Consider the following 144,179-nt stretch of genomic DNA (forward strand, 5'->3'; position numbering starts at 1 on the left):
TTAATCTGAACTAAAAGAATCTGCTATCTATCTTTTTCTAAACTCGGGGTGCCCCTGTCTGAGAGGAGACACCAAGAGAGACAAGGTTTTCCAAAACAAAGTCTGCAGACTATTATGTGCACCATCCTTCTTTCACTAATACATTTTAATTTGAAAACACATTAATTTTGCTACATTTACACCTCTCCTCCATACTAGAATGCCGTTTTCCTCCACCAAAAACAGAGCGTTTTGAAAGCCCTCTCTCCATTACTGCATACTTTGGAAAATTATGGCGTTTAGAAACTGAAATCATATTAGTGTGGGCGTGGCCTGTCTTTGGCTCATCCAATGAGAATTTGAGTTCGAACTATTTATTTCCATTTTATAAGATTTTTTAGATTTTTATATTGATGAAAATACATTTTTCAATATTTAAATTCTTTCTCTGATCCTAGCTTGATAAGCAAACTCATTAATTTGTAGGTTAATTCCACCGAAAATTGTGAACACTTAACTGGGTAAACTTGTCTCAACCAATGACGTGATTTCAGAGTGGGACTATCTATTTTTTGACCAATGGTAGATAGGTTGAAAGTTCAAAACCTGTTTGAAATCAGTATTTTTTCCCACATTTGTACATTTTTCGAATCAGTTTAAAAAATTTTTTTTAATTAAAACGTTTTCATAGCGTTGAGGCAGCAGTTCCTGGATGTTCCTGGCTGATACGTGTCTATTTATTTCTCATTTATATGTGTTCATTCCCTGGCTCTCTGTTGCACCTTGCATGTTTGCCATTCCATATGTAAGGGATTTTCACTGGGGCCTCGGATGGCAGCTGGGTCCTCTCTGTTTCCTGCCTGTGAGGCTCCCCTGTCCTCGTCCTGTTCCACCTCCGAAACATGACACCTTTCAACCTGCCCTAGTATAATCTATCATCATACTTGCAATATGGCAGCTGCCTTTTCCTCTATTTAATTTGACCACCAACCCATCTATAGGATTTTAAAAGAACACATTTCAAAGCTGTCCCCCAGACCTCAGAAAGCCTATGAGTTTATCAGAAAGTTTCCACCCAGCCCCAATGAAATGTCCTAAGCAGCTACAGCTAAATAAGACTCAATATTAGCCCCCCAAATGGAACAGGGGTCTCGCCTCATGCGGTTCTCTCCAAAGTCTCAAAAACTGCCATGTTCCCAACAAACTTCAAAATCAGACAGTGTTATGCAATGCACAGTCTGTGCATATAAGCTTTTGCCTAGCTCATCCGGAGGCAAATTACCGTAATGCAATTATTTGCAAAAGATATGGCTGTATAATACAGTTACAGAATGGCAACATCTTCAAAAATCTGTGTACCCTGCCCTCCTGGTTGCTGCCAACCACACATAGGTGGACACTGTAATGCCTAGTGCTGGCTCTATGGCTTTTTCTCAAGGAAGCACAAAGGGTTTGTTTCCTGGAGAGTGGTGACTGCATCCCCTCTTACCTTGCTTAGTCATCTTCCCTTGACAATGATTAATACACAATCAGTCTCACATATACAGTCTCTCAGCAGCAGAGCCAAAGACTTGGCACAGAAATGCTGATACATCTAACTGGATGACATACATTGTGACATGTCTGTTGTGTTTAGTGCTAAAACCAACGCATGGAATGACTTGAAGTTCAGTCATGAATATCTACATTGTGTAAGCTGATAAGTTCTTTGACAAACCTAGCCTCATTTAACACTTGTATTACAGAGCCACCCACATTTACACACTTATTCCAACATGATTAACTTCAGGATATTCATTAAAACATCTCCATTTGTGTTCCACATAAGACAGAAAGTCATACAGGTTTGGAATGACATGATGACAGAACTTGAATTTTTGGGCGAACTATTCCTTTAACACCTTTTCATTTTATTTTCTGAATAGACATGGATCAACAAAAATATAGGTTTTTTTTTACCTCTCAAAATTATTACTATTATTTAGGAGAGAGAAAATGAATCAAAACATACTGTGAAAGTTAGCTTTTCAAGCTTTATTTTAACATTGTTACAGGACAGTATCAAACATGGTTTAATACGAATGAGCCTTCACATTACACTAGGACAAAACATTCAGTCTTTTTTCTATTTGTTTGTGCAATATTTGATGTAGCATCTTTCCTCAGTTTGTACAAGTATGAGGATAACAGTCAGTTACAAGCTAAATGCACATTTTTGTTGCAGTCTTTTAGTCAAACTCTGCCTGTTATAAGGCATCAATGCATTGAAAAGTGGCAATTCTGCTCTTTTTATCAAGAGTATACAATAATATGAACATGCAGTTGCACCAGAGTACTTGTAATCAAGACACTTAATTCCATATTATTTCCATTTCCATATCATATTTTACATGAAATCTACAGATAGGTCAGGAATATCACCCCACAAAAAGTTAGCAAAGAGGTCATAGCAAATGCATCATATAGCTTATGGAAAACTGTCTTTGAGTTGATCAAAAAAGTCTTGTAAATCACAGATACATAAGATAGCTATCACTGAATTTCCTAGTTAAGTAAGTGCTGTATGCTACACCTCAGGTCCTGTATTCACAAAAGGCTAAAGCATGCTGTATATGCTGAGGTATATTCAGACTGGACTTTGGTACTGGGTATAAATCCATTTAAAGCCTTTGGACATCAATCACAGCATAAACAATCCAGCCTTAATCCAACAGTCTTTAGCCTGAATAGCAGCAAAAATGCTACCTTTACAATAGCTCTACAATTTTCTCCCTAAGTTAAGATCTATAAACCTACTGTATAACCCAAATAAATAAAACAAATTTGCTTTAACACTACAAGCATGTTCTTGAAGTACGAGAAAACAGTGTTGAACAAGCCTAAGTTGTGGAATATGTGCACCCCATTCCACACATGGAGGTGGAGGGGTTCTGGTTTATCTTGAAGTGGTTTCCTGAGATTTGGATGGAAATGTTACACCAAGTCGTCTGCGAGATTACCGCGAAACTGCCTCCACGAGTGCCTGAAGTGGAGGGTCTTCGAAAGCTAAGCTCAATTGACAGAAGGTGTGGCATAATGTTGATTGCTAGAAAATATTATTACCACTCGTCAGAACATTGAACAGAACATTCATTTAAGCATCTATAGTTTTGTTTTGTGGAAAAAAAAAACCTGGGGCCTGCTAAACAGCACTGTCACAGATTTAACCTTTAAGAATTTGAGCATTAAGCTAGTCCATAGTCTGAAGTTCTGTCCCAGCTGAAAGGACCAGCATATGTTGATCCCCAGCAGGGTTCTTAACTAGCTTAACCAGCAAGAGTTCCATGATCAACCAGTTTACTCAGAAGGACTATGCTGACTGACCACAATCACTAGTTAAGTTCTGGTATGACTGGTCCACCAGTTAAACCAGCACCAATCCAGCACTAAAGAATGTAAACCAGTCTGGACTAGCATGGAACTTCATAATAGACTAAGCTGGTCTTTTTAAGGTGATCTTAGTTTTTTTGGCAGCAATTTGGTCTAAATCTACATAATATTCAACGTGAACACATGAGCAATCTAGTCTTGATCTTGCACATGCCTTAATAATGAGTTCTGCTGACACAGCTACAGCAATCTCAGCCCCATGCAAAGTACTATAGTAACAACAACTCATTGCATTCCACATACAGAGCACCCTGTGTGAGGGAAGATGGGATGGACCAGGAGAAAATGGGAACAGTACTACGCTGAGGTATTGAGGAGTCCTTTACCTCCCACAGACACCCATCTCTCCAGTTTCCTCTTAGTGCGGTCAACCGTGGTGGCCAAATGTGGTGCCAGGGCCATGCACCAGGTAGCAGAGGCTGAATGAATGGAGAAAGGGGTCTGAAGTCCTGTTAAGTTCTTAAGACCGTGAGCGAGAGGTCCTGTGTGAGAACCATGACTTTGCCAAGCGTTCTTTCTCAAGTGAGATACGTGGCTACTCGGCAACAAATGAGTTCAGCTAATGTGTTTGTGATAATTATGTCAATGCTATCTACTCTCAGTCTGCTGAATCTGTGGTTTTCAGTGTTGTCGTTTATATGGATCTCGAGACTTGCAATTTGAAATGCTACACTACATTTTTGTGTCTTCATGTAAAATATTTGCAATTTGTTGAGTCAATGAAACAGTCAGAGTTGCACTTGAGATGTCCATAAGTTCTGTGGAATGCAAGACAGGGACATTGTTATTTGGATATTTGCCCAACAAAGAATCAAGCCATCACTTTATAGCTAAAGAAATGTAAAATTCAATTAATTCAATTATAATCAGTGCTGTGTGCCTGTCTGCGAGTTTTGAAGCTATCTATATGCTATTGTACTCCTCAAAGTTGACAAAATTAACATTTAGCAGAGGCATTTAATCCAGTCTTTTCTGGAAAAATGGACCAAAACTATTGATGACTCATCTTGCACTCACTCATTTTGATCAAGTAAATGAGAATTTCTGTCTTGTAATATCACCTGCTTCTGACTACCAATAGCTAATTACATGATAGCCAAGCAGTCAATCTTGTTCTGTGATATAAACTAAAGATTATTGGCTATTCAAAAAGGGGCATTGTATATATATATATATATATATATATATTGCATACAATATATTCTCATATGTACAATATTCTCATAAGGCCTATAAATAGACCTGAACAGTCTTACCCAGGCAAAAATGATCTGCATGTGTGAAAGCCAAAATCCTTCCCGTCACACTCTTCTGCATCTTCATAGCGATATCCATCCCCACAATATGCAAGTTTGCACTCTGAGAATGAGAGAAAGATCAAGGGATAAAGAAATGAATACAGGGATGTCCAGTCTGCTGGTTATTATGGCAAAATAAAACATTACAGAGTGATCAGGACTTGTATTTTAAAATGATTACCAACTGACAACATTATTCAGCTTCTTACAAGTCTACATACCAAATAAATAAATAGACATAAAATATTTTTGTTTTATAAAATAACCACAGGGTGATGCAAAAGTTATCAAACTAGCACAGCTATGTAGGAAACTGGTTTCCTGGGACAACAAACAATTACACAGTTTAGCAGTCATTATACAAAAATATTTGTCTGAAGAATGTTGGCAATCACAATTAGTCTTGTGCAGCCAGACCTCGGGTCCATAATATCCACAGTTTTCATGAGTAACCATGGGATGGATTTAATTTCATGAGAATCATGGAACACTTCCGCATTCAGGAAAAAGGTGGATATTGCAGTTTATTCCAGCCAAGAACTGCCCCTCTGTACCCCTATTCTAGGAAGTTGCATAAATCCAACCAATCAGATTTGAGCTTGCTAGATTGAGAAAGTGCTTTCCTGTTTTGAGTGCAAAATACATCAGATAGTCATTGAACAGACTGTGGGCAATCTGATGGTGTTACCTGAGACTAAAGGCCCCTAAACACTTCCTATGGAATCGACAAATTAATCTGTGTGATGTCATAAAACTAAATCTGGCAAAAAAGAAGGTGTTTTTGAGTTCTTTTTATTCGTAACAGTTTGCCATGGTGGACTTTCAGGGAAACTTCTTACTGGCTGCTAAACACCTTCTTACTGCCATTGGCACATATCATTGTTAGGTGTGACCTGAAGCTCCACCTACTTTGAGGCTGACAGCTGATTCCTGTTCTGTCATTTAAGATCAATCAATATGAACACACTAGATATTAGCATTCTGGTGCAAAATTACCTACATTGCACGTAGAGTCATTTTATTAGAACTTGTCATTCGATTTTTTTTTTTTTTTTTTTGTTAAATTAGTCTAGAAAAGGAATCAAATCTACTTAGTAACTCTTAAGTGCTCATCCACACATTTGTTTTATATGCTGCTTCACTCATGTGCCATCTGTAGCATTCACACATCTGCCCAAAGTAAGAAATGCCTAACATCACTCTTTTGTCTGTATTCTACCCATTAACAATCTTTTATACACCCATCTTTGCAGTAGTATCATTGTCATCATAAAGAGAGTGTAATCGGTGCATATTATGGCAGCATTAGATACATAAATTCAGAACATTACAAAAGACACCTTAACTACTGCATATACAGTATATTTCTTTAAATCATCATCACTGCTCTCATGTGAATTCTAGTCATAGAATGACGCATGAAGTCATTAATAGCACATTTTAATGTCATATTAGTTGATGTTTTACATGTAGTCTTGAGCGCCCTCATATGTACTGTAAATGCTGCTCTAAACCCAGCGGTGAAGGTGAAGGTGAAGAATTTCTCCATAAGTGAGCTGGGGCCTTAAATCAGAATCAAGAATTCCTTGAGAGCTGTGTAATAAATTATAAGAACAGATGTTGGGTGACTACAGAATGAAGGTGTTATTCCAGGCTGGTAAATACAGGACATGAATATTCTTGCATTCCAAATTTAGAATGCACTGTCACTTTAAACTACACTACACTATGCTCCTCTTTGCTGGGAATAAGCTGTCAGCTGGATCACTGCCGTTTCAACCTGATACTTACTGACACAGCCATCTGTGACCACCTTATTTCCATCATCACACTCCTCTCCGTTCACAACTTGCACAATGCCGTCTCCGCAGAAACCCTCCTGGTCAGAATCATGCTCCATCGACTGAAAGGGTGTTAACTGGAAGGAAAGAGTCTTTTACACACCTTGGAAACTGAAAATCAGTTGTTTACAATCTATCAGTATTTAAGGGATAACCCACAAATAAAAATGTGGTCATCATTTACTCACCTACATGTTGTTCTAAACCCCTTTGACTTTCTTTATTCCATGGAACACAAAAGGAGATATTAGGCAGAATGACAGCCTCAGTCACCATTCACTTTCATTGAATGGAAAAAAGATGCAATTAAAGTCAATTGTGACTGAGGTTGTCATTCGGTCTAACATCTTTCTTTATGTTCCATGACAGAAAAAAAGTAATATGGGTTTGGATGAGTATATGATGACAGAACTTTCATTTTTGGGTAATAAAACCATATGGTATTATAGTAAATAAGATTAAGTAATAAGATATCCTTTAAAATCAATCAGGTGATTGGTACCTGTATTGGCATCCAGCCGTCAATGTCTTTAAAGTAAAGTGACCTCTGATCTTTACGGAACGCCAGAGCGTTATCAGTCTGGAGACGATTCAGCTCCTGTTCATTATTTACCACAAATATCTGCAGCACAGACATCAAATGTCATCAAATGTTTTAGGTTTGATTGGCCAGAGAAATATGGTTAAAAATGTTATGGCTCTTAAATTTACAGTACCAAGATTTGTTTACAGTAAAATTAACAGATCCAATTTGGTACACACACAGATTAAAAAAATAATTTAAACCTGTAAATAACCTTTAGAAAGCTTAAAGAAAAAATATTATGTAAAATAAATTAGAAATATAACATATTCTGCACTATTTCTAGGTCACTAGTCTAAAAAGCACATTTGTGATATTCACCATGTTATCTTTTTTGTACAAAAGGTCAGATTGTTTTTTTCTTCTCTTTGGAACATTATTAAATCATGTTGAATAACATGTATCACCAGGTTTAACACAAACTTGTGCGATCCATACCAGCTCCAATGCATGCAGTCATTTAAAGGTGCACTCAGTAATGTTTTCCATATTAAAAAATATTTACTCCTAAATAAATTAATTGTAATTTTGAAATTTATAAAATGTTTCATTGTTTTATATTACCCCGGAATACATTTAAAAAATCGTGTTACCACAGCAATGAGGCATCTAACACAGCTGCTGTGAATATTTTGCCTATTTCTCTCTTCTTACTGCAATTATCCAGCGCTCTTTATCTTGTTTTGCAAAGCTGTGAAAGCGCAATCGTTGATATTTTCTTTTGCTGTTGGAGTAAGCAGGTAAGCCAAAATTGTATTTGCTGTGGTCTCTCATTCAAGTTTACCCTGCTATGATTCTACTTCCGCTCTGCAAACACAGACATGTGAAAAGGGTCCATTGTGAATTTATAAAAAAAACTACTAGCCCCAAGAAAACAATGAATCATAAAAATGCAGCACCGATGTCAGCGAGAAATGTCTGGACCTGTCTGCGATTCCAAATCGTGCAATGTGAAATATGTTTTGACTGAATACAGCAGCAGCATTGAACTACAGCCAATGAGAGAGCAAGAAACGGGGCACGGGAAGTTTCAGTGGGAGGAGTCCTGATGTACCTGCAACAGAACATCAACTAGCATGTTTGTGGTATCAAGAAAGTCTCATTGGACCGAAAAAAAATGTGTGGAACATTGGCAGGAGCACCAGTGCCTATTTGATGTACCGGGTGGAGAAAGAGAAGAGTTGGAGAGAAATTGCCAATTCTCTTGGACAGTCAGTTGAGCAAATAGGTAGATTTTTCAGTAGGAGGTATTTTTTCATATTGTAACCAATAAAATATATGATTAAAAACATACACATCATATTCTGAAATGCATAACATATGATCATGCATTTGTTTTCGTATCTCGTATCACTTCTTATGTGTACTCTGTTGTGAAACGTAATTTGGGTCCAGGCAGATTCATCGGGGATTCATCAAAAGTGAAATGTTTTGTAATGTACATGAACGGTACCACTTCGTCTTTGAAAGTCGTGTAGTGTGTTGGAGGCATAAGAAGAATTATAACAATTATATACAAATTATATTAATCTACCTTAATTTAAATCATTTTAAGATATCTTGAGGCCCCCCTGGAAGTGTGCTGAGGCCTCCTAGTGGGTCCACCTTGTTGAGAAACAGTGTTCTAAGATAATATCTTAATTGTTGTTTTAACAAATGCGCAAGCTGACATTATCAAGTATGTCACTCACTTTGCAAAAAACAATCAAAAACATGCCTTGAGAGTCCAGGCATTCACTGTGTGATGTAGCCTATTAGAATGCAGTGAGATAGTATAGGCATACATGGTCACCACCCCACAAGTTAAGCTAGCGTAGCTGTCTAAATATGCATGACTGAAGTTAAAAATGAGTGAACAAACAGCACCGGGAGACAAAATACAGACACCAACAGCCTCGCAATCCACGTTGTTAGATTTTTTTGCTAGACGTAGGTCATCCTCACTCGCATGGAGGTGGTTTGGCTGTGAAAAGATGGATGTTGCTCAAAAGACGGCAATCTGCAAACTATGTCGGAAATCGGTTGCCGCTAAAGACAGCTCGTCAACTAACTTGTTTAACCATCTGCAAACCAACCACCGCACAGAATATGAAGAATATGTATAGCTTGTAAGGCCTATACCAGCCAAGGTACCAGCACAAAAACACACTCAGCAAATTCAAACGTAATCATTCTGCAAAAAAGTTAATATCCTATAACAAGAGCGAGCTAGTACAATATAAGACTTTTACAAACACATTTTTGAAGGATCGACAAAATCCCAGAAAATATAGAGATTTCATTTTTTGTCAATTTCGCACACCCCTAAACACCACTAGGCATCACTGTAAGTCCAAGATGACATGAACAAAATGATACTGAGGGCACCTTTAAAAAAATTAAATTAAATATTCTAACTTTTTTCTCCCCAATTTGGAATGCCCAATTCCCAATGCTTCACGCTATTGTCCGCTTCATCCACGCACAACTCTCCACGTGCCCCACTGAGAGCGAGAACCATGTTATAGCGACCACAAGGTGGTTGCCCCATGTGACTCTACCCTCCCTAACAACCGAGCCAATTGGTTGCTTAGGAGAGATGGCTGGAGTTACTCAGCACGCCCTGGATTCGAACTCGTGACTCCAGGGGTGGTAGAATAGAAAGTAGAAGCATTTTCATTTGTGGTCTCAGATTTTGGACCTCACTGTATCTAGTGATAATCAGGCTTAGCCTCTAAACCACACTGGCATTGCTGGCTTACTGCTGGCACTCTGGGGTAGCTTCCCCAGAGCAAGTGCTGGTCATAGGAGGGGTTGTTTGCACTCGAGAGGGCATTGCAGCTGCAATGGCCTGGGCTGCCAGGTTGTCCCTTCTCCCCTTTCTGTCCTACCATGAACAGTCCTGGAGGAGAGGTAAACAACATTTAGCTGACGGTATAGAGTAGATGTCCCTCCATGTGATGCAACGTGATGATCACTTAGAGAGAGCAATTGAGTTAATATGCACGGAAACCAAAACAAGACAGCAGCTGTCCAGTGAATAATGAGATGACATAATGTTTGTAATTATGTGGCAAGCTTGGCCACACCAGCCGTACGTTAAGGACATGATGTCATGGCTCCAAGACTTTTGAGGGGCTTCTGTTTCAGCAAGGGATCAGGTTGCTTCTGAATAAGCCAGTGGAGGGACTTCCTGCACAGATTTTATATCCATGTGCTTCCACCATCCCTGCACAAGGCAATAGCTAATGCTGCAATATCATCTCATGGAACCCAGAGACCCACTCAAAATGTCTATGCGATACTAAAACTAACAAAGAGCTTTGTGTAAAGACACAATGCCTATCAAAAAGGAAATAAAAATGACATTAAATTAAATAAATAAAGGGGGAAAATAGTTTGTGGACACCCCCTTTGTAAAACAGTTTGGCTGGTCCCCCAAATACAAATCTTTATGTTAAAACATAAAACACGTCTGTGGACGGCTCTTTTCTGTTCCAGTATGACAATGTACACAAAGTTAGGTCCATAAAAGACATGATAGACTGAGTCTGGAGAACTTGACTGGCCTGCACTGCAGCCATGTTCCAAGATATAGTGGAAAGCTGTTTGGGATGAGCAATTCCCTATTAATGTCAATGTAATGTAATGCTCAATAAACCCATATGGGTGTGGTGCTTGGTGTCCACAAACGTTTTGTCACATAGTGTAAAAAATAAATGTATAAATGATTATTATTAATAAATTAAATGAAGCCAAAGTAGATTTGCTTGCTGTATATAAATAGTAGTTGTATGTAAATTAAATACCTGAGGCAGGCAATCCAGGAGGGCCAGGGTGACCAAGGGGCCCTTGAAGCCCCACAGGTCCCATGGGTCCAATTGCACCATTGTCACCTTTTGAACCCTGCATCAGAAACAAAACATAAGGCTCATTTATCGCCAATCCTTTTGCATTTATATCATATTAATATTATGTTTTTGAGGATGGATCACCTGCTTTCCTCTTTTTCCTGGCCGGCCAGTGGGTCCCCTGTTCCCTGAGCTTCCAGGTTCTCCTTTTGGGCCCATCTCACCCTGATAAATTATTTAATGATTTAATGATGTGTATTATAATTTATATTTGGCTAGACAATACAAAAAAATTTGGAAGCCATTTTTCTCAGTTTTGGCTTTGAATTATGTAATGTAATATATACTGTGGATGTATATATATATATATATTATATACATACATACATAGTTACCACTGTAACTTCCTATAGTGCTTTCCTGGAATTTTATGAAAGAGTGAAAAAAATATAATCATATTGTCATTATCACCTTCTGGCCAAGCATTCCAGGAAGACCGATTGATCCCTGGAAGGGAAAACAATCTTTGTTAAACATATACTCTTCACATCTGAATTATGGCTTGTCAAGGTAACTTACCCTGTCGCCTTTTAAGCCAATTCCCCCTCTGAAACCTTGTGAGCCCTATCAAGATAGGAGAGGAAGAACATCTCTCAGAACATCATCTTTAATCACAACAAGAGTGAAAGTGATGCACAAGATGAATGATTTGGCAATTTCACCAGAACATAAATTTGGTGGATAGTGAGAAGCGACTCACTTTTTCACCCTTATATCCAGGTAAGCCCTGAATCAAAGAAATTCAGAAACATTCAGCACACAGAGAATATTATACCACAAGGCAGTTAAAGACAACATGGCAATCAGAAATCAGGTAGTGAAGACTGCCCAGACCTTAGGTCCAACTGATCCTTTTGCCCCTGGCATGCCCATCAGCCCAGGGTCGCCTTTCTCTCCCTGTTAAACACACACAGGGTTACCTTACCGTACACTAGAATTACACTGAAATGATGTCTCAATGGTATCTTGTTCTACTGTAGGTCAATTACTCATTTTTGATCAAAATGTTAACCAATGGCTTTATTTAATCTGATTTTGAATTAACATTTGAAGAAACAGTACATTTCAAACATTTTAAACAGGTTTGGGAAGAAAGACAAATATTGCAGATACAAATAATTCTAGTAAGCCACAATAACCTTTAGATTTATAAACAATATGCTAGTTAACAGGGTATTCATCTTGCTAAATAGACTGTACTTCAGGCTGGTTCCTGTGTAATATAAAGAGAATCAGGGTGCATTCCATTTAGAAGTGATAATCGTTACGCCCTATTCCCTTCTAATTCTTTACCATCGACTGTGAGAACTTTGAAGGGCTAAAAATGTGTGAGACTCAAAAATAAGGGTAATTCGGAACTCACTTTTAATCATTTTTATTGGAAAATCAGATTGAAGCTATCTTACAGCATGAATATCATAACTGTTCTCCCTTCCAAGTGCCCTTAGGAGGGTGATATATACTGTTTGAAACACTGGGTCAGCATCTGTTCTGTGGACAAAGAACTGTGTTCATACTCACTTTGAGCCCTGTTGGTCCATGCCATCCACTTGGTCCCAGTTGCCCTGGGAGACCTGGAGGGCCAGTGCGTCCCTGTAAGATATAAAATCTATCAACATATCAATATATCATGTTACTATGAATATATTAAGCCACATTTCTCATCCAATCAGAAAACACCCCCTGACTGTCAATCATTATGTGTGTTTGAGTTTGCTGGCATTGTGTTGGCTGACTAACTTTGCAGAGCAGGGTGGCTAATTTTGTTTAGCACTTACAGCACTTACATCTCTTAATGCACCTTTAAGGTGTATAATAAATTGAAATATATAATCTTTTAAAGCCTTCGTGTGTCATTTCTGCACCATTATTATCACCAAACAGATTTGCAAAAATAGTTATTGTTTTAAAACAGGTTTTCCGAACACTTCCCCAATCATTCATTGGTAGGCTAAACAGATAGTGCTGCCCCAAACGCATGCCTTTGGTTGAGCCAACATTGCTGTGTTGAGCTGGTTGTAATGTTCAAACATACAGAGCAATGTTTGATAGCATCACAGAGCTCCAGTGTTTTCACTTTTGGAGAAATCAACCTACAAAAGAGGTTAATATGTCTTTCCATATTAAGCTAGTAGTAAAAATTATTTTAACATCAAAAAACTAATTCAGCATAATTGGGATAGTTCACCCAAAAATGAAATTTCTCTAACCACTTACTCCCCTTCATATCATCCCAGATGTGTATGACTTTCTTTCTTCTGCTGAACACAAAGGAAGATTTTTAGAAGAATATCTCAGCTTTGTAGGTCCATACAATCCACGTGAATGGTTACCAGAACTTTGAACTTACAAAAATGTCTTCAGAAGTGATATAATACTGTATGTGTGGGTGAGAAACAGATCAATATTTAAGTCCTTTTTACTATAAATTCTCCTCCCTGACCAGGTAGCAATATGCATGAAGAATGCAAATTGCCAAATACAAAAAGAAGAATGTAAAAGTGGAGAGTGATAGTAAAAAAGGTCTTAAATATTGACCTGTTTCTCACCCACACCTACCATATCACTTCAGAAGACATGGATTAAACCACTGTAGTCGTATGAATTACCTTTATGCTGCCTTTATGTGCTTTTTGGATAAACCTTAAAGTTCTGGCCACCATTCACTTGCATTGTATGGACCTACAGATCTAAGATATTGTTCTAAAAATCTTTGTATTTTGCAGAAGAAAGAAAGTCATACACATCTGGGCTTTCATGATGGTGAGTAAATAATGAGAAAAGTTTCATTTTTGGGTGAACTATCCCTTTAAAGTATGCAATGTATGAATACCACATGCTATAGATCAGAAATGTAATAGAGGCAGGTATCTGGTCAAGTGTAAGAAAAAGGATTTTCTTTAGTAATGGAATCTTGAGGCCTGGGTAACTCAGCAAGTAAAGACGTTGACTACCACACCTGGACTTCGAATCCAGGGTGTGCTGAGTGACTCCAGTCAGGCTTCCTAAGCAACCAATTGGTCCGGCTGCTAGGGTGGGTAGAGTCACGTTGGGTTAACCTCCTCCTGGTCGCTATGATGTGGTTCTCGCTCTCAGTGGGGCACGTGGTGAGTTGTGTGTGGATGCCACGGAGAATAGAGTGAAGACCCCACACGCACTAGGTCTCCGCGGTAACGTGCTCAATAAGCCACGTGATTGATGTGGATTGACGGTCTCAGACCTGGAGGCAACTGAGATTCGTCCTCCACTACCCGGATTGAGGCGAGTCATTACAACACCGTGAGGACTTAGAGCTCATTGGGACTTCCAAATTGGGGAGAAAAGGGGAGAAAATCCAACGAACAAAAAAAATTTATGTAATCTTGATGATTCTACACAGTGAGTATCAGCTGGGAGTTTTGACCTCCTTTCTTTTTTCAATGCAACTAGAATCTAAACTAGGTAGCACCTAAAGATGATTGGCTGCTTAAACCATTGAGCAATAAGGAGAAGGTGAGGACAACATATCTTCTGAGTGTTCTTAGGGACAATATAGCCATCAGAATAGAAAGAGTGAGAGAGAGGGAGGTATAGAGACAACAAACTAACCCAAGCCCCATCAGTATCCTGGCCTTAATTAAATTATGTGCGGGCCAGGAGGCGGGAATTGTGGGAGAGCGAATGATTTATCAGGCCAACCCAGCACTAAGCTAAATTACTTTGCAATGCTGCAAAGCTTCCTATACAGCACCAGTCCACTCTCAGTGCTTTTATCCTCTAGTGAAACAACAGTGCACCCACAATCTGTGTACTGTTAAATGGCTTCTCAATTTACCCTCAGTCCTGCTTTAGGTATTACTGACTCTGGTCCCAAATGATTTCCTGGAAACCACACAAGCCCATCAATGTGATTGTGGGAAAGGAGCCATGGGGATGTTCACTTGTGGATTGACTCTAATAAGGGCAACCACAAGGTTCCCCTGCTGTTTATCACTCTGGTGCTTTGAAGATGCAGAAGATCATGTGGACTAATGTAATCCGTGTATATGTGTCAGTGTTGCAACAGGGTTATTAAAGTCTTGACATTTAAATTTAATATCATTTAAATATATACTACTGGTGAAAAGTTTTGAAACACTTGACTGAAATGTTTCTCATGATCTTTTGATCTGAAAGTGTATGCATAAATGTTTGAAATTCATTTTGTAGACAAAAATATAATTGTGCCAACATATTAATATATTTATATTATAAAAACTAAAATGTAATAAAACAATTTGACTTGGATCAAATAATAAAGAAAAGCAGCCAATAATTGCCCAACATATAGTTGGAACTCCTTCAATACTGTTTTAAAAGCATCCCAGGTTGATACCTCAAGAAGGTGCTTGAGAAAATGTCAAGAGTTCATGTCTGCAAATTCTAGGTAAAGGGTGAATGCTAAAATATAACACAGATTTGATTTATTTGGGATTTTGTTTAGTTACAACATAATTCCCATCGTCCCATTTATGTTATTCCATAGTTTTGATGACTTTATTATTATTCTATAATGTGAAGAAAAAAATTATGTTAAGAACGAGTAAGTGTTTCAATACTTTTGACCTGTAGTGTTTCCAATTAAATTAGTTTGTATTTTAGTTCAAGAAAAAAAATTCATTTCGATTTCATTTATGATAAAAATTTTTTAATAAAAAACACTGGGCTATAGTTGTTTTGAATTTCCTTGAGCTCACACTATGCTGAAGCCATGAAAGACAAAACTAGACACTGCATGCAGGTCCGTGCTCTCACAACGTGTCCTTCCTTCTATTTTCTCTCTTTTTTCTTTTTTTTTAAGGCAAATCCACTTATTGGAAAATAGAGGGCAGTGACTGTCTCACCTTTTGTCCAGGTCTTCCAATTTCACCCTGGCAACACAGAGGAGAGGAGGTGAGATAAAGGGCAGAGTCAGTCTATCAGTGTGTTATACAATAAACAAAGTCTTATTTGATAATGAAACATTCATATCAACCCTTAAATTACACAAACTTATTTGGGTAAGGATTGTTCCAGGTTAAGCTATATTTTGTGGATTACCAGAGAATTTTTGTTGTCGTAAAAACTGGAAGAAATAATGCTTACAGTACTATAATGTATTAAAATAATACAAGGGGAAGGCAAAGGACAAGGCAATGCACAGACAATTAAAAACAAACTTTTTCGTAAGGGATAATGTACAGTCAGCAGGTTGTTATCACACAATAAATCCCAACAGGGTGATCAGGACCCTGACGTGAAGCAAAGGGGTTTTGTATCACCCTGAAGAGGTCTATTTTGCAATAACAATTGAATGACTGTACATTATCCCGCTTATTACACAGCTACTAACCAAATAATTAAAAACATGGACATAAAATATTGATTTGTGTTGAAATTTAGTAATTTGAGAAAAGTTCTGTTTGTGGTTATTTTCTGAAAATTAGCATCCGACTCATTATCCAGCCTATCAGAATAGAGTATTACAGAGAGCTGTGTAATAAAAGGTTTAGTACACGGCTCTCCGGAATACTTGATTCTGATTGGTTTATGGTGCCATCCAGCTGTCAGATAGTGCTCTGTAACAACTGCACATCCAGGTTCTGTGAGCCGTCTCTAATGCTTCAATGTGCAATCCCTACATGTAAGCTAATAAAATAATTTGAACTCAAATCAATGTTTCGCATCGGGGTCTTGATCACCCTGTCTGGGTTTATTGTGTGATGACAACCTGCTGTACTTTATCCCTTACATAGCAACAACTTTTTAGCTCCTGTAACAACCACAAGCTGGTAAACCCTGTAACTTTGGCATGATACGTGCAATGAAAAGGTCCAGAAAGGGACTATTTACATGGCGCAAACACCATTGGTACAGCAAAACCAGAAGTTCATCTCCCTAGAACAGTAGTCCCACGACTAAAAGCAAACACTTAGAAAATGCTGCTGCCCAAATAACTAACATTTTTGCATAGAAGAATTCAAATAAGTTTACTAAATACACTGATCAGCACATGAATGCAGAATATTCCTTTAATAGAGGTTAAAACAGGTCAATTAAAATGTCTGCGTAATAAACTGAATTAAAGTATTTAATTCAATAAGCTTCCTGAACTGAGTGGATTTAGTGTCTCTTTAAACTAATTTGTTTTAGTTCCTAATTGCCTTTGCCTACGGTCTTGCTGTATTGTGTATTTGTATGTAGGTATGTATGTATGTACAGTATGTATGTAAATATGTGTCCTACCTTATCCCCCTTTGGTCCCTTTGGTCCCAGCAGTCCTGGAGGACCCTTAACATAACACAAACACTATTGTATAACACATCTCCAAAACTTGCAATTTCAGTTAATATCACCAGCTAACTTCAAGCCACAACTCCAAAACTTTAAAGGTGCAATATATAATTCATACACCATTAGTGTCACAAAATGGAATTGCAAAAAAAGGTTTTCCAAACATTCCCCTTGTCTTCTGTTGTTTGGACAAGCAGGCAGTCCTGCCACGCACTCATACTACTGGTTGAGCCAGTGACAGCACCGCAGAGGCACATTGCTTACACATCGTTTTCACGAAAATATTGAATATCAAACAAATTACACACCGCCTCTACCCAAGAATCCTGGCCATTGCACAGGGGACACCTGAAGAACTTAACTTGAGTTTTAATAATTTCTTAGTATTTTGTATGGCCCCCTTTTATATTAATGACAACATGCATCAAGGTGCCAAAGACTCCTTATGATCCGTGTTATCCTGGTTCTAAAGAGCATTTTGTGTGCTTTAATGGAAGAAAATCTGACCATTTGTACAAAGGAGTTGACATGTTCACTGTCACAATTTAATTAAGGAATTACTTGTGGATTATAACCCTAATTCCAAAAAAGTTAAGTTTTAAATTATGTTCACCCTTTGCTATATTGAAAGCACCGCACCTGCACATTACATGATGTTTTACCCTGTGAATTTCATTGTTCTTTTTTTTTAATGTACAGTAAATTCAAATCAGATGATTGCAACATGCTCCAAAAATGTTGGGACAGTCGAGTGTTTACCACTGTGAAACATCACAAGTTCCCCTAACTACACATAATAAGCATTTTGCACTGAAGACACAAGTTTGTTAAGTTTAGAAAGTGGAATTTTCCCACATTCATTCATAATGCAGGTCTTCAGCTGCACGATTTTACAGGGTCTTCGTTGCTGGATGGTGTGCTTAATAATGCACCACACATTCTCAATTGGAGATGGTCAGGACTGCAGTCAAGCCAATCTAGCACCCACGCTCTCTGTTTTCACAGCCATGTGTAACCGTCCCTGCTCGCCCCGCTCCGAACAGGACTCGAATCGGCATCTCCGGCATGGGAGATGGGTGCGCTAACAAGGTGGCTAAAGGCTACAGCCTCTTGCGTCAGTCGCTAGTGTACCTCTTGAGGTCAGGAGAGAGATGTTTACACACTGCACAGCTAACTAACAAGAACATGACGGCTGTGCTTTTTCAAAACTATTTGAAATGTGGACTCATCGGACCAAAACACATGGTTTCACTGTTCTAATTTCCATCTAAGATGAGACTGAGCTCAGAGAAGTCGGCAGCACTTCTGGACAGTGTTGATGTAGGGCTTCTGCTTTGCATAGTAAAGTCTTAACTTGCATCTGTGGATGCAGCGGCAAATGGTGTTGACAAACAAAGGTTTAATAAAGTAATCCCAAGCCCATGTTCATGATATCCAGTACAGATGAATGATGATTTTTTTTAGACAGTGACACCTGATGGATCAGAGATCACGCGCATTCAGAAGTGGTTTTCATGTTGCCCTTTATGCACCGAGATTTGACCAGATTCCTTGAATCTTTTGACTATATTGGTCTTCAATGATCCTTGCTCTTGAAGGACTAGGCTGAGTATCCTTATATACTATGACACGATTGGCTCACCTGTTTAACATCTTATTATTTCAACTCTTCAAAGTGTTATTAGTCTCACCTGTCTCAACTGTTTTGGAGCATGTTGAAATCATTAAAACATAGACATTATTAAACATAATTATAATAACATAAATTAGATTTTAAACATCAGATTTTCAGTGTGGTCTCAGACTTTGAAGCTCACTGTACATTTTGAATGGACTGAAGGTGCAGGGCAGGGGTGAACTCTCTCTCGGGGCTCTGAGTGTCTGTGTGTCTCTCTTGGGGTTGTTTCTAAGAATGATATGATGAAGCAGAGGCTGGCAGTGGAAAAAGGTCTATTTCCATCTGGTCTAAATGTGGAGCGTTAATGGCCTGGTGTGTCATGGGGGGCATCCGTGTCACTACAGAAAGATGTCTGGGGAACTCACACGGGTCTCACATGCTGAGAGTGCAATAAAGTCTAATTACAGAGCTGGAACTCACCATTGTGACAATCCAATACTCTTCTTCCCTGCAAGGACCTTCACCAACTACACAATCCTCAACAAATGTGCACGTGACTGTTGTTATCACTTAAGAATGATTTAGACATGTGGCTCTCAACTGGTGGGTCGCGACCCACAAAAGAGAGAAAAAAAAACAATGCTAAATGTAAAAAATAATATGCCAATAATTATACTGTATAATAATGTATAGTTCAATTGTGCTAATAACTTTTAAGAGGTGAAGGAAACACATTCCATATCTTTATTTTAATCTTTTGTCAAACTCTACCATGTTCAGTGCAAATTCATCTGTCACTTGGTAGATGCTAGCCAAATAAGGTAGATGTCATCATGGGCAGATGTCATGCCCTCTTTTAAAACAAAAATAATTCACACACTTCTGCTCTTCTTTATGCATTTACAAAAGCATTTGCCCTATTCTGCCTGTCATGTTAATAATTGTGCATATTGTTGGGTCTATGCAGTTCACGGCAACATTAATACATTTCAACATGTATATAAAATTTAGATTTGGGTACTGTTTTGGGGTACAGCATCTTTTATATTCATACATTAAATGTGACTAAGGCGCTCATTTTCTAACATTCTGCCTTACATCTCCAGAAAGAAGACATACAAAATTGGAACAATAAGAGAGTAAAATGATGACAGAATTGTCATTTTTGAGTGAATTAATCCTTTAACCTCAACACTATCTTGTAGAGAATGAAGCACATACTGGAGGGCCAGGAGGTCCTGCGGTTCCTGGGGGCCCCGGGGAACATCTGTGGCTTGTAGGATTGTGCTTCTCCTCTGAGTTCCCTTCATTTGGTTTAATGCCATTATCAGTCTATAAGACAAGTCATACATACAAATACATTTCAGAACCAAATACACGTTTTATAAATAACATTACATAAAGAGTTACTGTCTTTGCAGTTTCTATGGTGACAATATCACTTTCTTTGACATTTACATCATTTTAAAAAATTTATTATAATTACGCATTTCATTTTCATATAATAATGAATTTAAATCAAATTGAGTAATCTTTAAATCAAATATATATATATATATATATATATATATATATATATATATATATATATATATATATATATATATATATATATATATATTATTATTATTGTATATATATATTATTATTATTATTATTATCAAATTATATTTGATTTTGTTAAATGTAAAAATTTTATGGAATTTTGTTATGATATTGAAATGTATACATTTTATAAAAAAAAAAATTGTGTATATTTTTTATTAGTGATTTAGACACATATCTTATTTGCTTTTAGCCAGCATGATGTTGTGGTCATGGGGAAAAAAATCTGATCAGATATATAAGTCTAGGTCAAGTATCTGGAACTTACACATTAGAACAAAGCACAGGTCCTGGATCAAGGGTCATGTATGAGGACTCACCCGAGGCGTCCATCGCCACAGTGAAGGGGGTGGTGGGAAGAGAGGGGGTGGAGGTGGTCTCAGTAAACAGCAGGGGTTGAATTTCTTTCGGGTTTTCAGCAACTGGAGATCTGTAGATGAGTGGGAAAGAAGATCATAAGGAACATGTCAACAGACACGTGGTCCAGCAGAACAGTGATTCACTCCATTGCTTTGGAAAATCAGGGATTGAAACACATGACAGCAATGATCAGAACGTGGGATGGGATATAATTACAAGTAGTGCTGTTGGGTTTTTTAATGGCAGATGCTGACATGTATATCTACCTTGGAGGATGGTTGATAGCTTATTTATTGACGATATACTATAAATAATTATTTATTTACCATGTATTTATTATACCAGATATTTTAAAAATTTATTTCACATAATATTTACTCAAAATTGAAAGTTTTCACACACACACAAAGAATGCTTCTGAACATTTTTAGTATGTTGATGAGGCTGTTGGCAGAAGCTGCTGTTAGATTTTGAAACTCTACAAGGAGAACTACCACTTCTGTTAAATGACTACCGAGACATGGTTATGGACTGATGCAACACTCAGCCAATCTATCTTGACAATGTTCTCCATTAGTTTTAGAGGTGCAGGTGGCCTACTTTAAAGACTAATATCAAATATCATGGCTTAGTTTAATACCTCATTCTGTTTTAATGTGCTGATTTAAAATAACAATCAAAATAACTGTGATGGCCAACCTCATAACATTGTACAGTTCCCTTAAATGTACAATGATTGGCAAAAGGGCAACATTCTAAATATAAATTAATTAACATAATGCTTCAAGAATTTAAATATAATAATAAATAAAAAAGTTTAAAACCTTGGCAAATATTGGCAAAGTATGTCTCAATTTATGCTCATTTCAATCACGTTGGGCATTTTATATGATCTCAACTACCACAATTTCTAATTTATTCTGCTAGTGGAATATCAACAGTGTACATTTCTAATGTTTTTGGAGAAAATACCATTTAATGGTCTTTTAACGTTTTTTGAACAGCTAATCTGTTATTTACTAAAATATTACTTGTTCAAAATGGTTTTAAAAAATACTATCTCTGTTGACATATCCATGTATGCACAAACCCCGTTTTAGAGAAAAGACTACATACAATATGAGGGAAAAATGCAGTACCCATTGGAACAGGTGGGGGAGCTTGAGAAACGTATGGGGCTAGAGGCTAAATTTGAGAAAATGTGGAATATTTTTAGGTCAAATTTCATTATATATATAAAAAAAAAAAAAAAAAATATATATATATATATATATATATATATATATATATATATATATATATATATATATATATATATATATATATATATATATATATATATATATAAAGCTGCACAACGTTCAGAAAGTCAGAAGATGAAAGGTATTTTTTCCCATACGGGTCAAAATTGACCCGTTAAGACTATGGATGGAACAACTGTTTCTGAAAAGTAATTTCCCTTACACAATTATGTACAAAAATATATTTTATTTTTTATTTAGTTTGTTTTGGTGGTCTTGACAAAGTCACAACATTTGGTTCTGGTACTAAAAACTAAGTAGTATTTACAATGTGTTATTTACCTGTGCTGGGTCTAAAATGACCCAAAGACTATAGGAGGATTAACACATGACTGATTGCGATAACCTTTACTGGACTTCCATATTATTAAAGCAAATCTATTAATACTGAAACACATTTTATTCTGTCTGCATATTACCTGGTGTCTGCACCAAATACTGAATATCACAGCATAAATGGAGCTGTCAACTAATTGAGATCTAGTTGTTAAATATTGATTGAACCAATAAAGGCATGTTGACAAAAGTGATCCTTGATACAAGTCAAGTTTTCAATATTCAGCTGAATTATTTCTCACAAACCAACTACTTTCAGAGAACATACGAGTCAAAAATCTAAAACACTTGTTTACCACTCCATACATTTTATTTGTAACATATTAATAATTACTGGTCGAGTAAATCAAATATGCTTGAGTCTCGAGGACAAACAGTTATTTATTTTTTTGCAAATCATAACCCCTGAATTAAACACCTACTCAGATAAATTTCAGCATCTCCCAAACATATGCAAAGGAAAGAGATGCTGCCGTCCTACCTGTCGGTAAAGGAAAAATGTTATCCACGTAAGAGAATGATGACACATAGCAGAGGAGAGGAAAATATAGTCCAAGTGTGAGTAGAAACATGCTGCTGGCTACAGTCTAGCTCCAACAGCACCGAGGAGTGATATGAGGCAGCCCAGCACTACACTTCTCTCGCTCTCTCTCACTAGCTCCACGCCTTTAGGAGACGTGAATGGAAGCCAATTTCTGTTACACCTCTTCCATGTATTGGTCCTGAGCTAAATATACAGGAGGCAGCCTGTCAGCTGCCCGCTGTAGCCAATATTAGCCTGTTACTACTGGCAGTGTTGCCTTTGTTTCCCCCTGCCTCAAATGGACAGAGAAAACAAAACAGTGCGGACATGAATGACATTGAAGTGATGAGGTGTCATGTTAATGGCCAACATTTAACTACCACCATAAACATATAAGTGAGGTCGAAATGTCCACATTGAAAATCTGGGATTCAAAAGCTAATTTACACCAAGAAATAAACCCAAAACATTAGAGCAAAAAACATTATGATGTAAAATTCATAAGAAATATTAAAGATTCTGCACTTTTTAGGTCAATATAATCAATTAAGTCAAATCGTTACATTGACTCGTTAATTTTATGAACTCATTCTCAAATCATGCTAAAGTGGATCATGGTTTTGCACAAACTTGTGGAGTCCATGCCAGCTTGAGTGCATAGCATGCTGGCATTTAAGGAGAACATACCAAATACTTTCTGAAATGTCAACCTTTCAATTGCTATGCTGTGCTGAAAATATTATCAGTAAGAAAACAATTAAATCGAATTAGAAAAATGCAAAAATAGGCTTTTGGGCCCAACTGTAATATAAAGCATTATGAACAGGGGTGTAGCAGTCATTTTCAAAATGGGGGGAACACAGCTGTCAGTAGGTGGCAGGCACAGACCCAACACCTAAAGCAAAGTATTAATATATCACAGTATATATTGATATACAAGTATGATATAAGTATTATATTAAAATATATATGTGTTATTTACTTTTAATTTTTGTAGTATTTTTAATTCATTCAAGTATTGGAAATTGAGCTGCAAAAATAAAGGACATCTTGTGGAGCATTTGATTCTGTTTCACACATGGCAATAAAAGTGTAATGCTGGGAAGTCAGGAGAAGGCAGACAGGAGGTGCGGATCCAAATGCAGGTTTATTAGCAAACTTGAATAACATAAACAAACACAGGAACAAAAGAACAGTCCACAATGGGAAAATAAAACTAAAGCACGGACGAACATAAAGAAGCTACACGGGTTGGGGAAACATCCACAAAGGGCCGAACGAACACGAATAAACATCCAGAGAATAAGAAGACCAAGAGTGAACATCAGGGAGCGGGAACAGCGAGCATGAAACGACACATCAACATTCAACAATCAACAGTCACTATACAAAGAACCAGGGTTTAAATACACAAACACAATGAAGACTAAACGAGACACAGGTGAGAACAATGAAGAGTGCAGGCCGTGAGAGAGGCCAGGAATTGTGGGAATTGTAGTTTATACACAGACAGTGACACACGGGCGGACAACAAGGAAAACGTGACATGGAATGTGACGTGCTGAGTGAAACAGAAAACACGGACCGGACCACAAGGAACGTGACATGGAATGTGAGAAGTGGCATGTGAAACAGACAACACGGGGCAGACAACACAGGAACGTGACATAAACGTGATGGGTGAAACAGAGAACATAGGGCAGAGAACATAGGGCAGACACACAGGAACGTGACAAAAAGACTGAGCACAAGCTGGTCTTGAATAAATTATTTAAACAATTACAATAAAAAATTATTATTTTGTGCATTGTGGGATTCAGGGCTGGACTGGTAATCTGGCATATCGGGCATTTTCCCGGTGGGCCGGCGCACTTTGGGGGCGATCGGGGTGGACTGTCCATTGGAAAAAACAAGTGGGCCAGTGGGTCGGCTTCGAAACGGACCGAATGGGCCGTGATAAGCTAAAGTGAGTTTCTGCATTATGCAGAACGGACCACAAAACGGCGCTGCGATATGCAGAAAAGGACAGCGAGCTATGTAAAATCCCGAGCCGATTTCTCTTTCCAGTCCAGCCCTGGTGGGATTTAAATGTATCCAAGTGGCTAAAGTGTTTTGACTGTGTTCACCAAAAATCATTCAGATCCATTTAATGATTCAGTGACCATTTTGGGTGATGCCAGAAGGTGGTGACAAATGACTCTTGTGTGAAATGAGTGAATCACTGAATCAATGATCAAAAGAAAATTCTTTAAAATGTTTATGTCTACAGACCTACAAAGAGACTTTAGTAGAGGTTGTAAGCATTATAAAAACAAAGCAATGATATCATTTCCCTACAGTTTGTGAGCTGCTGAGCATGACTTAAAAAAAAAAAACAATACTAGTCTTATATTATCATGAGTTTCAATTAGGTCTGTATGTTTTCAGGTTTAAAAAAAGCATGTCTACATATCTATTGACTTCAGTAAAATGCATACGTGTTCTAAGAACACAGCAGATCTATCTTTTTTCTTACAGTTTGTCGACTGCACACCAAAATATAGTTAAAAAACAGGAGCTGATATTAAAAATAGCTTCACATATTTAACACAGATCTATTAATCTGCTTAAATTGGCAAAAAAGAACCGATCAAACTTTTACCTCACAAACATAATGTAAAAAGCATAACTTGATGAAGACTCGGGCACTGAAAATAAACTCCACTTACAATGTGTGCTTAAAAGAAGGATTGACTTTGATTGTTTTTGTTCTGCAGTGCATTTCACGTAATGCTGCCATTCAAGAATGATGTGCTGATAAATAACACTCGTTTGCGTGTTCTCGCTCTAGATTAGTAATTTAGATCAACAGCAATGCTGATAAAAAACGTTGCCTTATTGATTAGACTCTCTGACTGACGATCTATTACGAAAGAGTTGTTTCGGCTCATGAAACTCACCTGAGATTGGCTAGAAGGTTGCTCAATAAACAAATAACAACAATAACAACAAATAATAACAAAACACAAATAATAGTGTATACAAATCTACCATTTGGACTCGCTTGGGTTTAGCTTGGAAAAGTACGGGGGACAAAAATCACCTTTTTAAAGAGTGTGGGGGACCGGCTGCTACGCCCTTGAATATGATATAAAGTCAAAAGTGCTGTGGACAAAACTCCACATTGGTGTCTTGGACAACAAGTTGATATAAAAACATAAAATAGCCACGATATTTTGGTGTTATCTGTAATCTGAGATGGGGTGTCACAGGGATGTAATGTACACACAAGCATAAAATGACAGAATTAGCCTGCATGCGTTGTAGTGGAATATCACAGATGTTTTCCAGACCCCTAACTCCCCACCCCCACCTCCCTTTCACTATCTTTCTTTCCCACTTGGTGTATTTTCAGGATGTATTGCCCAGCGCTAATCACGATTTATTGCCGCCTTTACTTTCCCTCTGAATTAATGACGGAGCGATTATGAAGTGGACCATTTAAAAGCCTAGTGCTTCACAACAGGGAGATGCAAATAGATGAGTGAGTGTGCAGAACAAAGACAGACAGACAGACAGGCAGGCAGGGAGATGAAAAGAAATAAAGGCAGACATGGGTTCTTATGAATCACTTTTTAATTTTCCATGACTTTTGAAGTCATTCATGGTACCAAGAACATAAAATGTAATTAACATAATTGTAAAGGCAATATATATAATTGTAATATAAAACTGAAACAAAAACACACAAAGGTGTCGGACAGCTGTCTGTAAATCTCTCTCTCTGTCACACTGTAGCTTCCAGTCTGCCTTTATCCCTCTCTGAGGCTTGATTAGCCTGATTAGGGGTCGGGTGTGCGGAATCATGACCCGGCCCCGCCCTCCGCCCTGTCACATTCCTCCCTCGTTCTCTCAGGCCTGGGAGCCCCCAGCATGATGTATCCCCCCCACAAAACATTTTAAAAAGAGAGAGAAAGGCCAACACGGAGCAGCAGTGGAAAGAATCACCAGATGGATCGAAGGCAGACCTCCGGCCCCTGGCGGATGGAACGCCCTACCACATTTTAGGTGGACGGTATGGGTCTGTCCCACCCCTGGCAGTGGTAACCGCTCCAATTATAATTATTATAATCAATTAAACATCAAATTAGTCACATTATCACAGGCTGATTAGCCTGATTAGGGGCCGGGTGTGCGGAATTACGACCTGGCCCGCCCTCTGCACCGTCACAATAATTTAATTAAAGTAGTTATTACAATTTTTTTTTTTAAATCATTAGCAATTTTTATACACTATCAATGCACAAAAATGAAGGTAATCAAGTTTATACAAGGGCATTTTTGTTTGCAATGCACAACAAAGAACAAAATGATAAGGCCTCATTAACGTGGCTGCTTTTGCACAAATAAAAACCTTATCCTCACATTTCCACAAATTTTCACATTCAGCTGTAAAATTGGTTCTATTGAAATGATATGCTCTAAAATGGTTGGGAACACTTCCAAACCCCCAGTTTGCATCTTGAAGATGGCGTACTTGCCAAGGATAAGAAGGCAGAAGCGCTCTCTCGCTCTCTCTCTCTCTCTTTGATAAAGCAGCACAGTAATACTTTACGAAGGAGCACAAGAGGAGACCAAGAACATTTCAATTATCCAGAGACTGAGATGAGCTTAAACAGAACCCCACTAAAGCCAAGCACATAACACTGACCTAAGATCAGGTAAGGTTACAACAACCCTGAATATGCATCAGCCATAACCAATGTACAGTCTTACATTGCTTAACATCCTTTCTATTTGCATATTGCATGGATTCCAATTTTTGATAAGTCATTGTAATTATTATTTTAAACATCAAATTAGTCACATTATCACTGGCTGGATTGCAGCTGTTCAAACTAATTTAATTTAATTGAAAACTAATTTGTTGTAATGGTTAAAAACAGGTCTGTATTAAAATAATCAAATATGCTAAAATCTAAACTGTGTAATTTCCCTTTATTTGTTATTTTATATTGTTAGTGTTTTCTCTTTAGAGTATTTATAGAAAGATCTGAAATCTCTGCAAATGTATTTAAATAAGTACAGAATTAGTCATATCCATGTTTTATTTGTTTCTATTAAATGTGGTCAGGGAACAGAATGGAAATCCTTAACCTTTAACCTGGTTAACTCATTTGGAAACTAATTTTGTATAAGCAAATCTCAACTGCAGCCGTGTGAAAATATAACATTTTTAAACTTTTCAAATTGATAATGTTTTTGTGTTTAATTGTTTCATATTATAGGAAATGCTGCCACCTACAGTAAATTAACCACATGTAGTATATGGTACAGCCCTGGGTCAAACACTGAGACATGATCTTCATCCGATGCTTCTCTCCGGTTTTAAAGATTTGAACATGTCAGCCATGGAAACTCCTAAGAGATAAACACAAATACAAAGGCTCATTTGAAGAGGATATGAATATTAAAGGTATAGTTCACATAAAAATTAATAATCTTTCATCATTTATTCAGCCTCCCAGCGACTTTCTTCAGTGAAAATTTTAGGCAAAACGAAAGCCTCAGTCACCATTCACTTTCATTGCATGGAAGCAAAATCACCAATAAAAGCTGTGATTTAGACTAGCAAGTAACAAGCTAGCTAACATCGTAAAAAATGTAATGAATGATCAAATTTGGGTGAACTATGCCTTCAAAAAGTAAATCCTATTCAGTTTACTTCAAAATTATTTTGTAATCCTTTAACGTTTTCTATTCATCATTGGGGAAACCCTCTGAGTGGCAATCTGGGATAGCGAGTTTCAGAGTTCCACAGTTGCTGTGACACACAGTGCCTCGATATGCCTGTGTGTGGTTGCCAGGATACATGCAGCATAACAAAGAGGATAGACCTTTAATAATGGGGTCTCATAACTTTCAAGAATAGAAAGGTTAGATTTGTTTAAGGTGTATGTGTGTATGTGAGGGAGGGGGAAGGGTTAAAAAAAAATAAGCATGCAGATGTGTTTGTGTTGACATGTTCGGTACCTTGGAGCCTCATGAAGTTATGAATTCTGTCCGGGACATGACAACAATTTCCAAACCAATAAATCATCGTTTAAGCGGGTTGTCATTCAGCAAATACCTTCTTTAAAGTAACTTACAGTACACACTATTAAAGGCTTAATGACAAGACTTTTTTATTATTATTTTAATATGCTCAATGAAGTTCACTTATAATATTATTTTTAAAAAGAATTCCCTGCCAAAAATATATTATATCATATATTTGTAAAACTTCATCATTTTAAACCCTAATTCTGACCTGCTGTTGTAAACGCTCAGTTTTGGTGCCGCTTCTCCTTGAAGACTTGACAGGAAATGCCCACTGTTGTGATTGCTCTTGATGCTCTCTACTTGCCATCTCACTGCTCACCACTGGGTGGGGCTTCAGAAGTGATAAGGTAAAGTAGGTGTTGATGTGTTGTTGTTGAGGTGCAAAGTGCTTTACACTGCATCTCATTCACCCATGTTTTGCCCAAGGACACTTGGTCCTGTGGACCGGGAATCGAACCACCAACCCTGTGATTAGTAGACAACCCGCTCTACCACATGAGCCACAGCCGCCCCACAACCTGATATAATATAAATGATATGCTAAGTGCACAATTTATTTGTTGTTAATTGAACTTGAGCACATTAGGCACTAGGCCTATGTGCTTTATAAATCTTAGTACAGTTAACTCAAAATTGAAAACTTGTTGAATTAACATTAAAAAATATGTCAAACTAACATGATATGTGTTTTTGTGCCAAGTGAACATAACATTTTTATGTTGTTTTGACATTTCTGACCATTTGTGTAGACTCTACACTAAAAATTTGTGTCATAGATAAATTGGGATTTACAGTGTAGAGAACGGGTTGTTTTGGCAGCTTTGTTTCAACAAATGCTATTTTTGCGGTGAGGAGGAAGTTTTGAGTTCTGAAACTTACAATATGTTTTTATAGTTCAATAACATCTTGAATGTCAAAAGATCAAGGAAAATGTTATGTCTCATGTCATAACCCCATGAAAGTTACATTTCCTATGAAGCAACCTGGAGTTGCTTTAAAAAAAAAAAGTGTTTTACATTTCTTTTTTTTTACTCAAGGACACAATGGTGATAGTTCATGAGTTGCCCATTCAGGTTCAAACCTACAAGCTTTAAAGAAATCAGCCCAGAACATTAACCACTACACCATATCACCCTTTTATTAATTTCCAAATTCAGGATGTAGGTAAGTAGTGATTAACATGATTTCCCTGTGCAGTTACTTACTCAAGTCATTTCTGCACCTCTTGCGGCACCAAACAGAATTACGACGATACTGATTGTTTTCAAACAGATTTCAAGAACAGTGTCCTCTTTTCCTCCTCAATGGTCAGTTAAACAGAAAGTCCCACCCCAATCTCATGTTGTTGGTTTAGCCAATGTTGCTATGGTCAGTCGGGATGCTAACAGAGTAATGCCTTTGAGTGCTCCAAAGAGTCACAATGTTTACACTTTTTAGGAAATTCAACATACCATTAGTTTACTTATAGTTGTCTCTGCATATTAAGTTGGGATAGGATTTTTTTTAAAGGAATGTTTACAGTTCAACTCAAGTTAAGCTTGATCAACTACATTTGTTGCATAATGCTCATTACCACTAAATGTATTTAGACTCATCCCTCCTTTTCTTTAAAAAAAAAGAACTCTGACAAATACTATGGAAGTGAATGGAGGCAGTAAACGTTAAAATGCTCACCATCTGACAGTTTTATTTTCAAAAGTATAGCCAAAAGACATAAACAATATGTGTGTTAACATGATTTTAAGTGTGATAAAATCGCTTATTAACTTCTGTGTAAAGTTATATCCAATTTTACAACTTCGTTGCATGATGATGTAACACAGGAAAACAACCCTAAAATGACAGCAAAATGAATATTTAAACAACTTTACAGCAACAAGTTTTAACATAAGAATTAATATAAGTGTTTTTTTTTTTATTATAAGCTTCACATGTCTGCCTTTTAAACCCTCCAGAAATTGGCCCCATTCACTCCCATTATAAATGCCTCTCTAGGGCTGGGAATTGATACAGATTGCACTATTTCAATAGATTTCGATTCCAATTTCGATTTGATATTAATTCATATGGATGTATTTAAATTATAATGACTGTTCTGCTTACATATGAAATAAACTCTCTCCTAGCTAATGTTTTGTTAATTATGCAAGGGGGACCTACTAACTAGGTACATTATGAAAATATAAATTTTAATAATTAAGTTTTATTCGTTTTTCATTATTTTGGTCACATTATAGCTTTTTGAAAATTAACAAATCCATTTTAATAATTAAGTTTTATTCGTTTTTCATTATTTTGGTCACATTATAGCTTTTTGAAAATTAACAAATCCATGTATTCAATCAATAAATATGATATTATATTGCAAATGTTTTTACTTTTTACAGATATTTATATTGATTTATTGAACATGTGCAAAACTGGTACTGTCTCTCTAAGAAAACTTTAAAAACATTAAACCATTTCTGTAAATGAGTGCATGTTAAAAAGAGAGAATTGAACGGCTTTATCTCATCTGACTGTAATGAACAGATACTTTTTTTTCTTCAAATATTCAATGACAAATGTGTTGCATGGATCTCGTCTTGGATTACACTGAACAACTTTTACTATCAACATGCTGTGAAAGCTTGTTGCAGAATAATCCATCACTATACTACACAATTACTGGTGAGTGAAATCTAGACATTTACCAGCCAGTTGGCCAATATATACATATTAGTTGAATAGCGAAAATTTGGTTGCAAATGCAAGTGATTTCCGCTCATTGTAGTAGAGGGTTGCACATAGATTAAAAGATCGATATTGGGATTGAAGAATCGATATTGAGATTTTTTTTTTTTAGGAAAAATAGGGATTAGTCCAAATAATTATTTGTGGTATTCAACATTATGCCACAAATGCTGTCGATTGAGCTAAACTTGAATTGAACCAGAACATTCCTTTAACATTGACAAAAAAAGACAAAATTGTATCTATACAATATTAAATTATAGTGTTTCATCCAAGAAATGGTTAATATTCCAGTAGATAGAATCTACTTTTCACCACGTCTGAACAAGAACGTGTTGTTGTGTATGTGTGCAATACCTGCTGTTTGCGGTCTGAGGCCCTATAAGTACATTGAGGAGGTAGTGCACTGCGGAGTTCCTCTACTGTTCGAACCAGATTCCTACAAACCCCAAACGTGCTCATCATCTGCTCATACCGTGCCTCGGGTAACAGTGTCATCACTGAGACACACACACACACACACACACACACACACACACACACACACACACACACACACACACACACAGACACAGATCACTATTATCTTTGCTGTTTGATTCCTCCAGTTAAAGATTCTGCAGCACTTGTGGCATCAAAAGATCATTTAATTTTTAACACAGTCCTACCAACACTTCCAACTCGAACCCCATCTGCAGTTGTTCACACAAACTAGTGAATTCCCTGTAAAACAGTTTTTTTCAGGAAGTCCTGCCACAAACTCACACCATTGGTTGACCTAGAAATTCATGTTGGGCAACTCAAACAAACAGCCATGTTTTTAATGCATGACACAACCACAGTGGTTACACTTGTTGGGATGTTAGCCTATACCTATGGCTTGCTTGTAGCTGTCTCTGCTCTTTAAAATGGAAATGTATGGAACATTGACAAATTACACTTTTCAACTTTTAAGAGGATCTAGACTCACATGGTGGTCATGTCTCCCATTTTCTCCATCAGTCTCCATATCTCTGGATCCACTCCGCTGTAGATGCCATTGTTGTTGATCACTATGATGATGACTGGCAGTTTATGCCTATTTAAAATCAAGCATATGTCAAACACGGTAGCATAGTGGTTACAGTACTAGATAGCACAGTAATAATATAATGATCTTACGTAATAGTAATGCTCTTGCACTGTTCAAATGTCCTATAGATGGAGCTAACTGTCTTTTGTAAATGGAAGATTATGGAAGGCTAATTCAGAATGATAGACAATGTAAGGGAAAGTGCAACATGTGATATACCTGCACATATTCTCCACCTCCATACCAGAAAAACTGGAGGCACTGTGTCCTTCTGAACACACCACTCTCTGAGCGCTCTTCTGTGCCTGCTCCAAACCTGTTGCAGCAATGGCAAAGCCTGGGCCCACCCCCATAGTGCCAAAAGTACCTGCATCTAACTTGCACAAAAAATACAGATTATGGTACAGCACTGCATTAATTAACTAACTTGTCAATTAACTAATATGTCATTTAATATGCAACAGTTAGTTCCGGTCCTCGAATCTGATTGGACGAGAGATGTTCCATGAGTTCTGATGTCTCAGCACGGTTCTCTGTTTGTACTCCACTTGTGTTCATGGCATTCTAAATAAAAAAATTAAGAGCAGCACAGATGTATAAAAGAGCTGTGTGTCTTTTAATTTTTCCATGTGACATTAAAGACTTTAGCAGGTGGTCACAAATGACCAGTTTTGTATGTATTATGAGCCAGCTGAGGTGAAGTGCCAGTCAGTGTCAGTCAGTTTTTTCATTCATCTGCACTCTGTAATTGCTTGGATTACTATTACAATACTAAAGCTGGGAAATAGCTTTAAACAGCTTTAAACTAACATCTTCAGCATGAAACGTTTCAGCACTTATCTCTTGCTGGAGTTTCCACATTGGAGAGGACATACTGTTCAAAATGATTGCAGTTTCAATAGTGAATGACTCTTGCACACCAGCTGCCATAGGAAGGAATACCCCTGCACAGACATCTTTTTCCCACTGAGAATACAGGATGCATTTGACCAAAATGACATTATGCTGTGCCTAATTACTGGTACAGCAAAACTTTGTGTAGCTTCATCAATAAATGATTTCAATTTCAGTAAAGCAGCTTATAATTTCTCATTTATATTCTTATTGCTACTGAAATAAATTCTAATTGTTATTATTAATAATATACACTCAAAAAAAGTGTTATAATAATATTATCACAATAAAACAGCAAAAATCACACTTGATTATTTGTCTATTAATAAAAGCAATTATAAAACATGTCACATGTTGTTTCTAGTTTAGAAACTCATCTGGAATTCCTTCAGAATGTTTATAAAGTCAGCCAATTGTATAACAAAAATCTGTCCACATTTATGAGCCTTTTATTTTGTTCCTCGATAAATAACTAGAGACTTGCTTTCTGTTCATATCTGGATATGTCTGACTCCCTAAAAGGATTCTGTCAATGGATTCTTCAGTATGTTCCTTGTTGTACCAGAATTCCCCTCTTCTCCTCACATCATTGTGATCTTTAATGAAAACATGTTAAGGTCCATTGCCTGTCCAAAGAATGGGCTATGAGTTTAAAGTGAACCATATCAGCAGAATTGCTCTGTGAATTGAGATTCTGCAAAAACAATTATGCTATCTTTTTTTTTGTTGTTGTCTTTTGTGTTCATGCTGATTTCATCAAGTTCTGTTTATAAGGTAGTTTGTTAGCAGATCAGGACAGAAACTAAGTATAGGGAGGTAAGGCTTTGGAATATGACCCAATCTAATTCACAGATTCACGAAAAACAGATGTGTGAGAATCTGCACCAGAGAAAGTCTTTATTAGAGGAAAAACCTTGATATTTTCCATAGCTGCTATTTTAATTCTATTATGTACAGCATCTTATCTATTGTAATTTTTCTGTAAAAGAAATATTTAGAAATATTTAAACTATAGAAGTATCATAATTTTAAGAGATCTTACAATCCCAAAGGAACCAAAGAATAATGTAAAAAAAAAACACTCTTACATAAGATAAAGACAATATCTTCATAAACACAATATTGATGGTTTTTGTTTATCTTTTGTCAACTAGATTTTATAGCTTTCTTGAAAAAAATCAAGAATCATTTATTATTTTCTCAACTACCCAGGGAGAGACTTCCTCTCGGATGATCCGCACTTCCCCTTAGTTGCTGATATCAGACTAACATTACTGGCGATGGCGAGCAGCTAAGGGTCTGGATAATCATGCGCTGTTATAGAGTGTTATAACAACTACAGGTGGTTTAAAAACTACTGGAAAATGAATGACACAACGTTAACCCCTCCAAAAGCTGCTAATGCTGAAACATTCAGAGTCGAACCAGAGTTAATAATCAGAGGTTGCATTAAACTAATTCTCTGTCACTTTGTAGCGGAGCACTGGACGCACCACAGGATCAGCCCCAAATAAAGAGAAACACCAGCAATGCCTTTTTACTTTAGTGTGTTTACTGCAAATGGGACAGTGTTACAAACATCTGTTCTGGATTGACAATCTCTCTTCAGAGTGCTTCCCGCAAAACTCCATATTACAAGATGTATTTTCTTTACAGTATCTTAAATTGTTCCATTTAATAAAATGCATAACAACAAAGGCATATTTTTTATGTAGAATTAATAAGATTTATGAATTCTGAAAGTTAATGAAACAATAATGACAAAATGAATGCAACAACTCATACCTGCAAGCATAAAATGGGACAGTGTTACAAACATCTGTTCTGGATTGACAATCTGCAAATACATCATTCAGTTAGTACATTGTCCCATATTTCTAATACGCAGGCAACTTACAATATCAAAGAAACAATTCACAGTTTCAGCTTCTTCTTAACACACAACATGCTTTAAGTTATGAACTACATTACCCAAAATGCACCGCTGATTACTGGCGCGCATTTCACTCGGTGCAGACAGATTAACCACTCTTCTCATCAAAATGAAATTAAGTGAAACCCAAATCAACATTAAAAGGCATCCTCATACCCATGAAAACCAACACAGGGCATTAACTGATACTTAAAATGTAAACAGTTCATAGAAATATGACACAATCGCACGTTTAAAGCAATACAGTTTATGTACTATATTAAACATGAAGAACCATCTATTTAACACACAACAGGGTCACCAACAGTATTACCACCATATTTTGTTCTGATTTCATAATAACTTCTATTTAATATGCTCTAAAACCTTGTTTGAATTGTCCATTAACAGAGAAACATAACTCTCTTCAGAGTGCTTCCCGCAAACTGAAGATTTCAACACGTGAGGAATATACCATTGATTGAAGAAAGAGGGTTCATACCAAATCAGTAACACAAAAGAACACAACACATCTTTCTAATCAAACTCATGCAGTACAGGGAAGTAGGCCTAGTGCTATTATCATGTTCGATAAGCACAAAGACTAATTGCTGGGCGCTGTATGTTAAATTAAATGCTGGTGTTGATTTAATATTCCAACCTCCCCCACCTTAATGAAATGTGGATCATCCCTTGCTCAATCTCTCTCTGCATCTGATTGAGAAGCAACCCATCTATTTAACAAAGTTTGATGAATTATACATTTTTCACACCATTACAACTTGCCTTTTAATTAAAAAAAAAATATACATGCAGATTATTCCAAAAACTGCCCGTCATTTTGGAAGATAACAAAGATGAAAAACATTTAAATCAAGCCTTTGTTTTATTAATCATCTTTACAAGGTTCAAATCTCATGTCGCGCTGTGAGTGTATGTGAATGAGGGAGAGAGAGAGAGAGAAAGAGAGAGAGAGAGTTGTTCTCAGAGTGCGTGAGAATGCGCCACTTGTTAATGCAGAAATAATGAAAAGTTAAGTGCCTCAAATCTTAAGATTTTTAAATGGAACCTATTATGACCAAACCTCCTTTTTTCACGGATATTTCCTCTTTTTTTCATTTCCTGCTTAAAAAACAACCATTTGGCTGCTTTCTCATCTATTCAGGGATTGCCATAGAACAGAATGTCCATACGCTGACATTAGTGAGAAAGTGATTTATGTTAAGTAAACACAGACTGTTCATTGATTATTTAACAGTTTTTAGTAATATTTCAGTGCTTGGTAATGGGAATGAGCTGCGAAGTAGGCCTACACTAAGCTCACACTTGGTAATGGGTAAAGCTACGTTCACACTGCAAGCTACTTTGTAACTGCATGTCGCCAGTGGCTGGTTACTAGTGGTGTGTATGGAGAGTCTAAACAGCAATGTTTCTTTACAATTAATATTATTATTAACATATTAGGATCACGTGAGCTCTATCATCTTCTCTTGTATTGTCGGTCGCTCCTGAAAGTTGCTCTACTTTTGCATAAAGTTAAACGTTTCTCAATTTTAATGCGTCGCTGGACACGCCCACATCCGGTCACCAACAGTCGCCGTGAGACATATCCAGCTGCAGACCCATTGTTGCCAACTTAGCGACTTTGTCGCTATTTTTAGCGACTTTTCAGACCCCTTTAGCGACATTTTTTCAAAAAAGCGACTAGCGACAAATCTAGCGACTTTTTGGACAAACCTTAGCAACTTTCCAAATTCCAAATATCGCCAGTACTGCAAGCGTGAGGTCTTACTTCCCCGCTGCGTCTGCTCTGTTCAGTGAGCGGCTGAGAGGAGCAGCACATTCCGTTGACTGCACGCCAGCGGACATAGACATGAATGAGTTGCGCATGTGCACGCTGTGTGTTAGCAGGAACCAATCAGTGATCACATATCAGCTGCCTTCTCCTTTGTTTTAATTCAAAACATTTAATTTGACCGTTTTTCGGCTATATACTTATATAAAAACAGTATGAGCACGGTTTAGGGGAGATAACCGTTATTATAAACTGAAGTAGGCTACAGTACCGACAAATTAGGCAGAATGCAAATACGACGCGATGACGTCATTAATATGCTAATGACGCATGACGTCATCTGGCGACATTTAGCTACTTTTCGAGCAGGCTTTAGCTACTTTCCATTGAAAATAGTTGGCAACACTGTGCAGACCCGCAGCACCACCAGTTTCAGAACCCCAGCGCCAGAACCTGAAGTGAGGGGCGGAGTTATTGACAATGAGACAAGCATGGCGGAGAGCATGGTGAGTTGCGTAACGTTTTTGACATCATGTTGTGAAAAATTATCGCATATATTAAGTTCAGCGTTTATCTGCTAAATATTTAATTTGTGCATAACTTTATCATCTTAATGAAGCTTGAATATGTTGTCATACTTTACTGTATAAAAAAAAAATTCTACGGATGGTTCGATACATTTTTGCGTGTTGTAAATGAGCCTTGCGGTGACGTTTTGAAGACATCTTGTGAAGGTGTTAAAGTGTTTGTTCCACGTTCCTCTGTTATATGCATTGTTTGTGAGTTAATGTTACCTTATAGTTGAGGTTTTTTTTTACGTTGAGATTATTGTGTGGCGCTCTCATCTGTTGTAGAGACATTTCGAATGAATGAAGACCACAAGGAAAAGGCAACAATCTCCTGGAACAGTCAGAAGCTTCCAGAGAGCCCTTTCTATTTCATTTTGTGTTCAGGGATGACATGGAGTTATTTTAGCAAGAATGTAAGGACAAAATGGGCCTGAGAGTGAATTCCTCATTTGATACATTTTAAGTTTAATTTATACAGGATTGTCATGATAAAATGGGCCTAGGGGTGAATTGGTCATTTGTTGTATATATTTTTATTGTTTCTTTTAAAATTATGCTGAATTTTCTCTCTTTTTAGTTTTTTGACATGTTTTATTTTACATAAAGAAAAATGCATGCTGCACATGTTCTTGTGAAATAAAGTATATTTTATATAAAATGCCCATAAGTTTCAAGCATTTTTTTCACCATCATGATCAGGAAGAAACTCTCATAATACAATGAAACGGATAACTATATACAATTATATTACACAAGATCAATGTTTTAAAGTGCTTATTGTACTGTACCTTAAAGAATCATTATAACATACGTATAAAGTATGATGTTTCGTTTGTAATAAAAGCAAAGTACTCTCCAAAACGTTAGGTGGCGCTACTCGGTTTCGAACGTAAGCTCCGCCCCTCACTTCAGGTTCTGGCGCTGGGGTTCTGAAACTGGGGTTCTGAAACTCCCAATAGGGGCTGGCTGCAGACTACGGGGCGAGTGGAGCTCCATTCAAAAGCGGAAATACGTCACCTCCACTGCGCCGGAGCGCATATATATGTCACCTCTACTGCGGCCTTATACTGTCTATGACTGCGACCGAGCGCATATATACGTGACCTCACATAATCTTCACACACAATATCAAAGCAGTATACTAAACTTTTACGAAGTGGAGGTGACGTATTTCCTGTTTGAGAGTGGCGCTCCAATCGCCCACAGTCTGCAGCCAGACCCTTCTCTCGAAGCTCCACTCTCAAACAGGAAATATGTCACCTCCACTTCGTAAAAGTTTAGTATACTGCTTTGATATTGTGTGTGAAGATTAGGTGAGGTCACGTATATATGCGCTCGGTCGCAGTCATAGACAGTATAAGGCCGCAGTAGCGGTGACGTATATATGCGCTCCGGCGCAGTGGAGGTGACGTATTTCCGCTTTTGAATGGAGCTCCACTCGCCCCGTAGTCTGCAGCCAGCCCCTATTGGACCCTTCTCGAAACTGGTGGTGCTGCGGTTCTGCAGCTGGATACTATTGGTCGCCGTTGCTCGTGTTGCTGGAAGTTGGCAGCTCTCATTGAAAAAGAATGAGATGAGATCGTTGTGTCGCTGGCAGTATGAACGCAGCTTAATTTTGCTGCCTGTGAAAAAGGTGGATTGAAAAAAGAAAAAGAAAACATGAGAGAAATGAGAAACAGAAATGTGTTAACCAAGAGGTTTTACTTTGTAAAAGGTAATTACAGACACAATAACTTTAACATTTTTCATGATACCCGATTTAAAAGCTAGACATGTGTAAAAAATAAAAAAATACTTCAGCTAAACATAATAAATGCCATTGTGAAGATAAATGTTGTATTTGTCAACCATTATTTGCCATATTGTTGTTTTTCTCCTTCACGTTTGTTTTCCTGCCCATTGCTTGAGCTTCACTCTCTCTGTCTTCAAGATATGACTGCAGAATCTGGAAAAACTGAAGATCAGAGAGATGAATTTGCAACATATGTTATAAAAAGACTTGCAAAAAAAAAATACTAAATAATGTCCATTCCATTATAGATTATCATACACTGTAGCAAAGTTATAAAACATAAAAGAAAGACAAGAAAACATCCCTGACAAAAATGTAATAAATACTAATTCTAATTATTTTTACATGAATTATCAATTCATATACAAATTAGCTAAAGTTCTGAGGAGCACGCATGCATAAATCTCAAAGCCTGCAGCTGAACCTCAGATTCAGATTTAATTTTGATCTGAAATTCTCCCTTTGTTCCAAGTTTTCATTTCACTACATGGGTTTTGAAAACACAAGCAACACCCATAACTTCTGTGAATGAAAATCTTTCCAAAAATGCACTAATTGCTTAGTTTCAAAATCAGCAGAATTTGACAGATTTAACTACTTCAAGAATCTTTGCAAGAAGAGACGAATTAAGTAAAAGAGAAAACATGAAACATGGAATGGAACAGCATGGTGGTGTGTGACTCACCAGGGTCCTGCTCTGGGGGTTGGTCAGAGATTTCCATTCATCCATGTTTGAGTGGTCCGACTCAACAGAGACGACCAGCAATGTCATCAAAGCCAATACTGTCAACCTAGATGCAAAACACACCACAGAGAGAGAGAAATTACAACCACAGCAGCATGAAGTTCCTGGATCACCTTTCTCAGATAGCAAAAGCGTCTTTTCCTGACCACAAAAAGAGTCGGCAACTCACATGTTTGCAGTACCAGTGATTGCTGGGTCAGTTTGCAGTTGGGTTGCCTCTGTTTCCAAAAAGCTTCCTCCCCGTGCTTTTATATACAGCATATAATGTATTCCAATATATGAACAATTTGCAACTTCTAGGCAAATTACCATTTCCTTTTATTCAAAGAAAATCTGGATGAACACTGAGTGCCATAATTGATATAATTAACTTACCTTATAGCGTCATCATGGCTCCCTTAGAGACATACAGCTCAGAATAGCCTCTTATAATGATGGCGGTATTCATGGATGTAACCTTTAAAGAGGCATGACGAATGTAAAAACTGGTGAAAGTTTGAGCGCAATATAAGAATTGAAATTATAGGAAATATTTGAATGAATATGGTTGAGGGTCATTCAGTGTTGACAACCAATTATTATTTACTGTAATGCTAACAACCAAAAGTGTGAAGGCTCATGGAGAGAGTTCTGTTCTTGGAGCATTTTTTGAATTTCATATCCCACTGAGAATGATAAAGAAAAAGCTTGGGCAATATTGGGTCTGAACTTTTAATTCTTCACAATTTCATGCAATATTTGAATTCTGCTGCCATTTTGCTGAGAGCTAATTAGCACATTTTTGCAACTTTATTTTTCTTCCTTGACTGAATAAAAAACATCTTATTCTGGCTATATTTTTTAGATGATAGTAGGCTGATACACTTATTGCTTTGATGTGAATGCTGAAACTAAAGTCTGACTCAAAATGACACCAACATTCCTGGCTTGATTTTTTGTCTTTAGACCCCTGGAGTCAAGTTATGTGTTCACCTTTGGAATTCTGACGTCTGTCTTGTCTTTGTTTTACTGAAGGAAGTTTTGGCACATCCAACTGTTAATTTCACCAATGCACAGACACAGAGAATCTATGGGGCTGTAGTCATTTGGCAATAGGGCTAAATTAGAGCCCGAAGCCATTTGTTTTGAGAATAATGGCTGGCTGATGAAGTTATTGGCTGGCTAGCCGGCTCAGCCAAAACCTAAATGGCTGCTGCAGCCGCCAAACTTTTCATAGCTGCAAATGGCTGAAGCTGCCACTTCATGTCTACAGATGTCTATGTTATACTGATTTACTAGATCTCAATATTTCCAAGCAATGCATGGCTTACACTATATTTCTACAAAATGCAATACAATGTAATAAAGAAAACACCAGATTTTACTTTCACAACGTATGTACATATTTATTTTGTAGTCTGTATGCTACTAAACATTTTCAAATAGCCTACAATGTGTTGTGTTTAGGCTAAATGTATGTAGGCTAAGTTGTATACAATAACTTGGCATTATCATGGATGAAGCTTATCATATTACACCTTGAAGGAGCAAGTGATGATCGTTTGCCATTGAGCAGTATTATTATTGAATTTATGAGAAATCTACAGACGCAAACAGACGAAGTGTAGTAAAATAAAGACCTAAATGTGTATTTCGGACTTTTTTTCACCACAAGTCTGAATGAAGACATGTTATTGAAGACAAATATCCAAAAATCTCAAAATTGACCAGTAAAAAAAAAACGATGTTTTTGCCTGCCGTGTCTCGCCTTAATATAAACACACACTGTTATCAGTATTATTTTGGACAAAGTTTTGCACATTTCACTTCAATGTACACTGAAGCATGCGTCGTGAATTAGCAATGTGGAAACGGTGGTTTGTTACTGCAGTAATATCACGTTCAGTGCTATAAATCTCTCCGTTCCAGAATATTTGGTTCATAACATCAATCTTTGATTCAGGTGTTTGTGCAACCGTGCCCTGAAGATTTAACAAAAGTCTGGGTAGGCCTAAGTTAAAAAAAAAAGTAAGTAGGAATTAGGAAAGTATGTGAGAAGTGAGATCAAAATTACCTTGCTTGCTTCTTTCCGCCATTTCACCTCAGTGCGAGAAAAAAATGCATCGCTTCTTCTGTATGGAAAACGAGCAATTCACTGTGAGTCTGTGTATCGTAGCAACGAGCACAAGACTGTGCTGTTATGAATCCAGTGGGAAAATAGATATCGTGTATTGTTTATATATTTCGTGTGTGTATGTCTCTATGTGATAGAATTATTATTTGATGCAAATAATTCTAGCCGGCTCAGCCAAACTTTATCAGATGGCGGCTCAATTTGGCTTAAGAAATTATTGGCTGGCGGCGGCTGAAATTCTAAATGGCGCAAATGGCGGCGGCTTTGGTCTAAGCTAAATTGATCTGGGTGTCATCTGCATGGCAGTATGCAATTTGGTTCATTTTCATAATTTGAGCTAGTGGGAGCATGCATAGATTAAACAGAAGCGGTGCAAGAATTGAGCCTTGTGGGATTCCATGTCATGGGTGTCCACTCAGATTCTATATTCACATCAGGGAATAAAAACAAAATGTTTTTCATTTAGGTTTATTCAGAGCAAAAACTATACATTTTTAGTTACGGTTACGCAGCCAATCTTTCCAAAAGTTTACCGATTAAAACAAAATAAAAGAATGACAGTAATCTGTGCTAAGGTGTGGGTGAAATATCAGTTGTAGTGTTGGCTGATATTGCAAGAGAAACAAACAACATGGCCTGGAAAAACAAGCCCAAAATAAGCCACTTTTCTCACGAAAATGAGCGAAAATAAGGAATTATAAAATAATGTTCCTGTGTGGTGGATTTATCGGCATAGAAATTATAACAAGCAGTTATTAAATTAACATTTTAGTATCATTTTAATTACAGATCTAACTTATATCTAATTAATAATTCAGTGAAGATTTGGAAACAACTGAGAAATGTAATTTTGACCTCTAATAATGTTTTCCTTGCAGGGCTGGATGCACTTTGGGGCCGAACAGGGGCGGACTGGCCATCGGGAGAACTAAGCGGGCCGGTGGGTCGGCCGCGAAACGTGCCGAATGGGCCGCGCTAAGCAAAAACGAGTCGCCGCTTAATGCAGAACGGACCACAAAATGCCACTGCGATATGCAGAAAAGGCTCAACAACTTCTTCCCGCTCAACAACGTCTTCCCGCTCAACAACGTCTTCCCTCTCAGTAAGAAAACTCTCGAAGTCAGGAGTTCCAGGTGTCAAAGGTTAGTTTATTGAGCAAACCAACAAACCTGAGGGGTCAGCTGAGATCTGACTCTCTTGGTCTAAACCCACATTTTTTATAGTTTGTTATCTAGCATTACCTCATGTCTACGCCCTCTTAATATTTTTTGTAGCCAGTGGATTCTGTCCGCCACCATTATTTCACAGAGCTTCTGACTTCTTTTTAATGGTGGAAACATGACTTTTAGTCCATTTTTTGAATGGCAGTTATAAAAGCAGTTATTATGAAAATATACATTTTGAGTAAGTCAAATATCACAATCTGAGCATAATATGGTCATTTTAATTATTGGTTGTATTAATCTTTAACTTTACTGTGCTTCTCAGTGCTTTCTCATATCATAGTACCATTGTCTGTGCTACAGCGGAGTACACAGTGTGTTTCTTGCAACATCAGCTAGGCTTCCAGGCTATTCTATCTTAGTTATTTTCTATGTTTTGATATAATAATATTCTATACCAGTTACCAGCATTTAAACTTTGTTCTGGTTTTTGGTTATGTTCTGCTAATAGTTTTGTTCGTTTACAGTTTTTGTTTTTTGTTCCTTGAACCGTTTTTAGTCTCTGGTTCACATAGTAAACCCTCCCTTCTAGATATGACCTGAACCAGCTGAGGACCGTCCCAGAGAGTCCTACCCAGTCTCCCTAGGATTATTTTGGGGTTAACAGTATCAAAAGCAGCACTAAGATCCAGTAATACCAGCACTGATATTTTGCCTGAATCAGTATTTATCTGAATATCATTAAGTATATTTATGAGCGCTGTCAGAAACCAGACTGGAAAATGTCCAAGTAGCCGTTTGAGTTTAAGAATGTATTCAGCTGAATGAAAACAACCTGGGTCTGTAGTTGTTTAAAATAGAGTTATTCATATTATGCTTTTTTAGAAGGGGCTTAGCAACTGCAGTTTCCAGGGACTTCAGAAAAGTGCCTGAAAGAAGTGAGGCATTGATTATTTCCATCAGATCTTTTTCTAGACAATTAAACACATTTTTTAAAAATGATGTGGGGAGAGATTCAAGACAGCAGGTCGATCTTTCAGATGTTGTACTGTTTTGCCATCAGTTGCCTCAAAATCAGACATAGTGACACATTTTTTGTGGTGGGTGCTGCTGTCTAACCTCAGCACAACATGTGGAGGAGTTGATCGTCATTCTAATATCACTGATCTTCTACATGAAAAAAGATGCAAACTCACTGCATTTGCTGTGAGAGAGCAGTTCACAAGGAACCTGTGTTGGTGTGTTAGTCAGTCTCTCTACAGTAGCAAAAAGAGTGTGATGTTGTTTATGTTGATGATGTTTGAGAAGAAAGTCTGTCTAGCTGTACCAGTTCCAAATTGAAAGCATGAAGTCTGTCTTTGTAATGTCATAATGGACTTAAACGTCTTATTTTCTGCAACATTGGTCCTGCATTTTCTTTTTATGCTTTGCACTGCTGTTTTGTTTCTCCAAGGTGCTTTATGGCTGCCAGTGATCGTCCTGACCTTTACAGGAGCAATGCAGAGGAGAACATCAACACAGATGATATACATAGTGTCATAGATATAACCTTCATAAATTGCACACTAGAATTCTTGACAGATCTAACTTCAGTGGTAGGAGAAATCAATATAATACAGAAATGGTTGAATTGCGCTACATCCGTAATAAGAGTGGATGAAATGTTCAGACCCTTACTAATGAGTAGATCAAGAGTGTGTCCATCTGTAGGTCCATAAAATGCAAGCGAATGGTAATCTGCACTTAGCACATCTATGTCGTCATAAGTTATATGATAGGTGTGGGTGAGAAATATATAATTATTTAAGTCCTTTTTTTATTTTTTTTACTATATACCACCACTTTCACATTCTTCTTCTTATGGTTTTGATGATTTGCATTTCTCATGCATATCGCCACCTACTGGAAAGGAAGGATCATTTATAGTAAAAAGGGCTTAAACATTGAACTGTTTCTCACCTACACATATATCACTTTAGAAGACATGTATTAAACCACTGGAGACATATTGATACCCTTTATGCTGCCTTTTTGGAGCATCAAAGTTCTAGCCACCCTTTAATTGCATTGTGAGGACCTTCAGAGCTGAGAAATTCTTCTTAAAATCTTCCTTTGTGTTCAGCAGAAGGTCATACACAGCTGGGATGGCATGAGCAGGGCCGTATTTGAGCATATGGGGCCCCTAAGCAAAATCCTACTTGGAGGTCATGATCCAGGGCCTCCAAAGAATGACAGCATAACATGGTCTTCAACAAAATTGAATATATTAACTACAAAATAAAATGCATAAATAAAATAAAATACATTAACACTAAATGACTAAATAAATACCTACTGTATATACAATGGGACACAACTGCAAAACGTTAGCCAACTAATTGTTTTAATTTAATGCATGACAATGAACAAAAAACATCTAGCCAGGAAGCTGCTACCTTGGTACCTACCAGTGGTCTGGCTGCATTTCTCCTGCTATTTTAATGTTGATGACTTTTATGTCCTAAAATGTGGATAATGCAACAAATAGGTGTGTCCAAAGTGTTGACCGGTAGTGTGTGGCGGAGTTCAAAATGGCATACTTGAATTTACTTTGCCTTCTCCATCAGGTGGCATTTTAATATTTTCACTAATACCATTTCAGTGCTGACAGGCAAGATCTGTGACCTATAATTGAAAGCTTGCTTAAAGTCTACAAATTGAAATGCATTGTCTGAACTCTGCTGAAACCTTTCAGTCAGGAAAAACAAAGCAGCATGTGTTAAACTGTCATGAAACCTTCAAAATGACTTTGAAAAATGAGTTTAAAATTAATGGTTTGACTTTTTCGTCATTGATAAGGACATGCCCCTACTGTTCACAACAGGGCTTGATTTTACACGTTTTAGAGCATACCTGTGAATTGCTCAATCTATGATGCTTGACTACAAGCTAGATAAAAGTATCAGACATAAGGTTCACATTTCACACTGGTGTTTCATTTTTAAAATGCAGTAACAACTTGTGACATGACCAAAAAATTATTCAAATGACTGAACTTGTTTATTTAATCATCCATAAAATATACAGGAATCTCTTGTTCTGAGTAGGGGTAAAAGAAGTGATCATTCACTGCACCAGCTACTCTCCATTTTCCACAAAATAAATGGGCAGGAAAGCAAACACTGTTACCTGCTGACCCCTACTCAGCCAGGAAGCTGCATGAATAAGATTTCCAGTTGCAATCACTCCAAAATCAAAGCTTGAAATTCAGACAAAACACAGGTTTTTTGACAGGCCATCACAGAGTAATCGAGTGGTTTCATTTGCTAAATCAAAACGAGCATACCTGCCCAAAAACGTAATGTTAATAAGAGGCAGAAAAAATATAATTTATATTTATATTCATATATCAACATACAAAGAGATCAAATGCTGTTCTACATTGGTTTACACAGTGTTCCTCATCCTGGAGCAAAGCAGGCTGGGAGCCGTTTGCCTTGGTTCATTTTCAGTGCTTTTCACAGATGTAGTGTTGAACTTCTTGTGCATCGTAGATTTGTTCTTCCAAGCTGCCCTTCCTTCTATACAGTAATTTATGAAGGCACAAAATGATGGAATCATGGAAAGTAAAAATAAATACCATAGATAAAAAGAACAATTTATCCTAAAACTGACAATGGAGACAGCTGTTATCTCATGCTTGTGGCCAAACGCATTACAATGCTTATGTTTGTGTCCTCAATTTTGCAGTTTTGAAACTATGTGATTTTTATCCCCCCAAAGGGACAGGGAACTTGACTGGTATTAAAATCTAATTTAAAAAATAAATCAACCCCCTCCCCCAAGTTGTAAATGATCGATTCAGAAGTGCACACTAATTTAAACTGTTGAAAGCATTACAATCAGACCAGGGCCAGTTTCAAATCCTCCATTATCATAAGCAGTTGAAAGAAAAAAAGAAGAATCCCAATTCACATGGTGCACAAAGACAGTGTCAAACTGCTGGTGCAAACATTGGTCCCAGGCTGCTGATTCTTGCTTATTGCCATTTCGGGAGGTCCGCCCACTTATCGGTTATATTGTGTGGGTGAAGCAGAATACTCTAAGGTATCTGATCAAGAGCATGATGTGCTGGCAGAGGTTAAGGGCGCCAGCCTGCTTCGCCTCATGTTTCCCCCAAACGCCAAGGCCTAAAAACACGTGGCCAGCTTTGTTGGAAAGGTCTTGTTGAGACACGTCCAACAATGCTGGTCAAGGCCCTCTAACCCCGGTGGTTCTGGAGATAATGCCCGCACAACGTCCGCTGGCTTTGCATGGCTGTATCTCAGGAGCAATGTAACTGTGTGGGTGTGTTATATGTAGAGACTCTTAAGGCTCTGCGGAGTGGCTGGACGCTGGATAATTAAGACAGGATGTGTGCTTCTTTTCCTCAGTAGGTCTCCGAGTCAGAGTCATTTAGCTCGTCATCCTTGAAGCCATCGTGGCGGCTGATGCTGTTGAAGCTGCAATAGGAGCTATGTTCGGAGCGAAGCATGGGCAGACTGTCGAAGGTGATGCTCTTAGTGGGGCTGGTGTAGTGGTTGATGGCACTGAATGTGAGACTGGGCACTCCACCTCCGCCGGGAGACACTGGCATCATGGTGGCCAGGATCAGTGCAAGGCAATCTGCAACATCTTTATTAGGAGCACAAGCCAGGGCAGGGGTGTAGCCTTGCAGAAGTATGAGAAGAGAAGACAATTCAGAATGGTAAAAACTACCACATGAGAATTAAGGTTGCACCAAAAGAAGAAATTCTGAATGACAGAAGATAACTATTCTGGTAGAACCTTTACTATAAATATTTACTTTACTGCATGTAAAGGTTACATTTCACTTAAAGGAATAGTTCACCCGAAAATCAAAATTCTCTCCTGCAGAACACAAATATAGATTTTTAGAAGAATATTTTTAGAAGAATATTATTAGAAGAATATTATAGGTCCATAAGTAAGTGAATTCTGACTGAAACTTTGAAACACCTAAAAGCACATAAAGGCATCATAAAAGCAATCTATATGACTGCAGTGGTTTAATCAGTGGCTTCAGAAGCGATCGATTTTGGGTGAGAACTCTACTCCTTTTCACCGTAGAGCTCGATTACACTTCCTAGTGCTCGACGCATGTGTAGAGCACTAGATAGTGGTAAGAAGTGTAATCGAGCTAGAAATCATGATTGCAAGACTGCTGTTATCAACATTTATAGCAAAAAATAAAAAAATAAAACACTACAGAAGACATGGATTAAACCACTTGAGTCTTATGAATTATTTTTATGCTGCCTTTATGTGCTTTTTGGAGCTTCAAAGTTTTGACCACCATTCACTTGCATTGTATGGACCAAGTTGAGAAAGTTCTAAAAAAAATTGTAAAAGAAAGTTATACACATCTGGAATGGCATGAGGCTGAGGTAAATGAAATGTTCCTTTATGGGTGAACTATCCTTTAAGTCCTGTAAATTGTGAATTAGTGTCCATTAACGCTATAACTAGTCGAAGTTGTAACTTACACATGGGTGGAAGAACCGGCCCCAGAACATGAAGTACAAAAATTTTGAAACATACAATTTAAATGACAAAAATAAGGCCTCATATGCTAAACAGCTATAACTCAAAAACAAGAAAACCTTTACAAATCTGGTTGATATCAGTATGGTCTCCAATATATCATGCACGCTTAGAAGTAACATGTAGTTTTTAAAGTTACACTAACAACTGTAATGCTGATATTCAAAAGGTTAAAGGGTTAGAAAATCAACATTCACCATTTTCATCCACGGCTAACACACTAGCACCCTTAGCTAGTAGTTCTTGGACGACCACAGTCAAGCCATTCCTGGCTGCCACATGCAGGGGCCTGAAAGATGGAACTTGACATTAGGCTTAAAGTATTTTTAACATTAACATAACTTTGTGATAAATTCTTGTATGTTGACCGTACGTTTGTAAAGCTGCATTGGTGGAGTTGATGAGGTTTCTGTCAGTGATCTTCTCCAAGATCAACAAGGCACTGGTTTCATGGCCCTACAGAGATCAAATAAAAACCAATGCATTACTAATGTTGGGCAGGAGACATACTCAGAGCAGTACTATGAATAGTAGATGTTGACTGATAGTGGATTTTGCCGTTACGATAACTAAGGTGGTGGAAAGGCCGATAACTGATTAGTCAGCTGGTAGTTTTTAAAATTGATTTATATAAATGTTAAAAAAAACTAAATCTTTTCCTTTCCTTACTATGACGGGCACAGACAAAGAGTCATAAATGAATAAAATCCCATATCCATTTTAATGTTCAACAAAAATCCCCCCAAAAATGAAGATTTGGTGCATAATAACGCAGGATTTCGAAGTAAAAAAACATCGCCACAGATAATGATAATTCCAAAAAGCAAATATCAGCACCAATTAAGTGTAAAAATGATATATCATCTACCTCTAACGAATAGTGCCTTAACAATAATGCCAAAATCAGTGAGAAACAGATGGCAGAAAGTTAATCAGTCTATACAAGCTGCACAATAGAACCCACAGTAAAAGGTAAATGAAAGAATGAGAAAACAGTGATATAAAAAGGTTATGTAATTTTTTTCTATATTAAAATATTTCCCCATGGCGAATTCAGAATTGTTTAGCTTCATGGCATGAGCCCAATGCAGCAGAATACAAAAACAACTACTTAAAAAGAAATAAGAAATGCGAGAGAACCGAAAGAATGTTTCTTACCTTACTGCAGGCCAGATGGAGCGAAGTGTTTTTGTTGGCATCCTGTAGTGTGAGGTCTGCTTTCGCACTGCTCACTAACACCTCTGCCAAACACACAAAGACATGACACATCAAAACCAACCTCAAGCTTGTTTAACTACACACATGAAAAACACTATTAAGTTTAAGTTTTAAGCTCTTACCGACTGCATTGGTCTGGCCATTCTCAGCTGCCATCATGAGAGGTGTTTTGCCTCCAGCATCTACACAGTTCACCTGGGCATTTTGACCCAGCAAGAGCTGCATACACTCCACATGATCTGTGAATGCTGCAGCATGAAGGGGCGCCCTATTAGAGAGAGAGAAAAACTGTAGTAATCGTATGACCCAATTTCCCTGATTGTATAATAAATGCTTTTTATTTATGAAACAGATGTCATTGTATGTTATTACAATCCTATGATGTTACCTGTTTTTGGAATCAGTTGAATTGACAGTGGCAGGACCAAGCGTGTCTATCAACATCTCAGCTGCACCTTCATTGTCATTTATACTGAAGGTCATAAAAATAAAGTTCAATACTCTTGCACTTCTTAAACACAAACCAACAAACTCATCCAAATCCACTTACACAGCACAGTGAAGGGGGCTAAAGGTGTTCCCTTCAATCTTATGGAATAACTCCTGTTCCAGCAACACTTCAACACAGGTGTCATGACCTTCAGATAAATTAAGACAAATTTGATTTAACTACGGTTGATCAAACAAGCTTCTTGACTCCTACACAAACAATCCCTCAATGACATTGAGATTTTAGCTAGAGAAAAGATGGTGATAATATTTTGTTGGTTGTAATTTGACCTTTAAGGCTTAGCCATAACAAATCATTATTTTTGAAATTGTTTAGGTTTTAAATTAACAGACACAAATGTTACAACTTAATGCATTACTCTGAACCCCTTCACACCAAGTCTGAAAGTTCGTATTGTAATGACATGAATTTTATTTTGGAGGGCAGCTCGATTTTTCAACGTTTTCTCTCTGATATTAGCGTTTTGATTGCTTTATATTAAAACAATTATTACATTTGGCTGGTGATTAACTGTCAAAACATTATTATCATAATTGTCTGCTTGAGGGCTAAGACTATTAATTGTCTCTTTTAGGGCTTTCACCATTGTCATAAATTGTCATATTTATTATATGGGGACCTATTATGCAAAATGCACTTTTACATGGTGTTTGAAAAAAATGTGTGTTGGCAGTGTGTGTAAACAACCACCCTATAATGATAAAAATCCAACCAGTCCTTTTTTTGAATCCTCATTAAATCAAATGCATTGTCTCAGAACAAGCCGCTCGCAGATTCTGTACAAAGCAACTGTTGACAGACACTGCCGACAGACATGTTTGTGTGTGTTGTTTCATTATAGTGCATAGCGAATGTTGTAACAGTATTTGTGTGAGTGTGTGTTGCTCATCCATCGTTACAAAACTGCTGAAAAAACTCTACAACAAATAAATACATTTATCAAATAACCATTTGGAAACTTCCTGGTTTATTCTCAAAGTTGTTACTTCTGATGGCGTCTCTCCATCATCAGCGTTTGACTCTGGTTCATTTCATTTAAAATGTATAAATCAAATAATAATAGGGATATATTATTTCATTTAAGGCTTTAAAACTATATGACTGACAAAAAAAAATTGAATATCAAGATATTTCTAAATACATAAAATATATATATTTTTTGGTCAACTTTAGTTTTGGTCAATTTTACATTTACACTACACTGTTATTTTTATGAGAAAAAAATATGTAATACAAAATATATTTTATAATATTTAATATAATATTACATTAAGCGATAGTAAAATGTTTCTGTTCTAATTTCTTCACTTGCACACGTCATTGTAATGCTCTTCGATTAAATCAACAAACCCTTATTTCTCATGAAGCAAAACCTCAGATATTTTATTTCATCATTTTATCACTCCACAGAAATAGAGTATGCATTGGTGTGCGAGTGTGAATAGGTGAATGGGACACCGTGTAAAGTGCTTTGGTAACCTCTAAGGTTAAAAAAAGCGCTATATAAGTGCAGCCCATTAACCATTTATTTACCCTGCGTATCCTAACAAAGTGAATTAACCCACTTTGACCAAAAATATTTGCCATTACACAATCGTTAATTAAAGTGAAACCGGAGCACTTTGCACTCATTATCAAAGTTTATTTTTGTTTATTTTTTTCGCTGGAGTTTGGAACGAGCCTCTGCTGACGGCGCATGCATCAAGAGTGTTTGAGTAGCGCTTCAGCAGCTTTAGAATATAACGTATTGTTTACTACCATATTACTGAACATAAGTCAATCAATGGCATACAGTTCACAGCAATCCATTTCAAAAGTGAATTTGTCAATCAGTTCGAGATTTATTATGAGGGCTTGTTTAAGGACCCGTCAATGTACACCTGCATCAGACATGCTTGAGAAGCATCTCGGGTGCATCATAATAAGGTCACTATGTCAAGATAAATATAGTTTAATACTTGGAATACATCTTGAGATCACTCAGTTCGAATTTGCGCTCCATCAAGTGTTTTGAACGCAAGAACGTAACGCATGTTTGTGTTGTCTGCTGAAGGGTGGTTTTGTTCACTGTATAAACTGTGTGTTGCTCCTACAGCTGAAGATTCACTTACTGCCCTCTGGAGTAAACAGGTGGTACTACAAGCTTCCATTTCTCAGGACTCTTTCTTATTACAGTCCGGGGGCATTGCGATTAATTGCTAAATGTTTTAATAAAATTAATCGCACTGAATTAATGCGTTAAATCGACAGCCCTAATTTATATATAAGCTTAAAATTCCCTTATTTGGGCATTTAAATGTGATAGGAAGTTGAAGTGCACAATAATTGCAATCAGACAATCATTTAATAATCGTGTCAGGCCTAGCCTAATGTTTGCGGATAGTGAGCTGTTTACATGCACAGCAATACGTAGATTACATGCAACACAAAATCAGGGTAATGGGCAAAAAACTACCCGTTTATGACCTTACACCGATAAAGGAAATCCATTTACGTGTCCCCTCACATTGTCTGCTTATTAAGGATAATTGGTGTACGAATGTGCATATAAACGCGCTCAGTGACAGATATTTGGCATAAGACTCTTCGTGAAAAATGTTGGTGCAAAAATAGTTGCCAATAGTGGCATCAGACGTGGTATGAACAGGCCTTTAGTCGAAAAAAGTAGGATCAGTGATTGTGGTTGCGAGTGTGTTTATTCACCATTGTAACAGGCCCAGTGAAGGGGCGTGTAGCCCTGATGGTCAGTGATGACAGGAATGGACTCTACAGACTGGGCAGCATGCAGAAGGCCCCCCAGTACCCCAACATGTCCACAGGCAGCCGCAAGATGCACTGGAGAGCGCCCCCTACAGTCCCGTACCATGAAACTTGCACTATGCTGCAGCAGAGCCTCCACACACTCCTCATGGCCTGTCACCGCCTGGACAGAACACACAGCTCATGATCCAACAGGAAGATTTTACCCAAAAGGAAGAGATGATTGCCAATGAAGTGTTTATATTGAAAGATTATAAACACATCAAAGTAGAAAGGAGTGCCAAATGAGATCAGAAGTCAACGGATGTGATTTACCCCTCTGTGCAGAGCAGTGCGGCCCCACTTGTCTTTGGCATCTACGTTGGCTCCTTTATTAATCAGGGAGTAAACACAGTCTGTGTGTCCACCCAACACAGACAGCATCAGAGGAGTCCTAAGGATCATAGATATGAATAAGACTTCACAATTTCCACAGGTGCAGTCCTATTTCCTGTAAGAGGAGAGCTTTGTTTAGTCATGTACATACTGGGCAACTCCATCCTGGATGTCAACTGCACTCTGAAGGTCAGCATTTCCGATGAGCAAACGCAGACACTCGGAATGACCATTTGTGGCTACAAGACAAGAGAATACACACAGACACCCCAAATGAAATGAGTCATGAGCAAAAATCTCTATCATACAATACCAAGCTAAAAGTGATAGATCAATATGATTTGGCAGATATCTGATAAACATGCCTTCTTGGCCAGTTAACCAAAGCCTTTTGTGTCATTTCCAAAACGCACCAACAGTTTGTCAATGGCAAATATGGAGTAAATATTTCATTAAAAAAAGGTTTGAATTTTAGCATACTGTATACATCTTAATTGCTATCTCTAAAGATGAATTTACCTGAAATATAATTTGTTTATACTGTATCATAATCAACAGAATTAACCATTTAACAATTCCACGTCTGGTAAACTGCAGCAAAGTCACAAATAATGCAAACAACTGCTGTCTGACTAGTGTTTGGACACATACCAGCAGCATGGATGGGTGTGCGTTTGAGGGTGTAGTCCTTCACCAAGATGGAAGCCCCCTGGTTAATGAGTACATCTACACACTCTACGTGGCCTTTGAAGGCAGCCAGGTCCAGTGGTGTGTGTCCTTGTGCTGTTCTCACATCCAGGTCCAGGAGAGACTGAACCAGCACCTCAAGAGCCTGGTGATGTCCATGGTAAGCCTGTGGACAAATGGTGGTATATTGAGTTTAATCTGAGAGGAATCACAGCCACGAACCATAAATGGGAAAAAGATGAGTTTAAGTTTGTTCGAAAACTTATTTATTTTTTCCAAATCTGTTTTACAACAAGGCAAATCACTACCCGGGAAATACAACGATCAGCCACAACATTAAAACCACCTGCCTAATATTGCATATTCCCCCTAGTGTCGTCAAAACAGCGCCAACCCGTATCTCAGTGTAGCATTCCAAGATGCTATACTTCTCACCACAATTGTACAGAGCGGTTATCTGAGTTATCACAGACTTTGTCAGTACAAAACATTCTGGCCATTCTCTGTTGACCTCTCTCATCAACAAGCCGTTTCCATCTGCAGAACTGCCGCTCACTGGATGTTTTTTGTTTTTGGCATCATTCAGAGTAAATTCTAGAGACTGTTGTGTCTGAAAGTTCCAGGAGATCAGCAGTTACAGAAATACTCAACCATTATGATGGTTGATGTGAACTTTAACTGAAGCTCCAGACCTGTGTCTGCATAATTTTATGCACTGCAGCCACACGACTGGCTGATTAGATAATCGCATGGATGATTGTTGGTGCCAGATGGGCTGGTTTGAGTATTTCTGTAACTGCTGATCTCCTGGGATTTTCACACACAACAGTTTCTAGAATTTACTTTGAATGGTGCCAAAAACAAAAAACATCCAGTGAGCGGGCAGAGAGGACAACAGAGAATGGCCAGACTTTTTGAACTGACAAAGCCTATGGTAAATCAGATAACCGCTCTGTATTATTGTGGTGAGAAAAATATATCATCTCAGAATGTTATTCTGAGAAGCGGGTTGGCGCTGTTTTGGTGGCACAAGGGGACCTACACAATATTACGCAGGTGGTTTTAATGTTGTGGTTGATCGGTTTAAGTCTACAATAAACTAAATTCAAAGTAGCACCATATTTGAATTTTTACATGAATGAAAATGAGGCTGTGAGGGATAAACGTACAGTGATTGTACTGTTGTTAATTGTTCAGCTGACAAAACATTGCAAAAACATATTTGCAAATAAATTCATAGACAAAAACAACGTAAGAATTAGATGGTGATTTATGACCTTTATACAACTTTATACAGTCAATGAACAGACTCTGTACTTTCATACCTTACAGCCTTGTTGTCATTCCTGTCAAAAATAAAAGATGGTTCTACTCCGAATAAGGTCTATTGGGTAAATCTCATGAAAACATGTCAAGGTCACATTTCACCGCAAAATTAAAAGAAACCAAATTTTCTTCAATAAATTAAGCCCATTTAACCTCACCATAATGCATCCAGATGCTTCATCCAGATGCTTTTCTTTTGAGTTTTTTTTGTAATGCCATTATTCTCAATAACCCTTCTTATCTTATTTTTTAAATCAGCATAAATTAAAGGGAGAAGGAATATACATTTTTCAATGCATTTACTCACATTCAAATGAAATATTCTACCTCACACATACAATGGATGCACTAAAGCAGGTTTGTCAAACTCATTTTGGGTCACGGGCCTAATTGAACCAAGAGACATTTCTTGGGGGCCAAGTTTATATTTATAAATGATATATACTGTGTGTATATGTGATATATATATATATACATATATAAAAAGAAATCTTTAACTTTGTGCAAATAACTTGTGTATTAAAATTATTAATTATCTTTAAAAAAAAAAAACAATCATATATTATCATATTTTAGCAAATTTGTTTGCACAATATTTCGACATGACAGAGCAACTTGCAGAAAATCCCATATTCATTCAGCCCCTCAGAGTAATTCAGTAAGATAATTTACTGAAGGATTCGTCAAACTGATTCAAAGCGATAAATTGTGAGCTGGTGAATCACTGTTTTAAATGTACCAGCTCATAACAGTAATTTATTCATGAATTGGACTAAACCAGTCAACGTGATTGTTGTTGAGTACAGCAAGCGAACACAATAGAAAGACTTGCTGAAGATGCTGTTTTGGTTTTATTTCACAGTGCACGCTTTTTTATGCCATATCTCATAACTTGAGTAAAAGATCATTTCTTTAGTGATGCTGGTAGTTCAGCAGTGGAACAAAGGAAAATTGGAGCAGAAAATAGACGGATACTGTTTTCATAGCTAACACTGGGATAAAAAGATACAAAATGTTTTTGCCCACCAGCCACAGAATGCCCAACTTCACCAGCCACTTAGATTTTTTTTCATTCATAAAGGTATAAAAAAAAAACAATATTTCTGAAGCTGTAGTGAATTATGATGACGCACTTGACAATTCATTAATTTTGCTGCATGTCATTTGCTTTATATGGAATGTATTCAGCCACAAATGTTTGGAATTGAGCAATGTTGCATTCACAATGCATGTAAACGTGAACTGCTCTGGGGAAATCAAGCAAACTAAACATAGAACACCTCCTGAGATGGTCTGAGATCATTTGCAGCGTTCTCATGGACGTTACTTTTCTTGCAGATGCAAACGACTGTATTTTCAGGAGCCTGAAACAGCAGAAACAGTGAGCCATTTTTGCATGCGCGTGTTCCATGAGATGCGCTGCGCTTAAGAGTGGCAGAGCACCTCTGAATACACAGCGAATCAACAGTTTTTCTTTCATCTGTTTTTCAAAATAGAATCAAGTGTGTTTCTTCAAACGTGCGTCTTTATGTCTGATAGCATTTCTTGTCACATGTCACTCATAGACTTTTATAAGTCGCCAGCCACAGAAATAACCGACCACTGCACATACACTCATACCTAAAGGATTATTAGGAACACCTGTTCAATTTCTCATTAATGCAATTATCTAATCAACCAATCACATGGCAGTTGCTTCAATGCATTTAGGGGTGTGGTCCTGGTCAAGACAATCCTCCTGAACTCCAGACTGAATGTCAGAATGGGAAAGAAAGGTGATTTAAGCAATTTTGAGCGTGGCAGGGTTGTTGGTGCCAGACGGGCCGGTCTGAGTATTTCACAATCTGCTCAGTTACTGGGATTTTCACGCACAACCATTTCTAGGGTTTACAAAGAATGGTGTGAAAAGGGAAAAACATCCAGTATGCGGCAGTCCTGTGGGCGAAAATGCCTTGTTGATGCTAGAGGTCAGAGGAGAATGGGCCGACTGATTCAAGCTGATAGAAGAGCAACTTTGCCTGAAATAACCACTCGTTACAACCGAGGTATGCAGCAAAGCATTTGTGAAGCCACAACACGCACAACCTTGAGGCGGATGCGTTACAACAGCAGAAGACCCCACCGGGTACCACTCATCTCCACTACAAATAGGAAAAAAGAGGCTACAATTTGCAAGAGCTCACCAAAATTGTACAGTTGAAGACTGGAAAAATGTTGCCTGGTCTGATGAGTCTCGATTTCTGTTGAGACATTCAGATGGTAGAGTAAGAATTTGGCGTAAACAGAATGAGAACATGGATCCATCATGCCTTGTTACCACTGTGCAGGCTGGTGGTGGTGGTGGTGTAATGGTGTGGGGGATGTTTTCTTGGCACACTTTAGGCCCCTTAGTGCCAATTGGGCATCGTTTAAATGCCACGGCCTACCTGAGCATTGTTTCTGACCATGTCCATCCCTTTATGGCCACCATGTACCCATCCTCTGATGGCTACTTCCAGCAGGATAATGCACCATGTTCAAATTGTTTTTTTGAACATGACAATGAGTTCACTGTACTAAAATGGCCCCCACAGTCACCAGATCTCAACCCAATAGAGCATCTTTGGGATGTGGTGGAACGGGAGCTTCGTGCCCTGGATGTGCATCCCACAAATCTCCATCAACTGCAAGATGCTATCCTATCAATATGGGCCAACATTTCTAAAGAATGCTTTCAGCACCTTGTTGAATCAATGCCACATAGAATTAAGGCAGTTCTGAAGGCGAAAGTGGGTCAAACACAGTATTAGTATGGTGTTCCTATTAATCCTTTAGGTGAGTGTATATTATCCACATTTGGTGGGTGCTAATTTTACTCTGAACAAAACTGAAAAAACTGAATTGACTAATTTCATTAATCAGAAGTTAAAACACAAATACACACAATTAGTTAAAGGTAATCAAGCAATACTATTTACAAGAAAAAGAGAACCGCTTGCTTTTTGGCTGGAGCTTTAGCCTCAATAAACCATCTGAAACCGAACAAACTCGAAGAAACTGAAACCTACTTAAAATAAATTATACTTCCATGTTGTCATTATTTCTGTGAGAGAATCTTCACTATGGGAATGTGTGGCCATGGAACTTGTGTCACTTTGCTTTTGTCCCATTTACAGAGCCAGGGCTCTGTTCTGAGGGTGGGCTGAAACAAATCTAGTATTTGTACAGACAGCTAGCAGACTGAGGGGAGATATTTGCAGAATTTGACAAAGTGCATTGGATTCGAATTACTGCGTGCACTTTTAAAGAGACTTGTTTAAGCACGTGTTCTACATATCAATGTGAATACTTGTACAACTTATGCATAAACAATAAACATGTAACAAAAAATATATGTGAAATATAATATTTGCAATTTGCAGACATTTATTGATGAATACACTGAATTGACATTTTTCAAAAGCTAAATTTGTGACCAGTATGATGAAAAAATTATGAAAATATAATGTCAAATTCATATTTTCAAATTGTCCCTAGAATTGGTAACCTAGAAGTTTAGAAGATCCCTTTATAATTAAAAGCATTAGCTAAGAGATGATTTCTTTCACATGCAAGCAAAATGGACATATTAACCAAAATATCCCAATATGAATCAATATCAAATTGAAAGCTTGTGAATCAGAATCGGGAATTCAATAAAATGTGTGTCAAAATCAAGCCCTACAAGGCAGTACAATTACTACCATCTGATTCCAGCCAGGTCTCCTAAGCAACCAAATTGTCCCAGTTGCTAGGGAGGGTACAGTCACATGGGGTATCCTCCTTGTGGTAGTGATTAGTGGTTCTCACTCTCAATGGACCACGTGGTAAGTTGTGAGTGGATCACGGAGAGTAGCATGATCCTCCACATGCGGAGTCTCCACGGTGTCATGCACAATGAGCCACGTGATAAGAGTCACGGATTGACTGTCTCAGAAGCTGAGGCAACTGAGACTTGTCCTCCACCACCCAGGTTGAGGTGAGTAACTGTGCCACCATGAGGACACACTAAGTAGTGGGAATTGGGCAATCCAAATTGGGAGAAAAGGGGATAAATATAAATAAATTACTACCATGATGCATAAAAACTAATGGGGGAAGGGGGTTGTTTGTAATTGTCATGAAAATAATGTCACAAAGCAAAAAATCTTAATGGTCCTAAAGACAAGCTCTCTAGTCTTTATACAAAACACAAGTTTGTATTTCTTTCTTTTGGGATGAAATATGGCCAGAACATATTCTTGACAGTTTTCATGAAATTCACCCTATTTACCCAAGTCCCCAATATCAAATGTCTGTGCTTCACAATGTTATAGAACAATCAGATTTTACTCACAGCCAGATGAAGAGGGCTGACAGGAGCTCGTACATCAGAGTCATTGAGAATGTCTGTACCTGAGGTTTCCATTAACTTAAAGACAAAACACAACAGATCTATTTAGGCCTGATCATTCTAGGGCAGTGATGAAGTCTGTTGTATTGAGCATCAAAATACTTACCACATCTAAAGGAGTTTCACTCGCAATCTAAGGAAGAAAAAACATAGCAGACTGAAAACATTAAAAGCAGAGATTCTATTCTGTATCATATGACTTGTATGGTATCTCACCAGCTCTAGACACAGGCGGTGCCCATACGCAGAGGCGTAATGCACAGCATTGTAGCCCTGATTGTCTCGGATGCCTGGGTTAGCATCATTCCTCAGCAAATACTCCAGGCACCTAAAAGATCAGGAATGAGAGAGACTGGTAAATACACACAGCTTAGGACTTATTACCCACTCAACTCTATATATATATATATATATATATATATATATATGATAGAGTAACTCACTTTCCATCGGCGTCAGAAGCAGCGGCATAGTGCAGGGGGGTGCAGCTCCTCTTATCCAGCTCATTGACATTGGCTCCTGAACCCACCAAAGCAAACAGGCACTGGTAGTTGCAGTTTGAAGCTGCATAGTGCAAAGGTGTCCTAAACAAGAGATTGTGTTACTTTTTTCCTAACTTAAATGTGAAAAGTGATATTTCTGCTACAGTCACCAAAAGGAAAATAATCAAACAAGTTTCCAGAACACTCTCTTTGTCCTTCCATTGATTGACCAAACAGGTAATCCCAGCCCAAACTTAAAACATTTGTTTGAGCCACCGATGCAATGTCTGGTTGTTCAGAATGTTGATATTTTTTGATATCATCCCAGATCTACAGTGTTTACATTATTCAGAAAGTCAACCAAAAGAACAGCTTACTTATAGCTGCATATAAAGCTGGGATTTGGTAATACTTTACAATAAGTTTCCAGTCAATGGCATGTCTTATCACAACTGATGCCGGGGATTAAATCAATGGAATTTTATGGATTACTTATATGCTGCTTTTTGGACCTTAACATTTCTGGCAACCATTTACTTGGTTAATTGCATTGGCTTAAATTATTCTTCTAAAAATCTTCTTTTGTGTTTTGCAGAACAAAGAAATTCACACATCTGGTAAAGCACGAGGGCGAGTAAATGATTAGAGAATTGTCATTTTTGGGTGAACTATTACTATAACCGATGGAACCTTATGGCTACATTAACACAGTGTTTGACAACCATATTTATTTACAGGTGTGAGTGAAATATCCTGTTCACACAACAGCTTACAGTAGCATTTAGAATACTGACTGTATGAACTAACAACCAAAGTCACAACCGTATTCTAACAGCTGTAACCATAGTGACAGTGACTAAAGATGGCGATGTCCATAACACCAGCATATCTTATCACAACCGATGTCATTAAACGAGTCCAATCGAGTCGTGAGTTCATCCATCAGATCACAATTAACCAACAGTGGCTTTTAACTGTGTACAGAGCACATCTTTTGTGTCACGCGGCTCGCACCTGTGAGCAGCCCGTGGAAAACAGCGGTTGGATACTCGGATGACACAAAGCTCATTTCTCAGTCTCCGTGAGTTAACGAAACTCCACATAAAACAAACGGGACACAGGCATGGACATTGCAGCATGGCTCTCACTGTACATGATGTAAATAACAACTAGTTGTCCATTACGGCTCCATTCACACAGCACGGGTTTGCAGAGAATGCGGTTGCGAGACCTGAACATTTGCGTGTCAGTTATATAGTGGTTATAGAATGCGGTTCTGTGTGAATGTGGCCTATAAGTGTTACAAAGTATTTCACTCTATATACAGTGCATCCGGAAAGTATTCACAGCGCTTCACTTTTTCCATATTTTCCTATGTTACAGCCTTATTACAAAATGGATTAAATTAATTATTTTCCTCAAAATTCTACAAACAATATCCCATAATGACAACGTGAAAGAAGTTTGTTTGAAATGTTTGCAAATTTATTAAAAAAAAAAAAAAAACGAAAAAAATAAAATAAATAAATAATAAGAAAAAAAAAAAAACAAACAAAAAAATATCACATGTACATAAGTATTCACAGCCTTTGCTCAATACTTTGTTGAAGCACCTTTGGCACCAATTACAGCCTCAATTCTTTTTGAGTATGATGCTACAAGCTTGGCACACCTATTTTTGGGCAGTTTCTCCCATTCTTCTTTGAAGGATCTCTCAAGCTCCATCAGGTTGGATGGGGAGCGTCAGTGCACAGCCATTTTCAGATCTCTCCAGAGATGTTCAATCGGGTTCAAGTCTGGGCTCTGGCTGGGCCACTCAAGGACATTCACAGAGTTGTCCCGTAGCCACTCCTTTGTTATCTTTGCTGTGTGCTTAGGGTCGTTGTCCTGTTGGAATATGAACAGTCACCCCGGTTTTAATCAAGGATGTCTCTGTACATTGCTGCATTCATCTTTCCCTAGATCCTGACTAGTCTCCCAGTTCCTGCCGCAGAAAAACATCCCCACAGCATGATGCTGCCACCACCACCATGCTTCACTGTAGGGATGGTATTGGCCAGCTGATGAGCGGAGTCTGGTTTCCTCCAGACATGATGCTTGCTATTCAGGTCAAAGAGTTCAAACTTTGTTTCTCATGATCTGAGAGTCCTTCAGGTGCCTTTTGGCAAACTCCAGGCAGGCTGTCATGTACCTTTTACTGAGGAGTGGCTTCCGTCTGGCCACTCTACCATACCGGCCTGATTGGTGGAGTGCTGCAGAGATGGTTGTTCTTCTGGAAGGTTCTCCTCTCTCCACAGAGAAACGCTGGAGCTCTGTCATAGTGACCATCGGGTTCTTGGTCACCTCCCTGACTAAGGCCCTTCTCCCCCGATCGCTCAGTTTGGCCAGGCGGCCAGCTCTAGGAAGAGTCCTGGTGGTTCCAAACATCTATTTACGGATGCTGGAGGCCAATGAGCTCATTGGGACCTTCAATACTGCAGACATTTTTCTGTACCCTTCCCCAGATCTGTGCCTCGATACAATCCTGTCTCAGAGGTCTACAGACAATTCCTTGGACTTCATGGCTTTGTTTGTGCTCTGACATGCACTGTTAACTGTGGGACCTTATATAGACAAGTGTGTGCCTTTCCAAATCATGTCCAATCAACTGACTTTACCACTGGTGGACTTGTAGAAACATCTCAAGGATGATCAGTGGAAACAGGATGCAACTGAGCTCAATTTTGAGTGTCATGGCAAAGGCTGTGAATACTTTATATTTTTAATAAATTTGCAAAGATTTCAAACAAACTTATTAAACGTTGTCATTATGGGGTAGTGTTTGTAGAATTTTGAGGAAAATAATTAATAATAATAAAAAAAGATGCAGTGTTTTCAGACCTCGAATTATGCAAAGAAACAAGTTCATATTAATATTTAAATGAATTTAGGAAGAGTTCAGAAATCAGTATTTGGTGGAATAACACTGAATTTCAATCACAGCTTGAACACATCTTGGCATGCTCTCTGCCAGTCTTTCACATTGCCTTTATGCCACTCTTAGCACAAACATTCAAGCAGCTCAGCTTTGTTTGATGGCTGGTTTCCATCCATCTTCCTCTTGATCACATTCCAAAACAGAGGTTTTCAATTAAGTTCAGGTCTGGAGATTGGGCTGACAATGACAGGGTCTTGGATCCGGTGGTCCTCCATCCACACCTTGATTGACCTGGCTGTGTGGTAAGGACCATTGTCCTCCTGGAAAAACCAAACCTTGAGGAACATTGTCAGAGCAGAATGAAGCAAGTTTTCTTCCAGGATAACCTTGTACGTGGCTTGATTCATGCATCCTTCACAAAGACGAATCTGCCCAATTCCAGCCTCTCTGAAGCACCCCCAGATCATCACCAATCCTCCACCAAATTTCACAGTGGTTGCGAGACACTGTGGCTTGAAGGCATCTCCAGGTCTCTGTCTAATTAGATGACCAGATGGAGGATCGGTGATGATAAACAAAAATTTTCACACATACCTATAAAATAGTAAATCCAGAGAAACTGATAATTTTGCAGTGGTCTCTAAATTTTTTCCAGAGCTGTATATATAAATAAAAACCCACTTCACATTAAATGTCTGTCTCCAAACATACAGCAGCACACATTTTATGGCCTCACAATCAGACCCAACAAAATAATCAAAAAACAAAAAGAAACAGAGACGTGTAATGGACTATGTGATTGTCATGCTAAACACACCTTCCAAAGCTGTCCTTTCTGTTGAAATCTGCCCCCGTGTTGAGGAGAAGATTCAGACACTCAAGGTTCCTGCAGTGAAAAACAAGTTTTGATACTGCAATGCATACTCAAATACAGTGAAAGAAACCATGGACGGGATGATGAATTCATCACCCAATTAAATTAAAAACAAGAGAGCAAAGTGAGTCTCACCCGCCGGCAGCGGCAGCATGTAAACAGGTCCTTCCAAAGTCATCGGGGGTGTCTATATCAAAGCCTGAGAGATACCATACATGTTTCATCTGCTCAGTACATCCTCATAAGGAATAGGGCTGCAATAAATTGTGCAATCCATCTAAAGAATGTGCAATGGCTGACTACTCAAGCAGTGATGAAGCTTACCAGATGACAGCAGTTTACGGCAGCAGTCCGAAAATCCGCTGAGAGCAGCCAAATGCAGTGGAAACATACCGTGGACTCCCCTCCTGTAAGAGAAAACAGCCTAAGTTACATTCAATGTTCCCACTCTTTTCAACCAATGAATTCCATGAATTAAAAAGATAATTTCCATGCCCAAACATTTAGCCTTTAATTCTGAAAATGGCACCGAAATCACATAATCGCAAATTTGTACAAAATAAAACCACACAATTGTTTGATAGATGTTCAACTGAAAACAATTAATTTTAAATGTAATAATTAAATCCATACGAACACATTCAGGAGTTCATGGAATTGTAAATGTTTATGAAATTGAGTCAAACCTTGAGAATTCAGTGAGTCCCAGAGATATTGGTGTTTTTGCTCATGTACTGTAGCTGCTCAAAGATACCTCCCCCATATTAGAAACAACAAAATACTAAAAGCATAATTTGCACGCTGCCCGTGTAGAATCCCGATCCTTTGCCAGCCATTTTTCATACCTGGCCATGCTGAGCCAGACATTGTTCAAGGTGCATTTTCCTGGCATGCTAAACTTAGATGTAAAAGCTACATTTTACAAGCTAAAGTAGCTTTCGTGAAAATTAACAAACAGAGACACTTCACTGAAATAAGCGGGTAAATGACAATTAGCCTGAAAACGTGAATCCAGAATCAAGATTTTTCCATGACGCTGAAGATCTTATTAATTTCCATGATTTTCCAAGCCTGGAAATCACAATTTAAAAATTTCCTGATTGGGGTGAACAATATATCGGCGGTATCGGCTTATAAATGTGAATTGTAAAATGATCGGTCCAATAAGAGAATTAGGCCTTTATATTAACGCCGATAAATTATGGCTTTTTCAGGCACATACTACTCACCATGTGGGTTTTGATTGGTGCCTTCTGGCTTTACTTTAGAGGAACATACTGGATTGGCATAAACACTCCTTTATACAGTATTTATTTATGTCACATGCATTTTGTTTCTTTTTTCCTTTTGTATGTTAAAGCAAATGGTTGTGTTTACAGTGAGTCTGAGACTTGTTTGCATTCCTTAGTTTTGTCTTTTCTCAGGTTTAAATCAAGTGCAATGCGCTGTACTTTTAAAATTAATTTTCAATTGCAGAGTCATTATGCTTGGCCATTGGATTGTAAAATGTCTTTATTTAACTGGTTCAAATTAGGTTACATTTGGTAAATGATTTAAAAGTTTTAAATGTTTCTTGTTTTCTGAAATTGAAGTTGTTTTAATATTAAAAACAATAATGCACTTAACATTATTGATTTCATTAGAAGTGCTCTGGATGTGGTTCTATAAGGGGAGACTTTTGTTTCTGAAATCACACTCACACAAAATGTAGATTTCTATCCAGATATACAGTTGACATACACCTTAGCCAAATACATTTAAACTCAGTTTTTCACAAGTCCTGATATTTAATTATAGAAAACATTGCTTGTCTTAGGTCAGTTAGGATCAATAAGTTGCTGGAATTTTGGCCTATTCCTCCAGACAGAACCTCCAGCCTCCTTGCTTGCAAACAATTTTTCAGTTCTGCCCACACATTTTCTATTGGATTGAAGTCAGGTCTTTGTTATGGCCACTCCAATACCTGGACTTTGTTGTCCTCTAGCCATTTTGCCATAACTTTGGAGGGATGCTTGGGGTCAATGTCCATTTGGACAACCCATTTGTGACCGAACTTTAATTTCTTGGCTGATGTCTTGAGATGTTGCTTCAATATATCCAAATAATTTTCCTTCATCGTGATGCCATCTATTTGGTGAAGTGCACCAGTCCCTCCTGAAGCAAAGCACCCCCATAACATGATGCTGTCACCCCCATGCTTCACGGTTGGGATGGTGTTCTTTGGCTTGCAAGCCTCACCCTTTTTCCTCCAAACATATTGATGGTCATTATGGCCAAACGGTTACATTTTGTTTTCATCAGACCAGAGGACATATTTGTCCCCATGTGCACTTGCAAACTGTAGTCTGGATTTTTTATGTCAGTTTTGAAGCATAAAATTGGTTTTCTTCCTTGCTGAGAAGTCTTTCGGGTTATGTTGATATAGGACTCGTTTTACTGTGGATATAGATACTAGTGTACCCGTTTCCTCCAGCATCTTTCACAAGGCCCTTTGCTGTTGTTCTGGGATTGATTTTCACTTTTCGCACCAAACTTCCTTCATCTCTAGGAAGCAGAATGCGTCTCCTTCCTGAGCGGTATGATGGCTGCGTGGTCCCATGGCGTTTATACTTGGGTACTATTGTTTATAAAGATTAAAGTGGTACCTTCAGGCATTTAAAAACTGCTCCCAAGGATGATCTAGACTTGTGGAGGTCCATAATTTTTTACTGAGGTCTTGGCTGATTTCTTTTGATTTTCCCATGATGTCAAGCAAAGAGGCACTAACTTTGAAGGTAGGACTTAAAATACATCCACATATACACCAGAAGCTAATCGGCTAATTGCCTAAATGTTTGACAACATTTTCTGGAATATTCCAAGCTGCTTAAAGGCACAGTTAACTTTGTGTATGTAACGTTCTGACCAACTAGAATTGTGATATAGTCAATTAAAAGTGAAACATTCTGTCTGTAAACAACTGTTACATTTACTTGTGTCATACACCAAGTGACATTGCCAAAACTATAGTTTGCTAAAATGAAATCTGTGGAGTGGTTCAAAAATGAGTTTTACTGACTTCAACCTATGTATTTATGCATTTGGCATTTGTGTCAAATGCATAAATGTGTGTGTTTAAACTTCTGACTTCAACTATATTTTATCGGCAAATACATGGGTTATCAGCCTCCAAATAAACTGAATTATCGGTTAGCATATCGGCAGAAATTCCCATATCGGTGCATCACTATCCCTGATATTTCATGGTTTTCCATGACTGTGGGAATCAGGCTCCAGAGAGCAGGTGTACATATGGTGAATCAATTAATACATTCTCATTTCAAACAGGGTTGTAATGAAGTGTCTATGTCAATATATAAATCCACTATTTGTCTGATTGTCCAAAACTACATATTTTCGAAATTGATTCAAACGACTAATTGGTCTGATATCAGGTTCACCTGACCAAGATCCGAAGCATTTTTAGGAGGGAAGTTTGCGGAAGACACTGTGACGAGTAGGGCGTGGCCGGGTGTGCATCCTCGAGGCCCGGCCACGGACTCCTCCTAGTCACATACACATTCTCGCTTTCAAAACCAGACATAATGAACAAATTGCAAGGGTCAAAAGATGCATTAAAATAAAATTAGCACAAGATGCAACAAGATAGCCAAAGGCGTCTGTCTGAACATGTTTGGCTATAATGCTCGACTGGTGGTGCTTTAAAAAGAGTTAATTTAATCTTTTCAATAGGTTTTTATCATTGTAAATATATATCTAGTCAAACTCACTAATAAACTAGCGAGTTGTTGGACCATAGGGGTGGCTAAAAAAAGCAGTTAGGTTTTGTTTTTAAAAGGCACACAAGAATGTGGATTCTTACTTTGCGGTATCAGCTCCATTAGTGATCAGCGTGTTGATGAGAAGCTCGTGTCCGTATCGAGCTGCGATGTGCAAAGGAGTGTTCCCATTCTTGTCTTCACAGTCTATCTCAGCACCTACGCACACACAAATGTATGACATTGTCAGATACAATGGGTTTGCATATCAGCAACAGAATATTACAAAACTGAAGACTCACCATTTTGAATAATCGCCTGAGATCTTGAGAACCTCCCATGAATTGCGGTCATGTGCAGAGGTGTCTTACCATCCTTACTCTGCATATAGAGAAACAACGAAAACAACAGATCAAACATGTTTCAAAATCAGATTGTGATGTAGTTAAAATGGCACCTTAAATACATAACCTGATCTGTAACACAATATGGAAAAGTAGCACAAGGCACATCCCATATTCCATGAAATTGGTGTACTTTGGAGACTCTACTATTTTAAAGCATTAAAAGGCACATATCCTATGCTTTTTCTTTTAAGATTTATGATTGATAAACTATTATCTAACATGAAAAGTAGCTAGTTTTGGAAGACATCAAAAAATAGCTGCCGGCATTGCACCAAAAGGGGGCAGGAGCTACAAACTGCCATTAAAGAAATAAGGAGCCCCTTACCTAACCTCAACCATGAGTGGAAGTGACCCCCCCCCCCCTTTTGGAGTTGGCACAACCCCCTTTTGGAGTAACCACACCCTCTTTTGGAGATTCAGCCCCCATTAGGAGGCCTCCGGCCTGCAGCTATACCTACTTGAATGTCTGTAACAATCTATTTAGTTTATATATGTTGTTATTCTTTTAAAGTTAGAGAAGCTGAAGTTTATAGTAATGGAAATATTTTGAGCTGAAAATTATTTATAATCTAAAAAAACAATAATAAATGTACCAAGACAACCCAGAAATTCAATGTTCTCAAAGCCACAAGTCTAAAGAAGTTATGTTTCAAATTGATGATGATATAACAAATAATGAGGTTGCTGCAAGCTTTTTTCTCTGTAAAATCACTGGAAGCGTACAGAGTAAAATTAAGGCTCCGCCTTTCAAGACGACACAAAATCTGACAGCACTGCTCGGCTATTCTGAATAAAACTACGATGCATTTTTAAAAATAGACTTTGGAGACAGGCTCATTTTGTTTATGGGACTCTAATATATAAGATCATATACAGTTTTACAACATGATTGCTGCTCAGGTTGCATAGTTTGTTGAAGAACAATGACGAAGGGTAATTCTTTCAGGCGGGATCTCATGTAAACAATGGAGAATATATCAATATTTCTCAGATTTATCCCTTTTATGGACAAAGTGCTATTGGATGTTTTTCAATGAACGTTTGGCATGGACAGATTCATTTGGTGATATCATTTTCATAACAAAGGTATGAAGTCCCGTTTTGATATTGCATGTTTTCATTTGTACTCCTGACACAAATAACTAAATTGCTGTTTCTGGAGCATTGCTAATGTGAAACAGAGATCGGAAATCAATGTTGAACCCTTAGACCTTTGAAAAGATGTAATTAATGTTAATCAATTTTACATTTATATACAGTAAATTATATATTAAATGTAAGCAGAGTGACGTCACCACTGCATGCATGGGAATTGTGTATCAACAGGTTAATCTTTAGTTTAATCTCCTGCGCTAGGTAGTATACATATAAAACAAAAGCCCCACCTTGATATTGACGTCAGCGCCGTTGCCCACAAGCAGCTCTAGGCAGAGAGCTCCATGACGTGAGGCTGCAGTGAAGTGCAGGGGGGCGAAACCCTTCTCGTTGACCTGGTTTACATTCGCTCCACACTCGATCAGCTCGTTGACCACTACATCCTGCCCATTGTAGCACGCCACATGCAGTGGAGTGTTCCCATATGCGTTTGGCTCATTCATCTGTAAAGAGACCCACAGTTCAAATGAGTCCAGATTTATAGGTCATTCTTGTTATGCTGTATATTTTCATGTCCCCCATCATATATGACTTGATATCTGGGGTAAAATATTGAACTCACAACACTTTGAGAAAAATATTTTTTATTTTGATCACAGTTAAGTGAACACTGGGCTTTTCAAAAGGGTTTAATGATTTTAAATAATTTTACTACTTTGGCTTGAGTGGACATTGTCATTTCTGCCATAACCCGGATGCCATGCACTAACTTCTAATATGAAAACGTGGCAAATTACTAGTTTATCTGGTTGGTTTGTCTCACTCACAAACATTTCATCCTGTTAAATAAAATTGGAGTAATTGGTATGATATCAAAATTTCAACAGTTTCAACTTTAGGTTGACCCCTACATGTTAGTTAATTTCCAAGCCTTCCCTGAGCAATGACCAACTTTGTCTATATTTCCATCCAATTAGGCATAATGTTCATTTTCTTGCCATTGAGAATAATCTTATCACATTTTTCTTAAATAAGTTTAAGTGCCCAAGCTAGACCAGAGCATATTTCTTTAAGTTTGGTATAACATTTTATATATTTTCACGAAATACAACACATGCATATACAGGAAAGACCCATTCAGGATGCACACTGCACAGACTTTTCTGTATTGTTTAAATACAATTCTGTGCCTAAAAGAATGCAGGACTGCCTGAGACTGAACACTGGTGTGCACAAATGTAAGGAATGTAATGCAATCTAATTAGCCATACACATTCTTTCATATGAGCAGCAGTCCTGTCTTTTAGTGTTTTTTAAGTGGGCCTCCGTATGAAAAGGTTACCATGACGGCTGAATCACACTTGGATCAAACCACCTTTAAAAGTACACAAAAGCCTGTAAGAAAGAAAAACACATTTCACTTATTCCTATTAGGTCTAGGCATTGATTCAGATTTCCAGATTCAATTCCAATTCACAAGCTCTTGATTCGATATCGATTCATATTGTTATATTTCAGTTATAATCATGGACTAAAAACAGTTAAAAAGAACAAAAACGAACAAACTTTTTTTTTTTTTTTTTTTTACGTTCTAAAAAAAAAAGTAAAAAACCAAAAACAAAATGAACAAAGTGATTTTCACGTATTCTGTAGTGAAAACATTATTTTAAAAATGCTGGTAACTGGTTACAAATGGTTAATTTTGTTCCAATAATTTTTTCTAGAGATGCACCGATCGACCGGCCAGGGACCGGAATTATTTTCCGACGTCGCGTTGCCCGAGTTGTTTAATCTCGTGTCATGTCACACACGCAGCCTGTTATCTGTCAACATTTGGCGTGGGCATTGTCGATATGGCTTCGGGATATGAAATTCAATTCTTCCATCCAGCTGTTGTTAAATGTACATGTATATTTTGTTTTTTTCACTGGAGCACCAGCTGAGTCTTCTCCTCCCATCTACCAGTGATGCTTGATTTAACATCCCGCATCTACTGCCTGCGCAGATATCAACAGCGCAAATGGGTTGTAGGTTGCCAGGTTGAGGTCATAAACCTAAATAATTGCTTTGTTAGACGAGTAATAAAGAGAAAAAGGTCAATTTATAAAATTAGTGGAAAGTGACATTTGTTATACAAAGCAACTCATTTGCAGATAATTGTTATTTCTACCTCTTTCTAGTCACAGAGCACTTTATTTTGAGAGTTGTTTAAGAGAGAGAAGATCCTGTAACTTAAGTGCAGTTTGGGGGAAATTGTAATGTTTAATAATTTATTTTATTATGAAAATAAAATGTTGCATTGAAGAAAGGTAGATTTTGTTTGTATATGTGGTCAATAATAGTTCTTAGAAAGAAAATCGTAAAAAAAACTGTATCGGCAGGTCACACTTGCAAAAAATTGGAAACGGCCAAGAAAATTGCAATCGGTGCATCTCTAATTTTTTCATAAAACCAAAAGGCCAAATTGTTTATCACAGTATATTTTTGGAACTACACCACTTCATGCTGCCCAAACAAATGAAACATGTCCTTTGATACTGAAGGAAACTATTGATACATTTCTTTGCCTAACTGCCTGTTGTGGATTAGGCATTCTGTGACTGTAGACAGTTTTAACAACTATGTATAATTACTACTCATACTGTTCATGCACAGCTAGCTAATCCAGGTACAAGGAACATTTCTCAGTTGTTTCCAGAGTCTTCACAGAATTATTGTTAAGATATGATGCATTAATACAGATTTGATGCTGCCAGAATTTGACTCAAAAGTAGATCTGTAATTAAAATTATACTTGACTGTTAATTAACTGTATGCTTGTTATGAATTCCATGCTGATAAATCCACCATACGTGTAAAAAAATTATATTGCTAATTTTTCCAGACCAGGTCACTTATTGCTCTTGCGAGATCTGGCAACACGGCAACTGATATTTTACCCACCCCATAGCACACAGTACTGTAATTTTAAAAAGAATGTTATTAACTGTTGTATTATTTTGTTCTAACGGAACAAAAAATACAGTTTTTGCTCAGAACGAACCAAAATGAAAAAACATTTACATTTTAAACCCTGTTTATAATGTCTGTTTTGCTTCCATATGAAAGACATTCTTTCCCAAATATTGCTGGTAATTATGCAGGGGACCTACTAACTAGGTTAATTATAAATTTGACTAATTATATTTTATTCGTTTTTCACCATCTTGGTCAGATTTGAGCTTTCTAAAAAATGAACAGATCCATGTATTCAATCAATAAATTACATTATATTGCATATATTATATTTTGTTAAAAATTATTGCATAATTTGTACTATTTACAGGTTTGTACATTGATTTATTGAACACATGTGTTCCCCTTGTCACCTACCTCGTCCAGGTAGACGGGGCTTAGGGCACGCCCTCCCCCAGGGAAAGGGGGGGGGGGGTGTACGTCATGCTGGGGGCTCCCCAGCCTGAGAGAACGAGGGAGGAATGTGGCAGGGCGGAGGGCGGGCCGGGTCGTGATCCTACACACCCGGTCCCGTTTTAGGCTAATCAAGCCTCCAGAGAGGGATAAAGGTTGACTGCAGAGGATCGTGCGGGAGAGAGAGATCGTTCACGGATATGTCCGTCGTGTGCGTTTGTGTCTACTGTTTTAAGTTTATAATTAAACTATTATTTATATTGAAAAGCTGGTTCTCGCCGCCTCCTTTCCATTGACCACTTTACAACATGCTAAAAATCGGTACTGTATATGAACAAAAACAAAAAAAAAAACACCTATTCGTATGAAATGGCAACTAACCAAAGTATCTTTACAAAATATTAATGTAGACATCCATTTTAAGACCATATTCTTTTTGTGCAATGTTAACACTCACATCCACTCCCATGTCCAGCAGATACTTGACTACACTTATCATCCCGCTGGAGGCTGCAGCGTGGAGGGGTGTGTAAGCTTTCTTGTCCTTACACGTCACCTCAGCACCATGAGTCACCAGCAGTTTCACCACCTCCATATGACCTAAGACACAGAACAAATGAAGAGGTGAGGGTTCCACAAATGGATTGTGTCAGAGGTTTGAAAACAAACATTGCTTTGTCTCACCCATGTATGCTGCCCAGTGAATTGCCCTTCTGTCCTTCTTATCAAATGCGTTTATATTGGCTCCCCTGGAGAGCAGTAACCGCACCATCTGACAAAAGGAATACACAAACATTTATCAAACAAAATTGTATCATGTTAAAAAGAAATTCCACAAATAATGATCATCGAACCTTCAACTCTCAATTGTACCCTGAGGGTTTAAAACCCACACATTTGCAAATGAGTGTTTACTGACCTCCAGGTGGCCACTGAAGGCAGCATGGTGCAGCGCAGTGCGTCCAGCCCGATCTGATACATTAACGTTGCTCAGCAGTGGCACCAGTGCCTCAGCGCAGCGGACTGCCTTGTTAGCGGCGGCCACATGGAGAGGGGTTTGCCAGTTCTTATCTCGAGCGTTCACATCAGCAGAGTGCTTTAGCAAAACCTGCACCGCCTCCTAAGAGAAAAAGGATCAAATGAAAAACTTTATTTATAATCTGGTGCATTACATTTCATTTGAATCCCTTAGATAAATTTGTGGTTGTGAGGTTGGTAACTCAATTACTTCAACATATCAAATGACCCAATGCTCTAAAAGGAAGCAGAGTTTAAATCGACAATATCAGAGTAAGTGCAGAAGAGCATCTATAGGTTGTCATTTGGCTCTGTGAGTGTAGTACCTCACTGCAGGAAGCCACTGCTCGGTGCAGTGGAGTCAGCCATTTGTTGTCTTTGGCATTCACCCTCGCCCCTACAGCGCAAGCAAAACATCAACAAATTCACTTATGAACAACAGTATAACATCAAAGAAACATCTGAAGACATCTGGAATCAAAGGTAGATTAACTGTAAACTGATTGTGATGAATATCCAGATGCACTTACCTGATAAAATTAAGAGCTCTATAATCTCAGCATCTCCTAGGTAGGCAGCTGCATGCAGCGGTGTCCTTTTCTCATTGTCCTGAAAGAAATAAACAGATTTGATACAATAAAGAGCGTTTGACCAGCAATTAACAGGTGGTTCTATTCAAACTCTACCAATGGCAGACTTTCCAAGAAGTGTAATTCCGTTAAAATCTTACTTGGACATTAACATCCTCTTTCTTGAAAATGAGAGAGCGTACTTCATCTGGATCAACATTGAAAATAGCTTTTAGCAGGGAAGGCTGAAAAACATAAACAGAGAAACATTAAGTTACAAAAATGACAATAATAAAGTCTGAACTATGACATTTTAGCAGTGTCCTGAGGCGTGATCTTAAAACGCAGAATCTGTTTTTGCAATAACTGAAGGAAAGGATGGTTGCATCTCATCCCCAAAAGACTTCTCCCAGCAAACCAATGCAACAACACCTTTGAGATGAGTGTTGTTATGAGACTGCATGTGTAGCGCTTATGTAAGTGCATCCTCAAGGGCCAGAGCGATTCTAAATAAAACCAGCATGCAGCCTTTCCACCTCATCTTGTTCAGCTGCAGTGCAAATTGACAATAAAAAAACAATAACAGAGATAGGGTCAAATAGATTATTTTAATGTAATCTACAGAAAATACCTACTAGAAGTGCAGGGGAAACACTACATCAATATTCTTCAAGTTAATATACTTGGAAAAATACATTTGAACATTAAGTTAGCAAGAGCAGGTGTGTGAGAAGACTAAATACATCGCGGCATTAGTTAAAGACTATATTTCTATTCGACCAAAACGCAAACTCAGAACAAGCTAAGAATATATCTAAAACTTGTTACATTTTAAGGATTTCCATACTGATCCATCATATATACAGACTGCAAGCATTGTCATGTAATGCTGGTTGCACATATTCTCCATGAGCCGACGATACAGTATTAACAGATTACACCCTTCACATTGCAAGCGTGATTTGCGAGGTAACGCGTCCCAGAAGTGTCCCGGATGTGGCAGTGAGCTGATAGATTAGGCATTGAGCCAATTTTTGCAGCACAGCTCACGCTGGATTCAGCAGCTCTGGGTGTAGAAAATAAAAACTAATCAAGAGATTACAGAAAATAACCGAAAGCAAATGAAAAATATTTAAGCCGATCAATCAGGGTTTCCACTCTTTTCAAAGCACAAATTTACAGGACAATAAATGCACCCAACAAGTGAAATATTTAAGATAAAACACACGTGTCCATTTAAATAGAGCTTTTATTTTGGCGTTTCTGTGTTTTTGACAGTAGTTTCTCATCTCCAGATAAGCAGTTCTCCGTGGCCCAGATTGATTATTAATCCCTGTGTGCTTTCTCTGACATTTTATAGACTTTTATGTATTCTGCAACAATGATGTGAGTCATGTGAAAACCACTCAACATGTATAAACATCAGTCACTTTTACACATTAATAGCTCTTCTGCCCATTTCTCTCCTTGATGAACAATGTAGACTCACATGCCAATAATAATGTAAATGAACAACATGCCCCTCAGTACATGTACCAGGTCATTGTTTGTTTATGAATGAGAAGTTTCATGAGTGCTGCTTCTGACTGCATGCACTGATGTAGCAAAGCACATGATTGGCTGTAGCTGTAACCAATTTGCCTTTTTCACATGGATCGGAAATTACGTCAACACAGGGTAAAGCTGCTTCCGCTACGGTTTGCGGCTATTGCTTTAGTTAACATTGGCCTCTAATTATGATTCTTACTCTTCTGCATAGTCAGTTCTCCAACAAGCCACAAAATAATATACAAAGCTGGAATAATAATTCAACTCTTTACCTTCTCTTATCACCGGATCATGGGAAATGCTACTTAATAAAAGCTAATATATATATATATATATAAATAAAATATAAAATCCCAGCACAGATGCAAAAATACAAATAAAATTAAATAGGTCTAACTGAACCTCGAATTAAACTCCAAAAATATTAAATGCAGTTTAAAAAAAAAAAAATGAAAAAAGTATAATCAAATTTAGTAAAAGAAACCAAGTTCCTGTTTAAAATACTTTTACCTATTTTAATAAATTATATACAATATACAGGTACATTAACCACACCATCACAGTAAAGAACTGTGCAATAAATAAACAATGCATTTAATAATAATTACAACCACAAAGTGTACATAACGTAGGCAGTAAGCACTACATCGAATATTACAGCGCAGGTTTACAGACTTAAATATGATGATGAGCAGCCATAAGGGCTATTACAGTTGAACAGAGTAAGAATATTAGTTACATTTTACAAAAAATATTAAAAATAAGAAAAAAAAATATATATTATTCTCACGAAGAAATAGTCATGAAATGGATATTTCTTCCTGAACATTTCAGTTATGGTTCCATTCTTTTATTTATACGGATGACAAAAAAAAAAATCTTATTTTGACATTTGAGCCATATGCTATTAAAAAGGCAGTTGTACCTGTATATCTGATGTGAAAAATAGAGTTTAATGAAAATGATCCCGAATGTCGAAGTATGTGAACGAGATGAAATATCGGAGAGATGACAGAAGTGTCCCTGTTTATGAAAGTGTCTATGGTACGAGCGATCCGACCCACCAATGTCTCTCATTCTGGAGCTGTACAGGGAGGAGAGCAGGCTGCAACTTCACTTGTGATAACGCAGAGCCGACCCAAACAGACACAGAATGAAATGACAGCAAATTCAAAAGTTATTTATAACCAGTGTAGTCTAGGGCAAGTAGCAGCGTTATGCCATCCTCAAAGTGGTCAAAATGTTCTTTTGCCATAATAAAGCTCCTAATTAAGAGCTCTGAAGAGTAGACAACAAAGCAAAAGGTCAAATCAAACATTTGCACGCATTACAACAGTACAAACATTTATATATTTTGTGTGAAGGCTTTGATTTCAGCAGATCTTGCTTAAGTTTCAATGGCCATTATTGAGACCGGAAATAAGTTTACCCTGCGAGGGGCACCCCAGGAAGCGAGGAACACGGAGGTGTGAAAAAGTCCAATCAAGTTATCTGCCTCAGTTGGACCAACAATCATCCATGCGATTATCTAATCAGCCAATTGTGTGGCAGCAGTGCAGTGCATCAAATCATGCTAATACGGGTCAGGGGGAAAAAAGTTGATCTCAGTGATATGGACCGTGGCATGATTGTTGGTGCAAGACGGGCTGGTTTGAGTATTTCTGTAACTGCTGGTCTCCTGGGATTTTCACATGTAACACTCAAGAATTTACTCCGAATGGTGCCAAAAACAAAAAACATCCAGTGAGGGGCAGTTCGGTGGACAGAAATGCTTTGTGATGAGAGGTCAACAGAGATTGACCAGACTTGTTCGAACTGACAAAGTCTATGGTAACTCAGATAACCACTCTACAATTGTGGTACTGAGATGCGTTTTGGTGCCGTTTTGGCAGCACGAGGGGGACCTACACAATATTAGGTAGGTGGTCATAATGTTGTGGCTGATTGCTAATATATATATATATGAGCACAGACATTTCAAAATAGGAGTCCCCTTTGTATTTTGGGCTTATTCTGGCTAATTACAAGTCCCGCATCACTAATATAGTATTGTATTCTACTGTAGACAATACTGTTGTACTGTCGCAATCACTTATTTTTGGTCGCATTTGCGACCATTTTAGTCACAGTCTGTAGCCCTGCTACAATCTGCATAAATAAAAACAAATTTACAAACGCTGATAAACAAACAAATGCACACGACTGCCCACCGTTTTTTGTTGAAGCAACAATTTACATTCTCGGATTTATATGGCCACAACATTGAACGAGACCCAACTGATTGTGGAGGTTGAGAAGTGCTGTACAACCCTCAGCACATCTTATACAAGGATTTATTAGCAAAGGAAAAGGTGTGGGATACAATATAGCTTCAGCAGATTTGTGTAGATGGTAAAATAATGTTTTATTTTACAGTAATATCTTTCATGCTTTCATGTCATACAATATAGTCTTCCTAACACGGTTTTGTCAGGTGTAAAAAAAACAAAATGCAGTTATTTGAGCTGGATGCAAACAATTGATGCAGGAAAACCGACTAAATGCAGACAATTAAGGAACCAACAATGTGTGGGTTAAAGCTGGGACTATATGTAAATTATTTATCATTGTGGTGTAAATGTTGTTCTCCAAGGCTTACAAACGATTTCAGGAAGACCAAATGTGTTATATTTATCAATCAACCTCTCACCAAAAAATGACATTATGGACTTATTAAAAAAAATGTTTGGTGTAGGCACCCAGAGATAACTATTTTCAAAGCCGCAGCTGTCTCGCAGAAGAGACACGGCCAATGTGAAAGCCCAAACCTCCCGCGCTGCTCACGTCTCGCTCACGGAGGATATGTGAAACCGGTCTAAAAATAAACAAGTTAAACTAAGGTACGCAATTCAACCCTCTATGATCATGTTAGAGAAAGAATCGTCATTGGCTAGTAAATTTTTGTTTTTACTCGCTAGACTTTTGACCAACATGTAAACTAGTGCTGCACGATAAATCATATCGCAATCGCGATGTCAGCCGGTGTGATTATATGATGGCAAAATGCTGCGATTACATTAAATAAATAAGTGCATGTGTGGACGTGACAGCCCATTCTCACTGAGAGCTGTTTGCCCATTTTCTACACCGCTAATAAAAAGACGACCAGTCAGTCTCAGTTTAGGGAGTGACACGTGTTGTCATGTCATGCGAGTTTCCGGTGTGCAACGTGGAAATCAGTTGAAGATGGACGCCGAGCAGACCGACACTGAACTGGTGGTCAGAAAAAATAACACAAACACAGATCACGGCTTGGCGATATATCTTTATTTCATCAATAATTAAAGTTAATATAATACGGGAGTGTGACATGTAAATAAGTACAATCTCCAAAACTGTCATTATCTGTGCTGTCAGAGCTGCTTCAACCAGTCACGGAAGATACACAATCTGAGCGGGAGTCGAGACCGGGATATTTAAAGTTCCGCTGGGTGATGGGCACTCTAACACGGAGATGCTCGTCTCTCACCCCCGCTGTCTGCAGCTTGCAACGTGTTGCATCATTGATGAAATCATCATAAGATCAATCTTATTTGAAAAATAACATAAAAATTCCAACAACAATAAAATGTATGTGTGTGTGTGTGTAAATATATATATATATATATATATATATATACACACACACACACAACAAAAACAACAGTTTTAGTGGTTTGATTGAGTGAACCACTCTTTTATATCCAGTTTCCTTTTCAAAAGAATTTATACAAAGTACATTACATCCTGCTTAAATGTCCCTATTTGTTTGGACAATCTTATTATCGCAATATTAACCTCAATAATAGCAATATGACATTTTCCCCAAATCGTGCAGCTCTACTGTGCATTCATAAAGTATTCAGACCCCTTCATTTTTTTCACATTTTGTTATGTTGCAGCCATATTCTAAAATGCTTTAAATAAATAAATACAAAATCCATATCTATCTACGCTCCATATCCCATAATGACAGAGCAAAAAACAGATGTTTGATAACTTTGCAAATGTATTAAAAAAATAAAAATAATAATAATAAAAAAAAAATCACACTGACATAAGTATTCAGACTTTGCTATGACACTTGAAATTTAGCTCAGGTGCATCACATTTCTCTGGATCATCTTTGAGATGTTTCTACGAATTTACCTGTGGCAAATTAAATTGATTGGACATGATTTGGAAAGGCACTCACCTGTCAATATAAGGTCTCACAGCTGAAAATGCATATCAGAGAAAAAAAACAAGCCAAACTGAGCAATCGGGGGAGAAGGGCCTTGGCAAGAGAGGTGACCAGGACCCCATTGGTCACTCTGGTTGAGCTCCAGAGATCACTATCCGAACAGTGAAGCATGGTGGTGGTAGCAGCATGCTGTGGGGGTGATTTTCAGTGGCTGAGACTGGGGGACTGGTCAGGGTTGAAGGAAAGCTGAACACAGCAAATACAGAGATATCCTTAATCAAAACCTGGTCCAGAGCACTCAGGCCCTCAGACTGGGCCAAAGGTTCACCTAACAACAGGACAATGACCCCAAGCACACAGCCAAGACAACGCAAGAGTGGCTTAGGGACAACTCTGTGAATGTCCTCGAGTGGCCCTGTCAGAGCCCGGTCATGAACCCAATCGAACGTCTCTGGAGAGACCTGAAAATGGCTGTCAGCCAACGGTCCTCATCTAACCTGACAGAGCTTGAGAGGATTTAAAGAGAAGAATGGCAGAAAATCCCCAAATCTAGGTGAGCAAAGCTTGTTGCATCATACCCAAAAAGACTTGAGGCTGTAGTCGCTGCCAAATGTGCGTCAACTAAGTGCCAAGTTAAGAATCTGAATACTTATGTCAATGTGATATTTCTTTTTTTTTTTTTTATAAATTTGCAAAGTTATCAGAAATCTGGTTTTTGCTTCATCATTATGGTGTATGGAGTGTAGGTTGATGTGATTTTTTTTTTTAAACCATTTTAGCTTAAGGCTGCACCATAACAAAATGTGAAATAAATGAAGGGGTCTGAATACTTCATAAATGCACTGTATACATCCTTGCTCGGTGAATAAGTAAAAAATTACTAGGGTTGGGAATTTTAAGGAGTTTAACGATTCTGGTTCTGATTCCTCTTAATGATTCTGAATCGTTAATGGTTCCATTAACAATTCTTAGTTTCCAGGATAAAGATTTGAAAATAAGGCTTCCTCAGCAGACTGCAGCTAAATTGTAAAATCAATTCAGATTTCAACAGATCAGAACCTGCTCATAAAGCCCAATGTATACTTTGTTTGCACGCAGAAGCTAAGCGCCTTAGAAATAGTACTCCCAATTAGTTCCACACAATAATGTAAAGATATTCTAAACTGATAATGCAAAAAAACAACAACACTGGTATCGGATCGGCCGATACAAAGATTTCCGATATTGGAATTGGCGTCTGCATATTTGCAGACAGTAAATGATATTTGTGTTTAGAGATGCTCCGATCAGCGATAAACGATCGATCATGTCGCAAAAGACGAGAGGCTCCTTTAATACTTCAGCAGCACTGTCATGGCATCACGGAGTGTGGGGAATACTGGCATAGTGTTGTAAGACAACAAGCTTGATTCAAAATGATGCGGTGGGAGAGGTATGGCGAATATGAAAAGTTTGTGTACTGTACTGTTAATGTGGTGTTTCACACGCGACAAGGCAAAGCGAAAACAGCGCGAGATGTGAAACAGTCCTTATCGTTCATGGCGGCATCTTCTCAGTGTCCTCCAGGCATAGGCATCTCAGTAATAATGCGAGAAACAAGATGTGGTGTAATTCAAACATCTTCATTAAATATCTCCTGATTAAACATCATTAACACTAGTAGCACCTGTAGAGTCCAGAAACATGCACTCTTTCTCCGCTTTCCTTTTATCTTTTGCCCTCATTAAAGTTCTAGCAGCAACAAGTAAAAAACAAAATCTTAATACAATCATTCAACTAAATGAAAAGGCAGGGAAAGAAATTATAAATATAATTTTTTATACAATATTAATATACCATAATATATTGTATTAAATATAATGCAAAAATAAAATAAGGAATAATTATTATTATATGAAATAGGTAATGACAATGAATCAATTACCAAAAATGTCACATTAAATTTAATTCCACCTACAGGTTATCAGTATGTCTTCAATTTGACAAGATACATTTTTATATAGGGCTATCTATCTTAATATAGATAATATTGAGTTAGCCAATACTTGTTTTAAAGTCTTACATAAAAAAGCTTTTTTATTTAGCCTTTTAAACTTTTTTGTCAGCAAAAACTAGGCAACGTGAAATACGAATAAAATTAAATCAATAGTGACAGTGTGCAGAAAGCTACATATACCCAGTTATGACAGAGATCCTGATAAAAGGATCGACTGATATCGGGATCTGTCGATCAGGTGACAAGATCGGTGATCGTATCGACTGTAAAAATCGTGACTGGAGCATCCCAATAAGTTTGATTGATATTTGCCTTTTTATCAATAGACAAGACAGTTAAAAGTTATAGGGAAGTGTTGAAGGGAGAGACAGAATGAAACGTGCAAGAACTTTAAACATTATGGGCCAAAACGTGTCTGTCGCTCTGTTGCTGTCTGAGACATGTCGGTCCATGTCTCATGGCTCCTTTAAACAGACGATTCCTGGTGTCCACACTTTATCAGCTGATGCAATAACTAAAAACATTGCACACCAGGAACACTTAATATTTGTATTCAAGTATTTTAGTACAGCAACAACAACAAAAAAAATCCAGTTGTGAATAAGAACCGGTTCTCTGTTCACAACCCTAGAAATGACGGCTTAAAAAAATGCTCATTATAAGAGATATGGGCCCAAAATGATGGTCTCCACCAATGTGGAGAAGGCAGATGGAGCAAAGTGATCTGCTCCAAACCGGTTTGACTGTTGAAGGACACAGAAGGATAATTTTATTTATCGTCAATTGATATATAGCCAACTTGCAAAATGTGACAACAGCTGATGAATGAGCCAAGTGAGCAGAGAAATTGAGACTTGTTTCTTCAAAATATTTATGCATTATTTATCCACTCCAGTAAGGCCAAATTAAGACCTCTGGACTGTCTTTATCATCGCCCACAAAAACAGACATCACAAACAATGTGTAAAAATTCAACAACCACTTCAATACAGGCATTTTATGACTCATGGGAAGTATGTTTATGATAGTTTTGTCACTATGACTAAGTAGCAGGAAGTGTTCAGTCATACATTTTTCACACAGCGTTGTGAAATGGTTTCTAGCTTTTCAATGGGCCACAGAACATTCTGATAACAGCTTTGTGCTAATTTGATTATACAAAGGGTTTATACAGTACACTGCCCCTTGAGAACAACAGCTTTGACAAGGCATTCAAAACTGCCTAACATTACCTTGTAAATGAGCAATGTACAGGTTTTAAACCTCAATGTTTAGTAAATCAGAGGTAAAGAAAATTGTATGGATGCTATGGTCTGTTGCATTCACATTCAGTCTAGTATTCACTACTACAAAATATCAACACAATATGTAGAACACATCTACCCAAATGGCATCTTCATTGTCTCGTTTAAATCCAGTTCATCTCAGTTAATTTTGTCAGACTCAGCAAAGACCTAAAGACAAGCTCACACTGAGACAAGAGAACATAACAAACAAGCATTTGCACTTGAAAAAAGCTTGGTTATGGTTCTAAGACGAGACAAGGCTCTGTTTGTCACATGTGGCCTGGGACTCTGTAGGAGATGCAGATGAGACTTTTAATGTGCATTCATGTGCTGTTATTGTGTCCTGTCTCCTTTGACAAACCCCTCTATATAATGCCATCACCATGGAGAAGGCAACTCTGTATATTCTCCTCATCCTCCCTCACCAGAGACACACATTTACTGAGTGATGTAAACACATGTATGCCCACGCACAAACAATACTGAATTAATGTTCTGTTCCTGTAGCTCAACTTACAGAGCATGGTCTTAGCGACACCAAGGTCATGGGTTTGCTATCCAAAGAACACAGATACATAGTTATATTTACATTGCATGTATTAATTTGGAAGACTTGTATCCAATGTAAACGGTGGACTTATAAAAGATATACATTCATAAAAACCACTAAATGGTCCAAGGCCTAAGCCATGCACTGCAAACTCATATCATTACAATTGTATTGTAATAAAAGCTGAATTTATAATAAATTATCAAGGAGATGGAAACGTCACTGCACCTTTCACCTCATCAAGGGATTATGACCCACCACATCATATTCATAGTGTGGCATTTGTAATCTTTGACATCAGAAATGAACTAAAAAGCCTCTAAAGTTTTGGTTATTACAAAGATCAAATGTCCCAAATATCCGACAACTCTCTTCCACTTCTAAATTCACTCTGTATAAAAAAAACCTACTCAATGCCTTTTGATACCTCTCATACAATTGTATATAACATAGTGTGTAAAATCAACTTCTAAGCCCAAATTAAAACCAAAATAAGTTGTTATATTGTTAATTTTCCAACTGCAATGCATGACTGTGGATTCGTACAGCACTGATAGGTTACCATACACCTGACCTGACGTGCACTCAGCAAAGTTGTTTTAGGTAACACAAACTGACATTAAATGTATCGTTTCAGATGAACAGCATACTAAGTACCACACCCGTCAATAAAACTATATATTTGATATATTTGCATAATCATACCCAACAAAAGCAAAGCGTTAACCATCCAACCTCAAGAGACCAACTGTTGCCTGAATCTTAAAATAACACATTACGCAGACTTAATGCGATTTCTTAGTTACATGCTGCAAAACATTATTGAAGAAAATGTGTATTTACCACTTCATCGCCCATGATTAGTTATATACTGATATCGTGGCTTGCGCACATCTAGCTCAGAGGCTACATGCCATCTACCTGCTGCATGTGGTAACAAATAACAAAAAGCAACGTTTCGACAGTTTATTTGCTTGTAATGCAATGTTATATAAGATAATAACTTCCCAATGCTTAAGTTAAATTATTTGGACAGTCTAATCATCTTTGATGTTGATGGTTTGTTCAGTAGCTTGTTAGCATCCATTAGCATAGCCTAGCTCAGCTAGCTGTGTCAGACGTCACTCACCTGGTCTCTAATTTTGAGAACCACCATGTTTTGATGATCTCTTTAGCTCTCATGCAGGACTAAAATTTGTTTTTTTTCGCCACCACCACTTGAATGCTGATGTTCTGTTGTCGGTAAATCCACCGTTTTCTACAGGCCTGGCGTTTCCTATTTGCCACTGATGAGCAGGAGAGAAAACTCCATAACATTACCGCCACTGCCACCCCACAAAGAACGGAGACGACGATTGGCTAGACTGTGGTTTGTGAGTGACAATAACAAGAACGATGAATGGTTATACAAGCGTGAGGGAGGGGCAGCATGGGCAATATATGTGGATAGAAGTTGGAACAAGCCAGACAGTTGATAGTCTTTCTATTTCAGAGAAGTTAAGACAGAAGTGGGTTTCTCCATTGCAGATGGACTGTTGGATACAATATCCATTGCCATTAATACAATTTAACAATGATGATCGGCAGAACAAAAGCAGATGTGTAAATGTTTCACAGGTGCTTCCAACTGTTCTTCTTTCTATTTGTAACGTCCTTGAGGCAAATACTTAAGCTTCTATTGGATAACAATTACGTTTGTGAACAATGTCCACATTTGTAAGGGGATTTATCATATTGGCACCTCAAGATTAAAAATGAGTTACAAAATTTTTATAAAACTTGTTTTAGATAAAAGTGCATTATTGTAACAGTCTGCAAGCTAGCTACATTTGTGGAATCTTTCACATAGCACAGTGAGGTCAAATCAATATGTAGGCTATCTTTTAAATTTAAATAACACATCTTGAAATGATTTTTCCTAGTCTGTTTCTGTAAAAAAAAAAAAAAAAAGGTTTTATGCAATATTGTGCTATAATATATAATATAATCAGTATCATTAATAATTTCATCATTGGCCAACGAAATGTCATTGTTACTAGACAGATTTAAAAGTAGAGTAGCCTACAGTAAACCTAATGTGTTCACTAAAAGTGTTATTGTGGTAAGAATAGAAATTCTATAATAGGCTATATGTAAACACTAAAGGTTTAGAGTTGAAAAATATTTTACACATAAAGTAAATTCGGAGCAAAAGTGGATATCCTTTTTATTGTTTTGCATTGTTGGATCTTCTCTTTGTATAACAGGAAATGCACTGAAATGTTGCCAAGTTCAGGCAGTGTGCAGAAAACAATGAAACCGGTTCCTAGCATTGTGCTCTTCAAGGGAACAGCTCATTTAAGGACTAAAGTAAAAGAAAGCTGTCTGACTCATTAGACTTCCAGTGGTGATTGTGAGTGCTCTTTACAAACCCTTTATTTCTTTCACAAATTATAATGTTTAAGGAGTATGGTTGCCACAGGCAAAATAACTAATTCAATTTAATACACACACACACACACACACACACACACACACACACACACACACACACACACACACACACACACACACACACACACACACACACACATGTTGTGTTTCCATGTTTTATGGGGACTTTCCATAGACATAATGGTTTTTATACAGTACAAACTTTATATTCTATCCCCTAAACCTAACCCTACCCCTAAACCTAACCCTCACAGAAAACTTTCTGCATTTTTACATTTTCAATAAACATAATTTAGTATGATTTATAAGCTGTTTTCCTCATGGGGACCGACAAAAATGTCCCCACAAGGTCAAAAATTTCGGGTTTTACTATCCTTATGGGGACATTTGGTCCCCACAAAGTGATAAATACACGCTCACACACACACACACACACACACACACACACACACACACACACACACACACACACACACACACACACACACACACATTGTGTTTCCATGTTTTATGGGGACTTTCCAGAGACATAATGGTTTTTATATTGTACAAACGTTATATTCTATCCCCAGCCTAACCCTAAACTTAACCCTCACAGGAAACATTCTGCATTTTTAACTTTTTCAAAAAACATAATTTAATATGATTTATAAGCTGTTTTCCTCATGGGGACCGACAAATTGTCCCCACAAAGTCAAAAATTTCGGGTTTTACTATCCTTATGGGGACATTTGGTCCTCACAAAGTGATAAATACACACACACACACGCACGCACGCACGCACGCACGCATGCATACAAGATGGGTGTGGTGTGGGTCACTATAGTAAGAGCTTTAACAAACACAGCACTGTCTATTTTAATGTTGTGCACCAGATGACGCTAAAGCTGTATTTATGACTTTACAAATATAACGCAGTGGCTGTTCTCCTGTTTCTAATGCACTACTTTCAGAGCAATAATCTTGATTTACTATTGGATGGACATGCAGTAATTACACAACATATGCATCTTAACAACAGAACATGTATCAGTTTAAAGAAGATGGAAATCATCCAAATATAACAAAGCTCAAAGAAACAGAACAATTTCATTCTGGCTGCTTTCTTTCTTTAAAATAGTAATCCACACACTGATCTATGTGATATATATAGATCAGTGAATCCACACTATTCAACACTGTAATGTTGTAATTATTAGAAAAGTCAAGTGAACGTAATGAATGACATGAGATGTCATGTTTTGGGATCGTAACTTAAATAACTGATAGTTCCTTGAACTTATTTTTTCTTAAATATCAATTTAAAGGTGCACTCAGTACATTTTTGAAGTGTGTCGAAGTGACTTACATTAGCTTACAGTGACACCTAGTGGCCTGGAAGCTGCCATGAATGAAAGTGTCCTATAACAGGGCAGTAACTGATTTTAAATGTGTACTCAGTAGTTTTTCCCACATTAACATTTTTTACTCCTAATTATGAATTGTAATTTTGAAGCATATGTATAAAATCATGACCACTCACATGAGATGAGAACTTTAGCCATATCAGTAACCTTTTCAAAGCAGTTTTATTCTACATGGGTCAGGGGCGCCCTCATGTGTGCTGCCATTTTAGAATCACATGACCAGCCGATTTATTATTATGCTCTTTCACTCTTGGATTAAATTAATCATGCTGATTGTGAATAGTGAATATCTACAATGGCATATGTTACTGAAAACTATGGCTTTTAAATGATGCTGCATCCACACAACAAGGTGTCACTGTAGGTCCAAGATGTCAAGAGCAAAAAGTTACTGAGTGCACCTTTAAGCAAGTAGTATTCAACTGGTCATGATCCTACCATGGCTGCCCTCATGAGGGCGCCCCCGCCCCATATATAATAAAATAGCTTTTATGAGGTTACTGATATGATTTCATCTAACATGAGTGGCCATGATTTAATATATATGTTTCAAATTTACAATTCATTTCTTTAGAAGTCAATATTTTAAATGTCTGAATTTTCTGAAGATTCTAAAAATTGTTTTAATCTCTTTGAAACAGAACACATATTAATTTATGCTTTTACACTTGTAACAATAACTGTGGTATTTTATAAACTATGGAAACCAAGATCAATTCTCAAGGATTACTTGTGCAAAACAAATAACGTTCCAACAGTTTACCAATACTTCAGTGGAGCCCAAATATGCAAAATCGCCAAAGTAGTGCACTACATTCTTGAATGGTTCTGAAGGAGGTGTAGACGCCGAGGGAGGGGCTCTGTCATACTGATCCAGACTGTCATAGCAAAACATTATTTTGAACCTTTACTCATTCTGTACATGCTTTGAGACTCAGTTTGTCCTGCGCTTTACTACTAACTTCTGCATTTAGCCAGGACTGTCAGTATTAGTATGTGATATCTGACTGACTGAAAACATTACTAGAGAGCTAAATGTGCGGTTGATTGCGTGCTAGTCCAGTTTTAGAAAGACAGACAACCTAACTAACATTTGACAGACATATAGCTTGCCATTTTAGCTTAGCCATGACAGAGATGTGTCTATTCGTCTCTCATGTCAACCACTTTGTTTTAACTGCCAATTTGTGACTTGACTATAACTGTTTTATATTGTAAGAGCACTGTCGGATAACTACGAGCTTTTACGTTTGTTTATTTGAGTAGAAAGCTAACCTCTAACCCAAAGCAGATTAAGGTTAGTCTGCTAGCAGTGAGCAAAACCACCGACTAACCACCAATCTGTTTCAGTGGGAATTATGAGCACGAGTAATGTCTATGCAAGTCGCAAACGGAGGAAACCTGTCCAAAAAAGGTAATAAGTAATTACTAATTATTTAATATGAACTAAAAACAAGTTTAGCAGATGCATCGCAAGTTATCCGTATATATTTACAGTATTTAACAGACAGCTGACTATTACATATCATTGTATAGTTGCCTATTGATTTATGATTATGATTGTTTTTACTTTTGTCATAACATTGTAAGGCTAATGGCGTTACAACGGCGTAATTGCTTGTTATTTATGTCCTGTCGTGTCAAGCAGGCTGCGCTTCAAATCCTAGTGCGCTGCTGCCAAGACAGCATTTTTGAGGCATTATAGGCGCGTTTGAACGTGTTTGAATGAAGAAAGGTTTATTTAGGTAAAGGAATATTTCCTTTTTGACCTAAACCCACATACACCCTAATCACAATTTCTGTCTGGTAGAGAAAGCTCAAATCTCTGACGCTCTAAATACTGTCTAGGTAGGCAGCACACTAGTTTTGAAACACTGCCATATTCAAGCTTTGCTTATTATATAGTACTGCTGAACATAGTACGAGTATTACACGGAAATATCGTAGATTGTATTTTATAAAATTTTTTTGCCATTCTGCTCTAGATGATCATGTCTTGTACTTTGGCTCTGCAAATAAAAACGTAAAGCTTTAAATTGTTTAGGCTTGCTAAAAAATTCAGGTTGAAGATCATTTCTCATATAGTATTTCACAATTATATGAGTCTGAATTTACAAGCTCTTTACAAGTACACCTCTGAAGGGTCAGATTGTTGATTTGTGCCTCACTGTACAAAGATACTACTTCATGTCAGTTGCAGGTGTTGTTTTTAGATGACTGTGTTTCGGATTACCCAATATGATCTTATGTGAATGATAAAAACTGAAACTCAATGCTAATGTCATATGGCCTATATATCTTATCTCAATGCAAACTATCTTCAGGAAAGTTACAAAGAAATGTGGTTGCCCTAGCATGCCCTAATCTCAAACTCTTTAAAGTAACGCTGCATGTACTCTCTGTTATAGTGTGCAACCTCCACATGAAAGTGTCAAATCGAATCCTTCGAAGCGCCACCGGGACCGACTGAATGGACAGTTGGACAGGTTGGCCAGTCTGCTCCCCTTCCCACAGGAAATCATATCCAAGCTGGACAAAATCACTATACTGAGGCTAAGTGTGAGCTACCTGCGGGCTAAAAGTCACTTCAATGGTAATACTTGATGCATGGTGTCTAGGGCTATGTTCACATTGCAGCTGAATGTGGCCTAAATCACTGCCAAAAACACCAAGTAGTTTGACATATATGTGGGGATATCTTGGAAATTGTGCATTCCAGATTGGGAGAAAAAGGGATAAAAAAAATAAATGAAAATAATATCTGATATAGTTAGAATTACATATATTGTGACCTTCTCTCCGCTTCTATCAATATGCCTCAGTTCGGTATTGTACCTACGCATAAAATTCCTTAACCGTTTTCCTCTCTTGTTCAAAATTAACTGTCCTAGCGGGTAACACTCTCACTCACGCTGCTGTACTGTACGTCCCTGCCCTGTGCTGCTGTTTATCTGTCTGGAAAAGCCTTAACTGCTAGAGGCCAAAAGTGCCCAAGGGATGGATGTTATATAAAGAAGATATGAGAAATCACAAAACATAATGTAACCAAATGCTACAATTTACTTCATAATAATATCTCAATATGTTAAATAACCATAATGTTAATTAAGACTTTATTATTACAACTGTAATACAATAATGTATACTATCCAGAACAGCCACTTTTAGTGTTTGAATCGTTCAAATCTCTCACTAAACACTGTGTGAAATGTTTATATTTGCTTTATTTTATTCAGTTAGCATGTAGGAGTTGACAACAGTTTGCTTAAAATCTCATTCCATATCTGGATAATTGCAGCAATATCATAGAGAATACATTTCCTCCTCTATAATATTGCATTATATTAAATTTGAACAGTATGTTAACTTAATAGCCCAAATACTTGGACATACAGTACTGTGCAAAGGTTTTAGGCACTTGTGAAAAATGTTGCATAGTGAAGATTTCTTCAATAATAATGACATAAATAGTTTTCATTTATCAATTAACATCATACAGTCCAGTTAAAACATAAAAAGCTAAATCAATATTCGGTGTGACCACCTTTGCTTTTAAAACAGCACCAATTTTCTTTGGTACACCTGGACACAGATTTTCTTGGTTGTTGGCAGATGGGATGTTCCAAGCTTCTTGGAGTATTCGCCACAGTTCTTCTATCTATTTAGGCTGTCTCAACTGCTTCTGTCTCTATATGTAATGTTAGACTGACTCTATGTTCAGTGAGGGGCTTTGTGGGGGCCATGACATCTGTTGCAGGGCTCCCTGTTCTTCTATTCTAATCTTTTCTATTTGCAAAAGTAATGTTTGTTAGTCTAACATTTATATTTCCCATTGACACACTAAATCTGAAGATATAAATAACCATCTTAAGACAAATGCTTTTGTGAAACATCTTATGTGCCTAAAATACTTTTGCATAGTACTGTATATGAATGAGAATAAACCTGAAATAGGAATGTGTTTCAGTCACAATGCACATTATGTAGTTTATTGATTATTTAGAAACATTTAGAATGTTACAAATGGATATTTTTATTTAAATAAATGTTGTATACTTAATTTTCTGTTTGTCCAAGAATCCTCAATGCAGGACTTTGACATTAAGAAGCTGCTAGTTTAGGACCTGTGAGGAGTTTGTTTCTCAAACTAGAGACTGTGATTTATTTGTCTTTTTGTTGTGCATCTAACAATCCACTTCCCTCTCTATCATGGTTAGAGATTCTTTTTTCAAAACAGTAATGCATGGAAATGCCTCCATCTCTCTAAAACAATAGACTTTAGAAGAAAATAAAATTCCATTAGGAAAGTGTTTCTTTTTGCTTATTTTCAAAACCAAAATTTGACTTGCAAGTGTAAAGCAGCTTGTAAGAACTCAATACCTCAGCAAATAGAGAAAAAACCCACTGTATTGTGATGTCTGCATGGTAGCGCAACCATTTTCAATTGTTCTAATAATACGAAAAAAATGTTGAGTACCAAATTAGCACTTTAGAATGCTTTTGTAAGGAATAGGTGACACAAATATGTTTGCCATCACGGGTAACATCATGGCCATGCTGGAGTTTGTTACACACATGCTCAAGGAGTGATTCACGCATGCGGGTCAGTTTAGGAGTGTCAGCTGATCAGACCAGTGTATGATATGGGCTACATTTAAAATGCCATGTGAACAACCTAACAAAAAAATTAATAAATCAGATTTGAGCAAAAAATCAGATCTCGGCTACATTCGGCTGATTTCTTTAAAGATGGAATGTCAAAGCATGCCAATGTTGATGTCAGGTTTTAGCTATTTTTCTACCTGTATTTAGATCAATGGATCCATCAGTCCAAACCCAAATATGTACATTTAAATAATGAAAGTGTATTTATTGATGAAATTATGTTTGCATGATTTTAAGCCACAGCTCACAGGCCTGTAGACTACATTCAGTTCAGTGACTGTGTCCTGAACACTCTCCAAAGACAACTAATAAAGTGTTAATAAAGTGAATGAACCACTAAGTGGTTACAAATCTAGCCCCAAACCCTAAAGAACTTCAATATTTATGTATCTTTTTCCTCTTATGAGAGCCATCCACATCTCATGGCTATTTGCAGTATGATACCCTCATTGAGAAAGAGGAGGGGGAACCATTTCAATTAACAGGATGTCACTGGGGTGTGTGAGATCCTGTGGAAAGTAAAATACAAATATGTAATAATTTTCTTACTCTTTTAGTGGAAGCTTGCTCAGTACTGCAACAATAGCGCTTTCCTTTCAAATAGCAGAAAATACATTTCAGGTTCAAAAGTAAATTATCTTAACATTTACCCCAGGCTGGTTGCTTAAGCATTATCAGAATATGTTGTACAGAACATTAACATGTTTGTACAGAACATTAACATCCAAAGTTTACTTGGCCTAAGGCAACTGGCTTCTGCCTTCAGCATAAAGATATGGAAGTGGGACAGAGTGCTGTGGAGTCAATAGATTCGGCACTTATCACAGGACATCCTGGTTTCTCAGCAGTCTTTTTTTCCGGATGACCCATATTTGGACAAGACACTGAAGGATTAGTCTTTCTAATGCTGGAAATGTTAGAAACATTTTCATTGGCACAGAGATGTGTTTTTTTGTACTTGTTTTCCCTTGCACCTTTCCAAAAGTGTCAAATTCCCTGATTAGTGCATGAATCATAAAATTCAAGACACTTATTGCAATCAGGACACAATTAAGGTGCTATCAATAACCTGAGCTTGGGTTCAATTGCAGAATTGTTTACACTGAAAATGGGAGTGCAACAGTCTGATTTTTAACAATAACTTATAACCTTTAAGTACAGACCTACTGTGAGCTCCAAGGTTGTTAATCAATGCTTTATGTTTCTGTTGAAACCATCATTTTGCATTATTTCAACCAATCAGACAATTGCAGCAAACAATGTGTTGCAAATGAGCTCTGCAGCATCTGCCCGCTCCATGACGCACTCAAGCCAGTCTCCCTAGCTAATCCATAGCTATTGTCCAGGGAATTTACTCAATAATTATTAAGAGTATTGTGCAGCCTCTCTTGTAATTATACAGATGTGAAAGGGAGAAATAGTGGCCGAATTAGAAGGGCAATAAACTGAAATGCACAACAAAGTTTTCTTTTTCTTAGTTGGTGTTCTTCCTGCTATTGTGGAGTGCTGACCAATGCAGAGGTGTGGTCAAGTTGTCAGCATTGCATGGATCTTAAATTAGTGATGGAATCCATGAGAAACAGGCTAAGCAGGAGCGGTTTTGCTATGGTTTCCTCCCAAGGCAGAGCTGCTGATTGTTGCGAAAAGATTTGTGTGTAATAACACAGACTCTTTGGAGGCCAGTGCTGGGGTGAGGGGGGTTAGGTCTGGGTTTGCGTGAGTAATTCAAATAGACTTGTTGACCTCTTGACTTCAATGAAAAGAGTTACGAAACATGTTTTTAGTCACTGGCTCCAGCAGCAAACTTTGACCTGAGTCACTGTATAGCATCAAGGACTCTGCCAAGCTGTGCGTTTGGGGGTTCTTTAGGGCCAGAGACATTGCATGACAAGAGAGCTGGAACACCAGCTGAGATATGATCTTAATGTTTTTTCTGGCACACAGTTCTGAATCCATAGGGGCTTGTTTATACAAGGACTGAGAATCACCTTTTCATTTAGTAATGGCATCTAGTATGTGGAGACTATGTGGATAGGTCATTGTTCTCAATAGAAATAAGGTTGCCATGCAGAACATAGACTGCTGAGTAAGTTACAATGTTGTCTAGCCATTTTTTGTGGAGTTGAAGTCATGCACAGTACATAACCAAACCAAACACACTCCACGATTGATGCATTTAAAAAAAATAATGAATTAGTTAGTTACATAATAATTGTCATTTTAATCTGTATTGTTGGTGATGCTGACTTCACATTGCCCTTGCATGTCACAACCACTCCATGAGCAAACATTTCATTTGATATGTGCCAGGCACAAGTGTTTTTCGACCATGACTTTGTATTGTTAAACCACAGGGCATTAAAGATTGCACACTGAAAAAAATAAAAACTATACAAATTGTTGGTTGAAATTAGGGCTGGGCGATATGTAAGAAATATTTTTGATATAATTGCCTAAAAAATATTGTAACATCTGCAAAAAAACTCAAAAAACATAAACAAAAGACATGTCTAAATTAAAATAGCACTTTTCTAAACAAAAAAAGCAATAAAATAACGAAGTGATCAAAAAATCTTATTTAACCACCTCCCCAAATCCAAACATTCACCGTCCCCCATTTGCATCACGCAAGCATCCATCAGTGACAACAGGTGGAAAATTACTAATAGCCTACAGATTAAGAACAATAATACTCAAAAGTAATAAGCGTAATAAATTCCCTTGTGTTCCCAATTTGTGTATAGAATTGCATTTTGTAATACAGTTAATGCTGCCTAAAGAAAAGAAAAGAAAACTCCATTTTAGGTTCAAGGTGAATGCATTACATTATGATTTAACCACTTTCATCTTTGTTTATTTAATACAAAGACATATATTACTGAACCTGCAGAGTTGCGTTCACAATGCATGCCAACTGCATGGAAATAATGCAAACTAAACTCAAATGAGGTGATCTGAGATAATTTGTAGCATTCTCACAGACGACATTATTCTTGCAAACAGTTTTCAGACAAATGAAACAGAGAAAAAAGAGTGAAAACTCTTTACATGAGCTTGTTCTACAAGACAGACACAAGCATCGATGGTCTGTTCTTAAAAATATAAAAAAGTGTGTTTCTTCAAGTGCATGTCTTTGTGACTAAAAGCACTTGTCATGTGTCACTCCGAGACGGGTCACCCGCCTGTTGCGGGTAGATGAGCAAAATTACCTGCGCATTAAATACATTTGGATGAGGAACTTGCGTTTCAATCTCGACTTATTTGGCGGGTGCCGGATGGTAATTTCACACCATGCCCACTGTTTAATATATTTGGCGACTTTCAAGATCCATGGTTTTACCATTTCCTATTATTGCCGATCATCATCTGTTTGTAATTGGCATCGGGATCTTCACAATGGATATTATTTTCCATTATATGAAATTAAAATATAGGCTCTGCTCAAATATTTTTGTAGTGAAAACCTAAATAAGTTAAGTTAACATAACTTCAATTTGATCTGTCCAAAAAACTCTATTTAACCTAGCAACAATATACATTAGCATATATTACATTAGCATATCTATTTGTATAGAATGACAAATATAGTGCTGCTGGGGTTTTACAGATCCCCAGTAAATCATTATAATAATGATCCCCCAGTGTTTGCTTGATAATAAAAGTAATACCCACTGAAATTTTAAAAGTAATTTACCTGGAACTGGAAATCCCCTGCCCAGTTTATGTAATACATTAATGCCACAAATAATATCCACATTCCCAACACGATTGAATGAAGTAAAAATGTATTGATTGTACACAATTAAATTAAGTGTAGACCAAATGCTAAAGAATTGTGTAGCATTAGCTTATTTTCAAAGTAAATCACTTTGAGGTTTAGTATTTTTAATAGAGCTGCTTTCCATTTTTTTCAGTGCATTCAATTTTTGGTACTTAAGATGCCAACGTCCACATGTTAAAGGGTTAGTTCACCCAAAAATAAAAATTGTCTCATCATTTACTCACCCTCATGCCATCTCAGATGTGTATAACTTTCTTTTGAATGCATAACACAAACAAAGATTTTTAGAAGAATATCTCAGCTCTGTAGGTCCATTCAATGCAAGTGAATGGTGGCCAGGCCTTTGAAGCTCAAAAAGGCAGATAAAGGCAACAATAAAGTAATCTATAAGACTCCAGTGTGTTAATCAATGTCAGCTGAAGGGATCCCATCAGTTTTGGGTGAGAACAGACCAAAATGTAACCTTTTCACTATAAATCTTGACAGCTTTCTCCTTAGTGATCATGATTTAAAGCTTGAATATACTTGCACATGCGTCAAGCACTAGGAAGTGTAATCAAGGATAAAATGATGATTGTGCCTTGAGACCACTATGGCAAGATACAGTGAAAAAGGAGTTATATTTTGGTCTGCTCTCACCTAAAACAGACTGGAACACTTTAGAAGATATGGATTTAACCAGTGGATTTGAATGGATTACTTTACAGATGCCTTTATCTGCTTTTTGGAGCTTCAAAGTTCTGGCCACCATTTACTTGCATTGTACTGACCTACAGAGCTGAAATATTCTTCTAAAAATCTTCATCTGTGTTAAACAGAAGAAAGAAAGTCATACACATCTGGGATGGCCTGAGGGTGAGTAAATGAGGGAGAATTTTCATTTTTTGGTGAACTATACCTTTAAGTAAGATATCAAGTTATAATCACTATTTCAAATGATTTTTTCCCCTCCTACAATAAGCATAACTGGTTATTTTTCATGCAGGAAAAACCTTCTAATGCAGGAAGTTTTGCTCTTGTTTTGATAATGCCTATTCAAGTGCTCTCATATATCACTGCTCATCGTGAATGGTTTTCCTTAACTTCCTCATCATCTCTTTGTTGAATAATAGGTATCTGTCATTTGTATTATCTGTTTGTTGCTTCAATGCTTGTTTAATGTTGCAGTGACACTAAACTCAAAGAGTTCCAGACAGCTAGCAAATAACACCAAACCACACATACAGGAGCAGCCAGAGGGAGAGCTTTTGCTTCAGGTGAACTTCTCTGATGTCTACTGTAAAATATTAAAATGTCAGTCAAACCCCAAAAAATAAATGGATGAACCCAAGTGTTTGATCAACATAAATATAATTAGCATTTATAGATATACATACGTATAATGTGGTTCTAGCAGACGCACATTTTCAAATGTTTGCATAGACACTGAAACGTACAATATCAACATATTGACATCGTCTAAAACATACACCCTATTACAAATGAACAAGCTTACAAACAAGACATACAAATGATCATGAACCCTTTGAGGTTCGTAGAATATCGAATTCATGGAAATTGACTCGCCAGAACAATTGTGACAGCACACACAGATCAGTGAGTGAAACACGTTACAACATAACATTTCACTTGTTTCATACTTGAGGTTTGATAAATTAAATTCAGCCATACAAAGAATGACAATAATTTTATTAGTCCCTTTTGGAAATCCTTAATAAATGTATGTGCAAATTAAAAACAATTTTTCCCATCTTTTAGTGTCGCTATGCAATTGTGTCTGAATATTGATATTGTTCATTTGCAGCTGTACCATCGGAAATGTGCTGGAAATTTCAGTTTCTTAAAGATTTGTCTCTAAAGTTGTTCATGTATACAATTTTAGATGTTGTGAATACATTGATATTTTACATTTAAATGCAAATGTACAAAATGTGTATATCAACGTGACATAAAAATAACTACTAATACTAATGAGATCACCTGATTTGATCCAGAGATTTGTTTTTATCAATAGTCTAACTTACAAGACTAACTGTTACTTCTTTCATAGGCTATAAATGGTTTTGTGTTGGTGGTCACCTCCAGTGGCACAATCTTCTATGCTTCCTCCACCATTGAGGATTACTTGGGGTTTCATCAGGTTTGTGCTGGTTTACAGTTTGTATATTGTTGGGGTGGAAGGAACTGTAGCCCAAAGGGGTTTTACGATTACAATTGTGAATCAATAACAAATCTTAATTGATACATCAGTCTTATTAGACACCCTGTAGCAGTGTCTTAATTTATTGTGTTTGAAATTTTGACTTCTTCCCACAAACGTGATAATAGAAGCAATGCCTCACCACAGATGGAAAAAGCAAACAGATGTTAACTTGAACTGAATTGCTTGGGTGTCAGACAAAGCAGACTTGTTGATAGCATTAACCATGATGTGTTGATGCGAGAAATGTAATTATGATTATGTGCTTTAGATTACAAAGTAAATTAGTTAACCTTTTTGAAGGATTACCTGTTGAAGTACATAACAGGGTTTCTTGATTACAATGTGGATGTTTGAAGTTACTCCTAGTAAAACTGTGTATTTTCTTTGCAGTCGGATCTCATGCATCAGAGTATTTATGAGCTCATTCACACTGAAGACCGGGCTGAGTTTCAGAAACAGCTCCACTGGGCACTCAATCCCAGCGGCACCTCAGACATCGGACAGCTAGTGCAAGGTAGAACACAAATGAACATCTCTCCAGATCCAAAAATCACTTAGCAATAATGACAGCATAACTGAGCATTTAATAATTTAATAAAAATAAAATAAAAAAAGGAATTGAAACCTGCAAGAGAACCATGCTTGCAGTGTTAAATAACTTTCAGATGGAGAGTTTTACTTCTGTACGATATAAATAGTCTAGAAAACCTAGAAATTCTTATTAATAGGCTATCGATATTTTTGAGGTTTATTCAAAGCCTATAACCGAGTGAATGTCGGGTGAACGGCACCTCGTAGTGCAATCTCAAAGAAGCAAAAAAACAATGTCCCAGACTTTCATTTCATCTGTTCCTCTCTGGTTGAATGACCTGCCAAACTCCACCCGAGCAGCTGGTTCTCTAACATCCTTTAAAAAGCATCTGAAGATATAGATTTTTACAACCAATCCCTGTAATGCTCTGTCTTCTTCTTTAAAAAATGTTGGGCCTGGGTAGCTCAGCGAGTATTGATGCTGACTACCTGCCCTGGAGTATGTATCATGAATGAACATATACAAATGCACCACTGCTCTTCACATGAGAGCAAGGTACATGAAATTTAGAATCCGATTGAGAAGAGAGTTCAACTTTTATATAGTTTAACTCTCTTCTCATAAGATTACTGAGTGCACCTTTAACTGTTTTTGTACAACTTCACTGAATCAACCTGAATACATTAGGTTATACCAATAAAACAAATGTTTAAGGGCTAGATAAGAAAGAAATAGCTCCTTAAAATGCTCTCATTATTTACTCACCCTCATGATATCTCAGGTGTGTATGACTTTTTTTTCAGCAGAACACATTTGAAGAAAAATAGAAAAATATCTTTATTCAGTAGATCCTTAAAATGCAAGTGAATGGAGATTTCTCTTTTGAAGCTCCAAAAATCACAGACAGTCAGCATAAACGTCATCCATATGACACCAGCTGTTAAATTAATGTCTTCTAATTTAACATCTAATTTTAATTTATTTTAAAGATAAGATTTTTTTAACTCTAATTCATGCTTCCAGTCAAGAGCATTTCGCATGTGTGACGTAATCGCATTTGAAACACGCGGAAAACTGGCGCACGTATACTCACCTAAAGGATTATTAGGAACACCTGTTCAATTTCTCATTAATGCAATTATCTAATCAACCAATCACATGGCAGTTGCTTCAATGCATTTAGGGGTCTGGTCCTGGTCAAGACAATCTCCTGAACGCCAAACTGAATGTCAGAATGGGAAAGAAAGGTGATTTAAGCAATTTTGAGCGTGGCATGGTTGTTGGTGCCAGACGGGCCGGTCTGAGTATTTCACAATCTGCTCAGTTACTGGGATTTTCACGCACAACCATTTCTAGGGTTTACAAAGAATGGTGTGAAAAGGGAAAAACATCCAGTATGCGGCAGTCCTGTGGGCGAAAATGCCTTGTTGATGCTAGAGGTCAGAGGAGAATGGGCCGACAGATTCAAGCTGATAGAAGAGCAACTTTGCCTGAAATAACCACTCGTTACAACCAAGGTATGCAGCAAAGCATTTGTGAAGCCACAACACGCACAACCTTGAGGTGGATGGGCTACAACAGCAGAAGACCCCACCGGGTACCACTCATCTCCACTACAAATAGGAAAAAGAGGCTACAATTTGCAAGAGCTCACCGAAATTGGACAGTTGAAGACTGGAAAAATGTTGCCTGGTCTGATGAGTCTCGATTTCTGTTGAGACATTCAGATGGTAGAGTCAGAATATGGCGTAAACAGAATGAGAACATGGATCCATCATGCCTTGTTACCACTGTGCAGGCTGCTGGTGGTGGTGTAATGGTGTGGGGGATGTTTTCTTGGCACACTTTAGGCCCCTTAGTGCCAATTGGGCATCGTTTAAATGCCACGGCCTACCTGAGCATTGTTTCTGACCATGTCTATCCCTTTATGGCCACCATGTACCCATCCTCTGATGGCTACTTCCAGCAGGATAATGCACCATGTCACAAAGCTCGAATCATTTCAAATTGGTTTCTTGAACATGACAATGAGTTCACTGTACTAAAATGGCCCCCACAGTTACCAGATCTCAACCCAATAGAGCATTTTTGGGATGTGGTGGAACGGGAACTTCATGCCCTGGATGTGCATCCCACAAATCTCCATCAACTGCAAGATGCTATCCTATCAATATGGGCCAACATTTCTAAAGAATGCTTTCAGCACCTTGTTGAATCAATGCCACGTAGAATTAAGGCAGTTCTGAAGGCGAAAGGGGGTCAAACACAGTATTAGTATGGTGTTCCTAATAATCCATTAGGTGAGTGTATGTCAAAGCAAGTGTGCAAGTGAGAAGGAGGAACACTGTACAGTAGTTGGTTGGTTTTGATCTGTATTTATTTGTTTCTTTACTCACAATTGTGTGTTTGTGTGCTTATCCTGGATGTCTCAACTGAATGGAGAACATGAGATTACCTCTATCATGGCAACACGGATATGTCACACGAGAGACTGCATGAACTGCATGAGTCTGAATTTCAACAGGAAAACCATGCATGCAAGATTTTAAAGCAAACGCAAAAACTTTCAAAAAGCAATAGCCTCCAATTGATCTTCATTTAATGTTATTGTTGTACAGAAGAAATATGTGAGCTATTAAAGTGACCTCATTGGTCATTTTCTTGCCCTCTGGGTTGTGTTGTGTAGTCGCAACAGATTTGGTGTGAACAGACTGTGCCTTTATGAAGATGTCTGGGATTATGTCTTTTTGAGTTACAGTATGTTTGAAAGGGTTTTGCAAGTTTTTATTATCTACAAACTAAGATCTATATATATAGAATATGTTCACAGGACTTAATTAACACCCGATTTTAGCCCTTCTAAATTTTTCCCAATATGCTCTCCAAGGTGGATCTGAGGGTTCAGAGTCATATATTTAAATGTACTCTGCAAAAACATTACCTTCACCCAAGCTCAAATTACAGTCTTACAGCTGGTGTTTAAGGGCTGTGCCAGTTTGCTTTGATTTCTGTCATTTTTTCAACCAAGCCACAGGATCAGATTTCATTAGAAATCTAATGCTTGGCAGTTTGAAAGGCCAGTCACTGTCGGAATGCTATACACAGGACAGCTGTGCACAGACAGTGCACTCACTTAACAATAATCCACCTGTCAGCAAGGACACTACCTCCAGCAAGTTGTATAATCGCTTACACATTGGGTGCCAGAATTGTGCCACCAATGCAGGGGCATTATTATCCAATGTTTTACATGATATAATCATAGTGAATTTTGTATTGGATTATGCTTTTCTCTATATAAAAGCTAAAATGCTTTTGTTTTGTTTTTGCCAAGCGTCCCACGATGCACCACTGCCTCAGATGTACTACAGTCCAGAGCAGTTGCCGCCAGAGAACTCCACATTTCTTGAGCGAAACTTTGTTTGCAGGTTAAGATGTCTCTTGGACAACTCCTCTAGATTTCTTGTAAGTTGATAATGATCATAAATACAATTTAATGTTACTCTACTATGATATCATGTTGTTGGTTTCTTTGGGTTGCAGTGAAACAAGAAACAAGGCAGTATACAAAATAATTTGAAAATTACTTTCCAAAAGAGGAGTAAAATAGAGAGAGATGGATAACGAAAAGACAGAAAGATGCCAAATTTACTGGCAGTCCCTCAGCAGCTGTATTTGAACCTCATTGCAGCAGTAGTGACTAGTTTTTAAAATTTGTATTATTAATGCCTGGATAGTAAATGCAAAGAATAATGTTTAAAATTCACACAAATAATTAGAAAATTGAAGATTTAAAAAAGTTTACACTGCAAAATACAATATCTTCTGGATAATTTCAACCAGTAGACTTAACCGATATCCATTGTAACCATTATTTTCAACTAGCACTAAGCCAAAGGGTGCACCCTAGTGCTGAGATAAGCAGTTAGCTTTTTAATCAATCATGCAGCATTCATTAACCCTTTGAATGTTTGAATATATATTTTCTTGTGTACAAGTGTCAGCACATCTTCAAAAAAGCCTATAGATCATAGTTTGAATGCAAGAGAATGTCTCTCTTTGGGTTCAGTGAAAAGATACTGTCTGCTTATCCCAAAAAGGAAGTGTTCTGTAAGATAGCAGGATCTGTCTGTTACATCCTGACTGAATCACAAACTCCGAATGAACTCTTGAAGGTCTGGTTTACTAATGGGTCATTTTCATTGCCACATACTGCCAGTTGTTCCACGTAGACAAACATTGTATCTATGTCTTTAACCTCACTGATTCAACACATTAAAACCCTCATGTTCTAAACACAAAGGCTACATTCACACAGAGGCAGACTGCTGTTGTCTGTCCTGTTTTAGATTGCTAAATAAGGTTGTGTGTGACCATAATACGGGAGTGACTACTGCATTTTATAACCAAAGTCTCATATTATATTTTAGAATATCCAGTTGTAGATAAAAAGCATTATTGTAATTGTATATAATTGAAAAGTATGATTACAAATTTGATCGTTTCATCGTAACGTTTCACTGTTTCCTGTGTTTCACCTTATTGTATAGCAAAGAGCTTCAGATGTAGTGTTTCTAATCAAAAAGTCAGTTCTTCCCAATGGAAACTAATTTGTTCATCATTAAGCCCTGTAAACCAAAAACAGTATCAATCCTCCTTATGAGACACTGCCTGGGTCATGTGATTGATATATTCCTGATGCTTCTTGATTTTATAGGCAATTAACTTTCAGGGGCGTTTGAAGTTCCTGTATGGGCAGAATGAGAGGACAGAAGATGGGAAACCTATCCCTCCTCAGCTGGCCCTGTTTGCCCTGGCCTGCCCTCTGCAGCCACCTGCCATACTGGAAATTCACACCAAGAGCATCATGTTCAGAACAAAACACAAGCTGGATTTCACGCCAACCGGGTGTGATGCAAAGTAAGTCACATAAGCAGAGATTTTATCCCATGTGTGATGATTTGAACTCTTGGGTTTGTTTGTTCTCTCTCTCTTTTTTTTAATGTATTTAATTTAGTTGATCTACTGGCAACTTTATCTAAGTGTTATTTAATACCTTGAGATAAGTTATTGTAGTTTGAATAATTTAACATTTTAAAACAAAGTAAAGTTATGATGAGAAGGGATAAAGAAGATTATGCACTATTTCTTGGTCACTTTATCAAATGTAAGCAAATTTGTGACATTGACATTGATGATAACTCCTTTGTACAAATGGTCATATTGTCTACAAGATGCTCCTTGAAACGTTCTCATATAATGCTGGGATAACATAGATAATTGTCAGCTTGATACATGCTGGCATTAAAGCAGAAGGGGACATACCAAATACTAAGACATTTGTTTACATATTTGTTTTAAGTTCTTTTCTAAACAATAACTGGCTTGCAATTTAGTGCAGTATTCCTCAGCTCTCATAGAATCATTATTACATTTCACTTACAATTACTCGTGTTTTTGTGCTCTTCCACAGAGGGAAGATTATTCTCGGCTACACAGAGGCAGAACTGTGTTACCGTGGCTCAGGCTATCAGTTCATCCATGCCGCTGACATGCTGTACTGTGCTGAGAACCATATGCGAAGTAAGACTCATTATTATTACACATGGTTATAGACAATCATTAGATCACCCCCCGACCCACTGCTGTGTTTTAAACATAATGGGCTTATGTGTTCCAAAGGCTTAAGGGGGTTTAACTGTTGTGGAGTTTATTTCATCCCTCAGAAGGCTTACACGTGTTTGATGCCACTACAAACAATTACAAACCTGTTCATACCAATACTAAATGTTTAGCATTCTGAACTTATAATATTGTTTTGGATTTCAATCATTTGGAGTGAAGGGGTTTAATTTTTTTAGCTGAAATTTTGGACATGGTGTGAAAAGTTAAAAGTACATATTAAATATTTGCCATTGCTTTCTAGCAAAACTTGTGTTTTTGCAAAGGCCTTCCAAAACCTGTGGTCTTACAAATTGACCGTACACCATATATTTGAGTTTAACCAGATAGAAGTGGATGCCAGCTATCAAAATGATATACCTCTATACTGATGATAGCAAGATTTTGTAGAAGAATTTATATTTATTTTTCTCCCCTGCAGTGATAAAGATGGGTGAAAGCGGCTTGACTGTTTTTAGACTACTGACTAAACACAACCTGTGGGTTTGGGTACAGGCCAATGCCAGACTTATCTACAAAAATGGCCAACCAGATTTCATCATCGCCTCTCAGAGAGCCATCACGTATGCCCTTATTTTTCTCATTGTGAAATTTGATCTCTTTATCTTTTTTAAGCTCATATTGTTGTTGATGCTCATATAGTAATGTCATTATAATATTTGCATATCAATCTAGATTTGTCTTCTTTTGCATATAAAATACAGTATATTCCTTGTAAGCACAGATATTTCCTATAAGAAATTCAAATCTAGTATCAATTAGGGCTGTAACAGTTCACAACATTCATGCTCGGTACTTACCTTGGTTTTGAGGTCACGGTTCGGTATGGTTCGGTACAGCAGGGAAAACAAAGAATCTTTCTTTAAAGTGGCTGATGGGCAACAATTCTTATTGTGAAGGCTCATTTATAAATGACTGCAATGTGCATTTCTGCAATGAAATTACATAACAAAACTTAAGAGTCTCTTATACTGTATGCATATTTTATAAAAACAGAAATAATAATAAAAGTTACAAAAAGTGCAAATATAATAATTGTAAGAAAATTAAGATTTCTGTGTCTTTTGCCTTTCAGCTCAACACTTGTACTTATCACACAATTTTCAAGTTTTGCGCCTTCCCAAATGCTCCCAAACAACAGATTTTAGAGACGGTGGCAAGTCTTCAGTCTCTGACTTATTTAAATCCAACATGTTTATATTTTTAGTTCCATCAGAGTTGGGAAAAATAGCGAGCTAGCTAGTATACATAAACTTCACATGCATTTATCTGATCCGCAGTTTCAATTGTACAGTCTGGCATTCTGTTCTGTTAAATTTTGTTCTGTGCAGTCCTGTGATTTTTCAACGCAGTTTGTGTAGTTCATTATATGTTGAAATAATATTGGTTTCATGCATGCTAAGATATGTAATAATTTGCATGACTGCGTGTACTGTACCAAAGGCCCGGTTTCCATTCGGTTTGACGTGGAAACATGTACCGTTGCAGCCCTAGTATCAATAGTGTTATTTGTTTGTAGCATTCAATAATGTTTCTATGACCACGTTTAAATCTGGGTTTAAAATGCATTTTGGGTGATCCAATCACAAGTGATCAGCATTAAACAGTTGTAAACAGGGTGCAAAATGTTTTGTGATTGGATCACAAACAGTCCCAGACAGCGGTGAAACACCCCCTATCACCTGTCAATCAGCTGCTGCACTAAAACAAGTGTTTAAACTCTATGTCTTGCATGTGTTTGATGTTGACACTTCTTGTTTTGTATAGAGACGAGGAGGGTGAAGAGAACTTGAGAAAGCGTACTATGACATTGCCCTTCAATTTTACTACTGGTGAGGCTGTTCTCTATGACACGAACCTGCCTAGATCCCTCGGCAACTTCCCAAACTCTAATCCCAGTGCTCACAGCAACAGCAACCAACCCCAAATCATTGGAACTGTAGACCCTGACTCCCTGCTAGGCTCCATGCTGAAGCAGGATGAGTCTATATATGTGTGTCCCGCAGGTTCAGATGAAACTTCAGTGTCGATACAGGGCTTAGGAAAGGAGGATTTGGGTGGGATCTTCTCCAGTGACAGGCAGGAGAGTGTTCTCTCACTGTTTGAGAGCTCTCTCTTCAAACAGGAGCCAATCGTTGGCTCTAGAGGAGATGAAAGCTGTGAGATACTAAGCTTCATGAGAAGTTTAGGGATCAGTCCAGAAGATCTGAATCTCCTTCAGCAAGATGAACTGTTCCTTCGAGTTGACTTCGATGGTCACAGCAACATGTCAGACCTAACAGATGGAGTCTTGTCCTACGTCCAGCAGTCTCTCAGGAAAAAGACAGACAGTATAATGTCCAGTGATACTCAGGCCAATCTCGGGAAACATATGCAAACTCCTCCCTCGCATCAGCAGCCATATTCATGTAATTCTCTCATGTTAGGATCTCAGGAACAACAGATGTCTTTCATAAAGGAGCATCCAGAACCAAAGCTACAGCACTTCTCACAGATAGAAACTCAACTGCAGAACACACAGGACACACCAAAGCATCAAAACAATCCTCAAAGACGGCAACACACAATGTCTCACCCATACAATGGGATGGGAACTTCACAATATGAACTTTCAAACGTAACTGTCCAAAAACAGCAGATTCAGATGGTGAGCCAACAGCTGCAGACAGCTCACTCGAAAAACCAGCAGCCTCTTTGTCCTTACCTACCACCTCTTCACCAGCAGGTGTGCAACACACTCAACAATGCTCAGGTTTGTGGCAACCACACAGAAGTTCTAACCAGTGACACCCGTCAGGTTTCTTCTTTCTTACAGCCAGAGCTCCAGCAGCCAGGATGCTTTTACCTAGAGACATCCCCTGTGGAACTGGAGCATCCTTACAGAAACCATCTAAACACTGTGTCGATCAGCTGCTCCCAGGCGCACTCCTCATCTTATATTACCTCAGGTGATGCAGATGAGGGCGAGTTCACTGCTCACGACCTCGAGGAGCTGCTCAACAGCTTGGACACCGGAGGTATCGAAAGGAATGGGCAATCGGGACATAATGGTGGAGCAGGGATTGGGCCCAGCCTGGATCAGCAAGCTTACATAGGCCAGGTAAGTCTGTTTGTCTTAATTTGGTTTAATCAGCCAATGCAGTTTTCTGGTTATTCGAGCAAGGCTCATTAACATTTGTCTAAGTGGGTGTTCTTGCCACATCAGTGTCTGTAATGTGATCTAGTGGTTGTCAATAGGCATGCACTATTTTTGCAAATACTGATCAATATCCAAGTGAGAAATAATTGATGATGGACCATTGAAATATTTTCAAATTAGCCGTTAATTTGGCCTCAATTTAAAGTGTGAAATGAATTTGTTTTTATTTAAAACAAACATGACGTTTCTTTATTTTGAAACTATTCAGATAAATAAACCTGTCAAGTAAGATTGATCCATAATGTTGTAAAAAAAAAACTTCATAGCCATGCATGTATTGAAAAATAATCAACATTTTATAAAACAACATGGCTCTCTGGAATACTCCATTCTATTTGATCAATCACACCGTCCAGGTGATATCAGTCCGCTCATCCGGGTATTGCAAGCCATCTCGTTTTCGTATCACACTGCGATCTCTACAAGTAAGCTAATACATTTATTTCAGCTCCAATAAATATTTCATGCCCATTTATTTATTTAGCATGTAGCTGTGTAACAAGCAGGATAATGAACACTGTAATTTTGCAATATTGACAGCAACAGCATTCCCAACGCAAACTGGATGTTCAACTGAGTTTTTGTGGAGACACTGCAGTCTATTTCTTCTCACATAATATCAGAATTTCAATGCAAATCAATGTTTCATGTCCATTTATTGAGGTAGCCAAATGGGACAATGAACAGTCAGTTGGTCTTTATCGTAAAAAGCCTCCTTTATTTCTTGTCAGGGTTTACTCAGTCTGGGTTTATTTTGTGATAAAGTCCAGCTGACTGGACATGATCCTTTAAATAATATACAATTGAAAAGATGTATATGTTTGATACTTCTGAAACCTGCCATTGAAAATAGTATTTCCGGTCTTGATATTTGCTTCCAATAACGGCTTAATCAGGCCTAATCAGACAAATACCAATAATACAAATTAATTCTAACATAAGTTGATACCAATATTGTCAGCATTGCTGCTTATTCCTGTCTGAGGATAATTCAAACAGGAAATGCTGTGAATGCATCTCTAACTACAATCTAAAATCATCTCTGTCTATCAGTTTCAGTATGGGGGCCACACAAACTATGCAATGGAGAATAACACTGCACATCCAGCACAGCTTACCAACCAGCATCAGAATACGAGCAGGCCTCATCCAAACCTGTCTTTAGGAGGATACTTGTGACTAATCTTGTGACTAGTGCTAGGGTGAAGTGCTATCAGTCGTCATTATGCCTTGATCTAAGATGGTCATTCATTGGCTAGAACTGTGGTCATGCACTGGAACCCACAATGCCTAGCCCCAAAAAACAGCACCGGTGTGAGACAGCATTAGGAGGAAGAAGCAGAAATTGGGGTGAAAGAAAGGGTGAAAAAGGACAAAGAACAGTACAAGTCAAGGGAGAGAATGAGCACTGTGCTCTGGCTCAGTATGACGTTTCAAGATGAATGAAGAACGAGCCCCATTTATATCTGTTCGATGTATAACAGTCATATATCAATGGCTTCCCTGCCATGTGAACAAAGCTTTCACTGTGCTTTGATAAATGTCTCTTTGAATGTCTCTCAAGAGATGTTATAAATATATTGGCCTGTCAAAACTGTGTCCCAAAGCAATATATACAGTATACAGTAGATGCACTAACTGTATGTAGCCTGAAGCAAATGCCAAACAAGCCAGTTTTGGAAAAAAATACAATAAAGTTTGTAAAGTAGGCTGACAAAAATATAGAATTTGTTATTTTATGTTGGCCACTCATTTTTCCTGTATAAGGTGAAGTAGAAGATGAAGGCCAACTATTGTACAGTAAATGATTTATTAGGGTTTGATTTACTGTACACTTACTGTAAACAGTGATAATCCTATATCAGCAGTATTTTCAATTATACATAGATTAAAGCTGCGTTTTATAGCTGTGTTTGGAAGTATTTAAAATTTTTTGGAGCACTGATAGGTAATCAGGGTTTTTGGCTATTGTAATAAACATTGGGAATCTGTGTAATTTATTGTTATCTAATCTTTTGTACTTTCAGTTTTCATGACTATCAGACACATGTAGCACTTACGACCAGATGTCTGTATAAACAGATCTGATTAACCATGGAGACATGTTTGATTTTCAGCAGAACTGTTGCATTCATAAAGCACTATTGTTAAATGAGCTATCAAGATTGACAGTGAATATTGTTAGAAGACCAGTTTATTACTTTATTATTTAAGTAATGCTTTTGGATCAAGATATTGCACCTAATACTTGCCTTTATAAAATGCGTATTTAGATGTGTGGATTAAACGTGTTCCAATTCGTTGAAATTTTTTGGGCCCTTTATTCTTTGAATTTCTTGGATGATTGGATCATTAATTATTTTCTGTTATCTTTCTGTCTTCATCTTTAAATGGAAATTGATTCAAATATATTTAGTGCAGAGATTTGGTCACTCAGTTCTGTCTCATATTTATTTACCACAAATGAAATAATGGCTTCCTTCCCCATGAAATGCTGGCAATAACTTCATTATAAAACAAATGCAATTTTATTCTTATGAACAGTTTGTTCTGTACAAATTAATAATGTTCTTTTAACCTACACTATAACATAATAAATAAATGCTAAGCAATGCACATCTTCACATAATAAGAAAACAGTGAAAACCTAAATGAGACAGGTTCCCACTTCCCAGACAATTTGAGAACATGGCTTTTTGGCATCTTGAGTTGGTATTGTGACTTTTGTCTTAGATGACACTGAAAGTCCAGTTTTTTTATGAACAGCCCTGCATGTGCTTCTGAAATTTAACAAAGCAGGACATGATAGGGTCACTTCACGTTTTTTTTCCCAACTTGAATAAGTATGAGTGAGTTCTGTGAGGCTTTCAGATAATTCATATATACATTATAAAATGTTTGACCTTTTTAAGATGCATTTAAGACCAATTCATTATTGAACCCTACCAAAACCTGGTTAGAGACCCTTGGTGGATAGTTCTGAAGACTTTTTGGTGATGATACAACACCGCCCCCTCTTGGTTGAGGTAGTTTTTGCAGCGGGTTAGTGCCATCTCAAAATAAGGAAATATTTACACTGTGTGTAGGCTATTTCATGTTGATTACAGTTATAAATCCAGGTCGAACAATTTTTGAAATGTAAAATAAACATATATACTGTATATAGACTAGATTATTGCAATGCATTATTTGGAGGAGTCCTGCAGGTTAAATAAATAAGCTTCAATCGGTTAAAAATGCAGCAGCTAAAGTGCTGACTAGAAATATGATCATATCAGCCCCATTGTTATCATCGCTACATTGGCTAACTGTTGAATTGCGTATTAAAATTATGTTAACCACGTACAAAAGTATGAATGGTCTAGCTCCACAGTATTTAAGCGAGCTTTTATTATGCTATATTCCATCACTTATTATTTGTTACTAATGATTTATTTTAAGGCACAATTTACAATCACATTTTTATCAACCTGCATAATGATGGCTCTTAAGACAGTACAGATATTATCATGAGATTTCTGTGAAAACATGATTTTCTATAAAACTGCTTTGAAATGATGTGTGTTATGAAAAGTGCTATAGCCTACAAACAAAAATTGATTGACTCTATGTACACACTGGCTGCAAAAATGTATAATAATGTACAGATTTTGCTGTTTCAGAAGGAAATTGGTACTTTATTTCACAAAAGTGGCATTCAACTGATCACAAAGTATAGTCAGGACATTACTGTTGTAAAAAACAGCACCATAACTATTTGAAGAAGTCATTTTTGATCAAATCTAGACAGGCCCCACTTTCAGCAGCCATCACTCCAACATCTTTTCCTTGAGTAATCATGCTAAATTGATAATTTGGTACTAGAAAATCACTTGCCATAATATCAAACACAGTTGAATGATATTTGATTCATTAAATGAAGCTTAACATTGTCTTTGTGTTTGTTTTGGAGTTGCCACAGTATGCAATAGACTGGCATGTCTTAAGGTCAATATTAGGTCAAAAATGGCAAAAAAAAAGAAACAGCTTTCTCTAGAAACTCATCAGTCAATCATTGTTTTTGGAATTAAAGATATACAATGCTTGAAATTGCCAAAATAAAATGAAGATTTCATACAACTGGCTCTTAACAAGGACAGAAAGAGGTCAGATGTACAACTAAACAAGAGGATAAGTCCATCAGAGTTTCTAGTTTGAGAAATAGACGCCTCACATGTCCTCAGCTGAGACCTTCATTTAATTCTACCCGCTCAACACCAGTTTCATGTACAACAGTAAAGAGAAGACTCAGGGGTGCAGGCCTTATGGGAAGAATTACAAAGAAAAAGACACTTTTGAAACAGAAAAACAAAAATTAAAGGTTCGAGTGGGAAAGAAACACAGACATTGGACAACAGATAATTGGAAAAGAGTGTTATGGATCTTATTGAGCTTTTGTGGGATCAGCTAGACTGTAAAGTCCCCGACAAGACAGTCACATCTATGGCGAGTGCTACAGGAAGTGTGGGGTGAAATGTCACCTGAGTATCTGGACAATCAAGCAGCTAGAATGCCAATGATCTGCAAAGCTGTCATTGCTGCATGTGAGGGATTCTTTGATGAGAAGTAATTTCAGTTGTTGTGAATTTGTTTTTCAAACTGTAATAGTAATTTTTCACATTATTACATTTACATGTATGCATTTGGCAGACGCTTTTATCCAAAGCAACTTACAGAGTGCTTATTACAGGGACAATCCCCCCAGAGAAACCTGGATTTAATTGCCTTGCTCAAGGACACAATAGTGGTGGCTGTGGGGATCAAACTGACAACCTTCTGCTTAACAGTTTAGTGCTTTATCCCACTATGCCACCACCACTTATTCATGTCCTGACTATACATTGTGATCAGTTGAATACCACTTTGGTGAATAAAAGTACCAATTTGTTTCCATGAGAGCAAAATCTGTACATTATTCCAAACTTTTTCAGTAGCTGAGCTACTTTATTGGTCAAGTAGTAGGGAATCATTGAGAAATGCTACAACGTTATATTTTCCAGCAATCAAGTGTGTCCGATGTCATGCACCAGTATTTCTGTTGGCTGTTAAAAATAAGAACTAGTGATTTGCGGATTTTTAAATGAATTAGAGTGAACTGATTATAGTAAGTCCCACACACTTTTACATTTATGCATTTGGCAGATACTTTTATCCAAAGCAACTTATACTGCATTTAAGATATATATTTTTTATCAGTTTGTGTTTTCCCTTGCAACTGAACCTATGATACTGGCATTGCCAGTGCAATGCTCTACAGGTTGAGCTACAGGAACACATATACACACTTTTATGCTACACTTGCACAATATCTTTACAGTTTAAACATAATGTAATTATATGTACTAATATTTCACAATATACAATGTTTTATTACACAATTTTATCTTTGTGCTCCTATTACAGATGCTTTGTCTTTGTCAGTAGGCTATGTAGCCCAAATGACAAGCTACTTGTCTTTCGCAATTTAGCTTTCAGCTTAAAGGGATAGTTCACCCAAAAATGAAAATTCTCTCATCATTTACTCAACTTCATACCATCCCAGATGTATATGACTTTCTTTCTTATGCAGAGCACAAATAAAGATTTTTAGAATATTTTCTTAGGACTTTTGGTCCATAAAATGCAAGTGAATGGGTACCAAAAATGTGAAGCTCCAAAAAGTCAGCATAAAAGTAATCCATAAGATTCCAGTGGTTAAATCAATATCTTCAGAAGCAATATAAGTGTGGGTGAGAAACAGATAAGTTTCACATTCTTCTTCTTGTGCTTTTGGTGATTTACATTCTGCATTCATACTTCCCCCTACTGGGCAGGGAGAAGAAGTTCAAGCAAAAGAGGAAAACAATATTGATCTGTTTCTCACCCACACCTATCATATCATTTCTGAAACTATGGATTAAAACACTAGAATGGTATAGATTACTTTTATGATACCTTTATATGTTTTTTGGAGTGTCAGAATTTTGGCACCCATTCACTTGTATTGTACTGACCTACAGAGCTGATATATTCTTCTAAAAATCTTAATTTGTATTCTGCAGAAGAAAGCCATACACATCTGGGATGGCATGAGGGTGAGTAAATGATGAGAGAATCTTCATTTTTTATTTTTTTTAGCTATTATTTTCAGTAAAGTTGGTAGCTTAGCTGGCTTGTCCAATGCCAGTGATTGCAAGAATATTGTCCTGATGGTATAGAGTCCAAAGCACTGCTTTAAAAAAAACAAAAAAACATATTAATGGTCTGCCGCAGCAGCTGAGAATAATGCCATGAATATTTGCAATGCAAAGGTTAAGTCATGGCATAAATGCCAGTCTGGCACAATGCCAGCACATGCCTGTGTTAGTGCCAGTCTGAGAGGAAAAGAAAGAATTACTTCAGTCCCAGGAAACAGTATATACACACAGGAATTTTCAAGAGGATCACACATTCCAGGCATACAAAGATTTAAACTAATGGTCTAATTCTAAAGATCATGCTGTTATATTTATGTTTCTATATTTTAATGGTTGATTTTTTTTCTTTATCACTTTTATCTTACTCTGTTTTCTTTTTCTCTCTCTCTCTTATTTTCTTATGTCGAATGGGCCAGAAACCCTGAAGCTAAGATATCCATGTCTCATAAGACAATAACCTAATTTTAAAATGCAAAACAAAAATGATAGCATATTGTTGGTAATTGTTGTGTTGTCCTGTGTTTTGCCCCATTGAGGCATCAGTTGTCCCCAGCTTTATTCAAATAATAAATACAGGAAATGTAATATTTTCACATCACTGTGACAGTTGCAATGAACAATGCAAAATCCCTGTGTGCAAGAGGAAAATATTTGTGCTATGCTGATACATTTCCACTTCCACAAAGTTTTGAATGTTACACAGGGGCAACGTTTAGTTTTACAACTAATGGTGTCATGGTATTGGGGACCAGTCCACTTGGAGCAGGATAATCCCTATGGATTGGACAACATAAGACTTGTAAAATCCAACTAACACCAGATGGAATTTGCCCTCAGCAAGGCTGGAGGTTCCCACAAATTGAATTAGTAGCTGATCAGCAAAGAAAGGCAGGATGGAGAGAAGCAGAAGGGCACAGGGCAGGTCATGCTCACTCTCTGACCTGGTCCTGTGCCCTTCTGCATTTACTGCAATAGAGGATTCTGTATTTTAGATCTGTTTGCGACCTGTCCATTTGGATGTCTCTCTGACCTTTGAGCTTCCCCTTCCTATGATGCTTATGATGAATTGTGGCGATGAGCATTTGTGATCAGCTGGGTTGATCTCATCCATCTTTCTGTCTATAACAAAAGAGTCCCATTACAGGCAGGTGTTTTGGGATCTGCCATCATGTCATGTCAGGGAAGGACTGATGTTTACTTTATATGGCCGTAATACTAGTGTAAAACTGTAGATGATACAAGGATGGAAGTGCAATGCGAACTCAACTAGGACAATGTGAGTGTAACTAAGACTCAGGTTGAGTGGGATCCATATGCGGTTTTATTATAAGGATAATCTCAGTGGAACAGGCAAAGATCGAGAACCAGGCAAACAGTGTTATAAGTGAAAAGGCAGAATCGTAGTCAGACAGGCAAATGTTCAGGGCAGGCAGCAGACAGCAATAGTAAAGTTCCAGGCAAAACAATACCAAGACAGGCGGCAATCAGACGTAATCGGAGGTACAAGGCAGGGTCGAAAACACAGATAAGTAATGCAGGTAGATGATAACGCTCAGAAATGCAGTCGGGGCAAACAAGACTTCACAATGAGAGAATAAACAAACAGAGCTTAAATAGAGGAAGATAATAGGAAACAGCTGTGGATGAATCAGACCAGGAGTGTGGGCACATGGGAAATGTAGTCTTTGAGTCAATATTCAGGAGAGCTAGATCTCTGGTGGCCACTTGGGGAGCTTTCACTGGTATTCGTGACAGATCCCCCCCTCCTGCGAGCGGCTCCTGACGTGAGGACACATCCGACGTCGAGGTCTACCTCTGCGCTGAGGGGCCGGCTTTTCCGGATTGAGCCTATGGAAATCCGAGATGAGATTGGGGTCGAGGATGTCATCAGCTCTGACCCAGGATCTCTCCTCCGGACTGTACCCCTCCCAGTCTATCAGCTATTGGATCTGACCTCTCTGACGTCTGGAATCTAGTAGATCTCGCACCAGGAAAGCCTCCTCGCCATCCACTATCATGGGAGGGGGGCCAGAGTTAACGCCTTCCTCCTCAGCTCTCGGACCACCGGCAGGTTTCAACAAAGAGACATGGAAAGTAGGAGAGATGTGATAATTAGCAGGTAACTGAAGGCGAAAAGACACAGGGTTGATTTCTTTTAGGATTTTGAAGGGACCTACGTACCTGGGACTATGTTTCTTGCAGGGCAAGCGGAGACGAAGATCTCGGGTTGAGAGCCATACCCACTGTCCTGGAGCGTAGTTAGGATTCTGACAGCGATGGCGATCCGCTTGTTCCTTAGACCTGTTTACGGCCCGTTGTAGATGGACGTGGGCCTGGTCCCACACAGCCTCGCTGCGCTGGAACCAACTGTTCACAGCAGGAACTTCAGAGGGTTCACCGGACCAAGGAAACAATGGAGGTTGGTACCCCAGAACGCACTGGAAGGGTGTTAGTTTCGTGGAGGGCTTGAGGATTGAGTTCTGTGCATATTCAGCCCAAGGAAGGAAACGGCTCCAGTCAGTTTGGTTGCGATGACAGTACTTACGTAGAAACTTAGTTATTTCTTGATTTAGTCGTTCCATCTGACCATTAGATTGAGGATGGTATCTTGAAGTGAGACTAATGCTGACGTTTAACAATCGGAAGAAAGCTGTCCACACCCTGGAGATGAATTGGGGACCCCGGTCAGAGACAATGTCCTCTGGAAGCCCATAATAGCGGAATACATACTGGAAGAGGTGTTCCGTGGTTTCAAAGGCTGAAGGGAGATTAGCCAGGAGTATTAGGCGACATGCTTTGGAGAATCGATCTATTACAGTTAAAATGGTGGTGTGACCTTGAGAGACTGGTAGATCTGTTACGAAATGAATGGCGATGTGAGACCATGGTCGTTGTTGAATGGGTAGAGGTTGAAGCAGGCCTGCCGGAGGTTGTCTAGGGGTTTTAGCAGTATTGCAATTGTGACACCCGTTCACGAACGTGTTGACGTCGGCCTGTAGAGTCTCCCACTAGAATCGGTTTCTCAATAAGCGTACTGTGGAGGTGATGCCTGGGTGTCCAGAGTTTGTGGAGGAATGTACCCAGCGAATTACCTTCTCCCTCAGGTTTGGTGGTGCGAACGTGCGATTGGGTGGGCATCCAGATGGGGGTGGGTGATGTGTATGGGCCTGGGAGATTTCTGCCATAATATCCCACTGAACCGGGGCTAGAATCAGTGCTGGAGAGATGATGGGTTCTGAGACAAGATTCTGAGGAGGGGAATCGTGTTGGCGGGAGAGTGAATCAGCCTTGACATTTTTTGATCCAGGGAGGTAGGAAATAGAGAAATTAAATCAGGTGAAGAATAATGCCCATCTGGCCTGTCTGGGGTTGAGTCTTTTAGCTGAACGTAGATATTCCAAGTTGCGATGGTCAGTGAGAACTAGAAACGGGTGTCTTGCTCCCTCCAGCCAGTGTCACCACTCTTCAAATGCCGCTTTCATAGCCAGTAATTTGCGGTTGCCTACGTCATAATTTCGTTCAGTGGAGGAAAGTTTGTGCGAATAATAAGCACATGGAAAAAGCTTAGGGGGATTACCTTGGCGTTGTAAGAGGATTGCGCCAATGCCTGTGTTAGACGCGTCAACTTCCACCACAAAAGGAGTGTTGGGGTCAGGGTGATGCAGGATCGGAGCCGAGGTGAAGCGTTTTTTTAACTGGCTGAAGGCCTGGAGGGCATCGGTAGACCAGTGCAGTTTGGAGTTTCCCCCTTTTCCCATGGCAGAGAGTGGGGCAGCGACGGTACTGAAGTTTCTAATGAACCTTCTGTAAAAGTTGGAAAATCCTAAGAAGCGTTGGAGTTCTTTCACGGTAGAGGGTTGAGGCCAGTTAAGAACGGCACGTACTTTCTTCTCATCCATAGCCAACCCGTCAGGACTGATGATGTATCCGAGGAAGGCAATTGAAGTATGATGGAACTCACATTTCTCCGCTTTGGCATATAACTGATGTTTCATGAGTCGTTTTAATACAGCCCGGACCTGTTGGACGGGCTCCTCCAATGAATTGGAATAAATCAGGATGTCGTCGATATAAACTATCAGACACTGATTCAACATATCCCTAAACACGTCATTGACGAAGGACTGGAACACAAAAGGGCTGTTGGACAAGCCGAACGGCATAACCAAGTATTCATAGTGGCCACTGGTGGTACAAAAGGCTGTTTTCCACTCATCCCCCTCCCGAATGCGGATTAAGTTATAAGCGCAGCGTAGGTCGAGCTTAGTGTAAATCTTAGCAGATCGTAGTTGTTCTAAGGCTGCAGGGACCAGAGGTAACGGATATCGAAACTTGATTGTGATATCGTTCAGGCCGCGATAATCAATACAGGGACGGAGACCCCCGTCCTTCTTACCCATGAAGAAGAATCCCGCTGCTGCCAGTGAGGTGGCTGGATGGATGAATCCCTTGGCTAACTCTTCCTCGATATACTTCTTCATGGCATTAGATTCGGGTTCTGATAGGGGAAAGATTCTGCCTCTGGGTGGTGAAGCATCAGGCATCAAATCGATAGCGCAATCACTCGAACGATGAGGCGGTAATTGTGAGGCTTTGGATCTACTGAATGCTTCACTCAGGTCTGCATATTCTGAAGGTATTTGTGGAGTTCCGCCAGTTTCCTCCAATACCTTGGTAATTCGCACGGAAATAGGGGTGACAGGTTCTAAACATCTATTTAAACAGGCTGATCCCCATCGTATCATCTGTTTGTCTCGCCAAGAGACTTGTGGGTTATGAACTTGCATCCAGGGTAAGCCAAGAATGACTGGATTGTGAGGAGAATGCATAACAAAAAAACGAATGGTCTCGGTGTGTAAAAACCCGACTCGTAATGAGAGGTCGGTTGTAGAGTAAAGCACCTGGCCGGTGCCTAGGGGACGTCCATCTAACGCTGCCACAGTCAAAGGAGGGTTACATGGAATTAGTGGGAGATTATGTTGAACAGCTAAGGCTTCATCAATGATGAAGCCCCTGAATCCAACAATGCTTTAGTGAGAATATTTCCCTCTGCACAAGTTATATTTACGGGTACTTCTAGACAGGTAGTGGATTGAATAGATAGAATAGGTAAACTCACCCCGTGCTTGTGTGCTTGAGAGGGTCACGTCGGGCAGTTTGCTCTCAGATGTCCCGCTTGACCGCAATATAGACAGAGATGGTGGTTAATGCGGCGTTCCCGCTCCTCCTGGGAGAGATGTGTTCGGGCGACTTGCATAGGTTCGGGGTCTTTGCTGAAATGATGCAAAGGGTTGAGAGGTTTGTTCCATCTACCTGGTCTCCTGGAGCGAATGAGATTGTCAATTCGAATGGCTTGGTCAATGAATTGGTCCAGAGTGATGCCCTCATCTTGACATGCCAGCTCGGACTGTACTTCCACGTTCAAACCCTGGCGGAAAAGCAGTTTCAGGGTATCCTCTACCCAAACTGTTTGCGCTGCCAGAGTGCGGAAGGATAGCGCGAAATCAGCTGCTGTCTGGTTTCCCTGATGGAGTGTTAGCAGTTGCTCCCCGGCACTCCTTCCTCCCTCAGAATGATCGAAAACCTCTGTCAGACGTTGAGTAAAGGCTTCGAATGTGGTTCGGTTTAAACCTTGGTTTGACCAGACAGCTGTCGCCCATTCAAGCGCTCTTCCTGTGAGTAGCGAGCACAGTAGAGACATTTTACTCTCATCAGAAGGATATGACGCCGGTTGTTGGGATAAAAACATTGAGCATTGCATTAGAAAGCCCTTGCATTTGGACGAAGTTCCGTCAAACTTCTCTGGAAATGCTAGACGTGGGCTGGTGATTGCAGTGTTGTGAGGCACAGCGATGGGTATCGGAATGGGTTGTGCTGCTGCGGGTATGGGTTCCGGTGCGGGCAGGCGGAGACTTTGTACAGGTCTCATTACTTCCTCCATCAGCGAGGTAAGACGGCCCAGCTGGTGTTGGTGAGATGCCAGTAAGTTTGCTTGTGCAGAGAGTTCTTCGGACACCCGCGCGAAGACCGCTGGATCGGTAAGTGGGGAAGTCTTCTGTAACGAAGACTCAGGTTGAGTGGGATCCATATGTGGTTTTATTGTGGGAACAGGCAAAGATCGAGGACCAGGCAAACAGTGTTATAAGTGACAAGGCATAATCGTAGTCAGACAGGCAAAAGTTCAGGGCAGGCAGCAGACAGCAATAGTAAAGTTCCAGGCAAAATAATACAAAGTCAGGTGGCAATCAGATGTAATTGGAGGTACATGGCAGCATCGAAAACACAGATAAGTAATGCAGGTAGATAATAACGCTCAGAAATGCAGCCGGGGCAAACAAGACTTCGCAATGAGAGAATAAACAAACAGGGCTTAAATAGAGGAAGATAATAGGAAACAGCTGTGGATGAATCAGACCAGGAGTGTGGGCACATGGGAAATGTAGTCTTTGAGTCAATATTCGGGAGAGCTAGATCTCAGGTGGCCACTTGGGGAGCTTTCACCGGTATTCGTGACAGTGAGCAGCAGCTGCTTTTGTATCTACAACATTTCTACCTTTAATCGCATACATGTTGTAAGTAAATGGTATGATTAAATGGTATTCACATAGATATTTCACATTATTTGTAAAATGTAAAATATTAATGGTACATTGAGTGGTAGCCATACCATTTGCAAATGTGTGCAAATGCATAATGTACTGTATTTGCACACTTGTACAGACAAAAGATGTGGCCACACTTAAAAATGTACCAGTATGTTTGATTGTATTAAATAACAAAATATAAAAAAATGGCTGAGTTTTAGTGGATGTAAGAAGTCAGTTCACCTCAAAGGGACAGTTCACCCAAAAATTTTATTATCTCATCATTTACTCACCCTGATGCCATCCCAGATGTGTTACTTTCTTTCTTCTGTAGAACACAAATGGAGATTTTTAGAAGAATATTTCAGCTCTGTAGGTTATTTCAGTTATAATGGTGTTAATGGTCAAGTTAATGGTGGCCAGAATTTTGAAGCTCCAAAAAGCAGATAAAGGCATCATTGAAGTAATCCATAAAACTCCAGTAGTGAAATCCATGTCTTCTGTAGTGTTCCAGTCAGTTTTGAATGAGAACAAACCAAAATATAACTCCTTTTTCACTGTACATCTTGCCATTGAAATCTATTGGCAAGATCATGATTTCAAGCTTGATTATACTTTCTAGTACTTGACGCATGACCAAAGCAATAGATGGCGCTTTAGGAAGTGCAATCAAGCTTGAAACAATGCTGATAAGATATACAGTATAGGGAAAAATAAGTTATAGTTTGTTTTGTTCTTTCCCAAAACCGATTGCATCACAACAGATGACACTGATTATCCCACTGGAGTCATATAGATTACTTCAATGGTGCCTTTATCTGATTTTTGTAGCTTCAAAGGTCTGGCCACGTGCATTGAATTGACCTACAGAGCTGAGATATTCTTAAAAAAAAAAACTTTGTGTTCTGCAGAACAAAGAATGTCATACATATTTGGTATGGCATGAGGTTGAATGATGGGAGAATTTCCATCACTAACCAACCCTTCAAGTTCACAAAGGTGTCCTAACAGAGTAACCATAGCTGTAGTTCATAACATTAATGAATATTTGGACAAACATTTTCCACTAGAATTTTACAACCAGAAATTGTCCAAATAATTTTGTGAATTGTGAATAACATTGTGAATAATGTTGTTTTATCATTTTAAACCAAACCTAACTTATATTTTTGAAAACGTTTTGCTTTCAAAGTTTGTGTATGTCTTAATGATATGTACCACTTGGTTTGCTATTTTGTTGTATAATGCAATGGCACACATTTTTAAGACTGGGGACACTGTATTCATTATACTGTATATCTGCACTAAAGAAAACATCACAAGTCTTAGTAAGTTTATTTATTATGAGTAAATTGATATTCTCTCAGTAGTTGGGCTCATGGCAGAGCTGTGAATGAATGGAGACAATGGGTCAAGGGCTCAGCTTAGCCTCTGGGACACACCCAGTCCATCAGCATGAGGAATAGCAAACAGCTGGCTCAAGCTGTTTGAGGTGGGAGAAGGGAGGAAAAGATAAGAAGAGAAAGGATATAAACAATATGAAAAGCAGAGAGGAGTAGAAAAGAGAAGAGCAAAGAAAAGTGAGGATAAAAGAAGAGAAGGTCAAATCAGTGCGCTTGATGGTCTCCTACATTGATTGTCCAGAGGACTACTGTGCTACCAATTGCTCCTAACAAGCATTCAGGCTGCTTGACATGAAACATCTCAGTGGAGATGCTTAGAAGAATGGGACCCTCTTCTGCAACAGTGCAAAGCAATTCGTCAGTAATCGGACAGGAGCAGTAAAACAGGCAGAGACAGAGAGGAATGCATTTGAAGTGACATGTAAAAATGTGAAGCCCCCGACAGCTGTGGATTTATGATGATGACAAATCTGCACAAAATCGGTGCTAATCGCATCTTTCCTCCACCCTCGGGAGGGATGAAAGGGTCCCTGTCCCACTGCGTTCCCAACAGTCATCAAAGACAGATGATGGAGTGGGAAAGACCTTTCTGTTATGGAGCATAACTGATTAGTTGTGTCTTTAAAGTCATCTACTAGCCACAGACTTTGAAAACAGAAAGGAGTGATTCAACTCGTGATACTGGATAAAGTTCAGTTCACTTATTCTCATAAGAACAGTAGATGGCAGTCTTTCCCTTACTTAAGTGGTGGTGAAAGCTTGAGCAGCAGGCGCATAATATGACCCTCGGTGCAGACATAATTTTACACAAACTCCTAACCCGACATGATAAACATCCTAAGTTCAGCCAATATTTTTGACTTTATCATCATCCTTGTATTCCTCCATAAACAGAATTAAATCTTTCAGCAGTAAAAGAGAAAATGGGAGTCAAACACAGAAAAAAATAAAACATGGGATGCAAAAGAAAAACTAACACAGTTCAGTGGAAAGAAGAAGGTGAGAACCGACTCAACAATATAAATAATACTTTAATAATAAAGTTAAACAAAAAGACAAACACACACAGGTGTTGGGCAGCTGCCCTGTAACTCTCTCTGTCGCACTGCCGTCTCCAGTCGCCTTCATCCCTCTCAAGCTTAATCAGCCTAATTAGGGGCCGGGTGTGTGGAATCACGTCCCGGCCCGGCCCCACCCTCCGTCCTGCCACAAAAACCTTCACCACTCGAGAATTCGTCGAAATGAATCTCTCTGAACACACCATGGCTTGGGTAGCTCTCGCCATATAATGTCTCGCCAGTGTTGTTTTGTTTGTCCATAAAGTTGTACATAAGCAGAGTAAAATCAAACAAATTATTTTATGATCATAAAAATACCTTTACAAGCTTAAATCATATTCTTGATGAGTATTTGTCTTGTTTTCCAGTACAAATATATAATTGGAGTGCTTTACTAAAATTCAGCAGGAGCAAGTTCATCTTATCTCATACATATCTCATGTACATAATTAAATTCACATATTTAATTCAATAACTGTACATACCCCTTTCTTGTACATACATTACCACTTGTACATGTACATAGACCATTCTGTTATATGTCCTATTATATGTACAATTATTTATACTCTTACCTTGTTTTATATTCTATATCTCACTTTAATGTTCTGTGCACTTGTTTCTCCTATTACCCCAAAAAATGCCTGTGTACGTGAGAACACATGGCAATAAAGATCATTCTGATTATCTCGCAATCACCACTAAAGTAGCATGTATAAGGGCTCACTTACCTCTCTCCAGGGACAATTATTCCAGCATCCTTCCTCCACATTTTTTTTCCATTACATTAGTATACTTTAACTTCCATTTTTGTTCAAAGATTGTATCTTGAATATGTAAATTTTTAGCTTATAGCACTAACAATGCCACAATAGAAAATTCATAACCCCTTAAAGGGATTGTTCACTCAAAAATGGACAGTGATACGATCACTTTGGGTGCGGAAAAATATTAATATTTCAGTACTTTTCAACTATAATCCAGTGCTTCCGGTAAGCTTCACAAGGGCTAAGTTCACAAAGTGACGTCTCATGTGACGTATTCGCATTGCCATGATACAGAGGTAATCTCATGTTCTCCACTCGGTTGAGACATCCAGGCACACATATGCACCATTGTGAGTAAAGATAAATACAGATATAAACTAAAACCAACCAATCTACTGTACAACGTTCCTCCTTCTCATTTGTAAACAGTGCTGCTCCTCTGGCTGTGACGCAAGTTCATCAGTTCTCGCTCATTTCAAATGCCAATGTGATAACATCATTCGTGCATACTGCTGTTGATTGGAAGCATGATTTAGAGTTGAAAAAAGTAATAAATTATTGATATTTCTTGCACCAAAAGCAATCGTGATGCTTTAGAACACATTAATTGAACCGTAGGAGTTGTATCGATGATGTTTACTATATGTGATTTTTGGAGCATCAAAAGTGAAATCACCATCCACTTGCATTTTAAGACCTACTGAGTTAAGATATTTTTCAATTTTTCTTCAAATGTGTTCTGGTGAAGAAAGAAAGTCATACACACCTGGGATATCATAAGGGTGAGTAAATAATGAGAGAATTTTCATTTTTGGGTGAACTATCCCTTTAAAACAAGCCTTTTAACATTTTATGCAGTGTTTGTTTTAACCATGTTGAGATACTTTTACTGGAAAACATGACAAAGGTACATGTTAAGAATATGGGTAACACATTATATTAATGTTATTTATAAAGAGGTTCGTTAATAGCTGTTCATTATTTATGCAGAGGGATCTAGGTCTAGGTAAGATGGGTCACCACTTTGAGTAATCCCATTCTTTTGACATGTCAAGGTAAGTGAGTCAATATATTACATTAATTAATATAAACAAAGTGTACAGTTGCAAAATGACATAATCCTTCCTTTTAATCTCACTATAATTGATTTCTTTTTTTTTGCTACCTTGTGACATTGTGGCATTTTATGTTTTTGATTTAAAGTTTATGTATTAAGTGTATATATATTATTATAAAGTGTATAAATATATTGAGTTAAAATGCTCACTATTGACAAGTATTAGAGGAAAGTGACCCTTTTTATGCATGTTGCTATAACTGCAAAATTATTTAGAATGCATTTGTAAATGACTTACTAGTAGTTAACAAACCCCTTTATAAACCCTTAACAAAAGGAACATTCATGTAAAGTGTTACCAGAATAGGAATTTATTTTGTAGTTCACCTCTGTCCCTTCTGACTCCTCCCTCTCTTAGCTTCATGTTCTAGACTCCTTTTTGAGGCCTCAGGGGAACATTTAGCCTCCGTCAGAGCACCCATTCCCAGATACAATACAGAGCCAGGGTAAACACTACTGTGGCAGTTCTACACCTGCACAAACCAGTCTCTCTCCCCCTCATACCACAAACACTCGTCTGGACCACAATAAACTACGTCATCCATCACAGTGAAACTCCCTATGGCCTATCTGCATCTCTTCATCAACAAGACCAAAGTGAAAACACAAAAGAAGATGGTCTGGAATGTGTGTAGATAGATTTTGGGGGATTTAGGATTTTTGTGGATGTGCAAGCCCTAAAAACATATGAGAAGATGGATTTACAGTGGCAGCAGGGGGAAAGATTGCAGAAACTCTCAGCTGGATAAATGTAACGTTGCGGTGACATGCAAATCAAAGGTGTGCTCCTGGCTGGAGACCAATGCTTGAGGTTACATGCCAGAATAGATCTAATGCATACATTAATTGGACACCTGCAAGAGATACACAAAGCCAGAAATTCAGTCAAGCGAGGCCACAAGAGCATAAAACATGTTTTTGAAAGAAGAACAGAGAAAAGAGAGAGAAGCAAGCTTAAAAAAAATAACACTGCTATATAATTTTACAAGATGCTCCTGTACGAAAATAACTCAAGCATGAGCTGTAATTTTGAGGGCATTGCGTGCAATACTGACACTGCGGTGATTAAACCGTGAATCTTTTAAGCATTTAAATATATTAGCTTATCATACAGCGGGTTCACATCTATGAATTAAGTGGTATTAGAAGAGATCTATTTGTAGTAGGAACATTGAAAAGTCACAGTAAACACTTTACTTTACACATAAGTAAAACAGTTTTGATGTTTAATTTGACTTGATAATAGTTATCTGTAAATGTACTGTATTTCACATGTATTACATTTTCTATGTACATTTATTAATGGGGGATTGTGAAATTCCTTAGTTGTTTTCAAATTCAGATATTAATTTTTTTGTTTTTAACACTTTTTATTTATTCGTATATATATATATATATATATATATATACAGAATAAACAAAATATATACAGTATATACAGAATCAACTTTAACCCCCATTATTTCCTCCCCCTCCCAACCCCACCCAGTCCTTCAACAAACATCCCTGTGGTCAAAGCCTAATTACACAATGTACACATATAAACAAGCAAACAAAACAAAAACAAAAATATTTGAGGAAATAAAAAATGGAAAAATCAACAAACAAAGAGAAAAGAAGAATCAACAATGTTGTCTCTCTCCACATGGTGCTCACTGAGAGCCTTCCAGAAAGGAAGGATGTCCCTGTCCCATTTCTTACCATACACATCCAATCTGTAAAGCTGCTCATATGACATCTTTTCAAATGCCGCCACACTGCCTGATTCAGTGAACCATTCTTGAATTGAGGGAGAACCAGTTGACTTCCATCCTCTTAAGAATTATCTGTCTAAGAAGTTGTGTGGTGCCATGCGAGGGTCGGACATGTGAAGTTCAGCATCAACTTTCCAGCATGTCTGTAATGCTGGCAAAGGTTGTAGCAGACTTGGAGGATCTTGCTGTAATACATCAATCGATCACTTCCATAGAGGCAAAATTCTCTGAATTGGTTGCAAGAATTGGGGACATCGAGAAAGGGATCAAGGCAGATTTGCAGTGTGTCTGGGAAAAGTGGGAAGCCCTTGAGAATCGTAATTGGAGAAACACTCCTTCAAGAAACTTTTGCATCGACAAAGGGTCACTTTAACACTGAAGTTCCTGGCCAGATTGAGAATAGATGCTAAGGATAGCTGCAAAGTATTTACTTGTCCCCAACAAGCATCGTCCTTTATAAAGTCAAGGGAATGAGTAAGTCATTGTGTAGTGCTCACTTTGCAGCCGAGGGGACTCGACTCATTGAACATTAATTTGACTGTCCAAGGATTCTTTGTTTCTTCCTGTGCTGGTTCCGCCTGGCGGCTAAAGTTTATTTTGTGGAATAACACTCCTTCGGGACAGTTGTGGATAAATCTGCTTGTTGTTTGTGCTTATATCTCCTATTGGATGGAGTTTGTTTTGTGGAATATTTTTTGCAGGACATCGCAAGGATTAGGTCATCTGCTGCACTTATGAAACAGCCAGCTCACTGAACATTCATTTGACTGCCTGAGGAAACTGAAAGTTTTTTAATTTATGTATTCATTTTATTTTTATTTGTATCTTTTTTATATATATTTTTTAATACATTTATTTATTATGTGTGTGTATGTTGGTTCCACTAGAGGCTGGATCTTGTTTTGAGGAGGAACACACCCTCAAGACAGTATGTAGATGAATCTACATGTTCTTTGTGTTTATTCTGCATATTGGCTTGAGTTTGTTTTATAGATGTTCTTCTGTTATGTAATTCTGTCTCACAAAATTTGTTTAGAAATACCGCACTTGAGCAATCCGATGGAAAGTTGCCGTAGGGGCTCTCGTAGCTGTACATGGACTGTTTGAGTTTAGAGTGATGGACGCCGGTTGGCGTTGGGGTTAATGGCCACATTTTTCTGTTTGGTTGATTCAGGGGGAAGTTCAGGGTTTGATTATTGCACTAATGATGGAATGTGGTCTTTAAAATCTTGTTTTTCACACAATCCATTTTTTTCTAATATGTCAAAATGTCAAATGATAATATGAGTGGATTGTCTCTCTGCACGTGGAATGTGAATAGGTTGAGGCACCCCATAAAAAGAAGGAAGGTTATTTATTTTCTTAAATGTAAGAAATATGATATTATGTTATGCATTAAAAAATGCATCTTTCCCTGCAAGAAGCTGAAAAATTTGGGAAGATATGGGGTGGACATGTTTTCTTTAGAGCTGGCTCAAGTAAGATCAGGGGAGTCATTACATTTATAAGTATGCATCTACGATTCAAATGTCTCAAACAGATTAAAGATAAATTAGGAAGAGTCATAATTGTTTTAGCAGAAATTCAGGGGCAAAGGTTGATTTTGGCTAATATTTATGCACCTAATGCAGATGATCAAGGCTTTTTTATAGATCATGAAGGGATATTGCAAGCCACTGGCACCCCTCATGATATAATATTGGGAGGAGACTTTAATCTTTTGATCATAGTGAAGCAAAAGTGTGTAAGCCCCCTAGAGCAATATTGACGCTTCACAGGATGTGTAAAAATGTTGGTCTTACAGATATTTTACAGAGACTTTTAAACCCATCTGATAGGGACTATAATTTTTTTTCATCAGTCCATAAGATTTATTCTAGAATAGATTTTTTTCAATGTCTAAGTCTCTAATTTCATCTATTGTGGATTGCTTAATTTGAAACATCTTAGTCCCGGGTCACACCCTGGTTTCGAGGTGTTGCCACATACGGAGAAAAATAAATCATATAGTTGTCACTTTAATGTATCCTTAAAATCCAACAAACGTTAAAAATCAATGTGTATATGGAGACCAACTGGTTCTCGGTATCCTCTGTGGGCGTGGCTTGGGAGGAACTTAAGGTGGTTCTTAGGGGTCAGAACTTGCACGAGAACTTGTGGAGTTGGAAGGGAATATTAAAAGTGCCGAGGCAGAGTTGAAGTACCGAATGTCGTCTGATAGCTTCAGAGAATTGACCCATGAAATACTACTTTATAGCGGAAGGTGGAGTTTTGGCTATTCAGGGCAAGACAGTCATATTTGAGTCGTGGGGACAAAGGAGGAACATTTCTGGCTAGAGAGATTCTTTTTCTACCATTCCCTCAGTGAAATCTGCTGGTGGTGAAATATTTACCTCAGCCATTGATATTAATAATGCTTTTAAAGAATGATATCTTGATCTCTATAGTTCCATGTTTTCATCTACTGATGAGGATATTAGAAACTTTGTGGAACCATTAGAAACTAAACTGACGGCTGGGCAAAACAATTATCTTATTCTGAGAAAACCTCGAAGGAGCTTGGTAAGGTAATTAAGGACTTGCCTACAGGCAAGGCTCCGGGGCCAGACCGTCCAATTTCCCTGATCCAGTCTCTGGTTAAGCGATTGAGTAAAGTTATGACATCTCTTATACATATAGGTCAGGTGGGTTTTTTCGAGGCCACAGTTCTTCTGATAACATTTGGCATTTCATCAATATCATGTGGTCAGTGGCGAATGATCAGACTATGGTTGCTGCCATTTCACTTGAAGCCGAAAAGGCATTTGATATGGTAGAACGGGATTATCTTTTTAAGATTTTGGAACTATACAGATTCGATAATACTCTTATTGGATGGATTAAGTTACTTTATGAAGACCCGGTAGTAGCCTTAAAAACAAATAAATTAATTTCATATTATTTTACTCTGGATAGGGGCACCCGGCAGGGATGCCCTCTTTTCCCATTATTGTTCTGTCTCGCCCTGGAACCATTAGCAGCCGTGATAAGAAGGGAAAATCATTTTCTAGAGGTGGTGGCGGGAGGTATGAGGCATAAGCTTTTGCTTTATGCTGATGATATTTTATTATTCGTCTGATTAATTTTGAGCCCTTAATAAAAATGTTTTTGAGTGATGTGGGCAGGTGGGCTTCATTACATTTATCTATGATTGGGAAGGTTAATGTTATTAAAATTAATTGTATTCCAAAATGGAGCAATAGTGAGGGTTAAATAATGATTCTGTTGTATATGTATTGCTTTTCTTAGTTTAATAGATTAATCAATAAAAAAACTTAATCAAAAAATAATTATCTGTCTGCCAATCATTAAACTAGTTTGTACCCAGATTTTTGTATATCTGTCACCTACTTTACTAATCACCCCATCACCCAGTATACATAGTCTGGGGCCAAAAGAAATGTAAGTATCCAAAACCTCACAGATACAATTCTGGACTCTTAACGAGAATTCTTGAATCTTAGTGCAAAATCACAGAGCATGGGGTATGTATCCATCCTACAACTGACATCACCAGCAGGTAGGTGTGTCTTTTAAGCCAAGTCTAAAAAATCTAGAGGGAGTCCAGCAGAAACTATGCAAAACTTAAACTGAATAAGATGTACCCTTGCATCCCTAGACATAGTTTTAACATTTAAATATTCTATCCCACTCCCCATGCTCCAACACCAAGTTCAAATTTCTTTCACTTAACCTCTCAAAAGCTGTTAAGGCCCTGTCACCTAGACTCTGAATCAACAAGGGATAATACACTGACACTTCATGACCCATCCCAAAGGCCATGAGCACCATACAGAGTGTGTCTGCAGCATTAGGGGGCTGTGTACTACCACCACAAATAATACAAAGTAGATGGAGCAACTGTAAATACCTGAAAAATTGAGACCTAGAAATCCCAAATTGCTGTGTTATATTTTCAAATGATCTCAAAGATCTGTTTTCATAAAGGTCAACAAGTTAAGCAACACCCCTCTCCGTCCATTATTTTCAGCAAAAGGGGGACTTGTTAATATATAATTTGGGGTTCAGCCATATGCTTAAGGAAACATTTAGGTAAGTATCAGTATTTACCATACGGGAAAACTTTGTGGGATACATTTTCACATCTCTAGGCAATTTAATAATGGTGAGATTGGGGCAAAAACCGCTTGTTAAATGTAGTACCATGGAGGTGCTCTCTCTGGTAGAAGAGACCAATGGATTAGGTGTCTAAGATTAAAAACATAGTAATAAAACAACATTTTGGGGAGGCCTAAACCTCCTTTGTCAATTGGTCTTTGTAACTTACTGAAATTCAAACAAGGTTGTTTACCATTCAAAATGTTTAAAATAAAAAAGAGGAACTTCTAAAAGGAGAGACTGTAGTAGATAATTGAATTTGGGGATACAATTCATTTTTATAACATTGACCTTCCCTGCTATAGACAAATCTTGTGAAGCCCACCTATTCACATCACACAAGAACCTTGTCATGAATGGGCCACAATTAACTCTAACTAAATCAAATTTGCTGGAAATAAAATGCCTAAATACCTAATGGCCTATTGTCCTAATGCTTGGGCCATTTAAAGGGGCCAGGTTGGAAATCTGTGACAGTGCAATTTGCTTTAAGAGCAAGAGCTTCCAATTTAGACTAATTCACCCTATATCCTGAAAATTTGGAGAAAGAATTGATCATTTTATGGAGGCTTGGATGGATCTACTAGGGTCAGCGATAAATAATAATATATAATCTACGTAAAGTAGAAGTTTATTCACCACGCCTCCTGCTACAATGACAGAAAAATCCTTTCTCTTTTCTTATTACGGCTGCTAACTATTCCAGGGCAAGACAGAACAATAAAGAGGAGAAAGGACAGCCTTCCTGGGTTCCCCTACCAAGTGATAAAATTCTGAAATTAATCCATTAGTTTGCATTGCCGCTAACGGTTGTTTATAATTTAATCCACCCAATAAAAGTGTTCCCATAAATTTCCAAAATCTTAAAAAATTCCCATTCCACCCTATCAATGCCTTTTCGGCATCAATTGAGATGGCAGCAATCGAAGTTTGATCATTTGCTACTGACCTCATAATATTTCTAAAACTTCTTATATTATTAGAAGAACTATGACCATGGATATATCCCACTTGATCTATGCGTATACTAGATGTGATTACTATGCTTAATCAATTAGCCAGAAATTTAGACAATATTTTTACATCTAACTGGAAATTGGATGATAACTTTTACATACATTTTGGTTTTTGTCTTTTTTAAGAATGAGACTGATCAGGGCTTGCAACATGGTTGGATGTAGTTCACCTTTCTTTAATAACTCTGTGTAAACTTCTAACAGAAGTGGAGCCTGTTCTGTGACATAAGATGTAAATAATTATGTGGCAAAACCCTCTGGCCCTGGTCCCTTACCTGTTTGCAATGTTTTAATGACCTAAGTCAAGAGAGTCTTTTTGATAATTTGTCACTTTAGACACTTCTCATGACTCTACGAAGTTGCTAATATCTTTATCAATAGACATAGATGTGGATCTATAAAGATCGAAATATAATTCTATAAAGGCTTTATTAATATCTGTAGCAGAAGTAAATATATTGCCTCCAGAAGACTTCTCTGAAGGAATGGTGTTGGAAAACTCTCTCTGTTTTATGTATCTTGGCAAAACTTTCCCTGCTTTGTCCCCCGACTCAAAGTATGTCTTTCTTGCCCTGAATAACAAAAACTCTACCATCTGTGACAAAATATTATTGTACCTACACTTCAGCTGAGTCAACTCTCTAAGACCACTGGATGACATTTGGCACTTCCTCTCAGTTTCAGCACTTTTAATACTCTTTTCCAATTCTATAAATTCATGTGCTTTGATATTTTTAATGAATGAGGCATATTGTATGATCCACCCCTAAGAACTTCCTTAAGTGCCTCCAATGCCAAGCTCACAGAGGACACTGAGAACCAAATGGTTTCTATATAAACATTGACTTCTGTCTTTAACATTTGTTGAAATGCTGGGTCCTATACAAAGGATGTATTAAAGTGCCACCTATGTGATTTTCTTCTCTATATGCAGCAACATCTCTAAACACACCAAAGCATGATCTGAAACTAAAATATTCCCAATTGAGCAGATGGAATAATTGACATAGATATAAAAAAAATATATTTACATTTATGCATTTGGCAGACGCTTTTATCCAAAGCAACTTACAGTGCACTTATTACAGGGACAATCCCCCTGGAGCAACCTGGAGTTAAGTGCCTTGCTCAAGGACACAATGGTGGTGGCTGTGGGGATCGAACCTACAACCTTCTGATTACCAGTTAAATGCTTTAGCCCACTACGCCACAACCACTCCTATATATTGTAGAATCTTATGAACTCAGATGAATTCCGAAGTCTTCAAATGTCTGTAAGACCAAGATTTTTACACATCCTCTGTAGTGTCAACCAGGGACAAAAACAGTTCAAGGAACGAAAACAAATTTTTTTTAGCAGAAAGTAACCGAAAATCGGAAAAAGTGATTTTCAATCCGACACCTGGTGGATGACTTGCATTACAACTGCTTCTCCGCTTCTTGGCGAATGGCAGCTGTTCCTCCGACTCCCGGATGCCGGCAGCGACTCCTCTGTCCCCTGGTGTATGGCAGCGGCGAAGACTCCACGACAGCACATCCCTCCTCCTTCCCGGGTTTTGGCACAAATGTAATGGGTAAATGATGGGCAAGGAGGAGGCGGGAACTGGCAGAACATCAACATAACTTTAATTACATAACTGAACTTAAATAAACATAAACACACACACATACAGCAGCCATGTATGTCTATCGCTCTCTCTCGAACTTGCGTCCCCGGCTCCTCTTTATCCCTCTTCAGGCTGGTTGACTATCTCTCTCTCTTGCACAATCCTCCACAGTAGGCCTTTATCCCTCTCGGAGGCTTGATTAGCCTGATAAGGGACCGGGTGTGTAGAATCATGACCCGGACCTGCCCTCCGCCCTGCCACATATGTATACAATAAATACTACAGTATACATGCACGGTTATCCCAGATACAAGGAAAACATTATTAGAGGTAACAAGTACTTTTCTCAGTTGTTTCCAAGTCTTCGCTGAATTAAGTCAAGTAATTTTTATTTGTATAACACAACACACATCGTTTCAAAGCAGCTTTACAGAAAATCATGCATTAACAGAAAATTAAACTGTAATATCTATAAAGCCTTAGAGTCATCATTGTTTAGTTTGATTAAATATGATTATGAAGTGTGAATAAAAATAAGTAATTAAATAATAATTGTATTTAGAAACCCAGTGAGCATGCCGAAGGCGACTGTGGTAAGGAACACAAATCTCCAAAATATTTACCTTGGGAGAAACCAGGCTCATTGTGAGGGCCAGCTCCCCTCTGGCTAATGCATTAATTTAATGCCGATATGACTTACTTATGTGTAATGCAAGTCATGACATAAAATTATTAAAGTAAGCAATTGTTTAGGGCCAGTGTTTAAACAAAGATTCTGTAAGAACTGTAAGATTAATGACTAATGTCTTTGAAGTTCATCCTGGATGAACTGCAGGAGTTCATATAGATGCATTGTCCTTTGTTAGTTGGCTGATGTAGGCTTTTGTTGGCAATTTATTGATAGACTCTGTATTCCAATTTAAGAGCGCAGTCCATCATTAGACCGTGGTGATGCTGGCCGAGATCAGTGAGGTGCTTCACAGTTCAACAGGCCGGCCATATCGGTGAGGTCTATCCTAAGTCCAAGGTTCAGGCAATGTTATGTGAAGTATGCCATATCTTATGGTTGGAGTTGGCATCAGTTAGCTGCTGAGGTCCATCATAATTGACTGAAGTGATATCTGGCTGCCTCCAGCTGCATTTAAGGGACACGTAGCTGTGGAGGCCGATAACAAGCAGGAATGGAGCTGGATCTGGTTGGTTCTGGTGACCTCGGGATAGGAGTCCCGAGTGTGAGACATGGAAACCAATAGAATAATATCAGTGTAGATGCCATTGCATTTTTTGCAGAGTTATAGATCATGATCAATGTTTCAGGTCCAGCATACCTAACTAAAGCAGCCTAATTGTGTGGTGAAGAATAAATTAAGTGTATGCCTGTCTAAATAGATGAGTCTTTAGTCTAGACTTAAACTGAGAGAGTGTGTCTGTGGCAGCGTTAGGGAGACTATTTCATAGTTTAGGAGCCAAACAGGAAAAGGATCTTCCTCCTTTTGTGGATTTTGATATTCTAGGATCTATTAACAGGCCAGAGTTTTGTGATCGTAATGAACGTGATGGAATATAGTGTGGTAGAAGGTCACTTAAGTACTGTGGAGCTAGACCATTCAAAGCTTTGCATGTACAGTGCATCCGGAAAGTACTCAAAGCGTGTAACTTTTTCCACAATTTGTTATGTTACAGCCTTATTCCAAAATTGATTAAATTCATCATTTTCCTCAAAATTCTACAAACAATACCCCGTAATGATTATGTGAGAGAAGTTTGTTTGAAATCTTTGCAAATTTATTAAAAATAAGAATCGAACAACATCACATGTACATAAGTATTCACAGCCTTTGCTCAATACTTTGTTGAAGCACCTTTGGCACCAAATACAGCCTCAAGTCTTTTTGAGTATGATGCTACAAGCTTGGCACACCTATTTTGGGCAGTTTCTCCCATTCTTCTTTGCAGGACCTCTCAAGCTCCATCAGGTTGGATGGGGAGTGTCGGTGCACAGCCATTTTCAGATCTCTCCAGAGATGTTCAATCGAGTTCAAGTCTGGGCTCTGGCTGGACCACTCAAGGACATTCACAGAGTTGTCCCGTAGCCACTCCTTTGTTATCTTGGCTGTGTGCTTAGGGTCGTTGTCCTGTTGGAAGATGAACCTTCGCCCCAGTCTGAGGTCCAGAGCGCTCTGGAGCAGGTTTTCATCAAGGATGTCTCTGTACATTGCTGCATTCATCTTTCCCTCGATCCTGAATAGTCTCACAGTTCCTGCTGCTGAAAAACATCCTCACAGCATGATGTTGCCACCACCACGCTTCACTGTAGGGATGGTATTGGCCAGGTGAAACCGGTGCCTGGTTTCCTCCACACATGACGCTTGCCATTCAGGCCAAAGACTTCATCTGACCAGAGAATTTTGTTTCTCAGAGTCCTTCAGGTGCCTTTTGGCAAACTCCAGGTGGGCTGTCATGTGCCTTTTACTGAGGAGTGGCTTCCGTCTTACCACTCAACCATACTGGGCTGATTGGTGGAGTGCTGCATAGATGGTTGTTCTTCTGGAAGGTTCTCCTCTCTCCACAGAGAAATGCTGTAGCTCTGTCAGAGTGACCATCGGGTTCTTGGTCACCGCCCTGACTAAGGCCCTTCTCCCCCAATCACTCAGTTTGGCTGGGCGGCCAGCTCTAGGAAGAGTCCTGGTGGTTCCAAACTTCTTCCATTTATGGAAGATGGAGGCCACTGTGCTCATCGGGACCTTCAATGCTGCAGAAATGTTTCTGTACCCTTCCCCAGATCTGTGCCTCGATACAATCCTGTCTCGGAGGTCTACAGACAATTTCTTGGACTTCATGGCTAAGTTTGTGCTCTGACATGCACTGTTAACTGTGGGACCTTATATAGACAAGTGTGTGCCTTTCCAAATCATGTCCAATCAACTGAATTTACCACAGGTGGACTCCAATCAAGTTGTAGAAACATCTCAAGGATGATAAGTGGAAACAGGAGACACCTGAGCTCAATTTTGAGTGTCATGGCAAAGGCTGTGAATACTTATGTATATGTGTTTTTTTATTTTTAATACATTTGCAAAGATTTCAAGCAAACTTCTCTCACGTTGTCATTATGGGGTATTGTTTGTAGAATTTTGAGGAAAATAATGAATAATTTCCGAATTTCAGAATGGAAAGACTTCAAGGCTAGAAAGACAGGCAGTAGTTCTAGTAATGAGAACATTGCTTATGTGAACATAACACACAAAAAACACATTTGTCTATCATCACTGCGTACCCAGCTGGGATGAGTTGCGTGCAAATGTGCGCATCATGTGCAGCGAGTGCATTCATGTTTCTTGTTAGAACACAACACAAACACATTTGCACTACCATCCTGGCATTCCCGGCAAAGATAAGTAACGTGTGAATGTGCATGTCATGTGAATGTACACGTCACGGGCAGTGAGCACATTTCTGTTTCTTGAGAAAGCACAACAACAAAACTTATTTGTCTACCAAGTTAGCACGCAAGCCGGATCTATCTTTCTGGCTCGGCTGGAGGAGATCACTGTAAAGCGAGCTCATCAACCATCTGCGAGAGGATGAGAATCATCTCCGTATCAGTGGCATGCGCATGCTCCTCACCCTCACTGGGGGAAGGGATAGCAAAATTCTCTGTGGACCAGTCATATTTGATGCTGCGAGGGACACTGAGTCATCCCCATTGACAGAACTGCAAAACGTGATGAGGCTGTGTTCTCCAACAGAGGGCCAGAGAATGCACATTTTGTACTGGCAAGGAAACTAAATCAGAAGCTCAGGGGGCTCGCTTGGCTTGCTCCAGCACAAAATTTCCCTGGAACACACAGGGGAGCAGTAAGCTTCTTGCTTCTGGTGCTAGGAGCACAGGTGATGAGTCGTCCTGTTAGTGTCTCACATGACGTTTGAGCGCCCACTTATATATGTCTGATGTATGCCTAAAGGGGTTCAAACATCATGCCCAATCAGAAAATTGCCGTTATTGTACAAGGGTTTCACTTAGTTTGTCAAGGAAAGTACTTTCCCATAGCAATGTCGAAGTAACTGAATCAACCTTATATAGCTGGTATAGTCTACTTTTTCAAGCCACCTGACATTGTGCGTGCATGAATGGCTTTGGTTGTCACAGAGCCAGCATGATGTAGGCAATCTCTTCACTACACTTCAGCGGAAAGCTGAGGTAAATTATTTGACGCTCTTCAGAACATTAGGGTGTGACATATGTGGTTTTGATGGATTCTTCTCAAGGCCAGTGGAGATTCTCGTTAAACAGATCGCCTGATTAAACATCTTTTCATTGGTCATTTCGATGCACAAATCAGAGAGTAGGGAGTAGTAATTCTGCGCATTCTGTCTATGGCAAAAAGTAAAAATTACCAAAAGTGGAGATACGTGTTTTTCATTGGAGAGCGACGATATGCAGCTTTCAGCTGACTGTTGTTGCTCCACTTTCTGATGTAATTTTAGTGTAAGAATAAAAAGCAGTAAAGAACTCTGACAGAATAATGGATTACTATTGCATTTTTGATTAAATGCAGCTGAGAGTGATGAAAACGTTCAGATTAGCTTGACATCTTGTCAGTCCTTCAGTAAAAAGGATGCTTGTTGGTCACTTGACGAGAGCACAAGAGCCCGCCTCTGTGATTTTTTCAAGCAAGTCAGATGAGTGTTTTCAGTTTTTGAAGCCATTCACTCAGCAGGACTTGATTAATGACCCTGTCTCCCTCTGCCTGGCTGGTGATTATGTTAATGAAGCTCACACCTCAAAAGCACTGGAAAAATCTGCTAATATGGTGCCAGCTTTATCCCATAGTGAGTCAAAATGGGAATTTTTTGGGGTAGGATGACCTCCTAACCTTTACATGATTAAAAAATTTTTCTCTTAACATTTAATTGGATGATGTACATTTATTATATAAATGCTAAATATCTAAATATGTTACAATTTATCTTTAAATGTACATTTATGGAATTCTTCCAACATCACATTTGTAAATTTGATGAGATGAGAAAGTGTAAATTTTCATGAAATAACATGTTTTTTTACTCACATTTTCTGTCCCCAGATCAACATAGTCACACTTTTCCTCAAGTGTTTGGATGATAATTAATCATTCTTCAGCAGTACTGACAGAATGTGCGATCAAAGTCAAGAAATGACTGGTGACTAAAATAAATCACAGGGACAGCTCAGCAGGAAGGGTGAATAAAACAGGTGAGACATGGCTAAAAACATTCTCCCAGGCAGTGTATTTTAATACCACTTGCCTGATACATAAATAATCAGAATGTCTGTGGTTCTGTCATCAAACACAAAATTTTTCTGTTCAATGTTTAACATGCCCAATACAGAACAGCTTTTGCCTGTTAAAGCCTAGCAGGTGTACAATTTTCCAGTCAGATGGCTTGAGGGGGCAGTGTCATTGCCATACTGCCAACTAAAGTCCTTGTGAACCCAGGATCATTCTCACCACAGATTTGAGTTGAAAATGTAAGAACAACAACATTCCAGCAAGTTTAGAATTTACTATGGATAAATAATGACAATTATAATGAATCTATCTTTTTAATTATGTAGCAGAGCTGACAAATACACACATAACTTCTATAAAACTATATAAAAATATCAAGAGTTTGGCAAATGTGGACAGTGTTAAGAATCGATTCTGCTTAAGGTATAATCACTTCTCAGTGAGAAATAGAGAACTGAAAGCTTTCAGAGTGGCAACAATGTGCTTTTTCAATTCATGCAGAGTTTAAAATTATGAATTGGTTTAAACTGTAGTTTAGTTAAATGTCTTATAATGCATCATTGCCTTTAAAGGAACAGTTAACCCCAAAATAAAAATTCTGTGATAATTTACTCAACCGCTTCTCATTACAAACCAGGATGCTTTTTTTGAAAAATGTTTACACGGTTCTTGCCATACAATAAAAGTAAAAAAAAAAAAAAAAAAACATTGACTATCATTGAAATTTCAGTCTGTTTCGCAGACTGAGGGCATTAGAATACTTGAAGAAATAATAACAGAATTTTCATTTTTGGGTGAACTCTCTCTCTCTCTCTCTCTCTCTCTCTCTCTCTCTCTCTCTATATAAAACCTCAAATACATTTTTTTAAGTATTACACATATTATGCCAAGATCTTATAGTTTACAAAGTGTATAATATAACTTTACAAGTGACAACACCTTTAGAATGCATTTTGTAGATAGGCTACATACAAAAAGTTAGTGAAATATTTTGTAGTGTCCAAACCATGAATTTACTGACAGTAATGTGTGCCGTAAATGATCTGTTAATGTGTGATATAAGTGAGAGGCTGCCGGTGTCTAAAATCCTTTCAAAAAACTGAGCAGGGAAAAAGGGAATTGCGAGAGCTGTGAATTTCTCATATCCTCAGATAATTTGTCAGAGACATTATAACTTCAGATGCCCTCTGGACACCACTTCTTCTAATCCTCTGTATCTGTGGATGTGTCAGTGTGTGTGTTTGCTAGTATGATCTCAGATTAACACTGTGGCAGAGAGAAGTGAATGCTCATGTTAGAGCTTCTGAGAAGTGACTTAGATGCTGTAACATGAAGATTAAGAATAGCTAACTGTTCATAACTCTCAGTGAGATTAATATGAATATGAAAGTGTCAAACCGGATTGGTTAGTGTCACTATAATAAAGAGACAGTCTAAATTATAGTGGGGATGGGGTTCCATTCCGTTGTTGATTTCTGGTTACAGACCACACTCACAAAGCAATTGACCATACAGGCCAAAACTACTAAATTCGCTGTAATGACTCATTTTGGGAGTGTAGTAATTCCACGAAATGCGTATTGCATTTCCATAGTAATAACATTAGAAATAAGGAAGAAGAAAGGGCCACAACCTGAATATTGTAATGGCTAATTGTTATGATATTATTGTAATTGTAATTAATCGACAGTTCATTAGCAGTTACTCAATAGTTATTTCTCCTGTTGCTGAATTAGTAGATAATTAAAAGTAGTTCATCAGGAGGCATGACTGAATTCAATAGTTATTGATTAGCTAATTGTTACTTAACACAACTATAAAATGCTATTACATACTGATAAGGAACACATCTTCCTTAGTAGTTAATAGTAGTTAATTAAGTGTTAATGAAGAATTACCTATTCGTTCTGCAGTAATTCCTTATTAGTTATGCATTAAGTAAGATACAGTATTCTAAAGTGTTACCGGAAGGGTTTTTTGGAAGAACCACAGCATTTTCTTGTTCCCAGACTTTGCAAATTCGAAAGAGAGAAACGTGTGTAATTCTGTCTGACAAAATTTGAATTAGAAGCAACGCATTTGAGCCATCCGATGGCAAAATTGTCGCAGGGGCTTTCGTAGGAGTATGTGTACTGTATGAGTTTAGAGGGATGGACGCAGGTTGGCACTATCGTGCACGGGGTTAATGCACACATTTTCCCCACATTTTGGGGAAGTTCTGGGTTTGTTTCTTGCTCTAATGTTGGAATGTGGTCTTTATAATTTTGTTTTTGACACACAATCAATTTTTTCTAATATGCCAAAATGTCAAATGTTAATATGAGTGGATTGGCTCTCTCAATGTGGAATATGAATGGTTTGGGGCACCCCATAAAAAGAAGGAAAGTTATTTATTTGCTTAAATGTAAGAAATATTATATAGTGTTCCTTCAAGAAAAGTATCTTTCCCTGCAGGAAGCTGAAACATTTGGGAAAATATGGGGTGGACATGTTTTCTTTAATGCTGGCTCAAGTAAGAGCAGGGGAGTCATTACATTGATAAGTAAGCAACTAAAATTCAAATGTCTCAAATAGATTAAAGATAAATTAGGAAGAGTAATAATTGTTTTAGCAGAAATTCAGGGGCAAAGGTTGATTTTGGCTAATATTTACGCATCTAATGCTGATGATCAGGGCTTTTTTATAGATCTTGAAGGGATGTTGCAAGCCGCTGGGAACTCTCATGATGACATATTGGAAGGAGACTTTAATCCGTTGATGGCCTCAGTCCTTGATCATAGTGAAGCATAGTGGGCAAGACACTTAACTCCAGGTTGCTCCAGGGGGATTTTCCCTGTAATAAGTGCACTGCAAGTCACTTTGGATTAAAGCGTCTGCCAAATGCATAAATGTAAATGTAAATGAAGCAAATATGTGTAAGCCCCCTAGAGCAAAACTGAGGCTTCACAGGATGTGTCAAAATCTGGGTCTTGCAGATATTTGGAGACTTTTGAACCCATCTGGTAGGGATTATAATTTTTTTTCATCAGTCCATAGTTGGGGGACAAAGCAGGGAAGCTTTTGGCTAGATATATAAAGCAGAGAGATTCTTTTTCTACTATTATTATAGGTAAATATATATTTTAAATATTTACCTGAGCCATTGATATTAATAATGCTTTTAAAGAATTCTATCTTGATCTCTATAGTTCCACGCCTTCGTCTACTGATTAAGACATTAGAAACTTTGCTGAACCAGTAGAACTCTCTACTTGACGAATGAGCGAAAATATTCTCTTGATTTTGAGATAAACTTGCAAGAGCTTGGCGAGGTAATTAAGGCCTTGCCTACAGGAAAATGTTTGGGGCCAGATGGTTTTGCAGCTGAATTTTTTAGATCTTATGCTATAGATCTGGCTCCACTTTTGTTAGAAGTTTATACTGAATCATTAAAGAATGTAAAGCATCTGCTAACTATGACAAGCCCGGATCAGACTCATTCTTAAAAAGGACAAAGATAAAAGTGAGTGTAAGAGTTACTGTCCAATTTCCCTGATCCAGCAAGATGTAAAAATATTGTCAAAAATTCTGGCTAACCGATGACATCTCTTATGCATACAGATCAGGTGGTGTTTATTCGGGGCTGCAGCATTTCTTTCAATATTATGTGGTCAGTGGCAAATTATCAGACTCCAGTCATGGCCATCTCACTTGATGCCGAAAAGACGTTTGAAGTGGTAGAATGGAATTATCTTTTTAAGATTTTGGAAATATATGGGTTTGGGAATACTTTTATTGGATGGATTAAGTTACTTTATAGACACCTGGAACCATTAGCAGCCATGATAAGAAGGGAAGATGATTTTCAAGGGGTGGTGGCAGTGGGAGGTTTGCACATACGCCTTTGCTTTACGCTGATGATATTTTATTATTTGTCTCTGACCCCATTAGATCTATGCCTTGCCTCCATAGAATTCTTAATTCCTTTTCTAAATTCTCAGGAATTCTCGGGATTAGACCAATCTTGGTCTAAATCCGAAGCTTGGCTCAGATAGTGTACTGCCCAGTAACGGCTTTCCAGCCGGGTGTCTTCCAGTGACCAAAACAGGGCATTAAGTCTTTGGGCATTTTATTGCCAGCAAATTTGTCTGATTTAGAGTTAAATTTGACCCCTTAATAAAAAGGTTTTCAAGCTATGTGGATAGGTAGGCTTCATTACATTTATCTATGATTGGGAATATTAATGTTATAAAAATGGTATTCCAAAATGTAACTACCTGTTACAATCTCTCCCTGTTGATGCCCCCCTCTATTATTTCAAGCAATTTGATTGCATAGCGAATTCCTTCATTTGGAAGGGTAAGCATCCTAGATTACATTTTAATAAGTTACTTATGCCGATTGAAAAAGATTAGAGTAGCACAGCCCCCCAAATTGACTTACAA

The 144,179-nt window shown here is 38.0% G+C and overlaps 3 protein-coding genes across 5 annotated transcripts; 1 reads left to right on the forward strand and 2 right to left on the reverse strand.

The window, feature by feature from the left end:
• Positions 1-2,036: 2,036 nt before the first annotated feature.
• Positions 2,037-23,153, reverse strand: LOC127658081 (acetylcholinesterase collagenic tail peptide-like). Its single transcript, XM_052147178.1, has 17 exons — positions 23,013-23,153; positions 20,855-20,964; positions 20,151-20,261; positions 17,264-17,308; positions 15,883-15,909; positions 12,542-12,613; positions 11,855-11,917; positions 11,721-11,747; positions 11,540-11,584; positions 11,432-11,467; positions 11,105-11,185; positions 10,919-11,015; positions 9,872-10,011; positions 7,050-7,169; positions 6,498-6,624; positions 4,665-4,767; positions 2,037-4,166 (listed from the first exon to the last, which is right to left on the reverse strand). Exons 1-17 carry the CDS (start codon positions 23,101-23,103, stop codon positions 4,097-4,099), a joined length of 1,365 nt encoding a protein of 454 aa, XP_052003138.1. The 5' UTR covers positions 23,104-23,153; the 3' UTR covers positions 2,037-4,096.
• Positions 23,154-46,955: 23,802 nt separating this feature from the next.
• Positions 46,956-86,231, reverse strand: ankrd28b (ankyrin repeat domain 28b). Its single transcript, XM_052146590.1, has 28 exons — positions 86,032-86,231; positions 75,483-75,566; positions 75,283-75,361; positions 75,079-75,149; positions 74,655-74,855; positions 74,420-74,507; positions 74,193-74,335; positions 70,618-70,830; positions 69,128-69,206; positions 68,930-69,044; positions 65,392-65,474; positions 65,203-65,266; positions 65,011-65,079; positions 61,238-61,378; positions 61,011-61,122; positions 60,901-60,927; positions 60,738-60,812; positions 55,022-55,223; positions 54,522-54,609; positions 54,311-54,428; positions 53,939-54,158; positions 51,275-51,362; positions 51,113-51,196; positions 50,847-50,992; positions 50,665-50,747; positions 49,880-49,962; positions 49,704-49,795; positions 46,956-48,612 (listed from the first exon to the last, which is right to left on the reverse strand). Exons 1-28 carry the CDS (start codon positions 86,056-86,058, stop codon positions 48,332-48,334), a joined length of 3,156 nt encoding a protein of 1,051 aa, XP_052002550.1. The 5' UTR covers positions 86,059-86,231; the 3' UTR covers positions 46,956-48,331.
• Positions 86,232-89,658: 3,427 nt separating this feature from the next.
• Positions 89,659-111,148, forward strand: ahr1a (aryl hydrocarbon receptor 1a). Of its 3 annotated transcripts, none has more exons than XM_052146593.1 (12): positions 89,659-90,155; positions 91,150-91,334; positions 98,355-98,443; positions 99,238-99,327; positions 99,781-99,904; positions 103,257-103,387; positions 104,640-104,842; positions 105,396-105,505; positions 106,026-106,167; positions 107,372-108,329; positions 108,402-108,704; positions 109,857-111,148. In XM_052146593.1, the coding sequence occupies exons 1-12, from the start codon at positions 90,100-90,102 to the stop codon at positions 109,980-109,982; spliced, it is 2,517 nt and encodes an 838-aa protein (XP_052002553.1). In that variant the 5' UTR covers positions 89,659-90,099; the 3' UTR covers positions 109,983-111,148. The 3 variants fall into 3 exon arrangements, with proteins under 3 accessions (XP_052002553.1, XP_052002554.1, XP_052002552.1); XM_052146594.1 differs by having other exon boundaries at positions 108,420-108,704; XM_052146592.1 differs by having other exon boundaries at positions 107,372-108,704.
• Positions 111,149-144,179: the final 33,031 nt, after the last annotated feature.

This window comes from Xyrauchen texanus, chromosome 17 (genome assembly GCF_025860055.1).
Source record: "Xyrauchen texanus isolate HMW12.3.18 chromosome 17, RBS_HiC_50CHRs, whole genome shotgun sequence".
Taxonomy (NCBI): Eukaryota; Metazoa; Chordata; class Actinopteri; order Cypriniformes; family Catostomidae; genus Xyrauchen; species Xyrauchen texanus.

Coding starts and splice junctions, on each gene's coding strand:
- LOC127658081 (XM_052147178.1), bottom strand. CDS start 23,103: ATGTTTCTACTCACACTTGGACTATATTTTCCTCTCCTCTGCTATGTG. Junction 20,965..23,012: donor CATTTTTCCTTTACCGACAG/GTAGGACGGCAG, acceptor ACTCATCTACAG/ATCTCCAGTTGCTGAAAACC. Junction 15,910..17,263: donor AGGGACCAAAGGGGGATAAG/GTAGGACACATA, acceptor CTGTGTTGCCAG/GGTGAAATTGGAAGACCTGG.
- ankrd28b (XM_052146590.1), bottom strand. CDS start 86,058: ATGGTGGTTCTCAAAATTAGAGACCAG. Junction 74,508..74,654: donor CCTTCAGTGGCCACCTGGAG/GTCAGTAAACAC, acceptor TCCTTTTGTCAG/ATGGTGCGGTTACTGCTCTC. Junction 70,831..74,192: donor TGCTGGACATGGGAGTGGAT/GTGAGTGTTAAC, acceptor GTCTCTTTACAG/ATGAATGAGCCAAACGCATA.
- ahr1a (XM_052146592.1), top strand. CDS start 90,100: ATGAGCACGAGTAATGTCTATGCAAGTCGCAAACGGAGGAAACCTGTC. Junction 104,843..105,395: donor CCAACCGGGTGTGATGCAAA/GTAAGTCACATA, acceptor GCTCTTCCACAG/AGGGAAGATTATTCTCGGCT. Junction 106,168..107,371: donor GCCTCTCAGAGAGCCATCAC/GTATGCCCTTAT, acceptor TGTTTTGTATAG/AGACGAGGAGGGTGAAGAGA.